Consider the following 143733-nt stretch of genomic DNA (forward strand, 5'->3'; position numbering starts at 1 on the left):
GTGCGGAGAGGGGTGGGGGAGGTGCGACGAGGGGGTGGGGAGAGCTTATCGGTGGGCGGCGATGGTCAAGGAAGGGGCGGCGAAGGTCGTGGAAATCATGGAAGGTCGTGGATGGGCGGCAAAGGTCGGGGAAGGGGTGGCGAAGGTCGAGGAAGAGGCGGCGCATGTCGGTGGATCCGTGGAGGTGCGACTGGGTGCATGGTGGAGGTAAGGTGTAAGGGTGGTGGCTAGTGTGGGTGTGGTGGTGGAGGGGTGGCTAAGGAAAGGGAATGGAAAAGTCTAGGGGGTGAGGAATGGAGTTGGAAGGATTTGGGCTAATAGATGGAGTAAAGGGAATGAAAAAAAAGTGCTTAACAAATAACAACAAAGGGAATCGGGGCAGTTGATTTCCACTCCCTTTGTTGAATACCCTCAACCAAACGGGCCCTTATTATATTTTGATTGTGCTTGAATTTTAATTAAATTTCCCCCAAATTCTGTTCATTTTCTTCATAATTTTGTAATAGCTCTTTGCTTTGCTTGATCATTCTGATTATATTTTGGGTTTTTTTTCTTTACTTGAATTTCTCCAACAAAGTTCGGTTTGGTTTGGATTCAATTTCCAAAACCCAGATAATACAAATTAGATTGGACTGAATCCAAATTCGGTTTGAATTCAATTTCATTAATCCAAAATCTAATTAATTCGGTTTGGTGTAAAATCCAAACCGCAAACCGAACTTTCACCCCTAATTCTTACCCTTCACTCCTTAAGATTTGATCTCAAAATCTCTAGGAGGGGAGGCCAAAAGACTTTGGAATACTCCTTTGTGTTTTTTTTAAAGTTCCTGGTTTGGTCGCCACATTTGCCACAGATTTTGATCGGTAAAAACAGGTCAAATTTCTATGCAACTTAAACAACTATGGTATATTTGAATGACCAAATCTCTCCTTCAACTCTTTCCACAATCGAACAGAAGAATTCTCAAACAAGAAACTCTTGGCTAGAGTTTTCTTCGTATAATTCAAAAGCTAGCTCATCAACATATAGTCATTTCTCAACCGATTCTAATAATATGATGAACTAACATCAGGTGTAAGAATACTGCTATCAATAAAACCTAGCTTATTCCTAGCAATCAACGTCTTTTGAATTGTTCTACTCCGGTTTATGAAGTTTGAACCAGTCAAAATACATAGATGAATTCCAAGTTATAAACCTAGATGATCATCATTCATGATGTAGTAAGGATTGTTAAAATTGACTCCAAAATTCTGCAAACCAACTCTAGATTCATTCAAAATCATTGTTGAAATCAGTTCATCGAAGAAGAACAAATACAATAATACAAATTAATTATAAGATAATCAAGTAAAGAACAAATACAATAATTTAATTTCATTTTAAAAAAAAGATTTGTTCAGCAAAAATAAGGTGGATATTAAAATCATTAAAATCTTAGGAAATCAATAATTCTCTATGCATATTAAATAAGTGCAAAATTTTTCATGAAAAAAGAAGCCAAATCTGGAAAATTATGAATAGAATTGGAAGGAATAATTCTTTCTAAAGAATTTACAAATAATAGAAAATAATAGAGAATCGAAGAACAAATACAACAATAGAACAACAAAATAAATTAATTTATAAGAAATAATTTGATTTCACTAAATCTAATTTTAACTAACAAAATCAGTATCATCGAAGAACAAATACAATAATAGAAAATCAGTAAAAAAATAAATTTTATTTGTATAATAAATTTAATTCAACAAATAGAATTTTAATACTTTAAAATTTTATTTTGTTTAGCAAAATTAAGGTGGAAAAAACAAGTTTCCTTTAAAATATTTAGAAGTCAATATTTCTCTAAGCATATTAAATAGTGCAATAATTTTCATTAATATAGGAGCCAAATCTGGAAAATTATGAATAAAATTGGAAGGAAATAATCCTTTTTTTTTAATAGAATTTATAAATAACAAACCAAACTCATAGTCATATGTAAAAGGACAATATATATTAGAAAAGGAAAGGAATCATGTAATTATTAGGAAATCAACAATAATATCATAATCTACTTAGTATATAAAGAGGTCAAAAGTATGGAGGGTTTTCTCACCACGCTTATTCTTTATACTTTAATTATATATAATTCAATTTTTCATCTTCATATAACTCTAAATACTAGCAAAAGAAGGTATAACATATGGCTGGAAAGACATTCTTTGTGGCTCTCATGCTAGTGCTACTAGTTATTCTATCTTGCGGTAAGTGCTATACATTATAAAGTTTTATAAATCTCCCTATTATGAATTATAATTATATATACTTTCTAGTTTTATACGTAGTTAGAATTTAGTCTAACAAAATTTTTTAGACATTGATTAAATTCTATATGCTTTAATATATATGTGTGTTAAAATTTAAATAATATTAGTGTTAAAACTTTAAATTACTTTATCCTTAATTTAATATTACTCTGTAATATTTTACTAATACTTCATTTTTATTACGAAGTAATATTTTTATAGTTTATAATTCTTTTTACAGGAATCTACATAAAAATAAAAAAGCTAAATATTTAAGACATTCCCAAAAAAATAAAATGTGAATCAAAACCAATCCGAAAATTTAGTTATTATATCAACCGATGATATTGTAATTAATCATCAAAGTTACTGGTATTTATTTTTTATTTTATTGCTACCGTATTTGATAAGTGCAGGTTCTAGTGCTATGAGTTCAAGGTTTGATAAAGTGTTCCTTCAACACATTGGGACAAATGACGACGACGATGAATGTTCACTTTTTCCGAAATGTACTTTAAAAGCGTGTCAAAAAAAGTGCAATAATGATATTGCTCAGTGCACTCCTCCGCCTTTAATCGAAAAATGTTGTTGTAATCCGGATAATCCGGCATAGTTTATTTGCGGCTAAACTGTTAAAGAAATAAACACATCGTATTAGTAAGTGCAAAAAACTCGATCTACAGCTTTTAATAATGGAAATTTTTACAATCTTTAAATATACCATTGCAAGTGCAAGTGAAATTGCAATGCACTCTACAAATTTAATGATGGATATTTTTACTTTTTACACTAGATTAGTGCCCATGCGATACACTATAGTAATAATCTTTTTTCATATAATTAATTTGTGATAAATATAAAAATGAGGCAAGTCATGTGCAATAAACAAATGCAATGTATATGAGAAGGATGAAATAATAAGGCAAAAATTATTAAAACTACAATTGAAAAAAAAAATGTTATTGTTGATTAGTTGTGTTTAAAATTATATAAAAATAGTATAGATTATACATTACACTAAATTAATGATGCATGTTATCCCCAATAAAACAATAGATTTCGTTTGACTTTTTATTAATGAATTATAAGTAGGTTAGGTTCTGTGCCATGTACGGTGATCTACAATTATATATAGTTATAGATAATTGATTGATAATTATTATAATAAACTAGCATAGTGCCCGTGCGATGCACGGTTTATAAATCAAATAATAAAACTCGTAGGGAAAATAAAAATAAAAACAAAGGTAATTCAATTACTAATAAAGGACTTGGTTACTAATGGTCAATAAAAAAAAAATTAAAGGAACGTGATTTGAATAGTATTTTATGTTATTTGAATTTCTTTTAATTTTTTATAATGTTATTTTATTAATTGAAAAATAATTGAATAATACTCCAAATAACTATATAAGAGAAGTGGACTAATTCATTTATATATCCCGTTGAGAAAAAAACTACTTAAATTTTCTTATCATACCATCTGCATCAGTAGCTACAATCATTTTACTATATACATGTTTTATTGACCCGTTGCACTCACCAAATCTATAGACACAATAATAACCTTATATCTTTCCTAAGTTAAGCATTGTGCCAAAAACTATATATTATATAATAGTCATATAACCAACAGATAATTAAATACACTATACAACACAAATACTTCGTATATAGGTATGGTCGTATGGATACTGATAATTTTATACAAATAAAATATACGGAGTATATATTAAGATTTGTCCCTACCTTAATTATAAAAAGGTTAACAAAACTCTTATAATAGTGCATGGACATTTATATCTCTAAAAATGTTCTTTTACATATATTTTCCCCCATTTAATTTTTAAAAGCCTTAAAGTTGTCTCTTGAATTCGCTAAATTGATTTAAAATGTTATGTTTATTTCATATTTAAAGCCATTTACTATTTTCATTTCCTTTTGTTTTAATTTTTCTATTTAGAATTTATTAGACTATTATATTTCAATATCGAAGTCAATATCTTTTTACTGACAATCACTAAATCAAAGTAGCTCAACTAAAGTTTTCAACATTGCATAGCTACACAACATCCAACACATTTAATGACTACATGCAAATAATTTTAATAAAATTACGGATTCGATATAAGTTATTAAACAAATTAACTATATATACATTTTGATGGGTTTATATCTTTCATATTAACAAAAATTTACAAATATTATTATTTCTTGAAAAAATTATAGACTTTCGAGTTTTGTATAAGATATATAAAGGATAAGTTAATTCCCGTCATATATGCATTGAGTTGCTTGATCAATTTTTTTTTTGGGTGTTCTATCTGGTTCACCCTTTAAGCTAATTCGGATTCGAGGATCAGTTGTGGGCTGTTAGGTTCCATTCCCCTCTCAATTGTTGTTGCCGGGGATCGAACACGGGTCCTTCCTGCCAATTAAGTGTAGTTTCAATCACCAATACCAACAACCAATTGGTGTAGTGGTGATTGAGACTACACTTGATATGGAGGACCCGTGTTATAAAATATTATATTATATATATATATTTTTTTATATTATAAAAAATATTATATTATATACACATACTATTTTACACGAAATGTATTAATTTTCATACTATACATAATTACATAGAATGTAAAGTACATGAAAATAGTATCATACCTACATTCCAATAATATAATTAGAACTTTAACAATGTGACTTATTATATAATGTTTAGGTTTAATAAAAATGACATGTATATATTTTTTTTATTATAAATTGTTGATTTGAAAGTCTAAATTATAGTTAAAAGTATTATTATGTATAAAACAACATAGATCATTGCACGTGATTGTTGTATATCTAGTATAGTACATGAGCAATGCACGAATTCATAAGTAATAGCATTGTTAATTTTTTTTTTTTTTTTTTTTTTTTTTTTTTTTTTTTTTTTGAGGGAAGTAATAGCATTGTTAATACGAATATTACAATTTTAAACACGAGTTTTAGTTATAATACATTTTATATATGTCCTTTCCCGTCAAATGTCTAATTCAATTTACATTTATTCTTCTTGTTTAGATTGATTTTTGGTTCAATTTTGTTTACGTAAAAAAAACAAAAGGTCATTGTAAAAGACATTGTATAGAAAATGAAAGGCCGATTAAAATTAAATTTATGTTCAAGTTATATTTTTTTTATAAGACGACATTTCGGCTCAGCATTCAGTATTTGTCGAGGAGTACAACAAACAATAAAATTAATTTATACACTATTTTGTATCTTTATCAAAAACTTTTGTATTCATTCGATAACTTGTACTGAATTTATAGGATAACTTTTATAATTGGTGCACAATATTTTACTTTACATCTGTTTTTTTTTTTTTTTTTAAAAAAAAATTTATGTATTGATTTCACAATTGACGTCAAACTGAATTCTATCGATTTTATTTAATTTTCATTAAAAAAAAAACAATATTAGCCTTTCAAAATACAAAATATTTGTTTCCTTAATTATGCACTTTAATCATATTGCTTCAAATTAGTTACAGTATTATTCTTTAACTTGACTATAAATAAAGATTGGAAAGACGTTATGGACTATTTGTAGTATTGGAAAGTATATATTTTATTATTAAAAATTTAATCATGTTAGGAAATCATATAAATCTTATGCATGTATAGAAACGTGCTTTTATTGTTTAAAGTTGAACAAAAATAACTATGCTTGAATATGTAAACAAAAATTATTTAGATATATTTTATACATAAGATAAGCCAATGAGAGAGTGACATTTGTCATCCTCACATTGAGGTGCTTGTCTTTTAGTATAATATATAGATAGATTAGTCGAGAAATAATAAAAGTATGTGATATTTTTTTTGTAGATTCTAATACACAACTTGAACAAAAGTAGCCAAAAAAATATGAGTAGTATTGTAAACATGCATGTCACAAAATTATTTTAAGAATGTAATTTTTGATTTCTAGCTGTCCAAATTTTTTAAGAAAGATTTGTGAAATCCTTGCATTTTAAATGTCTTTTTGAGGAAAAATTTAAAATGTATAATTACAACGTATTAATATGGAATATGTATATAAGTTAATTTATTAAATAATTTGTTTCCTCAATCAAAAGATTTTTTTTTTTTTGAAAAAAAAATAACTAATGACACACTAGGAGATGACGCGTGTCATTTTTGGTGTGTCTTTTAGTATATAAATGTTGATGATTATTGATTATTGATATTGATTGTTATTGATGATTGATTGATTGACTAAGCTCAAAAAAAAAAAAAAACTATGCAATGTACTTCCAAAAAATAAGCTAAGTAAAATAATTAAAAAAAAAAAACTTAAAGCTGACATCATATATTATATTGGCGGGAAAATATTTTAATGATAGCTTGACATATGTCCAAAATGATCGATGTAAGCATGACCTGTTTTAGTAATATTATATAGATTTTTTGAAAGAAAAAAACAAAGAGAAAACTAACTCAATTATATTAGTTCATAATAAGATTTCAAATCAACGCCATGAATAAAAAAATTTATTTCTCCGTTGAGCCCCATTATTGTACAACTATATATGTATATAATGATAATTTAAATGTTAATATTGTATTTTTGACTCCTTATTTTATACACTCTACCATATATCAACCTTCTAAATTATATCTTATTCCCCTTTAATCAAAAGGTCTCAAAATCTTGTGTAACTATTTTAAGTAAATAGAACACGAATTAAAAAGGAATACAATTATTATAAAGATAACATATTAGATTCGGAATAATATGGAGTATAATAGTTGTATTATATAAAGCGGACGACGATATCCAAGGTAAGGGAGAGGTGAGGGGGAAAAAATTATAAAAAATACAAGTATTTGCTAAAAAAGGTGTCTGTCATGTTTAATTTTAGTATGGGCATTATGTTATTGATACGTAATCTATCTATCTATCTATAAATAAACTAAAGGAACAACCGCTGACATCATATTGTCCACGTGGCAGCTTTATAAGAAAAATTTTCCCGCTTAAATAAAAATCTGATGTCATTATATTTTCTTTGGTTTCAAATTTCAAATTTAACTTCTCCTCCTCTCAATTTATCTATACTCTTTAATTTATTTATTTTTCTTCTATCACCAACTATTGGTATCTAATACATCTTTCCCTTATGCTTCATCGAACAAAATACTTTGATGTATATATTTTTTCTATTTTCCTGTATATATTACAAGTTTAAAATCATTATTTAGTTGTTTAATTAAATTCGTATATTAAAAATCTAACTTTTATGTTTGTGCTTAAATTTTCATAATAGGTTTGTTCTTCTTCAAAATTAATTTTTAAAATTAGCATTTACAACTAATGGTTATATCTCAATAATTTTTCTGATACGTAATAATACATAAAATATATATACTCTATATTTCCGTGCATCGCACAGGACTGATCTAGTACTTTAATTAAAAGTAACACCATATTAAACAACTTTTTTTTTTTTTTTGCTAAATTAGCAATGTTGGTTCTCTTCGCCTTTACAAAAATATTAAGTAAAAATAAATATTTTCGTTAATTTTTTTTTTTTTTTATCACTCCCTTAATTTTTTTAAGGAAATTTTGGAATTTAGTACCTCAAAAATGGGGGTTGATGAATTTTGGTACCCATTTAAAACTTTAGTTTATTTTGGTACCCATCAAACTTTAAAAATATAGCTTTGGTACTCCCGTACATTTTCCGTTAAGTTTTCCATTAGCAGGGCCCATTATCTATCAATAATTTATTTCTTTTTTTTTTTTAAAAAAAAAACATTAAAAAAAAAACCAAAACCCAGCCACTGCAAGTCTGCAACCCCTTATTCCTCCCCGTCAACCACCTTTCCCCCTTCCCTTGTCGGCTGTCAGTGCCCAAACGTTCTCCCGGCGTCGGCAACCTCACCCCCTCCTTTCCCCTCGTCGATCTCCCTCCTCTTTCCACTCTTGGCTGCCTCCGACACCCCTTCCCCCTTTCCCCCAAATCATATTTTTAGGGATTTAGCTAGGGTTCAATTTCTTTTCTCTTTCCTCAAATCATACAGGTTCGGTGGTTTTGTAGGTTGTGTGTTGGTGTCGGTGGTTTTGCAGGTTGTAGTGGCCTGTAGTTTGCGTGGTTTTGTGTTGGTTTCGACTGACAGCTTTGGTGTTCGCAGTGGTGGTTTTGTAGGTTGTGTGTTGCGGGGCTGCTGCGAATTGTGTGTTGTTTTTCGCCGGTGGTCAGGTGGAGATGGAGGGTAGTTTCGGTGGTTTTGCAGGTTGTGATTAGTGGTATTTGTGGTGGCTTTGTGTATTGGAGTGGGTTGCAGTTTGTGGCGAGGCCGGTGGAGTAAGCCGGTATATAGGATTATAGCATAAATAGTGGTCATAATACAAATACGGAGTATCATTTAATGTTTGTACATTAAAAATGGATTGTCAAAGTTTAAAGTATAAACGTTTCGTAGTTAGAGCTAAATTATTGCTATAATTATTTCCGCAAATAATTAGATACAAGCATACAACCACATACCACAGTCTATAGCTAGCCAATATCTCTACAACTACATCTTGTCAAATAGATCGAGCTAAATGTCACGTGCTAACAATTTTCTAGGTGACCCAACCGAAAGACCCATCTGAGGCAAACCTCCTTATACATGTGTGTCTTACAAATGCACGTGTTTGTGGTAATATAGTGTCATTGTGCGTTAATTCCTTTGAGTCTCGGAGATTCAGACGTCACACGGGCGTTCTGCGCTCTTCCCGTGATATTAAGCTTAAGCCACATCCCAAATTAGACCACCCCTAATCTTTAGAAAACCCAGATTATAACACAATTTGTTTTTGAAGGTAGCTTTCCATGTTCACCCCCCCTTGTAGTTTCTACACCCAACCATCCTACTAAAAAGTGAAAACATCAACACATAAATCTCAGAAAATCTTCAATACTATTTAGTCCTTTCAATTTCTCTATTTCTGAATTTTCTGTTGTATTGTGTTCTTCAATTTAATTGACACTTTTTCCTGCAAATTCACTGCAAATCAAAGCTCAATCAATGGATCATTCATGGCGTCCTCACCCACCAATCCAAGGTAACATCTGCCCAACTTGTTCAATCTCTCACTTCCCCTTTTGCCCTCCTCTTCCTCACCCCTCTACATATTCTGCTCCTAATTTGGATCCCAATTTTCGCCCAATTAATATGAATCGACCTGTTTATAATAATACTAATGATAGTGACCCATTTTATGATCCGGGGTATAGTAATCGAAACCCTAGTTTTCCTCATGTGGGTAATTTTGGGAATGTTAATGGAGGTCCATATTCAATGCAAAACCCTGGTTTTGGGGATGGTAGTTATGTGGGGAATGATTATTATAGCAATGTGAATGATAGGGGTAGTAAGAGATTAAGGGTTGATGGGAATTATCCTGGGTTATATGGGGTTCAAGGCGATGTGAATTATCCGGCATCGAAAATTCCGGTTGATGGTGGTGAGAGAAGGTTAAAGATGGTTCATGATCATGGTGGACCGAATCCGGGTTTTGGTTTTGGTGGGGATATGAGGGGGAGTGCTATAGAAAGTTCGGGTTTTGATAGGAATGTTGATGTTCGGGTTCCTGGGAATTCGAGTGAGTTTGGAGTGAGACCATTGAGCAATGTGGAGATGAGTAACAACCCTGCTGGAGTGGGGCATGGTGTGCATTATCAAAAGGATGGAGTAGAGTATGGATCACGGTATAGCGTGAAAAGGAGTGTGTCGGATGTGGAGCATGGTTATCATCATTCGAACTATGGAATGTCGCTTGGTTCAAATGAGGGGTTTTATGGTAGTAATGTGGAGCCTATGCATTCTCACAATGCTCCTATACATTATGATCAAAGGAGCAATTTGCCTACAGCAAACCACTATTCCGGTGGCCATCCACCACTTCCCCCTGCAGTGCCGCAGCCTGGTCAATTGAGATATGATTATGGTCCTCCACGCCCTTTAAGTGATTTAAGGCCACCAATTGAAACTAGGCTAACCCCTCCTGATGGTTATCAGGTTCCAGCTGGTAATCATATTGCTCCTGCACGACCTCATTACGGAGCCCCACATATGGATTACCAGGGTGGTTATGGTAACTCTATTTCAGAAAACACGGGTCATTTTCATGCTTCACAAGGATTTGACATGCAGCCTCCACTTCCAGCTTCTCCACCTCCACCTCTGCCTATGGAGCCACCAGGTCCCTGGCCAGCAGACCACAAGCCTTTTACTTCACCACCCAGAGTGTCTTCTTCATTGTTTCCTGTTCCTGTTGGCTCTTCAGCTCCAGTGCACTCTTCACATGCCCCGATTCCTGAATCTCACACACGGGCAAATTCACATCCACTAAACTCTCAACTTGGACATATGTCTCGTGGTGCCTTTCAACGGGTGAGTGAATCCAGACCTTCCTTTAATTATTGTTTGTCTGTAGATGTCATGGTATAGTTATAGTAGGTTTTGTTTCTGAGACTGTTTTACTCAATAGACTGCTGGAAGGTAGGGGAAGATATGTACCCAATTTTCATATATGCCGATTAGGTTGCTGAATGATGTAGCTTCTCAAGTCATGGTTATCTTGGAATACATCATTTACAGCCCGTTAGACTTCCCCTCCCTCCCTAAGGAGATTTTCTTTGAACTCTAGAAAAATACAAAGTACTTGCATCATCTGTTTTGTTGCTGCTAGTTCAAATGAGAAACAAGGGTGTATCCTATTTGATAATAGATGACATGTGTGTCTATTTGACTCCATTATGGTTTTGTGGAGTTTGCTACTTTTTTTCCCTTCTTTTTATTGTTTTTAATTTAAAAATTCTATTGCTTCCCTATTCCAACAAGCTGTTACATTGGCATTCTTTCTTTCTCCAGGATCCTCAAGGAACTTTGACATCATTTGGACAGTATCTTGGAGATGGCCAAACAATTCCATCAAAGAACAACTTTCCTGATAAACCAAAACCTATAGATGCTGCCCACTTATTCAAACCACCTCATCGGAAATCTCGTCCTGATCATTTTGTGATTATACTCCGAGGCTTACCAGGTACGTTCATTGCTGGACCCTTTTGCTGAATCCAATGTTCTCTTCTTCGTGAAGTTTTAATTTGTTCTATGGAGTATTTTCTATCTGTTTGGTACCAGATTGTTTAGAACTAGAAATGTTTTAAGCAGCAATATTTTTTAAATATGTCAAGGTACACTTTCCCTTATTTATGGGAGAAGATGATATAATTTTGATAGGTAGAACGGACTTTGCAGAATCCAGGTGTTCGTTTTAAGTTAAACAGTCCAAAATTGATCGATTGATTAAATAAAAAAGGCTAGAGACTATACTTGAAACACAAGTAAGGGACTAAAGGAAAAAAGATAATCACTTTGAATTCCTAACGAGATTAAGACGAAACTGTATGAACTTAATCTAGGCTTATCCTGCATACTGTAACAAAAATATGTCACATGAGGCTAATTATCTAGGAAATCACCTGACAAAATTGTAAAATATTTTTCCTACTTCTAAAACAATTTGAAATACATCTAATCCCCATAGCCATAATCGCAATTTCGTTAAACCCAAACCACATCAGCTTGTTATAATGATTTAATGAGTAATAAGAGGGGGGGGGGGGGGTTGGGATCCTAATGTGCATGTGCATGAAATTAGCACAGCACATAAATAACTAAATATTGTCTGAAAAGACAAAAGGATGTGATTCCTCACCGTTGCAATATTTTACACAGGAAGTGGAAAGAGTTACTTGGCTAAGATGTTACGTGACTTGGAGGTTGAACATGGGGGCAGTGCTCCCAGAATTCATTCAATGGATGATTATTTCATGACGGAAGTTGAGAAGGTGCGTTTCTGGCTTTTTATCCTCTCGTATTCCACATAGAATGTTCAATTTGATTTGTTATATGTGGTAAGATGTACTAGTTTGATCCTCAAGCACAGTGTATTGATTTATAGGCCTATAAATCATATTGAAGGGATAACACCTGACAAGCATAGTTTAAATTTTAAATTAGAGGATGTTGTTAAAATGGGATGTGATGAGTGTGTGAAAGCTTAGGTAGTGCACTTTCTAGTAGAGAGAATCCTTTTTCAGTAGCTATTTTTGCTTTAGTACATCCATTATGAGAAGATGGACATTCTTTATGGGGTGAAGTGTTATTAGTTTGGAATCCTAATCCAGTTGAGATGTTTATTTACACTGTTTTGAAATTATAATCTGAAAAACACATCTTTTGCTACATAGGTTGAGGAGAATGAGGCTTCAAAATCTTCCGGAAGGTTCAAGAAACCTACCATGAAGATGGTTTTAGAGTACTGTTATGAACCTGAAATGGAGGAGGTATTGCACTAATTGAAAATTATATGTCTTTCTCTGTTGCTCAAATGTTCTTGGAAGTCTTGACTTCTGAATTTGTTTTTTGTTACAACAGGCTTACAGATCAAGCATGCTAAAAGCATTTAAGAAGACTCTTGAGGAGGGTGCTTTCACCTTTGTAATTGGTATGCTTAATGATTAGACTAGTGAATAACCACTGATCTATTTTCTTTTGCATCTTCTACTTTTATATTCTTTTTATAGTATGACTTAATCGTATTTTATGAAACTAGTAATGTATGGTTTGACTTCCGTGTTATAAAATTATGGTTTCTATATGCTCTTTAGAAAAATCATAGGCATAGACATACAAGTACGTGAAAATAATATTCCTGATTTATATAGGAATTCACGAATTTCCATTGTGGAGTTTAGTTGTGGGTCTTAGTGGTCATGTAGTGCTGTTGCACTGCTTTCATCTTCACTGACATCAGATGCAGTTTTCATTGGCAATTGACCCATTTGTCGCTGATTTGTTGTGCCTCGTCTTAGTGGATGACCGCAATCTGCGGGTAGCTGATTTTGCTCAGTTTTGGGCAACTGCAAAGGTATATTCTGTTTCTTTTAAATCAGTTATGCGAGATTTTGTTGTCTGTTTCATGTTCTTTTGGGGGTCTGGAAAAGGAATCTTCTCAAGTGTAGATGGGAAAATACCCATGTGGGCCAGTTTGCTACAATTTTTATTGGCCTTGCTTCACTTGTCTTTTAGATGTTAATTTGTGACTCTTTGCTGTAATAATATTGCAACATCAACAAAGGTTAGAAGATGTTGATGCTGCTTTGTGCTCATTGTTATATTGATATTGATGCTGATGGCTTAAGCTTGTTATTTGGTGTGACTTTGCAGCCACTAACTGTCCTTTTACTGCTTTCTTTTTCAACTGCATTTCTCCGTCCTATCTGAGTTGATACTTGATACGTTATGCTTTAACTAATGATTGTCTTTTTATTTTTGCTCAGAGGTCGGGTTATGAAGTTTATGTGCTGGAAGCACCATACAAGGATCCTGCGGTGAGTTCCCTTTAGGAAGTTAATGTATATTGTTGGTCATAATTTACGCTTCTCGTGCTGCCTTTATAGCATGGCTTACAACTGGGGATTCCTCCGTCTTTCTCTCTCCTTGTTCTTTAGCTAAGGTACTGTTTAATGGAAAGAATAAAAACATGGGGGTGGATGGGGTGAGGGAGGAGGGATCATAGAAAGTCTCTGTTTGTATGGCATTTAAAAATATTTCCTTTTTTTATTCCCCTCATCCCCTGCAGTCTTTGATGATTGGAATGCTATAGGGTATTGCATATTTTTTAGGGGTAGTAGACGAGACATCATATCTTGAAATATCTGTAAAAAAAATTTCAGGGTTGCACTGCTAGGAATATTCACGGCTTTAATCAGGTTGATGTGGAAAAGATGGCTGCAAAATGGGAAGAAGCTCCATCAATGTACTTACAAGTGGATGCTAAGGTTTAATCTATGGTCCTTTCTGTAGCCTTTTTCGAATTATGGTTAGCAAGATTGTTCTAACTTGATATGGGTGTAATACATTTATGACAGTCTTTATTCCATGGAGATGATTTGAAGGAGAGCAATATAGAAGAGGTAATATAAATTACTTTTTTTTTGAAAAAAAAAATAAAATACTGCAAGTCTTTTAATTTGTACTTCGTATTATCTTTAAGGGTCATAATCTGATGGCTGTTTCGGTAGGCATAGGCAGTAATATATGATGTGAAATTCGTAATGAACTTGTGTATATTTGCAAAGAAGTCCCTGGTAATGCAACTCTAATTCCGTGTATGTTATGTTTAATTTATTTTCATTATCACATGGACATTCTTGAAAAGAAACACTTAGTGGTGGAGAAGCATAATCATGGACAATGTCTTCGGAAGTTTCTTGCAAATTTTCATACTTCATTAAATGGTTAAAACTGCAATATGGGGGGATTCACTGTTTTAAATGTGAGAAGAGAGATAATAACAAAAATAATGTGATGAAGAGAGAGATAGAGAGAATCATTATCCAAATAAAGCTATTTTACAATTATTTTACTCCCCAACAAGAAAAGTGTTGCAATTTCAATGAACGGATGGAGTATAGACTCAATACAATTACCGCCTTTTATCATTGTCTAGTACCTGCCAAACTGGCTGTGTAAGTCTTCTTGTTGTGAGTTACTATTGATGACAGTTTCTGCACTCCAGGTTGACATGGACACGGAAGATGGGGATGTTGATGAAAGAGTATCCGAGAAAATTGTTACATCTTCATCTGGAGACATTGGGTCTAATGGTATGATTCAAAAATTTTTATCAAAATTTATTACTTTCACATGTTTAAACCTTTTTTGTTTTTTATAACTTGAAAGCCTTGCAAATTAACAATGCAGTTGGGAGTGGATTTTTTTTACCTATTCCACTGCTTGATATTAGTTCAAGTCTATTTAGCAGATGATTATTTCTTTCATTTGGTGGGATCATATTTCTAAGCAGTTTATTTTGTGAAAAAACAAAGTGTGATCTGAAAAGGTTCCTGGTTGGACACTTTTGATTTTGAGATGTACCAAACGCTGCCTGCTGTAGATTTGCCTCGAAAAATGTATTATACTTGCATTTGTGACCCTTATGTAATACTTCCTCCGTTTCTTTAGTTGACACATTCCTTTTTAAGTTTTTAGTAAAGTTCTTTTAGTTGACACTTCTCTTTTTGGTAAGTTTCTTAATGTTTAATCCCATTTTAATCTCACTAACACCTTTAAATTGATTTGTAATATGATGGGTAAGGGGTATTTATTGGCTTTTAACATCTTTTGACACACTTTCTGACTTTCTTAAATTTTATGAAGTGTGTCAACTAATAAGAAACGGAGGAAGTACCTTTTACTGTTTTCCAGATCTTTTGAATGCTTTTTGGTTCATTACCTCTCATGATTGTATGTTTTTAGCCGTTTATACATTTTTTGCTTCTTCACTGGGTCACTTATTAAAAGTTGAAGATTTTTAGAGGGTAATGGACTATATTGTCATGACTTGCTTTTAGAAATTCTTGCAACTTTTCAAGCTGTTATTATAATCATTTTGGAAGTGACATCAATTGTATAACATAAAATCGTGAATAGAGAGGAAGGGTATGTGGTTAAGTTTTGGTCTTCAAAATACAGTTTCCCAAAAGGATGAGAGGAACTGGGATTCCCAGGTTGATCATCCTACAGAAGAAGTCAAAGATTTAGGACGTAGTAAATGGTCAGACAATTTGGATGATGACGATGATGAGATAAAACAAGTTTTGAAGGGCAAGGCCACTGTTTTGTCTGGATTGGGCAGAACATATGGGAGAGAAGGTAAATCTGTTCACTGGGGAGATCAGGTATGCAAATTTCTTTCCGTCTTTACATGTATCTACATGCCTTTGCACCTAAAAAAAAATAAAAGAAATAAAAAATTGTATCTTCATGCTTGATCTGTTTTGTCCTAATTGGTCTATACTCTGTAGTCATGCATAGTGGTTTTCACTTTTCAACTTTTGTATATTGTGGTTGTGACGTGTATAGTTGTCTTCTGCACTGTCTTTCATTTTTCGAGAGTGAAATCAAAATTTGACCATGTTAAGTGTTATCTCTAGAGCGGAGTTAATTAAAGGTCTACGGTCTACCATTGTTATTTTGGTGTCCTTTTGGTTAAACTTTGATGGCTCATTTGTGATAAGTTGAACCTTCAGGGAGTAGCTATAAGTATATAACCATATCGTGCTTGTTTGTTCTACAATATCTTTATTTTTTCTGTAACTTTTGACAAAACTGTGTTTCCATAGTTATGCTTATTTGTGATTCACCTGATTTTGTTAGGTAGTTTGAATGTTAAAATTCTATTTTATGTTTTCCCCTTTGACTCAATTGGCAGAGCAATGGGGAAAAGAAGTTACAACCTCCTCTCCTCTCCTGATGTGATGTTGTTTCTTGAACTCGATGGTTCTTTATGGCATGTCCTTCCAAGGATTTACCCTGAGAATTGTGATTGCGGGGTATATTGAGTTATGCCGATAGATTTAATTGAGGGGAGTTGCTAATATCTGTTCCTCATTCCCATGCCAGATTTAATTGAGGGGAGTTGCTAATATTTGTTCCTCATTCCCATGCCTGACTCGTCTAATGATCACTTAGAAAGCTGCAAACCTGCTTTGTCAATAACATGCTAGCAATTGTCTAATGTTGAGCTACTTCCAAGTTTTCCATGCTTGGAGTTTTGCTTATTGCTTATGGATTTCCTTCTGTACTTAGTGTTGCTTATTGCTTGTGGATTTCTTTCCATTTTTTGGGTTGCTTGTTGCTGACTTGCTGCATGCTAATATATGTCGACTCTGGTTCCTTGTTAACTGGATATAATGCTGTTTTATAGGGTGGCAATACTGGTTTCTCCATTGGTGCTGTCAAGAAAGCAAATTTGGTGTCATTAGTCATTGGCCCTGGTGCAGGTTACAACTTGGTGGGTTTCCAACTTCAACTTCATCAAATACTTTAAAGGACTTCAATTTAGTTGTGTTGTATTTAATTGTACAAATAGTTTTTTGCTAGAACTATTATTAACTTTTTGCCTTATATTCTACAGAAGTCGAATCCACTACCTAAGGAAGAAGCAACAGCCGGAAAATCTAGAGAGACGAAGAAGCATACCATGTTTCAAGAGAGGCAGCGTGCAGAGCAAGAGTCTTTCAGAGCTGTTTTTGACAGGAGGCGGCATCGTATTGGCGGTCTTGATGCAGAGGAGGACTGATGTGTCGTATACAGTTTTGTAGTTAGTTTCCATTTTTCCCGATGTCCCTTTGGATGGGATATGCTTATTCCCTTGTATAACATTGTATTGCCAATTTTCCAAGGCTTGCTTGTAATCATGTGTATAATAAAAGATCATTTGAGCAAGACATAAAATGAGGTTTTTGGAATGGTAAAACCAACAAGAACCGATACTGTATGGTACTGTATCATTAACTTGTCCTAAATTTTTCTTATTTTGTTCTTTTCAAAATACAAAAAAAGGTCATTAATCTAAATTTGATAAGTTAAATATTTAAGTTTTACATATTACCTTTAGTTTGTTATCCTATTGAATCCCCAAATGAGGTGTAAAACTTTATTACTAATGAGATAGTATGACATCCAGTTACTTAGATACTCCCTTTGTCCTTGTATTTTTGCCCCATAGCAAATACGGAGTAGTTGGGTAAAATTTTAAAAATTTTGACTGTAAATTCTCGTTAAATTATAGAAGATGATATAATCAAGTAGGGTCTTATTAGATTAATCTCCTTGTAGATTTTATTAATATCAAGTTTCTATATTTTTTTACGTATATAAAATGAAATTATATACGTTTTAAGACACATTTTGGAGACCGTGAAAAATCAAATGGGGTAAGAAAATAGGGACAGAGGGAGGTATGCAGTAAGCCTATTCTTAATGATCAAACTTCATTTGTTAGAAGTCTTCGAACTACTACTTGATTCAAGTTATGCTATGAATATCAAAGGTTATTCAAGTTATGCTCTATATTTTGAAGGAACTACATGATTCTTACGAATGTATGCAACTATATTATGCAGTTTGTCCTTTCAAAACCACAATTTCTCCTAGGAACATAATCATGATATACATATTAGTTTAAAAACATTGCCTTGCTCCTAGATTCCTTGCATTTTTCTCTTTGTTCTTGCCTCCATTTGTAAGCAAGAACCATAAGGGGTACACTAGCTAAACCATACAACTTTTGTTTACGCGTCTTCCATTACTCACAAATTAGAGTAGCTAACCCCAGTAGTTATTTTAATGGATCATAGCTATTGAAGAAGCGCGATTTTAGCATGCTTTGCCTTCCTTACAATTCAGAGCACCAGCAAAGCGTGTTAGACGCTTGACATAAGTTCCGGGTTTTGCTTTGATCACGTCTTGCCTAGTGTAGGCGAATTTCTTTGATTTATCTCCTGATTGATTGAAGAAAGCTCCATTCAACATTATATCTTCATCCGACGTCCATAGCCAATTCTTCCACTCACTATATGGTGCATATTCCCTCTTAGTCACCTATATTCACCAACATTTTATCATTAATAAAAACTTTGGTTTATATCCATTTTAAGGTATAATAGTACATTAGCAAGTGTTTGATAATGTTCAAATTTCAGGCTATGTAAACATTGACCCTAATGTAGATGTTAATTTTTCTTATTTTATTTCTTTAGATAAGTTAGGGTATAGTCTTGAGAGAAGACTTACCTAACTTTTGTATTTTTCTTATCAAAAAAAAAAAAAAAAAAAAAAAAGTGTTTGATAATGTTACCTCTTTAGCAAAGAGATTAGGAGGCGCGATGAATCGATTGCCTTGGCTAATGATAGTAGGGTGTTGGCTTCCTCCAATGGCATACATTTCCCAGTGAGTGTAGTCACTGTTAACAACATGGAAGAACCCATATCTACATCTTGGCATTCTTTGTATCAAACGCTTCCCAAAATGGTTGAATGCTAATGTTACTTGCATTAATTCATCCAGTGTATTACCATCTCTTGCTCCAAACAACATCACCTATACATAAATCATTAAATTTAGTAATGTTATGATAATCCACAATTTCTAATCACAAGACTAGTTGTTGTTACATCCTCAAGTCTCAAACCTGAGACCTCGGTTAAGCTAGAACTGGTATCTTACCAACTGATCTAAACACTTACTGGTCATATCCTAGATTTTAGTATTATACTGTAGTTTGTAATATTTTGTAGGTGAAATAAAGGACATGAAATCGAATCTTGTCTACATTATTGCCCTATGTGATTCCCTGTATAACGAACCAAACATATAGCACATGGCTAGGGAGCGTATACTTACATCATTGTGGTCAGTGAAGTGGCAATTGGAGATGGTGATAGCAGTAGAAGCCTCAATAGCATCAATCAAACCATCCATACAATTAGACATAGAAACATGATCAATCCAAATATTAGTAGATCCAAATATAGATATACCATCACCATCACTAGCAGTTCTAAACCCGAAATGGTTCATAGAATCTCTAATAAGCCCACCATTTCCCTTCTTAATATCATGTATATGTACACTATGTATGATCACATTATCCACATATTGTAACATTATCCCAGCCCCTCCAGCTATGTGTACGTGCCCTCCACGGCCATCTATAGTCTTGTTGCTCGAAACGAGGAGCTCTTCACTTAACCTAATCACCATGCCATGCTTGAAAGTGATCCAAAGTGGTCCATCTTGGATGACTGCATGGCGGAGGGTTCCTGGCTTAGGGTTTAGTAGGTCACCATCCGAGTCATCGGTCACAACATAAATTCTTCCCTTTTTACCCCCGGTGGTCTTGTGACCGAACCCTCTAGCACAATCAGCTAGCTTTTGACGGTTCTTGGACCAGTGCTTGTCACATCTCCAACACCGGTCTATAGGGTTCGCGGCTAGGCAATGACCATCATACTTCCCTAAGCCCCTCCTTGTATTGTTGTTGCTCGTCTCATGGTAGTTTCTGTGTCATCAAACATATAATCAAAATTACTTAAATTAGTATTATGTTAGTATCATTAATACATCAATGATTGGAAGCCTTTGAAAAAAAAAGCGCGAGATAAAAAATTTTTATTGCAGAGGCGGATCTAAGATACTAAGCTTGTAGGGGCACTTAGTGAATAATTATGTAGATATAGTCTTTTATATATAATTAATATAATTAAATTTGGAAAATTTGTCGGAAACAACCTTTTAAAGTGTCCACTTTACTAAAAACAACCTTTTAAATTTTTTTTTGCAACTTCAGACCACATTATAAAATTTTTTTATCAAAGACAACCAAATGCTACTTTCCGGCGTTGACTCTATTTTTCCCGATGTTGACCATTAGTGTGCAACGCACATGACCTCGTATATTGCTTAATACACCAATTTTCCCTCCAATTCACTTGTACAAAAAGAGGGATGAAAGAGAAGCAGGGGTTTTAATAGGAGTTAATTGGAAGGGAAAAGGGGTGTATTAAGCAATATAGGAGGTCACGTGACTCGCACACTCGTGGTCAACATCGGGAAAAATAGAGTCAACGCCGAAAAGTAACATTTGGTTGTCTTTGATAAAAAAATTTTATAATGTGGTCTGAAATTGCAAAAAAAAAATTAAAAGGTTGTTTTAAATAAATTAGACACTTTAAAAGGTTGTTTCTGACAAATTTTCCATTAAATTTTAAAACAAAATATAGAAAACTAAAATATTTTTGGTGGGGCCGGTATCACCTAGGCACCCACCTAGATCCGCCATTGCTTTATTGCATCTATAAGGATGAGTTAGATTGGGTTGACTTCTATGTTGGTGATCCAACATCGACTTATGAATCCAAATTTAAAAGACTTCTTACTATCAAGTTGAAATTTATTAGGTCTATATATATGCCCCTACAATCAAATGTGTAGAGCATATTGTAAGAAATGAAAGGTGAATGGTAATAACATACTCATGAACTTGTTTATTAAGCGTGTGACAAGCTTCTTGTGGATTGGGATCGTAAGCCTTAGCTGCATTCATTTTTGCTTGCTGTTCTCGATTTTTCCAATGATCGTCGAAATCACCAATGTTACCCTGTACATGTAGGGGAAGGATAATTGAAACAAATATGAACAAGAACATGCACATTATTGTAACTTTTGTCATTCTCTTTTCTATGTTTTTTTGCCTTCTTTTATCTCCTAACAAAATCTTTATCTTTTTTTTTTTTAAATAATATATATATATATTTTTTTGGAGAGTGTTTTTAATCTATTCTGAATTTCCCAAGAATGAAATTCCATTTTTGTTAGTTGCAAAATAGTGGTTTAAAGGAAAGAAATTCTAAAACAAGGAAGGAAATGAAATGGGAAGCAGAGAGTGAAGAAAGGTAAATGTGACAAAAATCGGTGAATTAAAAAAACAGAAAAAAATAATAAAGGGTGGTAAAAATATGTACACTTTTTGCTCCAATTTTAGCAAATTCTAGACATTTGGCGTTACTAACTTACGTAATACATATGGTCTCGTGTTTAAAGAAGATTAGTAAACCACAATTGATTAGTGCATATCACACATTGATTTAGGAATCTTCTAACAATTGTTTCTTGAATAAATTTAAAAAAAACCTTGTATTATTGTATTAAATTAAATAATCATTTTAAATAAAGAAGTTAATCTTTTTGATCGATTCTTCTAAAAAAAATGAGTAAATTGATAGAATTTTCTTTTATATCACTATTTTCAAAATCAATAATATTTTTTGTCTTTGTACATAGTCTAATAATATATAAAAAAAACTTTTTTTTTAACTGGAATTGTATGTATGTAGTTGTCAAATTATTTGTCAAGACAAACTGGTCGTCAAATTATTTATACTCGATAGTTGTAGCACATGTAAGGTAAACCGTTATATTTTTGAGAAATTGAGATATCCGTGTTTGGCGTAATTGAATTACTTAACTTTATTTGTTGATTAATTGTTCATCTGAAATTTTTGCAACATTAGAGTTTTTATTAATTGCTCATTTGTAATTATTGCAACACAATTAGGTCATTAGGATAAACTCTTACCACCAAGCCAAATTGGAGGGAGCCAAGAAAAAAGGTTATCACATTATTCACATAATTATATAAATAAGATGTCAAATGAGTTTCATAAGACTAATATATTGTTTTTCAAAAGTGAGGTGAAATGCATGCATTTTGTTGATAGTTATCCGAAGAAAGAAATAGTTACAAGAAGTTTGAAAGCAAATTAAAGAATTCCTTTTCCTTTGCAATAGACTTCAGTATGCAAACCCAAATCTTGCATTGGTATAAAGCAATGCATAAAATAAAACCACAAGTAAAGACTTCTCTTAATTAAAAACTTGCATGTTTAAAAGTGCACCCAAACACTTTTCTCCCTAGTCTAAGATTAGTACGACGAGTATATAACATTGACATCAATTGCAATTATCATACCATTCAAAAATATAAAACAGACATAAAATCACGGTTGTTTCTAAAGATCGGATTCTTTCAAAACTTGAAAATATGGCAGATTTCACACGGCAAAGTTGGACACGACCTAGGTCAGCCGTTCCTCGTCCTATAGATGAAGAAATCAATCCATCTTCAGAGTGGACTAATGACTATCCTGGATTTCATTGCCTTCTCGTTAATCTTCCTGGTTAGACAATTTAAATTCACCACGCACTTTAATTAATATATTAATTTGTACATACATTTGCTCTATTAGGTCAAATCCTTGTTATATACACATAAATTAACCTGTGTTATGCTAGTAGTCTAGTACATATAGTTATCTTGCATGAGATGCATGGTCAAATTTTACAATTTTGGAACACATATTTTGTTTGAAGGTTTTAATGAAGACGATATCAAGCTGAATGTCGACGAATCTGGGATCGTAGTAGTTAGCGGAAGGAGAAAGGTAGATGATGAGAAACAAGAGCATTTTACAAAGAGCTTCAATGTGCCAGAAGATGGAGTCGTTAACAACATTGAAAAGATATTTGACGGAGCTACACTAAGAGTTCATATCCCAAAGGTGCCGAAAACTCTTGTTACAGAAAAGCGTCACTTCGAAGGTAAAGAATCTGACAATATAATTTTGTATTAAGTGGTGACACCCAAGGGAAGAAAGAAAGGGGATGAATTAATCCCATTTCTAACATTGGCAGCCAGAAATTTTGACTCGGGGGGACAAGAACAATATATTATTATTATTTTTTTTTTTTGACAAGAACAATATATTATTGATCATATTTATATGATGTAAATTAGGAAAAAAAGTTAAGTCAAAGGTAACATATATACGGAATAGTGTAAAATATTAAGCGTAGCATTTAAATTAGGGCCTATTCACATTTACTTAATTTCAGTTCAGTTCAGTTCAGTTCAGCTCCAATCAGTTCAGTTCAGTTCAGTTCAGTTCCAATCAGTTCAGTTCAATTCAGTTCAGTTCAGCTCTTAATTTCCCTCTCACATAAAATATTCATTTCAGCTCAATTCAGTTCAGTTCAGTTCAGTTCAGTTCCAATCAGTTCAGTTCAGTTCAGTTCAGCTCCAATCAGTTCAGTTCAGCTCAATTCAGTAAATATGAACAGGCCCTAAATAGATTGGGATAAAAATCAGGAAAAAAAGAAGCCAAAGTGACCGAAAATGGCGTTTGTGATATTCTTGTTTCAATCTCAAAAAAAAAAAAAAAAAAAGATAATCTTGTTTGGAATTCTAGTACAATGTAACTAATATGCGTTTTTTTTTTCCTCTCTCTCTTGGAGCCTTAACCAGTATTTACAAGCAGTGATTGGCGTGGAAATGAAAACCGCAATCAAGGGAAAGAAATGAGTCCAGGACAAGAGGAAAAAAGTTGGAAGGCATCTGTACTATTGAAGATTGTTGCGAACAAAGGGATTCTTTTAGCATTCATTATATCATTTACACTTGTGGTTCTACTGTCTCAAAATATACACCCATCATCAGCTTAATAATTCTGTTTCATGTTCTACTTCATCATAGATTGTATTGATTGTTCACCTGTACAATAATGATCAAGATGTGATCATTAAAACTAAGAATAATATCTTCGGGCTGAAAAACGTTGCATATTGTAATTGTGTAATATATGAATAATGTAATACATACAAGATACAACATTAGAGCCTTAAGATGAATCCAACATATTTATAAATTGAAGTTGTACAATTGACATGAATCATATCCTTGAAGTCCCATTATTGAAGCTTAAGCACTTTATAGGGCTAAGAATCTACATATTCCTCATATTGGCCATATGGTTTTAAGATGGAACGCTTTTGAACATGTACATTGAACGCACCTCAAGCCTTTATTTATCATGGTATCACTATAAAGCCAAGAGTTTGGGACTTAAAGCCTGTTCATATTTACTTAATCTCAGTTTAGCTCCAATCAGTTCAGTTCAGTTCAATTCAGTTCAGCTCCAATCAGTTCAATTCAGCTCCTAATTTTCTTCTCTCATAAAATATTCATTTCAGCTCAGTTCAGTTCAGCTCCAATCAGTTCAGTTCAGCTCCTAATTTCATTCTCTCATAAAATATTCACTTCAGCTCCAATCAGTTCAGTTCAGTTCAGCTCAGTTCAGTAAATGTGAACAGGCCCTTAGGCTAAGGAGCTACTTCATGTTAGGGGCACCACTTCTCCTATTGGCATATGATTTTACGATGAAATCCCCTTGGACTAGTAAAGTGGGCTTTTTCTCTTGAAGAAGGGCGCGACTTAGGCCAGTAGGTAATACATATGAATATTTTATAACTTGTATGGGTTGAAGAAGAATTTCTTAATCTTCCAAATGCGAAAAAGTTTTTTTTTTTTTTTTTTTTTTTTTTTTTTTTTTTTTTTTTAAAAAAAAAAAAAAAATTACAAGAAAGAAAAACGAATTCATTAATAAAATATTGTCCAACAATACTTACAAACAATTCCTATAATTATGAAATTTCAATACAATTACATATCACCTTAGAACTAATTACATTGCTTATTTGAACAATCACCTTAATAAATAAAACTTCATATGAAGCTGTACAATTTGTGACTTGGCACTAAAGTGGCTTGAAATCCACTGATTCATAGTAATTTATTGGGTGAATATATGTGCTCTAAATACTTTTGGAGATTATGATGAAACCCTAGATATTCAATATCCCTTAAGGAATCAATTATTATATACTAAAAGATACACTAGGAATTCCACGTTTTATCTCCTGGTGTGTACTTATTAGTTTTTTTTTTTTTTTTTTTTTTGAGTAAAAATCTATTAAAGAAACAAATTTTATACAAAAATAATTCCCTAATCTTTACATAACATAATCTAATATATATATTTAAAGGGGAGTTTTTCCCGAGATTTTAGAGAGCCATGTAAGATCTAATTTTCTCAGCGCGCCATGTAGGATTATAAATCTTAGTAGTAGCCAATCAAATAAGAGATTATTAATTTCTTTTAGAATTAAATAATTCAAATATAATTATGATCAATTTTCTACATCATTATTTTATATCTAACATATCTTTTGTAATCCTTTATATTGATAAAAGTTTGTCAACAATATTTTTTAGAATTTTTTTTGTTTATAAAATACTAATTATAATGATTTTTTAATACAATGGTTATTGAAAATTACAGTGCATGGCACGGGAACTAACCTAATAAACAAAGAAAAAACACATACCAAATGATGGAATAACTACACAATCTCAAGAATGACATCTTTTATTGAAAGCAATTAAAAAGTTTTTTGGCTTATTATCAGTAATAAAATACACCAATGGAAGCCTTTCCCAGATTCATAATTGATACCATGAAGAAAAGAGATGAAAGATAATAGGAGATAAGAGTAAAGGAATAAAAATCTTTCAAAAAAATAGAAAGAATCTAGCAATGGAGGCTAAAATAACCTTTTTAAGAAAAACCCTAGAGGGAGTTAGAAAAACCTTGAAAATTCTTAGGAATAGAGGTATGATATCGATGAATATATGTGCAATATATTTTCCTTGATATAATTAGGTGAATAATATATTTAGGATTATTTATATTAATATACTAGGTTAAGTCCTGTGCCATGCACGGTAATTTTTAATACTTAATACTTATCATTAGTTTAACGCTATTTAATTATAAAAAAATTATACCTAATTGCAAAATAGGATGAAAGTTCTCTAATTAAAAAAAAAAAAATTATCACACCAAAGAAAACGGAGAGCATAATATATGCACGACTAATAAAAATAATAACTATGAATGACATTACAAAATTATAGATAGAAAACCATATTTATTGCATAATATTGTATAAAAAATTAATATTTTTGTTTGAATGTGTACAAATGGAATATACTTATCAAATAGGAAGTTAAACATTATTGTATAGTTTGTATTATAAACTTCTCTAAGAAGCTTTGGCCAAAAAAATTAAAAAAATAAAAAATAAAAAACTTTTGGAGGGAAAATTTTTAACCAAGAGATGACATGTGTAATTCCTTGCTTCGCCTTTAGTATAAAGTTATAGATTATTTAGAGAATATATCTTTAAGATATATGGTTAGATCAGTGTATCTTTAATTTTAGGGAAATGGTTTCCTATGTTATGATCTTAGGTTTTGTATAATAAATACTCAACTTAGTGATAAATGATAATAAAGTCATTCTATTATTTAGTTCACCCAAATTTGTCTAAACCCCTAGAGGGAACTTACAAAGAGTGGAAAAGAATACTATTTTATTCTTTGAGTAGTATCGTTGCATTTACTGCATAATATTCTATTCTTTACTTTGTTAAAGAACATTACTTTAACAATAATGTCAAGCTGAAGCTGGAAAGCTGTATAAAAAGAATACCAATCTAGCAAGGCAAAAAATTACACATAATATATTGTCTTAACAAAAAAAAAAAAAAAAATTTACACATAACAACAGTTTAAAACTTACTAAATATTTTCATTCTGATTTTATTTTTATTTCGCACTCTCGGGGTACCTTGCGAGGCGCAGTGTACGTGTTCAATCCAATTGTTGCAACATCTTCTTAATTTGCTGTAAGTCCCCACAATTGTTTTTCATATAGTTTTTTTTTTGAAAGAATTTTCATATAGCTTAGATATGCACATTATGCAGTATTTTTATAACCCCATGATTATATACTTTAACTTCACCCACTATTCCAATGCCACATTTCATCATTTCATGTCTATAATATTTTGTTAAAAAAGACTTAATCATACTCATAAACTTGAAATCAAACAAAGCAAATTAATGGTTTTGATTACTAGATATTGGATAATGTATTTTAATGTTCAATAATGATTGGAAAAATATATTTAAATAGTATGAGTACTAAAGTTAATGTAACTAATTTAATCTATATTTATATGTTATCAAATAATTTTTTATCAAAAAAGCTTTTTTATAACACATATATTATGACCCGGGAGATTGCCCGAGCCAAAAACTAGTTATAGTGAAAGAGAATAATTCTAATATCCCTTACGTTGGTCAAGTTTTCTTCATAACCCGGTATTAAAGTAACTTAACTAGTGAGTAGTTCATGTGTTGTCTCGTGTTTTTACTTTTGTATGTGTAATTATCTACTTTCGACATTATTTTATAGTTTACATTAAATATAAGTACTAGGGTGGCTAACGAGCGCTATGCGAGCACATAGCTAGCCTTGTTTGGGAATCTCTTTCAATTTGGTTTATATCACAACTTTAGTTTTAAAGGGTTCTAAACCCTATTTATAAGAGGTATCTCAAATTATTTAAAAGGTAGAGAAAAAAAGGCTACATAATGGGGGTATCTATGTAAATAAATAATTTAAGGGGTTTAGTTAGTATAACACTATTTATAATCATTTAATTAGACTTTTAATAATATAGGGATGAGTTTTCAAAATTTTTGTAGTCAGTGGCGGATCTTGAAGAATATTCGTTAGGGGGCCGATCAAAATAAAATGTGTTACATAAGTAATAAAAATAAAAGAGATCTATATCGCCAAATTTATATTTCAATAGTACATCCTAAATTGCTAAGGTTTAGAAAAAATTAAGGAAACAAGTAATAATAATAACTGGCTTAGAAAATCTAGATGGTAGGAGATAAAGTAGGTGGAAAGGTCAAAACCTAAACTATCTAATACGAAGTAGTAAAAAATAAGAAATTTTTTTTTTTTAATAACAAGAGACGAAATTATATTACAAAGGGGTGATTATGGAACATCCCTGAGAACCAGAAAACAAAAGGGTGTACAGGGTGGCCTGCACAAACCAGAGGAAGTGTTTGGGATAATGCAAAGCAAGAAACCAGGCAGCATAAGGGAGAAAATTACCATGCCTTGGAAACTTAGCTAAGCAACAAAAGACAGAAATAAACATAAGTTGATGAACTAGAAACTGAAAGCGAGAAAAAATAAGATAAGTAGCAGCAGCAGCACGAGTAAGAGTAGCAGTAGACAGAGTGAGGTCTGCAGCAGCTGTAGCAGGCCTGTGAGAGGAAGCAGCTGCGTGATCAGGATTCACCCACCATGGCAAGGGAGTGAGCCAATTCTTCCATGTAGGTTGAGGAGAGGGTAGCAGGAGAGTAGAAGTGGTAACCCGTTTCATCATCAGATCTCAATCTTCCAATTTCAGCTAAACCATGAGCAAGCTTGTTAGCTTGTCGTTTGACATGAAGAATCGTAACACTCCAATCCTTGTTTAGAAGAGTAACAACATCATTAATAAGGTTGCAAAGCTCATGGTCAATGTAGTAGATTGGATTTTCAAGCATATACTTCACGGCCTGAGCATCAGTTTCCAGTTCGAGGTAGCGGATTCCTCTAGCATAGCAGGTGATCAATCCCTCCTTGATTGCCATAAGTTCAGCAGAAGCAGGACCCAGAGCTTTGATCCTCATTGCAAAACCAATTTGCCACTTGCCTGAGTGACATCGAATGACACCACCAGCACCTGCTACTCCCAAGCTAATCCAAGAAGCGTCGGTGTTCAGCTTGTAGTATCCCCTTTGAGGAGGGGACCAAAATTTAGGTGAGCTTGAAGAGGCAGCAGCAGAATTGATATGTATGGCCTGAGATATAGACAAGGTAATGCAATAATCGTAGTGAAATTTATTAAAGCAAGAGTAGATGGAATCAGTTATGCCTTCAAAAATCATTTTGTTCCTTCTAGACCAAAGATGCCAAAGAGCAAGGCAAAAAATGATTTTCCAAGAGTGGTCTAAATTCAAATTAAAAGTAATCCAATGTTCAAAATCAGAATTATAAAATTCAGAGTAGTTAAAATCAGATTTAGCCAACTTTTCAAAAATAATAGACCAGAGGGATGAAGAGTAAGGACACTCTCTGAAAAGGTGAATAAAGTCTTCATTGGAAGAGTTACACCTAGAGCAAATAGGGTCAAAGAGGGGGATTTTGGTAGCTAGAATGAAACCTATTGGAAGAATTTGTCTAACTATATTCCATAAGAGCATCCTATATTTAAAAGGGATCTTAGTTTTCCACAAAGAGGACCAAGGGAAATTAGCTAGGAAGGAAGAGGGGAAGCTAGGAGGGGGAAGAGAGGAGAAGTAAGCTGATTTGATAGTGAAGGTACCGGAGGGGTGAAGAGACCATCTAAGCTTATCCTTAGGTGAGTGAAAAGAGGGGAGAGGGGTAGAAAGAATAGAGGTGATAATATTATGAGGAAGAAGGTGAGAAATGGGTTGGAGATACCACTTGTTGTTTCTAATGATATTCGAGACTCTCCAATGACCCTTGTTATTGGGGATACGGATGGAGTCATCTTTGTAGAAAGGTTCTTCACCAATCCAATGGTGGAACCAAATAGAGGTGTCTTCCCCATTCCCAATGGTAATAGCTAAACCTTTTTTGAGGATGTCTCTACCACGAAGAATGACTTTCCAAATGGTAGAATTGTTAGAATTAGGGAGACAATCCATGAAGTTGGAGTATTTAAGGTATCTTTTAGATAAAATTTGGACCCATAATTTGTTTGGTTGAGTAAGAATTTTCCACCCTAGTTTTGCCATGAAGGTAAGGTTCCAAATTTTGAGATTTCTAATGCCTAAACCACCCCCATTAATAGGGTCACAAACGATAGACCAAGAAGTTCTAGGAATGTATCTATTTTTATCAACCCTGTTCCAAAGGAATTTTTTAATTCTTTTTTGGAGCTCATTGGTGATAGCATTAGGAAGCACATTAGTTTGCATAGCATACATAGGAAAGGAGTTAAGGACAGATTTAATGAGGGTAGAACGGCCAGCCATATTGAGCAGTTTGCTTTGCCACCCTTTAATCCTAGAGGAGGTTTTATCTAAAAGGTCATAATAGTCTCCAATTTTGAGCTTGTTAGGGCTTATCATAATCCCCAAATACTTTCCAAAGGAGGTGGTGTTCCTGATATTACAATATTCATAAATAGATTTCCTTATGTTAAAATCCATTTTTTTGGGAAATATGATGGTGGATTTATGTATGTTAATGGATAGACCAGAAATTTTATTAAAATTATCCAAAACCTTCATCATCACATTAATATTGTCAAGGTTAGCTTTGCCAAAGAGGAAAACATCATCCGCGTAAAAAAGATGAGAGATTTCTAAATCTTTAGCAATTTTCATGGCTTTCCACGTTTTATTATTGACTACCTCTTGTATCATACAAGAGAGACGATCAAGGCAAAGAACAAAGATGTAGGGGGAGAGGGGACAACCTTGTCTAATACCCCTAGAAGGCTTAAAGGAGGGGGTAACTTGACCATTCCATAGGACCGACATAGTAGGGGAACATATGCAGCTAAGAATAAGGTCAACAAGATTATTAGGGAGATTGATAGCCCTAAGGGTGTCCTCAATGAAACTCCATTCAATGCTATCAAAAGCCTTGGATAAATCAATTTTAAGGGCCATAATATTAGCTTTTTTAGAAGACTTATTAAAGAGATGAGCAACTTCTTTGATAATAATAATAATGTTTTCATCAATAGACCTATTAGGGATGAAACTAGATTGGTAAGGGCTAATCAGATTATTCATTAAAGGTTTTAACCGAGTGGCAATACATTTGGTAATTAATTTGTAAATGGTATTACAGAGCCCTATAGGCCGAAAATCAGCCATGGTAGTAGGGCTATCCTTTTTAGGAATAAGGCAAAGATAAGACTCATTTATATCATTACTAATACAACCATTTCGAAAACAGGATTGGACAAAATCACAGATGCTAGCACCAATATCATCCCAATTTTTTTGGAAGAAAATAGATTGAATCCCATCTGGTCCTGGAGAGTTAATAGAATTCATAGCAAGAAGGTTGGTTTTGATTTCATCAGGAAGGGGAATAGCACCTAGACTAATGGAGATTTCGGAATCTATGACCTTAGGGTAAGAGTATCTATTAAGAAGCTGAAGGTCAGGTTGGATAATGACAGAGGAGAAAATTTTTATAAAGTGATCCCTGGCCATATTTTTTAAAATCGTTTGATCAAGAACCCAAGGTTCACTCTCATCATCAGTAGTTTTAAACAAAGGATCCTGCCACGAGATTTTTTAATTTTAGCAGAGATATGAAAAAATTTTGAATTACAATCGGCATACTTTCTCCAGTCCATCCCAGATTTTTGAGCCCAAGAAATACGCGCAGTTTGGTAAATTAAGTTTAACTGATTTATTAAATCTTTTTCCAAATTAAACAGGAAGTTCGAAAAGCGTTTTGAAAGGCTACGTTGAATACCATCTATTCGTTTAATAAGATTATTTTTTATTCTAGTAGAATTACCAAAAACATTAATATTCCAATTCTTAACATTTCGAAGGAAGTCATCTCTTCCTTTAATGAAATCAAAATTATTAGAAGACCAATTATTAGTAAAAAAAGATTTGAAGGAAGTGTGTTCAAGCCAAGCTGCTTTACAACGAAAAGGATAATTACCAGGGATATTATTATTAAACAAAGTAACAAGGAGAGGATTATGATCAGAAAAGGTTCTAGGTAAGTGAAGTACCTGAGTGTTAGGGAAGGTATTGAGCCAACTCGGGTTTGCCATTGCTCGATCCAACCTCTCGCGAATATTAGCAGCCCCTTCCCTAGCATTATGCCAAGTGAAGGGGTTTCCATGGAAACCAAGATCAACAAAGGAAGCCGCATCAGCAAGTAAATTGAGATCACGACATTGCGACAATTTAAAGTTCCTTCCCCCCATCTTTTCAGTAGGCGAGGTGACTTCATTAAGGTCTCCAAGAAGCATCCAAAGGGTGTCATCGGGTGGAAGGTTGTTTCTGAGATTGTTCCAGAGGCGGTGTCTTTCCGTAGCATTAGACGGAGCATGAACACCAGTGAGCAGCACCTCATTGTTATGAGGTTTGAACTTGAAAAGGGCATGGAAAAAATTGATAGTGTTAGAGTTGTAAAGCACTAATTCAACTTTGTCATTGAACATGAGCCAAATCCCACCCCTTGTACCATTAGGTTCAATAAATCGTAAACCATTGAACCCTAAAAGTTTACTAACTTCTAAAGCACGTACTCCATTACTTTTAGCCTCTAGAATGATAAAGATAGAAGGCTTATGAGCAGCAATAATATCCCAAGCATGTGGGATAAAGTCATTTCTTGTCGCACCTCGAACATTCCATAAAACAACTTTCATATTTAAATTTGGAAAGGAGGGGAGTTGAATAAAATCAGATTTGAGTTCCTTCGGGGGGATAGGTGGAAGGGCAATCTTCCAATCCTCCCATTGCTGTGCTTGTGTCGATGGATAAATTTCCATCATCGATAGAGGGAATAGAGTTGCTTGAACTTCCCTTGTTGTCATTGCTGATTCCCAGAAGTTGACCTCTAGTCTGAGGCCCACCACATCCTTTTGAGTCTGAGATAATATCATAAGGTTTTCCGGTAGTTCGACGTCTTTCTCGATGGGATCGAATAATAGGGGAAGAATGGGAAGAGTTCTCAGATGAGGTGGTGGAGTAATTGGGTTGCGGCCTAGGAGATGAGCTCGCTCCTTGCACCAACGAGGTTTGGGTGAGAGTGGTGGCGAAACAGGGGATGGAGCAGACTGGTTGAGGTGGAGAAGGGTCTGATGCATCAAGGAGATTTTCGTCGTTGTTATCGGTGATTCCAGTGGGGCCCATAAGAGTGGTTTCGGCGGACGGTAGCTGCTCTGAGATGGGGAAGCACGAATTATTTCCTGAATTTCGGTTATTGTTTTCGGGGTGGTGAAGATGGTGGTTGACGGAGGGAGGGAGGACGACGGTGGTAGGATTTGTGACAGGAGGGAGGGGTGAGGTCGCGGCGGTCGGAATTCTGAAGGTGGAGGGGGAATCAGAGTTCCCAGAAGAGGTGGAGCAAGGGATAGCTCCGTTGAGGGAAGATTGAGGTTGGGAATTGGCGAGGGAGGCGATGCCGGAGGAGAATTCCGGCGGTTTACCAAGGATGGAGGGGAGAATCGGCGGTTGCGCCGCGGTGGCCGCGCCAGAATTCGCTTCGAACGGTGAGGAAGTGAGGTGTTTCGAGGGTTTCTTTCCATGGCTAATTTGCAGAGAATTTTTTTCAATGTGTGAGATTATTGAAGAGGTGTGGATATCAGTGTTAGAATTTAATTCACTTGGAGTGTTTAAAGGGGGAAGTTCGACGGTTTGTGGGTGGGTTTCTATGGCGTTGATTGGTGTTTCCACCTCCATTGCCAAGTGTCCGAAGTTGTCAGAAGGAGTAGCAGAAATTAATCCGGGTTGCACGCAAGCCTCTTCAGTTCCCTTGAGTATAGAAATTTCTTTACAGAGAATTTCGGCTGAAATATTTTCTTCTGAAAGAGGATTTTCATCTTCTTCTCCTTCATTGGCTAGAATGGAAAAGTGATTTTCTTGGGAAGGAGGAGAAATAGGGGCTTTTTGGGATAAAATATTCTTGGTAATTAATTTATTCTTATTGTTAGAAGGTTTTGGCATTTGGTGAGTTGTATTTTTGTTAGTTGTTTTCTTATGGGTTAATTTTTTATTGGAAACAATTAGCCAAGGACCATATGAGTTGGAAGGTTGGGTAGGTGGGTTAACAGAGATAGGGGTAACATGGGGTGGGCTAGCTTTAGTAGTTTGGGTAGCAGCTGGTAGCCCACTATCCACATCTTTGATAGTGGATTCAAAGTTGGTAATCAAGGTGGGCTCGAGGGAAGTGGAAATGGGTTGTTTTCCTTTATCCATCAATGGACACTTTTCTTTTAGGTGGCCTATTATTCCACACTTAAAACACAAGGAATGAATATTTTCATATTCAATTTGTTGCCAACCATTACTAACCCAAACCGCTGTAATAAGGGGTTTAGTTAGATCTATATCAATACAGACTCTAGCGTACCTAGCTCTGGTTAGATGGTCAGTGGCATAGTCCACCCTGATAGGATTACCGGCGATCTTGGCAATTTCAAAGAGAGCATCCTTATCGTAATATTCCACCGGGAGTTCCGGGAAACGAATCCACACAGTCATTCTGTTGAAAGGATTCATAGAAGGTCGGAAGTTGGGTTTCCACTTGGTGATCATTAGGTAATGATCAAGAATAAACCAAGGACCACCCAAGAGGGCTCTCTCATAATCATCAAGGATTGAGAAACGAAAGAGATAAACATCCTTCCCAAGATCAATGATTTCAAGTGTGCCTTTTGGATGCCACATAGCACGAACTCTTTGGGTTATGAAGGAGGGCCTAACAGAAATTCCTAAGCATTTACCCATTAGAGTAAGTTTCCATGGGTTACGTAATTTTTGTAGGGTTTCTTTAGCAAAGGAAATGGTACAAGAAGAGTTAGGGATGGTAACATCCTCTTCTTCCCATTGAATGGATGAAACAGCTATGTCACGAGCCTCAGGAAACCATTGGGATGATCCTTTAACAGCCTCTCTAAAGGACATAGAAGGATTTAGGAGGGTCACAGGTGAGGTTTGGATTGAGGGTTGATTAGGAACGGTATCACCATTTCCAGGAGGGGGGGGATGATTTGCAATATTTTCAGGGACCGGGATATCATCCATGGTCGTATCCATAATAGGATGATCATCCATAATTCCTTAGAAAGGAAGAGAGGGAAGGTTGCGAGAATGGCAAAGTGGAGAGAGCTTCAATACCTGCAAAAAAGGAAAAGATAAACAAAAACAAAGAGAAAACAATTTGAGGAGAAATAGTTAAGCCTCAAGACCAAGGAGACTCTTAGAGCCCCCTCGCCAAAAGCGAGAAGGAAAATCTCCAATGATCACCCTTGGAAGAGAGAAAAAACTAGAGAGAGAAAGTTAGACATTTTAAAAAAAAAATAAGAAATTTGCTATCTAAAAAAGGGTCTGTATAGTTGTACAGTATATTAGAAACCATAGTACATATAGTTGGGCCTACTTCTACATATTTTCTATTTACTAGGCTATTTCATTAAATTACAATAATCACCCTAATAGTTTTTGGGCTTGGGCCAGGGGTCAATCCCCTAATGGCCCCCCTGAATGGTCCACTATTGTTTATAGTATAGTATTAATTTGTGTGCAAGATTAGAGCATAATTATTTGGAATTTTTGACTTTTACTACCAAAAAATTTGGACAAATTGTTTTTTACCACCTACTCTTTTAAAAGTTGTATTTTACCACCAAATAAACCCAAAAAATTGTTTTTTACCACCTACCGTTTAGAGCCAAATTATTTATTATTCCCTCTTTTTCTTTTTGTTTGCCCCAATTTTCATTTTAAGTCGTTTTATAAAGAATGCTCCGTACTACTAATATACATAGGGACCATCACTTTACTCTAACAAAAATGCCTTAGGTTCCACAACTTTTCACTCTCATCAATTTCAATCAAAACTTAATAAAGTGAAATACTATTATAGGGTAAACAATTGGGGACGAAGGGAGTAGTCTAGATGGTTCAAAAATAATCTCTATTTTTTTTTATTTTTACTAAAGAGGTTAAGAGTTTGAACTTTCTCATCCATACTTCTTTAAAAATTTAGTTGAGACTTCTATTCACCTGATTTTCACTGATCTGAACTTATCTTGACTTATCTGAACTTATCTGAACTGATCTGAACTTATTAGACCTTATTAAAACTTATTTTAGATGTAATTTGTACTTGGTTAACCCTTATTAAAACTTATTAGACCTGATCTGAATTTAACTGAACTTATCTGAACTTATTACACCTGAAATAAGTGAAAATACGGTGAACAGAACAGAGCCTAAGTGATCTGGCATAATGAGAAGTTGAGTGTGTGATTTGGAGTTGAGTAGGTGATGTGACATAATGAGGAGTTGAGTGTCTGATGCGACGTAATGAGGAGTTGAGTGTGTGATGTGACATAATGAGAAGTTGAGTGTAAAAATTGGTACTGTACATGAATTTCTCTACTCGATTTATTTTTAATGCCAGAAAACAAAATCGTTGTTTTTTTCGGCCGTTAAAAAACAAATTTATAAATGCTATAAAAGGGTTTAGTCATTTATTATGACCCAAAAAAAAAAAAAAAGCATTAATGGTTGTGGAAATTTTTTTTTTTTTTTTTTTTTTTGACAAGAATGGTTGTGGAAATTAAATAGGCATTCATTACGTTTTACCAAAAATATTGAACATTAAGGTTGTTAGTGGGAAAGCTTTAAAAAAAAAAAAAGGAAAAAAAAAGGTTGTTAGTGGGAAATGGGAATTGAACCGTGGAGCAACACGCATGAGTTCCATAAACCACAAGGCTAAAGTTAGCATGCATATACTACGTACTCCGTATAATTTATACTTGTACATTTTTATATTTGCCGATCGAATTTGGGCCCTGTGCGGCCGCATAGGCTGCATGATGTAAGGGCCGGGCCTGACTCAGCCTGACTTTTGGAGCAATATTCTTTGAACAACTGCACTTGTTATTTGTTACACATATCTACATTAAAATGTGAACAGACCGTAGGTCTCTCCTCTCATGCTCCCTACCCAAACCAACTACTATTTTGTTTTTTATTATTTATTTCCCTTCTCATTCATTATTTTTTCAATAAATTATTAACTCCACTATATATATTTCTTTAACAATTTTTTAATTCTCCAATTATACCACTTAACTCTTATTTTATTTAAATCAATTAAATTGCCTAAGACTATGTGTTAGTCAAAGTGTAACACTTAATAAAACACGGAAAAAGTAGATAGAGTAAATTTAAAAACAAATAAACAAATACTTACATTCTACGATTAATACAGATGGGAAACATCACTCTACAAAATGTAAAGACCAGGTTGGAAACTTCAATGATTTACAAGATGAGATCATCCTTGATTGTTTGCTTTAAGAACTGTTGCATTTATAAAGTTCATGAGTTTATCTTGAAGGGGCATGAATCTTTTTATCAGCCTTCAATGATATCAATTGGTCCCGTATACTATCAAGATACAAAACTGGAAACCATGCAAGAGTTAAAATGGATTTTCTTGGATTGCTTCCTTCAACATCCAAATAATGCTTGTCAAAGCTTGAATACTTACATCGATTATGTAAGAACAAGGGAAAGGGAAATCCGCAGCTCTTATCAACATCAAAGTGGACTCTCAAGTGACGAGTTTGTTAAAATGATAGTGCTCGATGCTGCATTCATGATCTACCTTTTCATGAGCATCAATAGGCCCTCATTTATTAATATACCTATTCTTGGGAAAAATTTAGCAACGCAAATTAATTATTCGATAATGGACTTATTTCTGTTGGAGAACCAAATTCCTTATTTTGTTCTCAAGGGAATCTATGATATAGCATTTGGTAACGCCTACCAACCTAATACCTTCATTAATGCTATTCTTACACTTATAAGCAAGATTGGTGTTGGTATCCCCGGAAGCACCTCTATCAAGAGTATTATCGTTGGTAACAAAATTACAGATGAAACAAGCATTGAACATTTATTGGATCTCCAAAGGATGTCCTGTTGCCTTACTTTGAGCACACCACTGCGCAACCAACCAAATACAAGTAATCGAACATCAGCTGATCCATCATCATTATTTTGTCAGCGTCAGCGTCATATCAAGATAGAAAGTGATGATGATTCAATCGGTCGTCTTTGGTACACTGCCAAGCAACTAATAGACGCAGGAGTCACATTTGTGGAAGGTGAAAGTGACAATCCACTTGATGTAACATTCACTAAGGGGAAACTAACGATTTCGAAATTAAATATTCTAGATTCCACAGAAACCAACCTGCGGAACTTGGTTTATTTTGAACAGTGCCATTACGACGTTGATACTTACATCATTGATTATGTTATCTTCCTTGACGAATTGATAGACACCGTGGAAGACGTGCAAGTGTTAGTTAAAAGCAACATATTGACTAATCGTCTAGGAAGTGATGATGATGTTGTAAAGCTTTTCAACAATATTGGCAAAAACGTCCTTTTTAATTCATCAAGGTACCGTAATTACTCCAATGTTTGCAGAGATGTGAATCGCTACGCTTCATCCCGTCGAAATCGATACATGGCTATTTTGAGGAGCAAATACTTCAATCATCCATGGGCAATTTTGTCAGTCATTGCTGCATTCTTACTTTTTGTGCTTACTCTATTACAGACTACTGCAGCTTACATCTACAAGTAGTCCAACTTGATAGCTAGCTCTATCTTGCTGAAACTGCAATGAAATTGGAGACTTGATTCATATTCATGGTCTTGAATGTTTCATTTTCCTTTTTTTTTTTTGAAGATGCAACCTATGTGTAAATATGATATTAGATCATAATTGTAACTTAATGTTGTAATTTGTTGTTGGTAATAAACAATCCTTATTGTTATATGTCTTCTACTCTAAGATAGACATGATCAATGGGCGGGCCAGTCCGGTTTTGGGCCGGGCCAAGGCATAGATATTCTGCCCATTTCTCGGGTCAGGCCGGGTCAAGCCTAGCTTCGGGCCAAAATTTTTATGCCCAAACCTGCCTAAAAAGGCCGGGTTGTGCAAGCTTTTTGGGTCAATTTAAGGCCAGACAAAAAAATGAACTAAAATAACATAAAAATGCATGCCCAAGCCTGACCAAAAATTTTAAAATTTTGGGCCAGAAAATGCTGCCCATAACCCGCCCAAAATCGGGCCAGGCTAGTTTTGCTTAGCTCTACTATGAGATTAGTGACTTACCTAGTCTTCTTCCGTTTCTATATACTTGCAACAATTTGACTTTATACTATTATTCATGTACTTCACTTTGACTAACTTTGATGATTTATAGCTAAGAAAAAATATAGTCATGTGGGATCTTATTAGATTCGTCTCGGATTATATTATTTTAATATCTAACATGTATAATTTTTTCCTATTACTAATTAAAGATATAAACGATTAAAATAATACATTGGCAAACGTGAAAACAGATATGTTAAGTCTAAAGAAACGGAGGAAGAACATAATTTTTTGACAAGCATGACATATGATATTGTCATGTGTTTTTATTATAATACATACTCTCTCCGTTTTTAAATACTTGCTCAACTTTCTTTTTCCGGCCGTTTTTAAGTACTTACTTCATTTCCTTATTTAGAAAACTTTTACAATATTTAATACATTATTCTCAACTAGTGGATCCAACACAAATTATATTTTTATTAATTTCATATTCTCTTTCCCCTATTTCTTTCAACTACTTTTGCTTTTTACATTATTTTATTTCTCCACCTATCCCACTACCTTCATATTTTATTATTTTCTTCAATTTCTTTTAATACTCTGCACATGTAGAAATTGAGCAATTATTTAAAAACGGAGAGAGTAACATGTTGGGGGATTTTTTTTTTTTTTTTTTTTTTTGTAAGGCTGGCCTTGAATAGAGAAAGGCACGAAAAAAAAAATTGATGTGCTTTTAGATGAAACATACCATGCACGGTGTTAAATACGGATCAGAGCCGCACCCGCAATCCAAAAGAGATAATCTATCTCACAAGTCCAAATAAAATTCCATTCCAAAACCATATGACAATAAGAGGGATAACCCCATAACCTTATAAAGTGTTTAATTCTCTCTCTTTTTTTTTATTTTTTTTTTTTTTTATTTTTTTTTTTTTTATCTATGTGAGACTCTTACATATGTTATTTGGTGGCATGAGATCGGGATATAATTCAACAAAATGTGATATGTTTGATTACTCATATAGTTGAGACTTTTCAATGCACTATACATTGTCATAGCTAAGTAATTGAAATCTCAAATAGATTGCATGAGTCATGTTGAATTGTTCTATGTATCAAGTTGCATTCAAATTAAGGGCCTGTTCATATTTACTTAATTTCAGTTCAGTTCAGTTCAGCTCAGCTCCAATCAGTTCAGTTCAGTTCAGTTCCAATCAGTTCAGTTCAGTTCAGCTCTTAATTTCCCTCTCTCATAAAATATTCATTTCAGCTCTGTTCAGTTCAGTTCCAATCAGTTCAGTTTAGTTCAGTTCAGCTCTAATCAGTTCAGTTCAGTTCAGCTTAGTTCAGTAAATATGAACGGGCCCTAAAAGTCTACTTTATTTCAAAGAAAAAAAATAAATAAAATAAATAAAATAAATAAATAAATTTCTAATCACAAACAAGTTGTTACGTCCCAAAGTCTCGTACTTGAGACCTTAGCTCAATTAGGGTAGAACTGCTATCTTATTACTAACTGATTAAGCTAAGCACTAATTGGTCTATTCTAGATTGTAGGCTTGTAGCACTATATATAGTATGCATACAATGCAACACATATGATAAAAATACCAACAAGAGTTGGCTCAAGTGGTAAGCAACTTCATGTCGCTTAAGGGAGGTCTCGGGTTCGAGCCTCACCGTATGCAGAAACTCTTGTTGGGAGACTCACCCACCATAAGCCAGGTGTGCTACCCGAGTTGGATCCGGATGTCGGAGCTAAGCTCCGGTGAACCGGGTGGGCTACCTTAAAAAAAAACACATATGATAAAAATAGAATTATTCATGTTTTATTTGACAGAACAGAACTACAGATAATGAATTACTGATTTTTCTTTATTCGTAACTTTATTTTTTGATTAATATAATGCATGGCTCATCTGAATTTTTTTTAAAAAAACTAGTGTTATTTTTTTTTAACTCATTTGAAATTATTGTAACATGTCATAGACAAATCCAAGGGGGGCCTACCCAGGCCTTGACCCCCTAATGCCTAGATTTTAATATTATATTAATAAAAAATCTTGTACAAATAAACAAGTTCAGTAGGTTTAGCTTTAGTTAGTTAGTTACTTGTTCATTAGATTTGGAAGGTCAAGGGTTCAATTTCCCTTGTTTGCTTTTTTTTATTTTTATTTTAAGTGTGGGTTTATTAAACTCATATCCCTTCATGACTTTATTATTTGAAATGCTTTATAATTTTGGCCCGAGTTATAAAAAATTTCTAGATCCGCCCTTACGACATGGTAGGAGAAACTCGTACCACCCAAGCCAAATTTATGGGAACCAAGAAGAAAGGTTATCACATAATTGTATAATTAAGATATCAAATGAGTTTCATAAGACTATTCCATTGTATTTTCAAAAATCAGGTGAAATGCATGCATTTTGTTGATAGTTAGCTGAAGAAAGAAGTTGTTACAACAAGTTTGAAAGCAAAGAATCCCTTTTCCTTTGCAATAAACTTCAGTATACAAACCCAAAGCTTGGTATAAAGCAATGTATAAAACCACAAGTAAAGACTTCTCTTAATTAAAAACTTGCATGTTTAAAAGTGCACCCAAACACTTTTCTCCCTAGCCTAAGATTTCCATATTTAGTATAGTACGACGAGTATATAACATTGACACATCCATCGCAATCATACAATTCAAAAATATAAAACAGACATAAAATCGTTGTTGCATCTAGGGATTCCTTCAACACTTCAAAATATGGCAGATTTTACACGGAGAAGATGGACTACACCTAGGATAGTCGTTCCTCGCCGTGGTCCGGTAGATGAAGAAATCCACCCATCTTCAGGGTGGACTAATGACTTTCCTGGATTTCATTGCCTTCTCGTTAATCTTCCTGGTTAGACTAATTCATGCACTTTAATACATTCATTTAATTTGTACATTATACTTTCTCTTTTATGTCAAATAATTTTTGTTTTGTACACATACACATAAAATTAACTTGTTATGGCTAGTACATATAGTTATCTTGCATGAGCAAATTTTACAATTTTGGAACACAAATTTTGTTTGAAGGTTTTAATGAAGACGATATCAAGCTGAATGTCGACGAATCTGGGATCGTAGTAGTTAGCGGAAGGAGAAAGGTAGATGATGAGAAACAAGAGCATTTTGAAAAGAGCTTCAATGTGCCAGAAGATGGAGACGTTAACAACATAATAAAGATATTTGATGGAGCTACACTAAGAGTACGTATCCCAAAGGTGCCGAAAAAGGAAACGAGGAAATTAAGTAGTGCAGATGTAGCTTCAACCAACAACATCAACACAAATGAAAACAAAGATACCAGCAAACCTGATATAGCTACAGCCGTGAGTCCTGCTTCTAGCAACAACGAAATCAAGGGAATGAATTATGAACCGGTAGAATCTACGAAAGAAGATGATAGCCCTGCTTCAAGTAACGGTCCTAAGGGGGTGAAATTACAAGAAGCTCATAATAGCCTTGCACCAGGCAGTGACACCAATGCGCAGGAAACAACAGCTACTACAGGCGGCATCATAAATAATTATGTATCAAGTGACACCAAGAAGAATGAAAACACAGAGAAACCGAAAGAGAAAAAGCCAGAACCCAAGATCCCTAAACCAGACGAAAACACAGGGAAGCCGGAAGAGAAAATACTACAACCCGAAAATCAAAAGGCATCTGTACTGGGGAAGATTGCTGAGAACAAAGGGATTCTTTTAGCATCCATTATATCATTTACACTTGGGGTGTTACTGTCTCACAAAATGCACCCCTCACCAAATTAAAAATTCTGTTTCTTGTTCTGCTGCATCATAAATTATTAAATTGTATTGATTGTTCGCAAGAACAATGATCAAGATGTGTTTTTAAGGCCTTATTTTCGGATTCATACTGTAATTGTCTAACATATGAAGTTATACTTATACATATATACCACATTAGAGCTTTAAGATATATCCGAAGTATAAATGAAGTGGTGCTAATGAGTGTAATGACAAAACATATTATTTCTCCGTTTACTCTTTAGAAAGAAAACGTTGCAACTAAATAAAAGCAATAATGGAAGTTTTATATGTCATTCATCTTAATTCTTGTATGACAGTACAAGAGTCCCTTTGTATCGAATTTTAGCTAGCTGTTCAGACAATGAAACGAAAAGATATACGGAGTACATGCTTCAGAATCAATAACTAATTGATAATTGATATCAATGTATGAAGAAAACAGAATTTTTATTTTATTTTACCTATATTTGGAGTATCTGATTCTCAATAAACAGTTCTGTAATCTTCAAAAATCCACTACAGAAAAAAGGTGTCCTTATTTTTGGAGCATCATAAAATGAAGAAGCATCTTTGGGAGTTGAGATGAAAAGCACATATTGTAATCCTAAATATTTGAAACATGATGTATATCATCTTCTTAGTAATCGTTTCTCAACTTAATTTATGCATATTTTAGACTACAAAACAACTCAAATAAAGAGGCCATTTTTGTTAATTACTGCAGGGAGAAGTTGACAGAATACACAGAGAGCGCGTTACAAGTTTAAGAACACTGGTTATTAACAGAACTCATGATCATTGATCAATACTGTCATCTTAATAGGTTGGAGCTCTAATTCCATTAGATAACTACATATTGTTTTGGGACATACATACAGGACTTAGAAGCGCATCTAATGCAATTAGTCATCAATTGGTTCATGCTCAAGAGGATTAAGGGAAATTCAACGCGGAACAGTAAAGGGAGATGAGACTATGAGAGCATCTTTATTAGCTTGTTGCAAAAAAATCGAATTGTCATGACGTGATACAATTCAAAGGCCAATAACATAATCCAGAAAAAGTTAAGGTATTTGACAATGATAAGTTTCTTTCAGAAGAATATTAGAACATATCTGTGACAAAAATAAAAGGAGATGCCTTTTGCACTTAGAAAAAACCCCTTTATTCAAAATCTTTAAGGGTTGCTTTTCATAAAAACATAAAATAAAAAAGAAGAGATCAAGCTTACTCATAGCCTTAAGATTTTGAGGTGGAATCATATGCTTTGCACATTTGCACATACAGGGCATCTGAACCTTTTCCTATACCATATCACTTCCTAGTTGTGTAATCTTCAATCTTTCCCAAATTCTTTCCTACTGCATCACGAGAACAAATAAATTAAACTAAGAATCTTGCTAATCGCGTTACTCTACCAGCTTTGAGTCTTTACTAGCACTAAGATTGCGTACATCTAGACCTCCCCTGAAATCTTACTAAATCCAAATTGCATTATTTGTACTGTTACCCTATTAATTAAGTATATTTAACTTCGCGATATGCCTTTAATCTTCTTGACCTTCATTTTAGGATTACATAAATAAAATTCAGACAGAAACCCAACAGACAGTACTATAAAAGACAGATTTAGCAAATCATGAAACCATAATCAAAGGGAAAGAAGCTGATAACAAAACCAAAAAGGAGGGAACCTGAATTATTATAAACAAATAAAATTAAACAATTATACATAAATAAATAAATAAATAAATACAGTAAACATAAGTAAATTTAAAGGCCCAAATACCAATAGACAAACAAAACCTTCAAGAAAAGAATAGAATCTGAAGGTAAATTAATAACCCAAAAAAACATTCCCTCAAATCTGAACACGCTTATACACTAATTTGAAACCCAAAGTCCAGAAAAACAGGAACACATAAATAATTAAACAAAAACAAAACACCACTACTAGAATTATTACCACCATCACTTATTCCTAAAAAGAAAAAATTGTGTGCTCTTTTTCTCCCCGCTATCAACGGCAATCTTGTCTAACCTTACAAAAAAGAGGATATCATAAGTTCATTACAATGAAGTTATGAGCTCACCACCACCACCACCTCCTCAGACTACGAATGACCCTCATCAGGGAGCAAATGTCGTCGAGCAAAGACTCGTACGAAGATTAATCGTCGAGGTGATCGATGCTCGAGACTTGCTCCCTAAGGATGGTCAAGGGAGTTCAAGCCCGTATGTGGTGGTCGATTTCGATGGGCAAAGAAAGAGGACTACTACCAAGTACCGGGACCTTAACCCGACTTGGAATGAGCCCTTGGACTTCATTGTTTCGGACCCGAATACGATGGATTTCGAGGAGCTTAATGTTGAGGTGTATCATGATAAGCGAATGTCGCCTTCGGGTGCAGCTAGGAAGAATCATTTCCTAGGGAGGGTGAAGTTGTATGGGTCGCAATTTTCTAGGAGAGGTGATGAAGGGTTAGTGTATTTTCCTTTGGAAAAGAAGAGTGTGTTTAGTTGGATTAAAGGGGAGCTTGGGTTGAGAATTTATTACTTTGATGAACTTGTTGAGGTACCTCCTCCGCAACAAGGCGAATGCGGAGGAGGTGGGGGTGGACCTCCGCCTCCTGAGATGGCGGAGGTCCAACCCGAACAAAGAAGGGAGGAAGAGCAAGGCAGAGTGGTAGAGGTTGTTCAACCAATGCCAACCGAAGTCGCAACAGAAGCAGCTGGAAATGGTCCTTACCCTCAAGGTCATGGTCCTCCACCTCAAGGTATGGTTGTTGAGGAAGGTCATGGTCCTCCCCCTCAAGGTCCGCCTCAAGGTGGTGCGACAACCGAAACGATTGTCCACCACCATCATGACGGATACCCGCCACCACAGCAAGAACAATACCACCCTCACCACCACCATCCCCCGCCGGAAATGCAGGGTCCTCCGCCTGAGATTATAAGACGAATGGCTGCGGCTCATAAACGAGCCGCACCCGGTGAGTTTGCTCCTAGAGTAATATCTGGTAAATTTGTTCCTGAAACAGAGAAGATATCAGCATTCGACTTAGTTGAGCCAATGCAATACCTCTTTGTTCGAATTGTAAAGGCTCGTGGGTTAACACCTAATGAGAATCCATACATCAAGATACGCACAAACTCGACTCAACCGCTTCGTACAAAACCTGCTGCCTATCGCCCGGGTGAACCACCCGAGAACCCGGAATGGCAGGAGGTTTTTGCAATCTCCTCTCCCTCACCCTCCGTTGCCGGGACCCTCGAAATCTCGATATGGGACTCGGCAACGGAGAGATTCCTAGGAGGGGTCTGTTTCGACCTCTCAGACGTGCCAGTGCGGGACCCGCCCGATAGTCCGCTGGCCCCGCAATGGTATCGTCTAGAGGGAGGGGAGGGCGTTTCAGGGGACGTACAGCTTGCGGTTTGGTTAGGAACCCAAGCTGATGACGCGTTCCCTGAAGCGTGGACATCTGATGCACCTCCGCAGCAGCCGAGTGTTTCCTACACTCGTGCCAAGGTGTACCAGTCCCCAAAACTATGGTATCTTCGGGTGACGGTGATCGAGGCTCAAGACCTCCACATTCCGCCGAACCTCCCTCCATTGACGGCACCGGAGATTCGGGTTAAAGCCCAATTGGGGTTTCAATCGTTGCGAACGAGACGAGGGTCTATGAGTGCACACGGTGGAGCTGCGGTACATTTTAATGAGGACTTGATTTTAATTGCAGGGGAACCTTTGGAGGAGCAGTTGATTCTGTTAGTTGAAGATAGGACTAGTAAGGATCCTATGCTTTTAGGCCACGCTATTATTCCTGTGGGGTCAATCGAGCAGCGAATCGATGAGCGACACGTGGCTGCAAAATGGGTTAATTTGGAGGGTGGTAGTGGGGGTGGTGGTGGTGGTGGTGGAGGTGGTGATGGGCCATATTGTGGGAGGGTTCTTTTGAGGTTATGTTTAGAAGGTGGGTATCACGTGCTTGATGAGGCTGCTCACGTGTGTAGTGATTACCGGCCGACGGCGAAGCAGTTGTGGAAGCCTGCTATTGGGGTATTAGAGCTTGGTGTTCTTGGGGCACGTGGGTTGCTACCGATGAAAACTAAGGGTCCGGGTAAGGGGTCTACTGATGCTTATTGTGTGGCTAAGTATGGTAAGAAATGGGTTCGGACCAGGACGGTTACGGATAGTTTTGACCCGAGGTGGAACGAGCAGTACACGTGGCAGGTTTATGACCCGTGTACCGTGTTGACAATCGGAGTATTTGATAATTGGCGGATGTTTACGGACCCGGGGGATGAGAAGCCGGATTATCGGATTGGTAAGGTTCGGATACGGGTGTCTACATTGGAGAGTAACAAGGTGTATACTAATTCTTATCCTCTTTTGGTATTGCTCCGAACCGGGCTTAAGAAAATGGGTGAAATTGAGTTGGCGGTCCGATTCGTTTGCCCGTCTTTGTTGCCGGATACGTGTGGTATTTATGGGCAGCCACTACTTCCACGGATGCATTACCTACGACCACTTGGGGTGGCTCAACAAGAGGCTCTTCGCGGGGCTGCCACTAAGATGGTAGCAGCTTGGCTAGCCCGTTCCGAGCCACCACTTGGGCCTGAAGTAGTCAGGTACATGTTAGATGCAGATTCACATACTTGGAGCATGAGGAAAAGCAAAGCTAATTGGTTTCGGATTGTAGCCGTGCTCGCTTGGGCAATCGGGTTAGCAAAGTGGTTAAACCATATAAGAAGATGGAGGAACCCATTAACCACAATTTTGGTTCACATTCTTTATTTGGTCCTAGTTTGGTATCCTGACTTAATAGTCCCAACCGGATTCCTCTATATTTTCCTAATTGGAATATGGTATTACCGGTTCCGACCCAAAATACCCGCGGGTATGGATACCCGATTATCACAAGCGGAAACCGTAGACCCGGATGACCTCGACGAAGAATTCGACACGGTCCCAAGTTCAACACCACCAGACTTGATCCGTGTTCGATATGATCGGTTACGAATCTTGGCAGCCCGGGTTCAAACCGTGCTGGGGGATTTAGCGACCCAAGGCGAGCGAGTCCAAGCATTAGTAAGTTGGCGTGACCCAAGGGCTACAAAACTATTTATAGGGGTATGTTTTATGATAACAATAACATTATATGCAGTACCCCCAAAAATGGTTGCCGTAGCACTTGGGTTTTATTTTTTGAGGCATCCCATGTTTAGAGAACCAATGCCTCCAACTAGTCTAAACTTCTTTAGAAGGCTACCAAGTTTGTCTGATCGATTAATCTAGACATTTATTAACATTTTTTTCTCACTTTTTTCCAAATCTTTTGCTTAGAAAAATATTTATAACTATAGAAAAATGCAATTTATTTAGATTTATAGGGAAAAAAAAAAAAGGAGACTTTTTGAGGGGAAAAAAAGAGTATTTTGTGGGTTTGAAAAGGGTTTGGGTCTCCAAATAATGTAGGGTACTAAATGTACATTGGGAGAGGAGAAAGTGGGTTGAAAAAACGGGTCAAAAAAAGGACTTTTGTTTGTTTGGGGATTGAAATTGATTGCCTGACAAAAGGATTGAAATTAGGAGAAGAAGAACAAAAAAAGTGGGGGCAAATTTTTGGATGCCAGGGAGATTGGTGTTGTATTGTCTCTATAATATTAATATAGAGATTTAATTGTACTTTTTACTTTCTAGTTTCCACTAACATTTGAATGTGTTACTAGTAGGAGTAAGAGATTTGTATGAGTATGATTTATGATTTATGAAGGCGTTCGGGTTTATAATGGTTGTGAACGTTTTCTTGTAAATATGTTGTGTAATGACTAATGATTAATCGATACGAGTAGTAAATTGGTTACAATCTGCAGCTTAATTTAGTATTAGTATAGAAATTTGTACAATGTTTTAGAAATACATTCTGATAAATTTTGAATTTCCATTTCAAAGATGCAAGCAATCAACCTTTTTTTACTTTACATATCAAGGCTGGTAGCATAAAGATATGATGCATTGATGCCCCATTACACCCACTTCCATTACGTGAGACCGTGCATTTAAAGGCCAATATTAATTATAAAGAGCACTTTTCACTATTATACAAGTAGTATTTAAGTCTATTTTACTCTGCCTTCTTCTATTAGCTCAAGGATCCATCTTTTCAAGCTTATATCTAAGCATTGGAACAAATGTATGTACTTTTAATGTGTTAATGGCATAGTCGTGCATAACATGGCATGTTGCTGTCACGTGCTAGCGCGTGGAGGACAACCTCCTCCTCGCGCTCCCAGTCCAAGAACATGAGTAATTAAGTATCATGTTTAGTACTCTTGGTCGCGTTTGATGATTTGGCTTTTATGCCTCTAGTTAATTTTAATCCTCACATTGTATATAGCCCTTTTATACATACAAAGTGTTGTTGGAGTAAGGTTTGCAGATACAATTTTAACTCGATTCTCAACATCCAAAAACAAGATCTTTCTGCCTTGTCCTTATTAAGTGATGTTGTCAAGCTTTGTTTAACATAAAGCATAAGATATAATATGGGATTTCAAACATTGTCAATTCACTTTCTCAAATCCTATTCAATAATTTTGTAGATACAATGAGTCAATAAGCACCATAATGTGTTTGTCGATTTGTCTTTAACTCGCTTTAATATGCTTATAGAATTAGTTTATTTAATGGATGTCTTACCGAATATATATTATAGTTTGGTAAAGTTTTATAGGAGAAAATCATCATATACACGTACGTACGTGATAGAATTAGCTTAATGGCATCAATTTAAACTTGCTAAAAAAGCAAAGTTTGTAGAGCCATAGCAAAAGGGAGATTCCGAAGGAGAAAAGGGGTTGTGACTTGTGAGGGGAGGTGTGATATTGAGCTCAAGAATAGAAGCACCAAATTAAAGCCACTTTTCTCTTGTTCCTTTTCACCTCCTTGACTCTTGCCAATCACCATTGTGTTTCTTGACATACCATGCTACGTTAAAGCATTATTCTTTTATCCGAGGTAATCTAATTTAAAGGTGCTAGCTTTTTATAAAATAGTTTTTAATAATTGGAAATATTAATTAATATTTGCATTAAAATGATAAAATTTCTCCCAATTAAAACTCACTATTAAAAAAATTAATTTCAGTTTAATGGAGAAGAATCATACTTAATTTACCAATCAACTATATAACAAATGGACTATACTCTTATACCAACTCGTATACCAAATATAATAAGAGATTTTGATTTTTTTCCATCTAAATTATGGTATGGAATAAAAATGATAATGTATATGAAATTAACGTACTCTTATTAACACAAATTAATAAATTAGATCACCAGAAAAAAAAAAAAAAAAAAAATAGAAGACAATACCATGTCTTTTTATTTGATTTTCTTATTACCAATGATTTTTTATTAGATGTTTAGGTTATACCGTTATACACTTGAAGAAGTATCTTACAAAAACCTCACATAAATGTGTGTTTTCTTTTATACAAGTGTAAAATTACATTAAGTTCAATGAAAACAAGTGACTTGATACAGATTGGAATAAATTATAAATAAAAAAAAATAAAAATAAAAAAAAGCATACCAAATCAAAATATCAAACTACAAATATAAAAATTTATAACCAATAGATATTAACCAAATTACACTGGAATTGGAAACCAAATCGTTCTAGTACATTTTAAATAAGCCCATAAGAATAAAGGGTATTGGACTTAGCACTATTTTTATGACGGGCTGGTAGGTCTGTGAGACTATGACACAATAGTTACTTTAAATTGGTAATAATATATTCAGGCCTCACATTGTCTTTTAATTTTTTTTTATTTAATTATTAAAATTTTTTTAAATTTTTTTTTAAAATTTTTTTGTCCTTAAATTGCTAGTCTTCATTCCTTAAAAAAAAATGTTATTCTTTTTAACGATACGAGTAGAGAGGGCACTTTTACGCACAACCCTTTCTAATCAGACCTTATCAAATTCAATCTAATCATTCAATCTAACACCTTTACTCACAACCCTTTATGTTCCATCCAATTATCTAAATTTACACCTTAACACACAACTCTTCCCAGTTCCCACACGTCATTTCAGGGTTGTGCGTATCCACTATGTATTAATAACATTAACTAGATTCACTAACTTACATTAATTACTCATTTTATAGATTCCACATAGTAATATTAAATCTACGTGTCCAAGATAATACAACCTCCATTAATTTTCAATTGCAACAAAGAAATACTTTATACAATTACTTCACAAAAATTACCCTTTTGTTGCAACTAAAATTTAACAGAGATAGTATATCAATTATAAGTCATGTTTAGCTTACAATGGGCTCATAGGGCCTGTTCTCTTACGTTGAAATTTAGTTTAGTTCAGTTCAGTTGAATTCAGTTCAGTTGAATTCAGTTCAGCTCCTAATTTCCTTCTCTTATGAAATATTCATTTCAGTTCATTTCAGCTCAGTTCAGCTTAGTTCAGCTGAGTTCAGCTAAGTTCAGTTCAGCTCAGCTCAGTTGAGATCAGTCAATGTGAACAGACCCTTACTATGTCAAACAAGTAAGGCCCATTAAAAAACCCCCAAAAAGAAAAGACAAAAACGTTGACGGAGTACAATACAATACTACAACCGACTAGTAGTCGAGCAAATTGAAAGAAAGCAAAGTATCACAAACAATTGAACAAAATCTCTGAAATTGAGTAACTTCCCAAAATTAGACATGTCTTGTACAAACTTATTAGATTTACCTGTGGGATGTCTTTCGCACATATTGTCGTTGACTTCACCACGAGATGTCTTCCGATCATCTGCCGTTTCGACTGATTTTTTATTGGCGTCGAAATCGGATGCCATTTGGAAGAATTTTCTGCCCTCCGATTGTGATTACTTCTTATCTCAATCGTCAATTCCAATTGATCAACAACAATTTGCTTTTAAAAAAGATCTTTTTTTCTATCTTTGTCAATCTCCAATACTCTTCAACAATAAAACTCAGGTAATTTTAATTTATTTTTTATTAATTTAATTTGTAGATCGTAGCATTCATAAGACTAGGGTAAGTTTTCTATTTATACTTTTATGGGTAATAGGCAAATTATTAATTTTTAATTGTAATTTTAAAATATTTTATATTTTTATATCTCATAAATTTTAAAGTTGCAACTTTAAGGTTTTCACCCAAAAGTAACTAAGAATGATTTATTGACGGTTATGATGATTGTTATCAAGGGGCTAGCTGATTTATTGCTTAATATTTATAGGATTATGTTAATTTTTTAATACTCCCTCTGTTTCTTTTTATTGTTAGACCTTGATCTTAACGGTCTCCGATAAACATCTTTTTTCACGTATATATTCAACATGATTTGAGTAAAATTCTAAGAAATTGATACTTTGAAAATTATTAAGGACAAAGCCAACATCACATATAATATGATTTTGATCTCCGTAATAATGAATTTTATAGTCAAGGTTTTAAAACGTTTAGCACCAAAGTCAAGATGTAACAATAGAAAAAAATACGAGTACGTAGTAGAAAAAGTGTTAATTAGACTATTGTATGAATCACTAATTAACCCGTGGCAGATGTTATACAGTGTATTTATAACGTGCTCATTAAAATCAATGCTCCATAGTTCGTCCTACAAACCACTCCCTCTGTCACCATGCTCATATTGAATAAAAGTTTATGGGAACATATTTTTTTGGGGCAAAAGTATTTCATGTATAATTAAGTTTCTAACACAAAACTATCACATATTAGTTTTTCATTTGCCCTGTTTCAAAATTATTCTAGCTAGCTAATCATTTAATTAAAAACTTTTGGGACTACAACTAATACTTAATCATCATGTTTTTCTAATTCTTAGCTTTAAACTTCTAACAAATTATTATAGGAAGTACTTATATAGAATTAAGTAATAGTCGTTTCCTTGATCCATTTTCAATCCTCATATTTCTTGCACTACTTTTCCTTGATAAATTATATATATAGACTTTGTAACAACATTGTTGCATGATTTAGAGTTTTGCCTTGGACAAAAGTAGTGGAAAAAAATGCTACATGCTTGGTGCTAGAATGCTGATGATCGCGTGGGGCGACACCCCTGAATACTGGAGTTGGAGATTATTGGGGATATCCTAGTATATCTAGGATATTATTGTTATGATATTATTGTGCATATTTTAGGAAAATATATCTTCTGAAAAGATATGATAGAATATAGGGTATTATTATCCTAGTATTATATATACATGTATTGAAGCCATGGTGATTAAGAAAATACACAGTAAATATTATTGATGAATTTGTGCTTGGTTTAACATGGTATCAAGAGCCTAGTTAAGGTCTAATTTTTTCTTCTGTACGTTTAATTTTCATAATTAACGCACGATTGTTTTTTGAGAGTTTGTGAGAATATCTTCTCGTTCATTTTTTTTTTTTTTCTTCCCACTTTAATTGAGTCGTGAGTGATGTCGGGTGACTCCGGTGCTGGCGGCTCTGGTGGTGATGGTGGTGGAAAAATTAAGATGGACATGGCTTATCACCTAGGTTCAGGTGATGGACCCGGGAACATTATTACTCCGGTTCAACTCCGGGGTGAGAATTATGATGAGTGGGCGAGGGCTATTCGAACCTCATTGAAGGCTAAGCGCAAATATGGTTTTGTTGATGGAAGTATCAAGAAACCTCAAGACAGTGATAAACTGGAAGATTGGGAGGCTATTCACTCGATGTTGGTCTCGTGGATCACAAATACGTTGGAACCTTCGGTAAGGGCAACGATTGGGGAGTATGATGATGCTCATCTATTGTGGAACAACTTGAAAAGTCGTTTTTGTGTGGTGAGTGGCACTCGAATTTGCCAATTGAAGATGTCCCTGGGTGAATGCAAGCAGGGCAAGACTGATTCGGTGGCTACTTATTTCGGCAGAATTGCAAAGCTTTGGGATGAGTTACACACGTATATTACCGTACCTTCTTGCTCATGTGGTGCGTGTAAGTGTAATATTGTGGCTCAAGTTGAAAAATTGAGGCAGGAAGATTTCCTTCATCAGTTTTTAATTGGGTTAGATGATCCTTATGGCTCGATTAGGGGTCAATTGTTGGCTCAGGATCCTTTACCGTCGGTTGATAAGGCGTATCAACAAGTTATTCAAGCCGAGCGCTTACGAGGAGGTGAGGTCCGTGAGAGTCCAGTGGCTTTCAAACTTCAACATGACACTACTACTAAACCGCAACGCTCAACGAGTGGCTCCGATAAATTATGCAATCATTGCAGTCGAGCAGGACACGATGAGACGGACTGCTATCAACTCAATGGCTACCCACCTTGGTGGGGTGATCGTCCTCGTGGAGGTAGGGGTCGGGGTCGTGGTGACTCGGTTTCTGGCAGAGGTGGAGGCAGAGCAGGGGGTCGAGGAGCTGCTGCTGGCCAGCAGGTGCGTGCCAACAAGACTGTTGGGCAGTCGTCCTCCAACTCCACACAAGGCGGAAATGCTACGGCTCACGATGGGGCTGCTATTGCGGGTGTTTCCTCTACCCAAATTCAGCAACTTATTGACCATTTGAACAGTATGAAACCAAAATTGCAGGGTAAGGATGAATTAGGTTGGATCGTTGATACCGGCGCATCCAACCATGTGACTTGTGACTTGACTTTGATGACGAATGTGGTTAATGTGCACCATTGTCCGGTTGGGCTTCCGGATGGGAAGAGTGCTAATGCATCTAAGATTGGCACGGTTATTTTACAAGGGGGATTGAAAATTAATAATGTTTTATTTGTGCCCCAATTGAATTGCAATCTGATTTCTGCAACTCAATTATGTGATGAATTGAATTGCACTTTGCAATTTACTAACAAAATTTGTGTTATACAGGACCTCATGACGAGGAAGGTGATTGGAGCGGGTGAGCGCGTGGATGGACTTTATTATTTCCGTGGTGTTCCCGAGGCGAAGGCTTTGAAGATAGATGGTGTTCAGTCGACAGAGTTGTGGCATCAACGAATGGGACATCCGTCGGAAAAAGTATTGCAACATCTTCCGGTTGTGAGTAGTTCTACTAGAAGTTCTAAAAATAAATCCTGTGATGTATGCCCTAGAGCAAAACAACATAGGAGTAGTTTTCCCATTAGCAATAATAAAGCTAGTCGTGTTTTTGAACTTATTCATATTGATTTATGGGGTCCTTACAAGACTCAATCGACTTGTGGCTCTCATTATTTTTTAACTATAGTTGATGATTTTTCAAGAGGTGTGTGGACGTATCTAATACGGAATAAAACTGAGGTTGAATACATGTTTCTCAATTTTGTTGCTTTGGTAAAGCGTCAATTTGATTGTGAAATTAAAGTGGTCCGTAGTGATAATGGAACAGAGTTTAATTCCTTGAAAAATTATTTTTTGTCTAATGGGATCATATTTGAAACTTCTTGTGTGGGTACACCTCAACAAAATGGGCGTGTTGAGCGGAAACATCAACATATTCTTAATGTAGCTCGTGCCTTGCGGTTTCAAGCTAATTTACCTCGAAAATTTTGGGGGGAATGTGTGCAAGCGGCATGTTATTTGATAAATAGAACTCCCTCTAGATTGCTTGATTACAAAACCCCGTTTGAGATCTTGCTTGGTAAACAACCTTTATATGATTCTATTAAAGTATTTGGGTGTTTGTGTTATGCTCACAATCAACAAAGCAAGGGTGACAAGTTCGCTAGTAGGAGTAGAAGATGTGTATTCTTGGGATACCCGTTTGGGAAGAAAGGTTGGAAGGTGTATGATTTGGAAACTAAGGAGAGTTTTGTCTCACGTGATGTGCAATTTGTTGAGGGTGAATTTCCGTGGTCTAACCTTGCTCTACACAATACTCCTAGCTATACCCATGTGCGAGCTTCGGAGTTTGTGGGAATTGATGGTGCAGGGGGGAGCGATGAGAGGAGTGTGTGTGAGGAGGTTGATGAGCAGCCCCGGGCAGAGGAGGCCACAGGTGGCTTGCGGCAGCAGCAGCAGCACCGCAGCCAGCCTGTGGCAGGGCCTGCCGAGGCTGCACAGGCTGCTGGAATTCCAGCGGCAGCTGGGTGCGAGGACAGCAGCACTGCCCAGGCTGCTGGAATTCCAGCGGCAGCTGGGGGTGATCCTCATGGCAGTGAGCAGGCAGCAGCTCCGGAGGGTACGAGTGTGAGTGACCTTGAGACTCTCGACCATGCTGAAAATACAGAAAATATGGGTAAAGGCAAGCGTCAAAAATTCAAGTCGAGCAAATACCGTGATTTTGTGACACACACCATTCGGAATAAAAGTCCATCTCCACCTCATCGCTCACCTGCGACACCTTCCTCAGGTACTGTTTATCCCATAACACATTTTGTTGATTCTCACCGGTTTTCTGTAAAACATAGAACATACATTGCAGCAATTACAGGTGGCAATGAGCCGAAAAATTTTAAAGAAGCTATGAAGCATGAAGGTTGGAGGAAGGCGATGGCCGATGAGATTCGAGCACTTGAAGAGCAAGGCACCTGGGTTTTGGAAGATTTACCTTGGGTAAAAAGGCACTTGGGAGTAAATGGGTCTACAAAGAGAAGTACGACGAGCATGGGAATCTTGTAAGATTGAAGGCTAGACTTGTGATATTTGGCAATCATCAAGTTGAAGGTTTAGATTACAACGAGACATTTGCTCCCGTGGCAAAAATGGTGACTGTTAGAACATTTCTTGCGGTTGCAGCAGTGAAGAATTGGGAAGTTCATCAAATGGACGTTCATAATGCCTTTTTACACGGTGACTTGGAGGAAGAGGTGTACATGCGAATTCCACCTGGTTTTGACAAAAATAATTCCGGGAAAGTATTCAGAATGAAGAAGTCGTTGTATGGCTTGAAGCAAGCTCCTCGGTGTTGGTTTGCAAAACTGACAACAGCTTTGAAGAAATATGGCTTTAAACAGTCATATTATGATTATTCCCTTTTTACTCTGACAATGGGGGAAATGCAACTTAACGTACTTATTTATGTTGACGATTTGATTGTTGCAGGGAATGATAAATCTGCTTTGTTATCATTCAAAACATATTTAGGGAATTGCTTCAAGATGAAAGACTTGGGTGTTTTGAAATATTTTTTGGGGATAGAGATAGCCCGTAGCAAGCAGGGTATTTTCATGTGCCAGAGAAAATATGCCTTAGACATTATTACAGAGACAGGGTTGCTTGACGCAAAACCAGCAGATTTTCCCATGGAGCAGAACCACAGGTTAGCTCTGGCAAATGGGGATTTTTTGGGTGATGTAGAGAAGTATAGACGTCTTATAGGACGTTTAATCTATTTAGCTGTCACTAGGCCAGACTTGGCCTACTCTGTGCATATTTTGTCTCAGTTTATGCAGCGTCCGAGGGTAGAGCACTGGGATGCTGCCCTGCGAGTTGTGAGATACTTGAAGAAGAGTCCGGGTCAGGGGATCCTGCTGAGGTCTGATAGTGCCCTACAGTTAGAAGGATGGTGTGATTCGGATTGGGCGAGTTGTCCGTTGTCTCGGCGTTCGTTGACTGGTTGGTTCGTGTTTCTTGGTCTCTCTCCTGTGTCATGGAAGACCAAGAAACAACCTACGGTTGCTATGAGCTCTGCCGAAGCAGAGTATAGGTCTATGTCTGCTTGCTCTCGTGAATTGAAGTGGTTGAGGAGACTTTTAAGAGATTTAGGTGTACGACATGATAGTGGCATGCACCTATATTGTGATAGTCAGTCGGCATTGTATATTGCGAAAAATCCGGTGTTTCATGAGCGAACGAAACATATTGAAGCTGACTGTCATTTTGTCAGAGATGCAATTAAAGAAGGTCTTATAAAGCCGTCGTATGTGCCTACGACGCTTCAGTTGGCTGACATTTTCACGAAGGCTTTAGGAAAAGTCAAGTTTGATTTCTTACTCCGCAAGTTGGGCATCTATGATCCGTATGCTCCAACTTGAGGGGGGGTATTGGGGATATCCTAGTATATCTAGGATATTATTGTTATGATATTATTGTGCATATTTTAGGAAAATATATCTTCTGAAAAGATATGATAGAATATAGGGTATTATTATCCTAGTATTATATATACATGTATTGAAGCCATGGTGATTAAGAAAATACACAGTAAATATTATTGATGAATTTGTGCTTGGTTTAACAGAGATTCATCCCTGAATCGAGGTTTCTCTTTCGCTCTTCTTATAATACAAACGTAAAATCATGCTCAACTTTCATTCTATGACATGAAATCATTTAATTCACAAGTGTTTATGATAATATAACACAATTTAATGGGGTTGATCAGTTACATATATTGTCAATTTGTAGGTTCCCAGAGACTGCTCAGCTGAATTCTGTATGTTGGTTTGATATTAAAGGGCGAATACCGATCAAATTCCTCTCCGAAGATACAACTTATGGCGCGTATTTTGTGTTCCAGAAGGTTGTGCATTCATTCGCCGGGTTTTATGGACCAGTTAAGGCATCTATACTAGAATTTGATCAAGAAGAGCAATCCAAAAGTAATGAAGATCATAATGTAGTTGCTAATGACTACTATCTTGGGGAACCGGAGTTTGATGAACCTACATGTTGGATGGGTGACGATGAGTTACCAGTGGAAAGAGGTGACGGATGGATGGAGATAGAGATGGGGAGGTATCATGTTGGCTCCGGTGTTGAGGCTTTCGACGAAAGGGTGGTGTTGGAGATGGCATTGATGGAGGTTGATGACCTTAGTTGGAAGAGTGGTATTCTTGTTCAAGGCATTGAACTTCGTCCTTTGGATTGATTGCTTTTCGTTGTGATGCATTAGTTTCATCAACACTAAATGTGTAATTACTATGTTTTTTACTTAATGGATGTGATGATTTATGATCATCTTGGGTTTGTAGAGCTTGAAATAAGTATTGTTTTTAGTTTTTTGAATGGCAGAATGGCAATTCTTGCGATAATACATTACAAGTAATTTCAAATGATCTTTTATTATGGATATAGTCTGAAATTCATTAATCACTACTCCGTAAAAGTTAAACTATGATCATTAATTACTCCAAATATAGATACCGTATTAATTAAGACAAGTTTGTTCCCGCGTTAATGCACGTGCCTAAAACTAATTAAATACGAGAGAAATGATTACATAATTCATAACTGTGTTATCAGTGTTGTCCCTACATAAAGTACCTCAAAAAGTTTCTAACCTTCCTGCCACTTCTTCTATAGAGTTTCATTTACTTCATAATCAATTGCATGATAAGCAAATTGTTTATTTTCCCCAAATTATGTGTGATTACAGTGATTGTGAGAATGGAAATTTTCTTTTCCTTTTTAGTGAATTTGTGGTTAATTTTTTTTCCCAAATAATGTTGATTTACAGTGATTGTGATAATTAATTTGCATGCTTCTATTTGGAAATATTGGGATTCTTGTATTAATTGTATAAGATGTATTTGACCTTAGGGTCGGTTCACATTTACTGAGCTGAACTGAACTGAATAGAGCTGAAATGAATATTTTATGATAGATGGAAATTAGGAACTGAACTGAATTGAACTGATTGGAGCAAACTAAACTGATTACAGCTAAACTGAACTGAAATTAAGCTAAAGTGAACAGACCTTTTAGTCAATTATTGTATTGGGCTATATATATATATATGTCTTCAAGCCCATATGTGTAGTACAGTATATGCTTAGGTTGGATATCAAAACGTTACATTTATACAAAAAAAAGGCAGAGCTGTCACCTTACATGGTTTTTCTTTTTCACACCTATCCTTTAAACGTTTCAAAACACAAAAGAAGTTAAACGTGACTAGAGGGTTGTATAACAAGCAAGCAAAGTCACATTATTTCTCTCTAATCCCATTTCTCTGTAAGTTTGTAACCCCAAAAAACAAAACATGCATCGTATGAACTTAACAAATTTTCCAGTGGAATGTCTTTCACACATACTTACATTAACAACACCGAAAGATGTTATCCGATCATCAGTGGCTTCAAGGCAGTTTTTATCTGCTTCGGAATCAAACTATGTTTGGGAGAAGTTTATTCCATCTGATTGTGATGAATTAATCTCTCAATCATCAACCCCAATTGATGAACAAATATTGAATAACAAGAAGGATCTCTTTTTATATCTCTGCCAGAATCCTATACTCTTGAATAACAATACTCAGGTTGGTAATCCTCTCTTTTTTTTTATACACAACACATTTAGTTGTAGATACAAGTATTTAAATTAATTGCACTCATTTATAAGTGAGAAAAATCGATCAAGCAAGCCGTGTAAAAAAGGCTATGATATGTGTCACATTAATAAAAAATATATTATGAGATAGATCCAGGCGAGTATCATTTAATAGGGCTCAGTTTTACTACTCGTACAATAAATGTCGTAACACGGTCTTACCTTGTTATGCACAACTTGAAGAATAATTGGTGAAAATGATTTGACTTATACTGAGTACTAGTGAGATACATGCACAATATAAATTCCATTCTCCCTGAATTCCCAACAAAATTTGCTTCAATCATTACCACAGAATGTGTGGGGATTTAATCTGTCGTCGGATTTAATAATAAAGATATTCAAGAATTAATAATAAAAAATAAAACCGCTAATTCATTCATTGTAAAAAATACGGAGTACGAAATAAAAAACAAAAACAAAAACAAAAACAACAACAACAACCTTTTTGTATGTAACAATTCCAAAAGCTTTAAGGAATTCTTACAAAGTTCAAACTCGGTCAAATCCCTCAAGGCAAATTGGCCGATCATCAAAAGTAATTTTTAAGAAAATTGGATTGGATTAAATTGGTCCTTTTTTTTTTTTTTTTTTTTTTTAATGAGAATTCAGAATCGGATCAAATGGAATGATTAAAGGAGTTCGGATCTATATATATATATATATATATAAAAAAAAAAAAAAAAGAAAAAAAACAAATTCTTTCTACAAATCAAAATTATTCTTAAGTTAATTAAATTTAGTGACATTTTATGCACGGAAAGCACAACAAGCTAGCTAACCCAATTAAACATCTTAAATCCTCCATACTTTAAGGTCTTATGAAGCAATATAGGCCATCCAATTTTTAATAGCTTGTATATTTTTTAATTCCATTATTATAAAATTAGAGCATTGACATGAAACAAATGGATGTTTATTAATAGGTAAAGTTTTGGGTGAGACGGACTCACGTGAGTCCACTATCATGTTTTTGGTGTTGCGGGCCTCGTGATCGGGTTTAGTTAGCCCGCGCCTTTTTATTGGACTTTTGTTATTGAGCCCGGTCTCACGTGAGTTCGGTCTCACACAAAACCTTTTGTTATTAATAATCAGGGTTCACGTGGGATCCATATTATCAAAATTTAATTTGGATTGAATTTATCTTTTTCAAATTGAATTCTAATATGGATCGAATTTGACCCAAATTCAAACCAAACATTGATCGAATAGTCACCCTAGCTAATTTATTTAAGTGTATTCTTGGTGATAGATTTAAAATAAATAAGTACTTCGTATAATTTTGTAATTTAAGAAATTTTGGGTAAGAAAATAAAAGGGGGAAGAGAGGAGAAAACACTAAATTAACTATTCTCTCTACTTCAAAAGACTAAATAGGGTTTGTTCTTTTCAACTTAATTTTAGTTTAGTTTAGCTCCAAATAGAAGTTCATTTCTTAATTTCTTTCTCTCGTGAACAATTTATTTTAGCTCTATTCAGTTCAGCTCCAATCAGTTCAGTTCAGCTCAGTTCAGTAAATCAGAACAGACATGAAATTAGTCAAATTCCTTTTAAGATTTTCTTTTTGTATATAAGTTGCAATAAGAGACCGATTGTTTGAAATAACCGGATGTTATATGATATCCATAGAATTAATAAATGAAGTAATAAATTTTAGTAAAGATACTATATCTTTTTGTCGTTCTCAAAAAGTCAAAAACAGACTTTTTAGATATAGTGACTAAATTTAAATTTTAGGGTTAAGTTGCAATAAGAGACCGGTCATTTCAAAAAACCGCCAATTGTTTTTGATATCCATATACATAGAAGTGATAAAAGGACTAATTAAAGAAGGAAATTTCTTTAACGTTTCCAAAAATACACCTATTTATGATAATCATTGTCTTATCTATACAGTTTATATTAAAATAATAAGAGTCAATATATCTAGAACAATACTATACTAATTAAGAATTTGTCAAAATATTAAATTATTAACGGTACTTATTCTAACGTATGCCCATGGCACACATTAAGTCATTAATAATAAATAAAATAAAATAAAATAAAATAAAATAAAAACAAATTTACTAAATGATACGAAGTACTATAATATTAGGGCAAGAGAATAATTTTTTTGAGGGTTAGTTGCAATAAGATACCAGTTATTTCAAATTTTTGTTGTTAAGAAGTTGTTATCTACTAGCTAGTTATTGTTGGTTTGTTACAGCCATGATTTGTGTTTTTTTTTCCTATTACTTGGTAATATATTTATGTTATGTTAAATTATGCTGTATTATTTAGAGCTTTGCCTTGGATTATTGTACTGGGAAGAAAATCTTCATGCTTGGTGCCAGGAAGTTGGACATTGCTTGGGGAGACACCCGTTTTTACTGGAGCTGGAAATACATGCCTGATTCAAGGTTTTTCTTTCTTTCTGCATATTAAATCTATAATCAGTTTCTATGTACGTACAATTAGAGCTATAAAAAACTGACCCGACCCGAGAACCCGACCTGAACCGACAATGATCAGTACCCGGATAATGGAGTGAAACTAGTGACCTGTAATCCGACCCGAACTTGAATTGATGTTAACCGAAAACCAATTTGATCCAATATTTTTTTACCTGAACCCAAACCTGCACCCGACCTGAGAGTAACCGTCAACCGATTTAATCCGACCCAACAACAACCTGAACTCGAACTAGTACCCAACCCAATTAGAACCCATACCCGAGTCATGGAAGGTTCAATAAAATTTATATGCCATTTATTCTACTTATACAAATCTGTAAACCCACAATCCGATTCAACTTGTATACCTTTTGTTCTCTATTACTCATATATATATATAGGTTTAATAAAATCTTGATAATGCGTATCAAATTACGGAAGGCGTAATTATAGGTTCAACTTGAGCACGTCAATATTCATTGGAATTGAACTTGAACCAAAACCTAACTCAGCACTAACTCGAACCCAAATGTACCATCTAATAACCCACTCAAACCTTCACCCACAAAAAAAAAAAAAAAAAAAAAAAAAAAAAAAAAAAAAACACTCAAACCAGACTCGCAGACAACCCGAACCTGAAATTGAATCCGATCTGAATTTAGATCGAATTGAACCCGAGCACCCTACCTTAACCGACAATGATCTGAACCCAGCTTGTACTCGAACAATGGGGTGGATTATAGCCTTCAATTTTGCCACTTTACGACACCGGACCCCAAAACCTAAAAATTTCATTAAAAAGCGTAGAGTATAGCCTTCAATTTTGCAATTTTTTGACTTCTTTTCCTCCTAAAATAAAAATTGCCGAGATGTTTACCATGGTCCCTAATACCCTCCAGAACTCCAATTGGGTCGGTGGAACCATCCAATATGCCCTTAAACAGTCATTTTACCCGTTTGCAACTTGCACCGATTTTGTAAACTCAAGCCTACCACGGACGTTTATGACAACATATAATGATCACATATGGTTTCAAACGGCATTCTATAACCTCAAGATGTACCCCTTGGGGTCCCAAGGCTTTTCGCCACCGGGCCCCTAAACCTCAAAATTTCCTCAAAAAACGTGGATTATAACCTTCAATTTTGTAATTTATTAACCTTTTCTTTGACCAGAAATAAAAACTGCCGAGATCGTTACCACGTTCCCTAATACCCCCCGGGAGTCCAATTGATTCGCTGGAACCATCCAATATGCCCTTAAACAGTCATTTTACCCGTTCACAACTAGTAGTGATTTCGTAAACTCAAGCCTACAACGTACGTTTATGACAACATATAATGATCATATATGATTTCAAACGGCATTATATGACCCCGAGTTGTATCCCTTAGGGTCTCAATGCTTTTCGCCACCGGGCCCCGAAACCTCAAAATTTCCTCAAAAGCGAAGATTATAACCTTCAATTTTGTAATTTTTAGGACCTTTTTCGCACGGAAATAAAAATTGTCGAGATGTTTACCATGGTCCCTAATACCCTTCGGGAGTCCAATAAATGGTCATTTTACCCGTTCATAACTTGCTGTGATTTCATAAACTCAAGACTACCACGGGTGTTTATGACAACATATAATGATTATATATGGTTTCAAACGGCATTATATGGCCTTGGAAAATATCCCTTAGGGTCTCAAGGCTTTCGCCAGTGAGCCCGAAACCTCAAAATTTCCTCATAATACGTGGATTATAGCCTTCAATTTTGTAATTTTTTGACCTTTTCTCCGACCGAATATAAAAAGTGTCGAAACGTTAACCATGGTGGAACCATCCGGGAGTCCAATTGGGTCGGTGGAACCATCCAATATGCCGTTAAACGGTCATTTTACTAGTTCACAACTTGTAGTGATTTCATAAACTCAAGCCTACCACGAACGTTTATGACAACATATAATGATCATATATGGTTTCAAACGGCATTATATGACACCGAGATATATCCTATAGGATCTCAACACTTTTCGCCACCGGGCCCCGAAACCTCAAAATTTCCTCAAAATGCGTGTATTATAGTCTTCAATTTTGTAATTTTTCAACCTTTTTTTTCCCGGAATTAAAAATTGTCGAGATGTTTACCATGGTCCTTTATATCCTCTAGGAATCTAATTGGGTCGGTGGAACTATCTGATATGTCCTGAAACGGTCATTTTACCCGTTATCAACTTGCCACGATTTCGTAAACTAAAGCCTTTCACGGACATTTATGACAATATATAATGATTATATATGATTTCAAACGGTATTGTATGGCCCCGATATGTATCCCTTAGGGTCTCATGGTTTTTCGCCACCGGGCCCCAAAATCTCAAAATTTCCTCAAAAAGCGTGGATTATAGCCTTCAAATTTGTAATTTTTTGACCATTTTTTGCCCAAAAATAAAAATTGCCGAGATGTTTACCATGGTCCCTGATATCCTCCGGGTTTCTAATTAGGTCGGTGGAACCTTTACCCGTTCACAACATGTAGTGATTTCGTAAACTAAAGCCTTCCACAGACGTTTATGATAACATATATATAATGATCATATATGGTTTCAAACAGCATTATATGACACCTAGATATATCCTATAGGGTCTCAACACTTTTTGCCAGCGGGCCCCAAAACTTCAAAATTTCCTCAAAATGTGTGTATTATAGCCTTCAATTTGTAATTTTTTAACCTATATTCGCTCAGGAATAAAAATTACCGAGATGTTGACCACGGTCCCTAATACCCTCCGAGAGTCCAATTGGGTCGGTGGAACTATCCGATATGTCCTGAAATGTTTATTTTACTCGTTAGCAACTTGCAACGATTTCGTAAACTCAAGCCTACCACGGACGTTTATGACAACACATAATGATTTTATATGGTTCAATTATATGACCCCGATCAAATGTATCCCTTTTTCGCCACCGGGCCCCAAAACCTCAATATTTACTCAAAAAGCGTGATTACAGCCTTCAATTTTGTAATTTTTTGACCTTTTTTCGCCCGAAAATGAAAATTGTCGAGAAGTTTACCATGGTCCCTAATAACCTCCAGGTATCCAATTAGGTCGATGGAACCATCCAATATGCCCTTATACGGTCATTTTACCTGTTCACAACTTGTAGTGATTTCGTAAACTCAAGCCTATCACGTACGTTTATGACAACATATAATGATCATATATCGTTTCAAACGGCATTATATGACTCCAAGATATATCCCCTAGGGTCTCAACACTTTTTGCCACTAGGCCCTGAATCCTCAAAATTTCTTGAAAAAGTGTGGATTATTAGAGCTGTCAAAAAACTAATTCGACCCGAGAACTTGACCTTAATCGACAATGATATAAACCCAGCCTATACTCGAACAATGCGGTGAAACTAGTGACATGTAACCGGACCTGAACCTAACCTGATCTTAACTGAAAACCGATTTGATCCAATACTTTATTACCTGACAGTAACCGTCAACCGTTTTAATCCTACCTTAAAACAATCTGAACCCGAACTTGTACCTGATTCAATTAAAACATGAACCAGAGTCATGGAAGGTTTAATAAAATTTTATATACCTTTTATTCAGCTTATAAACTGGTATAATTCTGTAAACCCTCAATCCGATTTAATAAAATCTTTTATTCAGCTTTTATACCTTTTGTTCTCTATTACTCGTATATAGGTTTAATAAAATCTTGATGATGTTTGATCAAATTATGAAAAGCATAATTATATAGTTCAACTTGGCCACACCGATATTTATTAGAATTGAACTTGAACCAAAACCCGACTCAACACTAACCCAAACCCAAACCCGAATGTACCATCTTGTTAAACCATCCAAACCCGACTCAACACAACCCGAACCTGAAATTGAACTCAATCTGTTTTTAACTCGAATTGAACTCAATTTATATCCGAAAAGGTGATATAACAAGTTGAAAACATAACTAAATTTCCTTCAAAAAAAACAACTTGAAAGCATATATATGAGCTATACATAGTATACATATCAGTATATTAAAAGATTTGTAACATCCTTTATTAAAATTATAGGTTCCCGGAGGTTGCATCATTGATCACCGTATGTTGGCTAGACATAAGCGGGAAATTCCACACCAAATAGCTCTCGCCAAACACAACTTACGGCGTCTACTTTGTGTACAAGGAGCATCCTGCTATCGGCCGTTGCTACGGCTTTGAAAATACACCCGTCGAGGCGTCTGTTATCGAGGTTGATGAAGAAGAGCCATCCAATGATGATAGTGAACACCTCATCAAGAAATTCTACCTCAAGGTAGCGTCGAATTCGAGAGCTGAGAAGAGGTCCGATGATCAGTTGCCGAGTGAGCGAAATGATGGATGGCTAGAGGTAGAGATGAGCAAGTATCGTGTTAATGGTTCGAATGAAAGGGCAGTGTTGGAGATGAGGATTAAGCAGACTAAAGATCTTATTTGGAAGAGTGGAATTATTGTTTATGGCTTTGAGCTTCGTCCTTTGGACTGATTATTAGCTTAATTGCTTGGAAGAGTTGGTTTGTATTTGGTAAATTATTATCATCACCATTTTATGTTTTTCTTTTTTTTTTTTTGTTTGTTTGTTTGATGATGTGATGATATAAAAATTGGGTTGAGAATTGAGACATTATGGAACAAGTATTGGATTTGGTTTTTATAAATTATGGTCATTTACTCTATCTATTCATGGTTTTTAAATGAAAAAAAACCTAAGTTTATGCACAAGCTAGGTTGTGTAAGCCCACTATTTACATACGAGTATTAACCTTATAAAGCTTGATACTCCAACATGTATTGAAAATGTCATGTCAAGTCCAGTTCATGCTAATTTTACAGCCCAATCAATATATCATGTTGCTACATTAAAAATAAATGGCCTGGGCCAAACTTTAGAAGCTTTGACCATAAGTTCCCAATATTTAGCAAGAGATAATAAGTATAGGGTCTTGTTAGATTTGTCTTATTGGAGTATCAAATTTTATAATTTTTAAGCTTATAGATCTGAAGTCAGGTACGCTTTTTTTTTTTTTTTTTAAAAAAAAAATAGTCTTAAAGATTGTGAAAAGTTAAATGGGACAAAAAAAATATAGGGATAGAGGGAGTATATGGCTGTTGGCCTTGTTTGGCAAATGGTTGTTGGCGATTGACCTTGTTTGCTGGCAAATGGCGATTGGCTGTTGGCTTGTTTGACCAATTGGAATGCTTGACTATTTATAAAGCTTTTTTAAATTGACTGCTTAAGCTGGCTATTTATAAAAGTGTTTGGTAAATTAATTGTTGTTGTTGGCTGTTTATTAGATAATTTGTGGGCCAATAAGCCAACAAGAAAAGCTACTCAAAAACAGTTTTTTCAAATTAGCTTAAAAGCCAACTTTTTCGCTGACTAAAAAGCAAATTGCCAAACACATTTTTTAACTGTTTGACCATATAAAAAAGCCAAAAGCTAACCAAAAAGCTACCAAAATGCCATTTACCAAACATGGCCACAAATTATCAATTATGGAGAACTTTATAAGGCACTTTTGATTTTCAAGGTTGAGCTTTGGTCATTAGATTATGTTAGAGGACCAACTCAACCAAAAGGTTAAGCTGATGGTTGAGGCCCAAGAATATGTTTTATACTCTATCATTCCCCCTCACATTAAAGGCCCTTTGGGCTTGAAATGTAGATGCAACACAAGCCCACCCATACCTACCCGTGACATTTGTGTCACGCTGGCAATTGGTCTTAGGTGCATCCTCATGCACCTATCTGGTGCATCCTCATGCACCTAAGATAGGTGCAACAAGTGAACATTAGTACAAAAATCTGAACATGAAAAAAAAATGAACATGTAATAATAAAAATTGAACACGTAAAAAAATGAACATTTAATACTTATAATGCATATATTTCATAATCATATTATTTTTTATTTTTTCAAATTTTATGTTCATAATTAAATGCATAATATTCATAATAATATTTTATATGTTCATATATAATTTCAAATATTCATAATGTAAATATGTGTTGTTCATGAAATAGTAATTAAATCTGATTATGCATATGTTGTCTTTATTAAATGTTTATGTTCATATATTTTTACGCATATGTTCATACTTTAAATGCTTATATTCACTTTAAGAAAACCAATGCTTACGTTCATATTTTGAAATGTAATATTCACTCTCTGAAATGCATAACTTCATATATTTTATACTTATGTTCACTTTCTGAAAAGATAATGTTCACATGTAAGCGAACCTATGCATATGTTCATTATTTGGATACCTTATATTCATAAATGTTTTAAAACGTTCATAATATAAATATTTGTTGTTCATATGATAAATATTCTTAAGTATATATTACGAAGTAATGTTTATAAAATATGTTCATATTTTGAATGCAAATGTTCACTCTCTAAAATGCATATTTTCATATTGTGAATGCTTATGTTTACATTCTTAAATGCATATGTTCATACATTTTTTATGCATGTGTTCACTTACAGGGACCCAATGCATACGTTCATATTTTGAATGCGTATGTTCATTTTCTAAAATACATATACTCACATTTGTAATGTATATGTTCATATTTTTAATACTTATAATGCGTATGTTTTAATTTTTATGTACTAAATGTTCATTTTTAGTATACTAAATGATCATTTTTAGTTACTAAACGTTCATTTTGTACTAAATGTTCACTTTTAAAGTACATCGTGTTCATTTTTTTCCAAAAATTATACACAAATATTAGCAACTTAATTAAAAAAAAATCAAAATCGTAATAAAAAAACAAATTTAAGATGCAGCAATTCGATAATTCATCACAAATTCATCAACCATAATTTTTGCAATATCGATTACAAATTAAACCTAATACTTACAAAATCAAATGAAATTCATCACAGATTCAACAGTTGAATTAATATTCAAATAATCAAATTCATCCCAAATTAAACCATTTTCTCGAAAAAAAACCCAAATTTATCAATCTAATTGATATCCATCATAGCAAATTCATAGAAACTAACTTGCATTGATCTCTTTGGGAATAACAATCAAATTCATCTATTCAATTCACAAAATCAATGGAAGATAAAAATAGAAAAAACAGAGGAGAGAGAAAGTTTAATCAATGGAAAATAAAAATAGAAAAAAACAGGGAAAAGAAAAAGTTAATGAAAGTGATCGAAAGTATAGAATTCAGAGAAAAATGTGATGAAAAATTTGATGAATATTGTTATATAAATAAAAAGTGAAGAGAAAATTTAAAAAAAGGGGAAAAAAAATCAAAAAGAAAAGAAGAATTATAGGAAGAATAATAACTAGAAAAAAAAAAGAATGGGGTGTTACACCTATTCTAGGTGCACAAACATGCACCTAAGAATATGCCTCACGCTGGCTCTTGATACCATGTTAGAGGACCAACTCAACCAAAAGCTTAAGCTGATGGTTGAGGCCCAGGAATATGTTTTATACTCTATCAGATTAAGATATATTGATATACATATATACTCTATTCGCTTCATAATAATCCAACACTTTGACTAACATACAAGCACAACTTTAACTATTAATATTTGTATTCAAATATTACTAAGAAGTATAAAAGTTTGATTTAATGAGAATATATATAAAAACTAATGGAAATATATATTTCATAGCAATATATGATTTTTACCCTTCACCGATGGGTTATCGCAGCCGCCGCATATGAAAATTTGTTTTCACCTAAATTATACGCCGTATTTTAGTTGTCAAAATTGTTCACCTTCGTCAAAATAAATAATAATAATAATAATAATAATAATAATAATAATAATAAAATAAACTACTATTAGGCCTTAGGGACCACATACAAGATACACTATTTTATGTGTACCTTTCTTAATTGATGAATTACGTATTTATGTTAGTTGATTAGTCATGTCGACAAATTTGGTCATGTGTTAATTATGGATGGGTCCAAACTCTAAAAACACCCCAAAAATAAATAAAAAAAATGTCGACCCGAGACGAGTGCAGCGAGGCGCTGAGCCGCAGACTAAAAGGCATAAGAACAATTAAAATAAGACTAGGCTTGGTTTATTTATTCCCTCCTTTTCATTTCTTGTTACTCCCCTAAAAAAGTAAAAACCCAAAAAAAACATGTCTTTGTCAAGTACTCGTACAAACTTCATAGACTTACCTGAAGAATGTCTTTCTCAAATCCTTTCTTTGACGACGCCCGCCGATGTCATCCGATCATCGGCGGTGTCTAAGCAGTTTTTATCCGCCTCCGAATCCGATTTCGCTTGGGAGAAGTTTATACCTTTAAATTGTGATAACTTCATCGACCACTCGTCCACACAGCTTGTACGTGATCAACAACAACAACAACAAATTGTTTCGAAAAAAGAACTATATTTTCGACTTTGCCGATCTCCTATAATCTTGAAGAATGATTGCTCTAAGGTAATTACTAACTTTTTAGCTAATTCAATTAGTTTTTAGATTTTCAATTTCTGTATCTATTATTAGTTATTAGATTTCCGTTTTTTGGTTGGTATTTGTATGAGGGTAGCAATTTAATATTAAATTAAACACTTATGAAATTTCTTATAAATTAAGTTTAATTGTATGGAGATGATATTGATAAAGATAATTTTGACTATTACATATGGATAAAGAGGATCATGTATTTCCAAATAATTCAACTTGTAAGAGTTGTAACTTTTAGGCTGAAACCAATCAACTACTTGCAAATTTGTAATCATAGTCGGCCAGGTGGGGTCTCCATCCAACAAAACTTAATTGATACTCCGTACTTCATTTCCAACACGTTTATTAGGAAAATAAAATACTCCGTAACGTATATACGCAATAGCCTGCTTAAAATCAAAGGTACACCTCTATTAGGACCTATGTATAGTGTATAGCTAATGGACTTATTTTATGAGCCCTAATCACTTGTATAGATACACTACTCTATACTCTAATGAAACTACGGAAAATTATTTTGTGACATGGTACCGGAGCCAAAAACACTCCAATCCTAAAATTCTAAAAAAAATTTAGTCATGAGCTGATTTTTAGTCACGTAGCACAATTTTGTTACTCAATTGTCTGGTAATATACTGATATACTCTGTACATGTTAATTTTTGGCTGCATAACATAGATCTTTCCCTTGGATTTATAGAGTGGAAAGAAATCCTTAATGCTTGGTGCAAGGGCTCTGAATATAGCTTTGGGAGGCATCCATCAAAACTGGAAATATGTACCGGAGTCGAGGTTTCTCTTCTTCTCTTTCTAGCTTCTACAAATGCAAATCCACAATAGTTCTCAACACATTGTATATGTATGTGCATTTGTAATCTAAGCGTATCTTCTATTCTCCTTGTTTAAACTTTCCTAACTTAACTGAACTTATCTGAATTCATTTTAAATGTAAATTGTACTATACTTAAATAGCCCTTATCGTGAAAATTAAAGGGAACAAAGCATAGTCTAAGACTAATAAGTATACAACTACTATGTTAATATGTTAATGTATGATCAATCTTTAGATGAAGTGCCTCTTAATGGAAGTGCATCATCTTTTTGTAGGTCCTTAGAGATTGTTGAGCTCTATACAGACTATGATGAATGTCGTCTACAAATAAAAGGAAGAATACACACCAAATTCCTATCGCCAGATACAACATACGCCGTGTATTTTGTGTTCAAGACAGATGCAGATGACAATCATGCTTATAGATTCGAACATATACCAGTTATGGTGTCTGTATTTGCAAAATCTGAAGAAGAGTTGTCAAATAATTACAACCATAATGGAGTTATCTTTAAGAAATTCTATCTGAAGGGAGATTCAGGACGAAGTTTGCGTAGAGATCCTGATGAGCTTCCAGAGGAAAGAGGTGATGGATGGATGGAGATCGAGATGGGCATATTCCATGTTGATTCTAGTGTTAAGGCTTCGGATGAACAGATGGTCTTGGAGATGACACTGAATGAGGTTCAAGGCATTGGTTGGAAGAGTGGTCTTATTGTTCGAGGCATTGAACTCTGGCCTTTGATTCATACATGAGTAGAATTTTACAATTAAGGGGGCGTTTGGTTCGTAAAATGATATGGGGTACAGTTAGAATCGGGAATTAAATCATAATGTTATGGGTTTAGAACTTGATTCTTGCTATATTTTTGGGTTGATTAAGAATGAAGTATCTTATTTTTTTTCTTTTATTTGATCCTAAAAGTATTGGTATGAATAAAACCCACTTCCCTTTAAGCTTTGATTGAGGTAGAATTCTTAAAATCATAAATCAATCACAAAATATTGGGAGTTTAAACCATTCTAAACTTATATCGTATACCTAGAATCTGTGAACTAGACACCCCCTAAAAAAAGAATGTTGTTAACACTAGTAACATTATTGTAATAAAATGAAAGGATCCAAGCCGTGTTAAAATAGTACAATTAAAAGAATTTCCGATAAGGCGATAATATCGTATCCTTAAGCCCTTTATTATTTTGCCTACAAAAAGATTGACCAAATTGCATTCCACAATGTACTTCAAAGTTCAAACCAATGGACATTCACATTTTCAGGGAAAAAACTTCTTTTAAGGCCATTGATTAATATGGACTTCATGAAAAGCTAAAAATAGGTGTTAGCCTATAAAAAGAAAACAATTTATACATAATAAACAAGAGGCTTTTAATTTTCAAATCTAATTCCAAAGATAAGTAAATCAACCAGGAAAATCTACAAGAATTATATAATATACTTTCTGTTTTCATAATCATGGGAGGAACAGAGGAGGAGATTAAGCAGAAGCACGAAGACGGGGAGGGAAAAGAATGTGAGAAAGTCGAAGAAAAAGTCGAAGAGAAAGTTAAGGAAAAGAAGAAGAAAGACAAGGAAAGCAAGGAAAAAGGTGATAATAATCAAGAACACAGCAAAGAAAAGGGTGGTGGAAAAGAGAAGAAGAAAAAGAACCCTGAAGATAAGAAGGATCCATCGAAACTTAAGCTCAAGCTCGAAAAAATCGACACTAAGATGCGCGATCTGGCAGCTAAGAGAGAGGAGATCCTGAAATCCATTGAAGAAGCTGAAAAGAATGCAGTTGCTAACCCAAACAAGGAAGATGATCCTGATCTCAAACAAGACTAAATTATAAATGAGTTTACCCCTAAAGCTGACAATTTTTGAACTCTGTAGTATATTCTCCCCTTTAGCTATCAGATAGTACTTGTATAATGTATCTATACTGCACAGAAATTTTCAGTGACATTTTATGATAATATTTGATAAAATTTCCGCTCCTCGAGCGAAACCCCAGCCCAGGCTAGCAAGCCATTGTCCCTCTATATTTTTCCACCTTTGAGATTTGTAGAAACTGTGTTAAGAGAACTAATTCTGCCAAAATTGGATTTAAAAAAAAAAAAAAAAAAAATCATAAGAAATAGCAGCGGCTAACCATGCTAACTACAATCCTTATTTAGCCTTCAAAATCATAATAATATGGCAATCATAGAAGCAGGCAAAATTTACTATTGGAGATAAATGACGTTACTACCAAATTGTATATTTATAAATTGTTTCATTACGTACGAAAAAACAAGGAAAAAACACTTGAGCAAGTAGCCAGGTCATATCAACAATTTTAGCTATCATTCCCATATAGTACTATGATAAACTAAGAACATTGAAGCAATATGAACAAAGTATGCACAATATTCAGATCAGAATACCTTCCTGACAAGTTAGCACTTTACCCTTTTTTACTTTTCTGGCCATCATCGATGCATATCTTGAGCCTGGAGAAGCCCATCACGAATTTGAGAAGCCACATCACGAACTGCACTAGGTCCATGAGGAACGAAGACTGTTGAAGATTTAGATGATGCTCCAATGTCCTTCATGGTGTCGAAATATTGGGTGACTAAAACCATATCCATGACATCCTTAGCACTGGTCCCAGGAACATTCTCAGAAAAGCCAAGCACACTATCTCTTAGACCATCTACAATGGCCTGACGCTGACGAGCAATACCCATTCCCGAGAGGTACTTGGATTCAGCTTCACCCTCAGCTCTCTTAATCTGTAAGATTTTTTCGGCCTCTGCTTTCTCATTGGCAGCCAACCTCAGTCTTGCAGCTAAAAATTTTAGGGAAGTGGTTGTAAGAAGAATGAGATTATTTTGCTTAAGCAACTGAACAAAGAACATTATTGATCAACACTCTCCCACAACAAAAATTGGGATGGGAGAAAAACTATGCTAACATTTGTCAAAAATGATGAACTCATAAAAATAACAGAAAATTGTCAAAACATCCTATAGATGTGAAGCATTAACAGTCATGACTACTTCCTTTGCCTAGCAATCTGACATATCAGTAAACATATATTGCCTACCAGATTTCAACCAATGGTTTTATTCTGCTAGATGCCTAAATGATGATACACTACCCAATACAGAAGCTGTTCTACAGTACTACAATGGATAGCTCAAACAGAAAGAGGATAATTACCAGCATTGATCTCATTCATTGCGTGTTTGACATGCTTATCTGGTTCAATATCGACAATGAGTGTTTGTACGATCTCATAACCATAAGCAGACATTGCCTGTTTGGATAAATGACATATTAAAGTTTGATATAGAAGGGAGGAAAAGCAAAATTAGGCATCAATTACTTAAGCCAAAAAAAACCTTCTGTAGTTCGTCCTCCACAGCTCTTGCTATTTCATCCTTTTGCTCAAAGACATCATCCAAATTGAGTTTTGGGACACTGGCTCGAATAACTAGGAAATAGAAAAGGGATGGGCAGATTGTAGTTAGGTTGAGATTCGGCAACTAGAACAAAAAGATTTACTGTAATATAAAACAGTTGAATTTAATATACCGTCAAAGACATAGGCCTGAATCTGAGATCTTGTATTGGTTAGCTTGTAGAAAGCATCACTTGCCTTATCAGCCAGGGCACGATACTGTATAGATGCAACTACATTGACAAACACATTGTCCTGCACAAAAATATAACCACAATTATACATGATCTCATCAATCAATGCTACAGAAATGTACAGACATTGAACAGATTACTTAAATGACCTTCAAACATCTCATCAACTGATCAACAGACATGAGCTAAAAGTGAATGCTGCAAAATAAACCAGGGCACCTAAGAGTTATAACTTCTATTCGTTGGTATTGGAACCTAAGCATTCAACTTATCAAAACATATTTCTTTAGCAGCTTGATTGAATAAAAGAATATTGCACGCAAGCCCATTGACTCAATCTGTGCCAAATTAAGAAGATACAGTTGTGTTCATACCAACCTTAGTTTTTGTCTCGCATTTCACATCTAATTGTTGCAACCTCAGTGAAAGATATCCAGCAATGCTACTCCCGAGAATCCAAGGAACAAAGTGGCATCCTGGCTCAAGTACCTCAGAAAATCTGCCAAAATTCTCCTTAATAGCAACTTTTGATTGCCCAACTTGTGCACAGCAAAATAGGTTACCCATTTTCAGTCTATCCTGCACAATTGGTTTCGTTTAACTGCTGGTTATGCTTTCAAGAACTAACATACACAAGGATCCAGTATAATTTACATCTGTTTATCTTTATTTCTTTATTTACTTAAAACTTATGCCAAGTGTATCTATCATCTTATCATACTGAGATATCACAAGAATGTAGCACAAATACTACAGCAAGGAAGAAAACGATTTAAGACAACTTTAATTGAAAATTGCATATAACATAAGAAAACAGGTTGTATAGCTAACACTACAAAGTGTAGTACAGAATCATAATTCCAATAACTTTATGGGGACAACTCGACTTGATAATTTCCAAAATCTATCTCTCTCTCCGGTAATTCAAGACTGTTTCTCCCCCATTCTGCTTCTTTATGCTTAATTAAAATTTAGTCCATTGATCCCACACTTTTATACCCCGAACTCGATCACATAAACTGGGATTTTCTCATATTCTTTGCTCCTAAGTCCTATCAAACATGCATTGCTTAACATAATCATCATTGTACTTAGAATTTTTTTTCCCTTTCTTTTGTCAGCAAACACGGGGTAATGGGGGTATGCGATTCTAACACAGTCATTGTTAAACACTAATTTTTATGCAGAAGGGTATTCAAATTCATTCACAAATTTTCAAAACACAGATCAATAGGGGCAATTCAGATGAAAAAAACAGTCATAATCATATTTCATAATTCTTGAAGAGTAAAAACTACACCCTAATTGTTGATCAAGAAATAATTTCGTCACTCCATCTTAAAAGACTTAATCATATCGCAAATTCATAATTCTTGAAGAGTAAGAAAAACACCCTAATCCAAATAAATTGAAATCTACACTGTAAAAATGAAATTGGGTAGGATCATAATCAAAATCCAAATTAAAAGAGGAATTTTGACAAACAGTTGGCATGCATCAATACATTTTACACATAATTGGATCAAATTGCAAAAATAAACTCAATTTAGCGTATGAATTCCAAAATTATGAAGAACAGCAGTGAATTAGTACCTGCGCTGAGAAATCGAATTGCGATTGAATTCTGGTTGATTAGGAAAAGAAGTGGGGTGGGAGAGTTTATATAGGGGGAGAGGTTTAGGGTTTAACGTACAATTGAAATTACACAAGTTTTTGCCTATTGATGACTCACTCGTAATATTATTCCGTATGTCGGTTTGAGTAACACACATAAAATGAATTATTTTCGATTTTTTTTTTTTTTTTTTTTTTTTTTTTTTTTTTTTTTTTTTTGTCAATTTTAACCTTAAATTAGATTGTGCTGTATTAAGTCAAAATGACTCTTTCCTAAAAAAAAAAATTCCAATTTTTTTTTTTTAAAATAGATCAAATTGTGAGTATTTTAAATTCTCCTAGTATTAGTAAACCAATACCAGGTAGGATTTTAATTTTCTTTTTTATATGGAGTCATCTATCAATTTGTAAGAGTGGAAATTCTATGAATTATTATTATTATTATTATTATTATTCTGTGTGTCTCAAATTATGTCCAAATAAAACCTTTGTCAAATAAATTTCATTTATCTTGGTGTTAAGGAAGTATTGAGCAATAGCCAATAGGCTATAATTCTAGATGATTCAAATCATTTATAGTAGTGATACTAATAAGCATAAATAGTCCATCCATGCCATCGTGATAATTAAAATCTAGAGACTTACAAAAATTAAAATAGCTTATAATTTGAGGAGTATTGGATGATTAATAAATTTGAAGTTTCTCCAACTATAACTAAATCATACAGGCTAAATCAAATCATCCTCTATTTTTAAACTTTTGATGAGCACCTTAATTATTTAGCACTCGTATTGAGTATGGAATGTATGGTCAATCTAAAAGTTACAACTTACAAGCTAAAATGACATCAATTTACTCTTAAGTTTGTTGTTGGACTAAAACCATATAATATGATGTGAGTTTCAGAGCATTATACACATACATGTCTTTTAGAAAAAAAAAAAAAAAAAAAAAAAATGCATTTTCAGAAGTGTGCAAAGTTGCAAACCTACCATATATGAACCTAGCTTCAAATTTCCTCTATATATGAATCATATGTTGTCCAAAATTCATACATATATATGCAATCCATAGTAGTCAAGAGTCCTAATTCTTGCTTTCAAATGCACAAAACTTCTTAAACAAACAAGTTATTGTTTTTTTTGTAACCAAATTGTCACACTTCTCCCTCTAATCTATAGCTCCAATCATGCACAAACAACATATTCATATACATACAAACTCAATAACAACTCAATCAGTTTCTTGTAACCCATCCAAAACCACAGACCCAATAAACAACCCTGCAGCACCAGCAAAAAGAGTACCAGCAACCACGGCTTGAGTCGCCACAAGGGCACTTGAGTCATCAGGGATAAGAACAACAGCTGCAATCGCGGCTACTAGCAAGGGCAATGACGCTGATGCTAAGGCTGCAGGAGACAGACTAGCAAAATTTTCCAATAAACTCAATAACCCCAAATCCTCTGCCTTTGATAGCAATCCGGCTTTCTCAATGGAAGAAAGTGTAAATCCAAGATCCTCTGCCTTTGATAGTAATCCAGCTTTCTCAACATTGCTAAGAACTTTTCGATTCTCCAGCTTCTTGAATACATCTACTTGTATCTCTTCACTACCTTCGAAAAATAGTCCTGCTCCAAACCATTGTTTTTTCCATTTTGGATCATACTTGTTCACCTGTTTTAAGTACATAAATTTTTAAAAATTTGTACTTCTAGCTAAGAAATAGAATTCAAGTGTAACACATTTTCAATATAAATTAAATTACTCTAATGGTAATGTAACGAGACTCAATCTCAATTTATACGAGTACAAACTTGCTTAAGATGACAATAGAATCTAACTAAAATCTTGTACTTCTAGGTAAGCTATGTTTGATAAACTTTCTTAAGGTGACAAAAACCAAAAAGAGAAAATACAAGTTAATTAACTCCCACCCAATATAATTATTAAATTAAATAAATAAATGAAAAAGACGAACTTCAAGTTTACAATGCATTCTTTAATACTTAAATAACTAAATTTTTGTTCAGTGATGTAAACAAGATTCAATTCCTATTCTTATGTATGAGCTCGATAAACTTTATCAAACATATAGAGATGCAAGTGAAAACCCATTAATACAAAGACAAGAAAACCTAAGAAAGTCAAATAGAATTACCCTTTAATTATATATACTTGTATCATTAGTTCATTATATAATTAGGTAAAACTAGATTATACGAAGTATAACATAATCAATTTAATCAATAAAATCCTGTAATTCAATTTTAAAAACATGAAATTATAATTACAACAAAAAAAAAAAAAAAAAGTAATGATTACCTTCTTTTGTGATGCCATAGCAAGGATTGTGAGATTTCTAGGAGAGGTAGAGGAGAGAGAAAATGGAGGTTGAGCATATTTTACAGACTTTCCAAAATAAGAAGTTGAAGCAGCAGCAATGTTTGCTATTGCTGCCATGTTTGCTTCAAAGATTGTTGTTGATCCAATGTTTGCCTCAATTTCTATTTTAATAATTTTTCAATTTCAATGATCTTGTTCTTGTGTATTCCTCACACCCACATACTGTAATCTTTCTCTAGATGACACCAACCAATCATGTTGCAGAAGGTCTATCTATATTCTCAGTGTTTTATTACACGTGGCATGATATAGTTGGTTCTTGATTATTTACTATTTTAGACTTTCTTCCAGATTAAATATCCATTAAGATTGCTCTTAATTAAGTAAATAGGGAAATTGTGTGACATGTATGTAAATGTAATGGAATTCTGTTAATTATAGATGGATCTTGCTAACGAGCGTCCCGGGGCGTTAGATAAGGAATAATTATATTGGTTGAAATAGTATTAAGTTAGGAATGCATGGCAAAATCACGCGTCGTTCGGTGTGATTAATGTTAGTTTTACTCTAATATTTCCACTTTTAACTCTCTTGTCTAACATCCCGGGGGCGCTTATTAGCTTTTGCCATTATGGATTAGAGTTAAATAAACAAATTAAAGTAGTATAGCGAGGAAATCAATTTAATGTTATTTGCTAGAAACCAAGCATTCATTAAATAAGATGGAATAAAGTAAGGAAGCCATTAAGGTGCATAAAATGTTAGTCGACATCCCATTACAAATAAAAATTAGGAGTATTGCATTTGTTATTTAACGCCTTTGAGTGTTCATTGACTTTTGTCTAACTTTACTATTGTAGCAATCTGATGATTAATTGGCTAATTTTGAATTTTTTTGACAAAAGTCAAGCACATTACTGTATTATATTGTTGCACTACAACTCTACAAGTGAGAGATTAAGTTTGTGTTCTCGGTCAATTCTTTGTATATAGACACAATATTTTAATTTTGTATGAGAGAACAAATATTTTTAACTTTGAAAAAAAAAAAATCATTAAGCCTATACGGGGTATCTTTTACATTGTACATATATTCAAATCTTTACAACGTGACTATGTGAGTGTTGATCATTAGTTTGACTGTATAGATCTAACAAGAGTAATTTTCTTTGAAATTAAAAAGCGTGAAGCTAAGCCTGTAATTTTACATTTTATCCACATTAAAAACTTTGATTATGAGCTAATCCCATAATCTAACTAAAACAAACTTAGCTACCCACAACAATGCATTTACGGAACATCACTAACATAATTTACATCTTCCAATTCACCTAAAATCCTACTACTTTATTTATTTAATTTCTTTTTTGGCAGAAGGATAAACAAGATAATAATACCCAATAGTAGTACTCGTACCACTTATTCTCTAGCAGTTGCTAGATTTTGGTAATTTGGTAGGCTTAACATTAATACAATGACACTTTTCTTCGGAGTACTTATAATTTTTCGGAGTACAATGACCCTTATCTTCAGAGTACTTGAACCAATTATGGAGTAAGAGTTAAATTAAAACACGCGTATATACTATATTTGGAGTACTTGTATTATATGTTTTCATATTTACACGGAAAAACATCTACGATGACTACTCCTAATTGTTCCTAAGATTGAAAAATAAACAATGATCAAATTAAAGACCGGCAATCTTAATCATACCATAATCTATACCGATTTTAGATTGGAAAATAAATAATTAACAGTCTTGAAATCATGATCATATCATAGACAATACTACTCCAATTATAAACTAAAAACTAAAGTAGCTATCAAACGCCACCAAATTAAAGTGTTAAATTTATAAATTTCTTAATATTGAAAAGTAAAATGTATCGGAGTACATGTATCTACACGAAAGAACCTCTACTCCATAAGTCCATATGTTTCTAAGATAGAAAAATAAACAATACAGTAACAATTAAAGACTGGAAATCTTAATCATACGATAAGTAATACTCCGATTTTAGGTTGGAAATTAAACAATAAACAGTCTTAATCATATCATATCACAATTGTAAATTAAAATAGCAATGATCGAGTATGTATGACGACATTCTTTCTTTGAAAATTAAAGAATACTCGTACACAACAAAAACTTCATACTATGACCTTCTAAATTAATAAGATCAGAATGAACCTCACAACCCCTAAGTTTGAAGTAAACCTCCTCCTAATTAATCATTACTATACAATGATTTCATTAATTACATACATATTAATTACAACTAATTAAAATCCTTGAATTACGTTGCTACCTTGTCAGGTAGTCACAAATATTTAAGATTTCTTTTTTTGTCATCTTAATACCCCTTGGAAATGGAAACCTACAATAGTCCGCGGTTAGAAACGGAACCACTTCATCCGGAGGATGCTCAAACTTCTGCTCAACTTCACTTCCTTGAGCGCCAAGTTCAGCCATTTTATCGGCACAAAAGTTACCTTCCCTTTTCTTGTGTTGAAAGCAACAATAACGTAGTTTATTTGCCAATTCCCTAAACTCGTATATCATTTCCACGGCTTCTTTATCTAACCATGAATACTTGTACATGTTTTTATTGTTTACTGCGTTAATCATATCAATGGCCTTTTTTGAGTCTGATTCAATGACTACTTGTTTGAAACCTTTTTCTTTTGATATTGAGAGACCAACCAATATAGCTTTTATCTCTCCTTTAACAACTTTTCCGGCTTTTGGACCGACATGTTTATCAAATGGATCGTCGAGGTAATACCCACAACATCCGGTAATCCAAACACCTTGTTCATCTCTTGCAATTACTCCATAACTGACCTTCCCATCACTCCTAATGCTTGCATCAGTATTAACTTTAATGAAGCCAGGAATTGGAGGAAGCCAACTAATAAACTCTCGAGGTGGAATTAACGGAATGCAAGGTTGCGGGGGAAGCTGAGGACAATATGATGGTGGGTGGAATTGAGGACAATACCGAGGCAGAAGAAATAAGGTTGACATTTTTTTTTTGAAGTGTAAAATGTGATTCCTCAACCGGCAATAAGCTTAGATACTATCCATTATATTTCCTTTTTTTAAATTATTATAGGAAAGTTTTTATTCATTTTACTTTTTAGGAAAGTCTTAGATTATTATTTTTTTTATAGAATAGGAAAGTTTTAGATTTTTTTTAATAATAAAATATATTAGTATTAACGAGACAACAAAAATAAATAGATTATTCAATCATCCTAATATATACTACGAGTAATAAGAATTTTAAATTCACATATTAGGAAAGTTTTACATTCCTTTTATTTATTTTATTAAGTGTAACAATTTACAAAGTGAAATTACATTACATTTTTTATCTCTCTTAAATGCTCCATTAACATTGAGTATTATTTACTTGACCCACCTTGATCAATTTTGTGATTTATACCTAAGAAGAATTATGGTCTTATATTATTTGTTGAAATCATCCCAATAGATAAATTATTAATTTTTAATTGTTATAATTAATACTTATTGATTATAACAATTAAAAATTAATAATTTATCTATTGGGATGATTTCAAAATAATTAATACTTATTGATAACTCCGCCAGTGGGTTTCCCGCTGCCAGTCCCAAGCCTGGATAAAGGAGGAGGGTTACGGTAGGCCAGTGACAGCCAGTATAAAACTTCGTCACATCCCATGACATGAGCCAAACAGATATTTTCGTGGGGGCGTTCCCTACTCAGCGACGCGCTGCACTTCCTAGACCCGGGTGTAGTGATAAGTATGCAAGGGTTGCTAGGTCGTCGCCCAGAAGCGACGCGCCACATTGCCCGAGTGTGGTGTCAAATGAGCAAGGGCGTGCCATTGGGGCGTTCCCTACTGAGCGACGCGCTGCACTTCCCAGACCCGGGTGCAGTGATAAGTATGTAAGGGTTGCTAGGTCGTCGCCCAGAAGCGACGCGCCATATTGCCCAATTGTGGTGTCAAATAATCAAGGGCTTGGAGTTGGGATCAGGAGGGAGCGTGGGAGAAAAGAATTTAGTTTGCGGATTGGTTCTTGGAATGTGGGGTCTCTTACGGGAAAATCAGCAGAATTGGTAGAAGTAATGAAAAGACGACGCGTGAACATCATGTGCCTCCAAGAGACAAGATGGACAGGAGAAGGAGCTCGAGGCTTGGTTTTGGGGTATAAGGTATGGTATGTTGGGCAAGAAACGAGCCACAGAACAAGGAATGGTGGAGCTAGGAACGGAGTTGGTGTGGTTCTCGATGAGAGGTTGGCAAAAGAGGTGATCGAGGTCTATCGGAAGAACGATAGGTTGATAAGGCTGAAGTTGCTATGTGGCAAGGAGATTGTGAATGTTATCAGTGCTTATGCTCCCCAAGTGGGTTTAGATGCAGAAGAGAAACGACAATTTTGGGAGGACCTAGACGAGGTGGTGCAGGGTGTCCACCACTCAGAGAAGTTATATATTGGAGGGGATCTAAATGGGCACGTTGGGGCGAGCCGAGATGGCTATGAGAGTGTCCATGGAGGCTTTGGGTATGGGCAGAGGGACGCCGGTGGTGAAGCTATTATGGATTTTGCCCAATCATATGATTTAATTTTGGCTAATACTTGGTTTAAGAAGAGGGATTCACACTTGATAACTTTTCGGAATGGAGCAAATGCAACTCAAATAGACTTCCTGCTCACAAGGAGCATAGATAGACAAAGTTGCATAAACTGTAAGGTTATCCCAGGGGAGAGTGTGGTCACCCAACACCGGCTATTGGTAATGACTATTCGTCTGAAAGAGAAGGCGAAGAAAAAAGTTAGACAAGAAGAACCAAGGATAAGATGGTGGACCCTAAGGGATGCAAAAGCTAAGGTTTTTACAGAAAAGGTAATTGAAGAAGCGGATTGGGATGGAGAGGTGGATCCGGACATGACTTGGTTACGAATGAAGAACTGTTTCCTAAGAGTGGCCAAAGAGGTCTTAGGGGAAGTAAGGGGAAGAACTTCGGTACAGAGAGATACTTCGTGGTGGAATGAAGAGGTGAAAGCAGTAATTAAGCAAAAAAGGGAATGCTATCAAGCCTTAGGAAAATGTAGGAGTGATGAAACCTTTGCAGCGTATAAGGAGGCTAAGAGTAAGGCAAAGGCAGCTGTTCGCCAAGCAAAAGAAAAGGCATATCAGGAGGTTTATGAAAAGCTTGATTCCAAGGAGGGAGAAAGGATCATTTATAAGATGGCAAAGAGAAGACAAGAGGCAAGGAAGGATATTGGCATGGTGAAGTGTGTCAAAGATAAGAACCAAATGGTCCTAGTGCAAGAGGAGGGCATCAAGGACAGGTGGAAGGGGTACTTCGATGAATTATTTAATGGAAGTAATGGAGTTGTGATAGGAGATACCTCTATGAGTGATGAAGAAATCAACATGGAGTATGTGCGAAGGATTAGGAGAGTAGAGGTGGAGATTGCACTGAGGAAGATGAAACCTAAGAAGGCGGTTGGCCCTGATGGGGTACCGATAGAGGTGTGGAGGTGTTTGGGTAAGATTGGTATTGATTGGTTAACAAACCTTTTCAACAAGATATGGACGGCTACAAGGATCCCACAAGATTGGAGGAAGAGCACCTTGGTCCCGGTTTATAAAAACAAAGGAGACGCTCAAGATTGTTCTAACTATCGAGGAATTAAGCTTATGAGCCATACTATGAAGTTGTGGGAAAGGGTGATTGAACAAAGGTTGAGGGCATGCACAAGCATTTCAGATAACCAATTTGGTTTTATGCCTGGGAGATCTACTATGGAGGCAATCCATTTGATAAGACAAATGATGGAGTTTTATAGGGTAAAGAAGAAAGATCTTCATATGGTCTTTATTGATTTAGAGAAGGCATATGACAAGGTGCCAAGAGAGATACTTTGGTGGGCAATGTTGAAGAAAGGTATCCCACGAAGGTATGTAGACCTAGTTAAGGATATGTATCGGGATGTGTCAACAAATGTGAGGACATGCGGAGGGTTGACAAAAGATTTCCCTATTACAATCGGATTGCATCAAGGGTCTGCATTAAGCCCTTTTCTTTTTGCAACGGTTCTAGATGAATTAACTAGACCAATTCAAGATGAGGTTCCATGGTGTATGCTGTTCGCAGATGATATCGTTTTGGTGGATGAGACTAAGGATGGGGTTAATGTCAAGTTGGAGCAATGGAGGCAAAGGTTGGAATCTAGAGGGTTTAAGCTAAGTCGGAGTAAGACTGAATATTTGGTATGTCGTTTTGGCACTCAGAGGGGGACAAGCAATGAAGTGGTGAGTTTGGATGGAAAGGATTTGACCATGAGTGAATGTTTTAAGTACCTAGGGTCGATCATCCAGAAGAATGGTGACATTGATCAAGACGTGACCCACAGGATTAAGTCAGGGTGGCTTAAATGGAGAGCGGCCACGGGAGTGTTATGCGACCGCAGCATTCCCTTAAAGTTGAAGGGAAAATTCTACAGGACTGCCATAAGACCAGTGTTGCTCTATGGTACAGAATGTTGGGCTTCTAAGAAAGAGCATATTAAAAAGATGGAGGTTACGGAAATGCGCATGTTAAGGTGGATGTGTGGAAACACTTTAAGAGATAGAATCAGAAATGAGGTTATTCGCAAGAAAGTAGGTGTGGCGGGCATTGTAGATAAATTAAGGGAAAATCGTCTGCGTTGGTTTGGACATGTAAGACGGAGACCCGAGGGTGCACCGGTGCGAAGAGTGGAAGAGTGGGACCATGGAGGGATTAAACGAGGAAGAGGGAGACCAAAGATGACTTGGTTGGAAGGAGTGAGGAAGGATATGAAGTGCATGGATTTACGTGAGGATGAAGTTTTGGATCGTAAGGGATGGAGGAGAAAGATTTATGTTGATGACTACACGGAATAATCAAATTTGGTTCATGTTAGCCGACCCCACTTTTGGGATTAAGGCTTTGATTGATTGATTGATTGATAATTAATACTTATTGATAATTGAAAATATAGTTGATCAAAGATTTGTATTGACAAGCGAGAAAAAATGGAATATTTATTAAAATACGGAGAGAGTGCATCTTACTAATATACTCCAATCTATAACTAATTTCTTTCTTTCATAATTGGATGTTTATTGTGTATCAAGTATGTAGTATAAAAGTATGGGATCCATGCAAAGTAAGAATATGAGAGGCAAAAGAAATACAAGTATAAAACAAACTCGAAATTACTGGATAAATAATGTAACTTACTTTAGATGAAGGAATTTAGCAATTCAATCTGTCCACAATACAGCTATTAGTATTTTGTAATGTTCAATTGTTCATTGAGTAACCTAAGGTCGTATCTTAGGTAGCATTTTATTGTAACTTTCGCAGTCTTAAAATAAGATTATATATTTGTGCTGCATTCTATTGATATTGCAGATGATATAAGATGTACACTAGTTACTTAGCAGGAAAAATAAAGCAGTAAATAAATTGTTGTAATGCTGTATATATACAGGATCCAATATGCATATGAAGTTTGGTTGGCAGTTACTAAATCTACACCATTTAGCTATAATCAGCTACTTTATTTGTGAATCTTGCTTTATACTGCAGGCTGCAGCATTGCTTGAGGAAGTTGAAGTAGGCTACCTGCATTCAGTCAATGCAGAAGAAGTTGGACAGCCTGATTCCATTATGATTCCTGACGAATCATTGTTTTCAATCCACTCGAGAGTGTGAAGGATGCCGTTAACCTCTGCTTCAAGTGGAGAAATGTAGTACATCTTAAGGGTGTTTCCTTGTATCCAGGGATGTTTTTGAAACTGTTAAAGTTCGAAAGATTTAGTTTGATCTGTGACCTCAGTGGCTTGGATTGTTGTGGCTTCTAAGTCAGTCCATAGTTCTTGGGCTCTTGGACACTCGAAAGATATGGTCCAGGGTTTCATTGGCAATTGGGCATGGGGGCATAATGCACAATCTCTGGTGAGTGGACAAAACTGATCCTTAAGATTTTGCATGATTGGCTTATATTTGCATTATTATTTCATAATTTAATCAAGCTGATAAAGAAATATGATGTATGATTGATTAGGCGAGTGCCTAAGTATCATTGTCTATGAGTAGATGCTTTGTACCCTGAAAGCCTGCCCTATTGATTGTTGCAGCAGTCACAGTTTGTTCACGTCTGTCCATTTGCACTCCTATCAATTTCAAACATTTATATGTGATGTTTTATGTTCATTCAATGTCAGTACTTGGTGGTAGCATTGACTACTAAGATGATGTACAAATGTGGTCCGTTTTTGCTGGACAATGTATATGTCTATATGGTTGCATCTACAGTACCATGCCCTAGCTGATAAGGCAAACGATGCTTTCTACTAACTGACTGTACCTCAGTTTCAGGCCTATGTCTTCAATGGTATATATAATTAACAATTTAAGCTTTACACTCATAGGATATTTCTGTTTTAAGTTGCTAAATTTCAATTTCATTAAGATTTGACCTTCCTTTCTAAGTCATTGTCCTGAACTCAATTTGGATGATTTTTATGAAATTGCAAGAGCAGTGGTTGATTGTATGTATTGGATATTTAACTTTGTTAGTTTTACACTTTTATGAGATATGAGCATGTAATGTTTCACATATGATAGCATTGTTTTTCTTCCGTTTCAATTACAGCTATGCAAGGGAGAACTGATGTCCTGGTTTCAGTCTCTGAAATGTTAAAAAGGAAAATTCTCTCATTCGTGTTCTAACCACTTCCCTAAAATTTCAGCAACTAGACTGACAGTGGCAGCCAATGAGACAGGCAGAGGTAGATAAAATCTTGCAGATTTAAGAGAACTGAGGGTGGAGCTGAATTAAAGTACCTCTCAGGAATAGGTATTGGCGTATTGCTCATCAGTGCACGCCATACCATTGTAGATAGTCACAAGAGACAATGCACTTGGCTTCTCGGAACATGTTCCTGCCTTCCTGTGACCAGTGCTAAGGATGTTATGGACTTATGGTATGGTTCTGTAGTCACCCAATAATTCGATGCCATGGACACTAGAGGGTCAACTAAATCTGATCTTCTACAGACAGTCCGTGATGTGGCTGCTCAAATCCGTGATAGGTTTCTCCATGCACAATTGCACAAAGTATGCAACAATGATGATATTGCCTAATATCAAGAAGGGTTTGTTTCTAATCAAAATAATGTGCACATTGCTATGAAGTAATGATTTCCAGTATTATCTGTACATGTTGGTTTCCATTATTTATAGTGCTTAAAAAAAACTACACTTCATGTCTATAGTATCGTAGACTGTCACTAAAAACTCCTTGCAGCACATTGATACATACATAGTACAAGTACTGTCTAACAGCTAAAGGAGAGTTCATACTAAAGATTTAAATAGATGTCAACCTTAAGTTTGTTGCTGAATTGCACATCTTATTGTCGAATTTATCAAGCTCAAATTTATGCTTTTATGTAATTTTGTTATCTTCGGGGTTCTTGATAAATCGTATGGCAAAATTAGACCAAAACTGAGATAGAGTCATACAGATTTGCATCCTTTGTTTCCGGGGGGAAAAAAAATATGGAGATGTGGGGTATCGATCCCCGTACCTCTCGCATGCTAAGCGAGCGCTCTACCATCTGAGCTACATCCCCTTGCTGAAGTTTCTTTATTTTGTTTTTAGTAACAAAATTTCGGAAGAGAGAAATTTAATATTCATCATTCATAAATCATAATCATGACGAAAAAATTTATAAGTTTGATAATACTTTGATAGATTTACATGTGGTACCAATGTACCATGTTAAATACGGATTTGGACCGCACCCGCAAATCAAGAGAGAGAGTTCACTTCACAAGTCCAATTAGGTTCCATCTTAAAACCATTTGGCAATAGGGGGATAGCCCCTTAGCCTTATTAGTGTTTAACTCTCTTCTTCAACCAATGTAACACACTTAAATGTGGTGATACGTGGCAGGTTTATTTTTCAACATTATTTACCTCGATTTTACCTAAAATTTTAGAAATTCATCCTTGATTTGTATATTTTGTTTATCAGAGAAATAAACTGGGGCTTGCTCGTGTCCCTTACCCTCACATGAATAACAGAATAAGGAATAGGAGTGCAAAATACCAACTGTGGCGGTTGGTAGTAATAATAGCAAATTTATCAGTTTTCGAAATCAATTTTTAGTGCTGTTATGATCTTCCATCGTAGAATCGGAAGTGTAGCTGTTTCTTCGCTTGCATGATGCAGACTTAATACTGTCCCATATGCATAAACTCACTTCTGAAATTAATTGAGAATTTATTAATTTTATATGGCCGGATTTATACTGATGTTGACCAATGTCCGTAATTAATAATAAGCTTCGATATGACAATTTATTATATTGAACGGAGAAAGTATTTTTCATGGACCGACTGTCCATATAAATCGATTGAACACATTCGAAATAATTAAATATAAATTTCCTACATTTTTTTTTTTTTTGAAGTGGCAATAAACTTAAATATATTAATAAATGTATGATACTTCATAACATTCTAAAATTTGATGAAGTATGTCTTAATAATATTCAGTTGGACCATGCATGCCTAAAAATCTCAAGGACTTCCTACATTAAATTCCTAATTACAACATAAAACATTCCTAGATGAATTAAATCACATTAAATTTACATGCTACAAATCGATCATATATATTAACCTTGATTATTCATGGATCGATACTTGTATCTTCTAGCCCAAAACAAGTAGTTCAAGAAGTTCACACCACTTAACACACACATCATCCAATAAAACCTTTCTAAGTGATAATGATTCAGGTTGCTTCCCTTAAGCCATGGTGTGTGACCTCCAATTCCCGTGATTCGATTAACAACAGCAACTAACACCGAGCTTAGATAGTACCCGATTGCTAATGATGCCCAAGAGAAAGATGTAGCCAATGATTTCATACTTCTAGGAGCCTCAGTAAAGAAAAACTCCAACAAACCTGCTAGGCTAAAAAGATCAGCTGAGCCTAGAAACAAGTATTGTAGCGCGATCCATAGAAATGTTATAGGTAGTGGCTCAGTCGAGTCTAGTAAACCTCGTTGAGCTGCAACTTTCTTCCTTTTGGTCTCGACTAGTGCTGCAACTGCCATTGCAACAATTGACATAATTAGGCCTATTCCAATTCTTTGGAGATGGGTGATGCCCATTTCGGTTTTTGTTAGTTTTCTTGCTAGTGGGAGTATGATGTGGTTGTATAGAGGCGCGAGTATTAGTATGAAGACAACCGGGAATACAGGGAGAGAGGCTGGTGGGACTACTAAGGAGCCGAGTTTAGTGTTCATTGTCGCGGCTTGTTGGATTGAGAAGGTTGAGAGTTGAGCTAGGCAGCAGTTTAGCATTATGGTTGAAGCGAAAATAGGGATTGTTTTCATGACAATTTTTACATCTTCTACTTGTTTTTTTGAGCAGTCTAGTGTCTGATGGACTGGATTGTTTGTCACTGCCTGATTTAGGAACTTCAGTTCGGATATTTCTGTTGTTGTTGCGGTTGTTGCTGTTGTTGGTGGTGTTGTTGAAGTTTGTATCTCGTCGTTAGCTGTAATTTGAGGGCTTGTTTCCATGTTCATGACAGCATTGCTTGGTTTCCTTGGGAAGAGCTTGTTGCAAATTGCTGCTGTCAAAACCTGATCACAATGTGAAAACGATTATATGAGTTTAATTACACGTGAATAAAGCTAAACGGCTAAATGTTAGTTACTTTCTTATAAGGGATTTTTTTTTTTCTCTTCCACGACCCCACTTCAATCTGTACTACACACTTTTTTAAGAGTAGTTTCAATTTAGCATATACTTTATTCGCACTTGGTAATGTAACATTGTAAGACACCTAACATGTTTTCACTACAATAACCCGTTACATAAAAGGTAGGGTCCAGAGAGGTTCAGATATACGCATTGTTACTCTTGTTGAAAAAAACAGGAAGTTATACAAGTTACCTTGAAGATGATTGTCAAAGGGCTTCCTGCAGGAACTTTGATCCTGTAAGTAGTAGATCCAAGTAGAAAGATCGGTATAGCGAGCAATATAGTTAAAGTCGAAATTCCGAATCCCCATTGCCAGCCAATGTTATCTTCAATCCACACCACAAATGTTACAGCAACTAAAGCACCACAAGAAAGACAGAAAACATAGTAGTTAAAAAATGTTGATCTTTTCTTCCTTCCTTCTTTGGTGTTCTCATCAAATTGCTCGGCCCCGTGTGGTGGAAGCGAACCTTTAATCCCTCCTACACCAAGTGCTATCAAATATAGGCCTATAAATAGTACTGCTGCTTTCCCACCTGTGACTCCACGGCATGATTCGTTGCTCGATTTGGTCGGAGGACACGGTGGTGGTTGCAAGGAGACTATATGAGCTTGGATAGTGAGTATCAAGAGACCCTACACAAGTACACAAGTAGTAATAGTTGAACTTCATGTCTTAATTCTTACTTTAAGCTAAGACATCAATATATACATACTTTTGTTCATGTTTGTGATAGATGTAATAATAGATTAATGGACCGTTTTTATTGTTTAAGTATTGTTGATCTATGAGATAGTAACATACAATTATAATCTCAATTCAAACATTTAATTGAGTCTTTAGAATGATGTAAGTTACTTTCATGTCTTAGTCATCCCATGTGTAGTAACATTCATTTGATGCTATTTTCTTGTTGAAATAGTACAATATATGGTTGAACTAATTATGTATACATGCATTTTTAAAAGAAAAAAAAAAAATCTTCTAAGATTATTTTCATTCCTACTTACCATAAACTCGATAACAGCACTGATGAAGAACACTTGATATGTGGTGAAGTAAGCATCGGACAAGAAGCCACCGAGAAGTGCTAGTAAGAACGCTGTGCCCATGAAGTTTGTTACAATGATGGATGATCTAGATGGAGAGAAATGCATATACTTTGACAGGTAAATCACTAGATTACTCGCGTTTGCTAAATATGCAAGGTTCTCGAGTACCTCCACAACTGATGGTTCGTTGCAACAAACAATGCATTAGTTAAGTTCATTTGCAAAATAGATGTCACTTTATTACATTCGGATGTATAATAGACAGTTTGATACTTAAGTAAGAAAAAACACGAACCTAAGACAAAAAATGCTGCAAGAATTCCACCATGACGACCTTTAATGGCTGGTTTGTTCCTCCAATCTACATAACCTTCCCATGTGCTTAGCTCGCCGTGTGCTTCTTCCTACATAATATGCGTATGCATCCATAAATTAGTTAGACATATTAACAAAACAAGCAAGCCTAAACGATTTTTCGAATGTAATTAAAGACGTGTTTAAGATCATAAACGGATAAACCCACCATATATTGTGCCACAAGTTTGTTATACGTTAGAGCTGTTTGATTATGAAGGTTTTCGACAGTAAGCTTCGTTCACTATATTGTGAACGAGTGTTGGGGTGAAGATGAGAATTTATATAAGTCATAAATGATAAATTCCTAATAGTGAAGTATAATAGAGAAAGATCTAGAGTCCAAGAAAAAGACCTGACATTCCTTCGTTTGGACCTTTTCGCCTACCAATCTTTGTGTTACAAAAGTATATTGTACAAAATATTGAAAATATATTGTACAAGAAAAATTATCTAAGTCCTTAACTAAAACTATATGTTTTTAAATCTTTGTTTTCGAATTTTAGTGTTTAAATTAGGTGGTTTATTTTTATAAGGGAATTTTGACTTTTACCACCTTCAAATAACCACTTAATTGAATTTACCACCTCCAAAAAAAAAAAAGATTTACTTTACTACCACCAAAATTTCCAAAAATTCGATTTTACCACCAACTAACGGATTCCGTCCATGAATCCGTTAGTAGGGCCCACATTTTTTTACGTTTCTTCTTCATCTTCCCCGATCTTCCTTTTCAACCAACCAGCAACGAAATCAACTACCTCGGTTGGTCGGAATTTCGAGTGGGTTTCGCGTCTGGGTGGTGGTGGTTTCGGGTCGCGATGGTTTCGCGTCTGGCCGGCGTTGTTTCTGGTCAGGGGTTAGGTTGGCTGGGGCGAATTGCGGTGGTTACGCGTCTGGGTGGTGTTGGTTTCGGGTCGCGGTGGTTTCACATCTGGGTGACGGCGGTTTCTGGTCTGGGTTTGGATGGTGGTGGGGTTCGTCGTAGTTGTTAGGTGGTGGCTAGGGTTTTGAGGTCGGAATTTTGTGGAAAGGGGGTAGAAATCGGTGCGGCTGTGGTGTGCGGTACGGTGCGGCTTTGGTCGGAATCGGGGAGGGAAAGGGATGGGGTGGTCGGAATCGGGGAGGGAGAGGGAAGGGGTGGTCGGAATCGGGGAGGGAGAGGGAAGCGGTGGTCCGAATCGGGGAGGGAGAGGGAAGCGGTGGTCCGAATCGGGGAGGGAGAGGGAAGGGGTGGTCGGAAACGGGGAGGGAGAGGGAGGGGGTGGTCGGAATCGGAGATGGTGGCCGGAATTGGGTAGGGGAGGTGGGGCTGCCGGAATTGGGTAGGGGAGGTGGGGCTGCCGGATTTAATTTTTTTTATTTTTAATTTTTTTTTGTTTTTTTTAAAACTTACCTAATAATATAGCGACACGTGTGCAAAGTAGGCCCCACTAACGGATTTATGGACGGAATCCGTTAGTTGGAGGTGATTGGTGGTAAAACTGATGTTTTATTTTTTTATGAGGTGGTAAAGTAAATCTTTTTTTTTTATGGAGGTGGTAAATTCGACAAAGTCGTTATTGGAAGGTGGTAAAAATCAAAATTTCCTTTTTATAATGGCTTTAGCTAACCAAGTCATAATAGTGAATTGTTACTAAATAGCACATATATATACCTTTGGACTAGAGATGACAATCAAATTGTCGGCATGTCACATAGAGATGATGAGTCATTTAGATTAAGGGTCTGTTCACTTCAGCTTAATTTCAGTTCAGTTCATTTCAGCTCCTAATAATGTTCTCTCATAATATATTCATTTCATCTCTCTTCAGTTCAGCTCCAATCATCAGTCCAGTTCAGTTCAGCTCAATTCAGTAAATGTGAACATGCCCTAATTTTAATACATTTCTAACCAGTTTGAGTTAGGTCACAAATCATATCAAGAAAGGGGATTGAAAAAAAAAAAAATTAAAAACACGTTGGACCATAGGTTGATAAAATTAATCTACACATAATAAAAACAATTATGTTGCATATAACTCATAAAATACTGGAGTAAATTGATTCACTTGCCTATCAAGCTAATTTAGTTTAGCTCTATCTATCTAATTCAGTTTAGCTCGATCCCAATTCAAATTATATTGATCTAGTTTCACATATGTTTTGCATCGATCTAAGTGGAATAGTTCATTAATGATAATTCAATGCATGCCACTTGCTTTTTAGCCTAATCTTTCCCCATTTGTACATGGTGCAAGTCTCTATCTAGGAAGTAAGTTCTTATCTTACGCTATACCGGAATAAGAGAATACTAGAAACTAGTAAATCAAAAGAGAATGAGTTGCTCCTGTCTAATTAATTTAGCTTAATGGAGAATCACGATGTCCCACTATTAAGATCACGTTGAATCCAAACAAAGCCCTTTTTTAGTCTAATCCCATATTAGGTTGTTTAATTGCTCGATTAGGAAATGTATAGGCGGGATTTTATTATTACTAATTTTGGCTATCTTACTTGATTGGGACTACACTTGATAAAGAGGACCCGTGTTCGATCCCCCACAACAACAATTGGGAGGGGATTGAAAGCTAACCACCCATAATTAATCCCCAAATCCGGATTAGCCCAGAAAGAGTGAACCGGGTGGAACACCAAAAAAAATAATTATTATTTACAGAATTATGAAAATGTGATCGATTAATAAGGTGGGGAAGCAGTACGTGGTGTTAGTTGATTGCCGTAGATCAATGGGTTCGTTGCTAATCTTCAAAACTATTAAGCTATGTTTATCTTGAATTATTCCTCGAGTTTCTGTGATGCTAGCTTAGATATCTTAGCCAATATAGTATAGATTATGGTACCTAATATCTAGGATTGAATCTCAATTACATCCTAGGTCTTGGTACCTTAATTTATTTTGAGTTTGGTTGGGAGTATATTGAGGTCAAAAGAGAGATTCGACTAGTCCAATTCTATAATATAATGGGGGATTTTGATTAATATAGAGAAATGAAATTAACGAACAGTTGGGTATAAATTAAAGATTAGATGTTTTGACTAGTTGGTTATAATATTATTACAAGTATTTGTAATATTAACTCATTATAAAGTAAGTACTGCAGTTATTTTGTTACTGGAATGTAATGAATGAAAAATATGTATGTATTAGATCAAAGTAGGGTAATATATTGAATTTTAATAATGCAATGACACATAACTTTAGGACAAAGTTTTCATTAGGCTAAAACTTCAAAACAAGCTAACCTTAAAAGCTCACTTTCCAACTTTTTAGAAAATAGAGGCTAAGCACAATTAAGTAATTAACTCATTACTCAGCTCTTTATCAAACAATCAAAATAGTGAATTTATGAAATCGATCCTCTAAATTGGTCAAATTTCACGACTTTTACCAATACTCCAAAAATAATCCCAAAATATAAACACGCGTAAATCAGTGTAAATAGTATAGTGTGTTTGTGTCATAATTTTCGAAATTTAAACAATTTTTTAGAGTATTTTTAATGCTTATATATAGCCCTTAGGGCTATGTATAACATTTTCCTATTATTTTAATATCCTAAGTGATCATTTTAAACACACAATACAGCAATATAAGCACTAAACGGCTAGAAAACTAAGATTGGTTAAAAATAAAATAATACAATTCTTCAATACATTAGCTATTAACGCTTATTATCATCTACTCCATAGAAAAATTATTTCTAATTGCTTAAAAGCTTAAGTTTGTTTGTATTTCTCTATGATCTCCATCACATTCATGTAAATTTGTCAGTAATAAAAGGACCACATTCTAGGGAATTTGTACATTTTCCTCAAAACAATTTGTTAACACTTACCTGAAAATGATGGAATAATTTGTTTGGATGATTCGATCAGAAAAAATTGTCGGAGTATGTCCATTTGATATGGTTTATACGGCTGGGATAGGAAATCGCACCGCCGTGGCAACTCTAGTAGCTTTCACACATTTAATTACTAGCCAAGCTCCCATTCACAAATTTCAACTACTAAAAAATTTAATTTGTTCATTATTCTACATTGCCATTATGCAATGAGTACGCGGATAGGTGTCCCATGCACATTGGTCTCGTGTATAAGAGAAGGGATGACTAACGTATAATCGTATATATATATGTATATTAGTAGGTTACTCTTTCTATCGCCAACTGCATCAGTCCATAACACATTAAATTGGGATTTGGGAGTTTAAATTAAGAAATTATGACAAAATCATCACTTGCTAATTCGCCTAATTAATATAATTTATACATGTTTTATTTTATTTATCATTGTCACTTTTGGCTTCTTATTAGATGTAGCTCTTATAGCAACATATATCATTTGTTTTTAGCAGAGATAATAGAATTTGAAGTAATTAACTCGAATTAATTTGTAATTTGTGGTTAATTTTATTATTAGGATGAAAATAAAGATATTGAATGATCAACAAACACAAATATGAAGATATTGGTCTGATGTGATTATTTCTGAAAAAAGTTGATATCAACTAAAACAAGCTGCACTGGTCACATTGGCAGATCTATTAAGGGCCTGGTTGGCACCGGCCTCACCAAAAAAAAAAAATTAAATTTTTTTTATTTAGGTAAAGGTGTAAATTTATAGGTTAAATACAAATTTTATGCAATAAATAATATTTAATTAGCTTTGTCACAATCATAATGCATTGAATTTGTGCTAAAAATTTTAGGTTCAAGCCCTCATACAAGCATTTTATTTTATTTTTTATTTTTATTTAGTGCCTCTCCATATTTTACATCCGCCACTAATTGGACATAGCCTAGTGTACTATTTCTAGAAGAGAGTCACTATAGTCTAAATCAATCCATCGTCAATCTACCTCGATGCTTCATTTCCTCGTATAAAACTGAGCCACGTTCTTCTAATGGGTTAAATTTTATTTGCTTTCCGTTTTATTGAAAGGTTCATCACCATGATCACTTAGCTTTGTTCCTTTAATCTTCAACCTCAAATTTGGTTGGATAACATATATTCTCATCTTATTCATTTTGCATCTCTCTTTTTGTTAAAATTCTTCCAGGTGTTTCTTCCTACTAAGAATAATATTTGTGGTCTTTTTAAATTCTATGTTGTTGATTATGTTTTGAGTGGCCAATTGTTAACCACCTAAAACATAGATGACAAATTGTACAATGCAATACAAATTGTACAATAATGATAATGATGATAACTTAGTTGGTTAGAGCTTCTAGGTCTCCCGATGCTAGATGTCCTACGATCGATTCTCATCATCTGCTCTCTATATAGATACCAAAATAATAATAATAATTATAATAATGTATAAATGTATGTTCATTTTAGTAGCTAGCTAGGAGTTAATTGGTAGGCAGACAAAAATGTGTTGTTACAAAAATGAGGTTGCTTGTTTTAATTGTGATTACCTGATTCATCTGGTACTCAGGTAAAAATAATATGGAGTATTTAGGGCTTCAAACGAACGGGAAAAATTGATCTAGAAAATACTTACAAAAAAATTTGGAACGAACCTTTGATGATATACATGAAGCTTGTCTTTTGTACAAATTGTAAATTGGTGGGGAATATGATGCTGAAAGAATTGAAAGAGAAGTTTACAGCTTTTAGAAACTATTGGCACCTTAGCAATTATCATCATACCATGTGATGAATAATTCCTTATTCTGGATCTATGTTACATCAGATCAGATCAGATGTATCTAGGCTAACAATTGGAATTCTTATCATCACAATCTACATTGATATAGGCCGAATAAAATATGCAACTAACGTCGCAAACTTTTAGCAATGGAATTATGCTGGTTTTACAAGAAGTTAGGATACTATTGATATCTTTGCTATGTTATTTTATATAATTTTTTTAATTAGAAAAACTAAAGGAGTTCGAATGTATCTTAACACTGGCTTCACAATTTCTTGGTCTAGTATATACAGACCAAGAATTTTATATAGGGGGAAATGTAAAGAGATTAGGCCTGTACAAAACTATCCGAGAATCCGAAAATCCGATAATCCGATCCGCAACCGATCCGAATTTTTGGATATCCGATCCGAGTTTTCATTTCGGATCGGATCCGAAAAAGCGGATATCGGATGCGGATTTGGATATTAATTTTCAGAATTTCGGATATCCGATATCCGAAATATAAAGCCTAAAATAATATAATTTTTAAATTGTTCATATAAAACTAACCCTGTATTATTAACTTATTGTAATATTCTTAATATATTTGATGATAATATTAATTGCAGGACTACTATTTTTGTTAAAATATTTTGTACAACTTAGAGATAAAAAAACGGTAAAATTAGTGAAATTTAGAAAGTAATCATAACAATTTTACTTAATATTGGATAATGGATATCCGAAGCATCCGATTCGAAAATTTTGGATATCCGAATTTTTCAAATCGGATTTGGATATCAATTTTTGATATCCGAGTCTTCGGATATCCGATCCGAAATCACATTTCGGATCGGATATCCGATCCGTGAACAGGCCTAAAAGAGATCCTTGCCCCAAACATCGAACTTTAGACCTATGGGATTTGAGATATGAACAAATCTAACGTGAGCTAAGTCTTAATTGCATGGATGCATGATCTTACTTATCTAGTTACTACTTAATAATGTACCTCACTAATTGAGTTTAATATGAGTAACCTATTAAGAGTTTAATTTAAGATGTAAGGTTAGTTTTCAAATTATACTATTGATAAAATTTTAATTTTGATATAATCTTTATCTTCTATTCATGAATAAGGGTTTGGGCCGCACCCGTCACGGGAGAGTGCAAGTCCACCACTTTACAAGACCAAGGAGGTTCCACCTCAAAACCATATGGCAATGAGGGGAGTAGTCCCTTAGCCTTATATTGTGGTGGTAACTCTTGAATTTTTTCAATGTGGGATTTTATTGCCACTACACTCCCCCTTTAGTGTTTAGTGTTTTTAGTGTGGGACAAGAGAATGCTCACATGTGGGTTGTTCATGGGCTCAACAGTTTAATATGAGTAACCTATTAAGAGTTTAATTTAAGATGTAAGGTTAGTTTTCAAATTATGCTATTGATAAAATTTTAATTTTGAAATAATCTTCTACTCATGGAATTTTTTTAAAAAAAAACAAAAAAAAAAAAAATACAAAGTAATATTTAAGAAATGAGACCCTAAGGTTTTGTTTCTTCAATCCTTAATTTATAAAAACAATCCGTCAACATCATTTTAGAGAAAAAAATAAATAAATCAACATATAATTTATAATATTTCAAAAAATTAATAATTCAATTATATATTTTTAGTGCAAATAGCATAAGGACAAATGAAGAGATATGTAAAAAAAAAAAAAAAAAAAAAAAAAAAAAAAAAAAAAAAAAAAAAAAAAAAAAAAAATTAATTAGTGCTCTATAAATTGTAGGGTACGTACATGCATAATTATAAGCAAGTTACGTAGACCAAATTTAGTGTTGTCACTTTACTCACCAATGCAAGTTGATGCACCGACCTTAGTACGCAAATCTTGCAAGTTGCAACCACTGCATTATGTTCCCTACAACAATTTTCAGTCCATTTTTTTATTTTATTTTTTTTTTGGTCAATCTTTTATCAAGTTTTGTCCATGAAAGTATATAACCGATGGCTTAGGATATTTTCATTCCATAGTTGATAGTCCCATTCAATATCTTTGTTCTTTGAACCATATATTGTGGTTTAAACACTCGAAGTATCTATCTTGCTTGTACTTGATGTTTAACTGATTAACGAGTTTTAACCAACTTCAAGAAGGTGGGAGTCAAGGTGAGGGAGTGGTCGTGGGGTGGGAGGTTGTCGTTTAAATTACCAATCTTATATGGATCTTGGTACTCCAATTATGAAAATTATATTCAATTGAATAATTCTACAGCTCACTAAACTAGTAGTAGATATACTTCTTCAATCCTTATACGCTTTTGTTACTTGTACCACCTTTGTTAATTGTTTAATTAACTTTTTCCCTTTCTACCTCATATTTCCTTGCTCCATATCTTCAACTTTTTATCAAAATGGAAATTATATTCAACCAAAATCATAATATGGGTATTAGGGCAAAGCTAAAATACATGCATAACAATCTTGCCACACAATTAAATTAGAGTGTGAAGGATCAACAACTTCAAAGGAGAAAGTTGCAATTTGTATCCCAACATCAAATCTACAATAAGAATCGCACAAATCCCAAATTTGTGGACTGCCCCACACTTTGTGTCATTTACAGTGGTGTACTGGTGTGCATATCAATTGCTCTAGAACATTCATGATTTATGTACTCCTTAAGTATTAAGTTTAGAGACAATTTCTTAAAATTGATGAATTTGATGATAGATAGCAAATTGAACAATTGCATTTTTGTCAGGCTCCAATGTAACATTTGGGTAAGGCATCAACTGAGGATGTTTTTACCTTATTTCAACTGAGTATGAACTTAACATCCTATTCAATTGGCAACAAGCCAACAAACAATAATTCGTGTCAATGTTTATGGGTAACGCTTCTTCACTTTATTTCTTAAATTTCATGGTAATAATGCGTCTTCACCTTATATTTTTCAAATTCTGATTAGAAGAGAAGAAGGTTTCTTAAAAGTTTGTAATGCATCTCCTAAAAAGATTATGAAGATCCATGCTAACAACTGATCAATAAATATTTTGACAAAAATATTTCATTAGCAATTATGGGAATGTTGGATAAATTACTTGCTTTAATAGTTAATAATTGTATACATGTTAGCCGTCAAGCGTCAACTATAAGCTATTTAGCTATTAGCTAAAGAACACTGTCAAAGCAGTTATTTTGTCAAGATATTTGATACAAACTAGTAGTTGAAATAGTAAAATAAATTTTAATGATGGTAGTTTAAAGGGATTTTGATTTTAGTACCTTTATTTTGACAAAGGATAATTCATAAGAGAAAAGCTAACAATTATCACTACTTTGTAAAACACTATAATTCGGATCAAGTAGTATTCTAACTAAACACCATTTTACTTCAAAAGTAGTTGTCAAACACACGCTATATTAGTCTGTAGAATAATACTCTATAGAATTGTATTTACTAACATGGAGCCTCACAACATGGAGTTTTTTTGGTATCACTGGCCCTCTTAAGTTTGGATAGTCATATACTCATATTGGGTGTACAACTGTACAAGTTACTGCAAATTGGACCTTGTCAAGTCGAGTCATATTAATTTTTTTGTATGTCGGATCAGTTTACATGCGGATTAGAATTGAATAGAAGTCTCATCAAATCACTTTAAAATTTGAATACTCTCTCCAACTTTTAATATTTGTATCACTTTAATTTGGTCAGCACAATTATTGAGATATAACTTTGATCATTAATATCTTTACTTGTCTACAGAGTATTAGTAAACATTAAATATGAAAAGAGACATTGTAACTAATCCAAAGACATAGTACTACGTAATAACAAGTATTTGTTTTATAATAGTAAAAAAAAAAAAAATTAAGTCAATGATAGTATGTGAATAGTGAAGGAATTATGTCTTCGATAAGTGCAATTACTAGATATATCAAGGATCACTATTATGGAGATAATAAGTTCATTCTATTGGGGCGTCATCCTCTGTTGCTAGACTATGAGAGATGATCTTTGGGCTAGTCAAATAGTCCAAAGCCCTTTAGAATGGATCCTATATTGGTCACACACAAGGGTATTGGGTTAAGCAAGTAAAAGGCCCATTAATGGGCCTCATGAGCAATTAACTAATCATGAATTGGATTGGGCTAGCATAGTTAGATTGGAATTAGGTTTTGGGCTTTTGACATGGGCTCTTATTTAGAGATGAGATCTATAAATAAGATCCATGCCTAGGGTTTGCAATTAGTAGTCATAATTCACACACTGTGAATTTTGACATCAATGCAACCAATCCCAAAACCCTAATCCTCTCTCTAACTCACGGCCCTCATCCTCCCCTCACGTCCGTATGGCCGGCCACCCCTTGGTGGCGCGTGTGGTGTTCGTGGTGGTTCATGGTGGTTCGTTGCTCGCTCTTCTCCGTAGAAGGTCAATTGATGGTTTCAATTGCAACTAACTAGCATTAGTGGAGGTCTTAACTTGTGCCCGTGGACCAAGTAGAGGAATCACGCTTGGGGTTCTTTATCTCCCTTGTTCTTGCTCGATCGCACGTGGAATCACGCTTCAAAGGTAAAATTATTTGTTCTTTATGTGTTATGCATTAGATCCTTGGATTAGGTACTGTATGAATATGATTCATGTTTATTTTTGCTGCGTAGTACCTATAAACTCCTACAGTGGTATCAGTTAGCCTATTGCATTTACGCATATTGCCAATAATTCTTTGATAATCCACAATTTTAATTCAATTAGGAGGGAGAATAATTAATTATGGTTCAATCTTTATATTAAATGGAGATTTAATTTTTGGGATATGATTAAATATGATTTAATTGCTCAATTGTTCTAGCAAAATCCGAATTAAGCCCTAGTTTTTTTTTTCGAAAATTTTGATTGAAATAAAGCCCTAAAATTTTGATTTTTGTGCTTAATTTTGATGAATTTTGAAAATTTTATGCTTCATAAATTTAATTGAATTGATTTTATACATAAAATATGATTTTTGTATAATCAATATTTTAATTTAAAAGTTAAATTAAATTTTAATTAATTTTGTGAAGAACCCTAAAATTGAAATTGAATTGTTAATTTAATTTCAAAATTGAATTAGGCATAAATGTTGTGTTTTAATTCAATAGACCCTAAATTAATTTAATTCAACAAATGTTGTTTAATTAGATTAAATTTCTCAAAAAAAAAAAAAAGAGGAAAGATCTGATTTTGGGAGGGGGCAGCCGTGGCTGGGTGGATGCACCACCGTTAGGTGGCCACGGCGACTGCCCAGGTGGTCGAAAGGGTGCAGCAAGGAGGGCAGCGAGTCGCGGACAGGTGGCAGCAGGAAGTGCAAACGTTGCACTGCCGCAAGCTGCTGCAGCCAAGAGACGCAGATGGCTGGGCTCCGGCCTAGCTGCGACGCGCGACGGCAGACTCCAGACAACCGCGGCGAACTCCGGCTGGAACAGTTCCAGCTACGTTTGGTTGGAGCGACGCCGTGGCTGGATCTGTTCTTGGCTGCGGTTGTGCGTCGGTTGGGGCTTCCTGACTGACGCACAATGTGCGTGGTTCAGCTGTTTCGTTGGCTGGGGATTACTCCCTGGCTGACGTGGCAGCAGTTTTAATTTCAAAAAAAAAAATGTTTTTATTAAAATTATTTTATTTTAAAGATAATTTCAAAATAAAATCTGATTTTATTTTGGGATAAAATCAAATTTCAAAAGTTGGTTTTTGATAATTATCCTTAATTAAAGTTGTTAATTTTGGATAGGATTTGTTAGAATATTCCGAGCATATTCCAAAAGGATAAAGATTGATTTAAATAATGTGATTATCCCATAATTAATTTTGGATATAATTGATTTAAAATTTTGTGATTGGCTTGTAATTAGGATAGAATTTTCTAACTTCGTTAGGATAATCTTTGAGGATAAATATGATTTATCTTTTAAGATTAAAATAAGATTTGATTCTATCTCATGACTAATTTAGAATATATGATATTTTATTGATGATCATGAATAATATATGATATTATCTAATTACATTAATTAAAATATGAGATATTTAGATGTCATGTTTCCTTAATTATGATCATTCGATGTTATAGTTTAGGAAAGCATGATGAGTGATTTATTATGTGGCAATTTTATAATATATGATGTTGTTTATTGCTATATAATGACTAGTATGGCCCAGTAGATTGCTAAATACGATCTGCGCATCGTGATGTATTTTTGTAATCTTAGTACGGTCTACGTACCGATAAAGTATTTTGTAATTTTATTTTATTTTATTTAAGTAGTAGATAGAATAGAGTAGAATTACAGGTTGCAGTTAATCCAAGAAGCCCATGAAGTAAAGGCCCAAAGGAGCAAGGTGGATGTGATCCATGATGATTCAAGTGGGAGCATTTACTTTATTAGTTTTCTTAGGATTAGGGGCCATGCTATGTCTTATTTATGCATTCAGTATTTTATGCATGTTAGATTTTATTGATGTTTTGTGATGATGCGCTAGAGTTCACTATTTAATCACAACATAATAAATCTAGGTCCCATTAATATTGAGGCAGCTTTTCCAATTAAAAACCCGATGAAACCTTTGACATTTATGATGGGTCATGCCAAAGCTGGGCATCATATTTTTCATTGGGGAGTGGGGGTAGGACAAATTCTACACTTTTAATTGGTTATACTCAACAAGGTTACCTAAAGATAAAGTTTAGAACCTTGAAGCTAAGGGTAATAATTAAACATGTGATGGTTAATTATTCAACCAAGAATTACAAAGAGTTGTAATCAGTAAAGAGTTTCTCACCTTGAAAATGTAATGGTTGATGGCAGGGCCAAAGTCCGGTCAATTATTGCACGAATAAAGGATCTTGGAATCATTTAATTCAATTGGGATCAATTAACATTGAATAAATGCTTTAAAGTTACCAATTTAATTCGCTTATGGTACTTTAAATTTTAATAAATATAATTGAATTTTGCGTTTACTTATTAGTAACATGTCGTTCTAATTTTATTATTATATATAATCTCTTCGATTGAAAATAAAGTTGAGAAACGTTCTCAAATGGTTTAAAAGATAATCCATAAACCTATATTCCAATTTTGCTAAGATTGCTCTAAAAGGCAAGTTTTAGAAATCCAAGTCACATGTCTAAGGTTGGTTTATTCAAAATGTTTGAGTAAAATACTAACACTTCTTCATTTTTGAAAAATGTTTCAAGGGATAAAATGAGATGAGAGGTACAATCCCTCAAAAGACAAGTATAGAAGTCCAATAAAATCTCTTATCTTCAATATGATTGAATATAAGAAAGTGATTGGAAATCTCTATGATCAAAAGTTGATCAAATGACAATATTCTTCATCTGCTTTATATAGAGTTTAATACTTGATTAAGCTCAAATATAAATAATGATAGAATAGACTTAGCAAAATCATGAAAAATGCTTACAGTAGTTGAGCAAGGTATCATTTTGAACCTAAGAGAAATGTTCTAAGTGGCTCAAAGGGAAAGGTTTAGGAATATATGAGGATTGCATTAAGAAGTAATAGGCCAAGAAATGCAAACAAGTTGCTACTTCTCAAACCTAGAACTACTTACATGCTAAAAGCTGTTATGAACAACAAATGTTTCAAATTAAATGGACCAATTCCAATTGATTAGAAGCTACCTCATATAGTTGGAAGGTAAAAGAATGGAAATGTTCCAATTTAAGAATTATATTATAGAAATTGATTTAGCATATTGCTACTTCTTGGACATATGATGTCTTGTTTAGATCACTCATTGCACAATGTGATTGAACTAAAGGAAGAAGTTATGGATAAAGGAGAAATAAGAAGCAAATGTTGCTACTTCATAAGTAGAATCTACAAGTTTGGAAGCAAAAGTTGCAACTTTCCAAGTAGAACCAGTATTTCACCACTAATAATTGGCTAGAATTAAATAAATGTTATTCATTCTTGCCATTATCAAAACACCATTCAATGTTAGTAATGACTAAGCATCGAAGATTCAAAAACGTGGAATAAATGTTATTCTATGCTTCTTTGAGTCATAATGTGTTTTGAATTGCTAAATAGGTTTAAGTTCTATATGATAGAAATAGTTAAACCATTTCTATGTATATAAGTTGTCTCTAAAATGTCAATTAATTCGAATGAAAATGAACATTGCATGCGAAAGATCCAAAGGGATGGACTTTCAATATCATTAGATTGTGAATCTATTGATATATGTAAATATCATTCTAATTTGAAATTTTGACTAAGTCACCATTTAGAGAAAAGATGATGTGAACTCGAGGTCGAATACATATCGATGTAAGAAAGCCAAAGGTTCAAAGGCTAGAGACGGACAACGAAACTTCATTTGTGATACGATCACTACTTGTGCTTAGTTGAAGCATAAAAGTGAAGATTTTGAAAAGTTCAAAATGTTCAGTATGAAGTTCAGTATCAACTTGACAAGAAAATGATTACATTACAATATAATTGTAATTGTGAAAATTTAAGTCAAGACATGTACTTGGCAACACATTCGAAATATTGCGATATGATCGTAATAATGAGAATTTAAGCCAAGACCTTGATAAACATCCAAGAGTTGTGAAAATGTTTGACAACAAACTCCGAAAGAAAACCTTGTGAAGTGTTTATGAAGGAAGCTATCAATCTATATGAGATATATTTTGATAATGGATGTAAATTACCTATCTTCCAACCATTGTTTAAGGGATATACTTTTAAGATAAGCTACAAAACTAAACAAAATTACATAGGTCAAATCAGAATGTAGCAAAGGCTTCATATGTGATATGGATAAGAAAAGTTCTTATAAAGTCATTCTACAAAGCAAGGAATAAAACATGTATTAAACCGTTTGATGCACGTTCGATTCCTATATAGAGCACGGGGTACTACTACACAACCATACTTAGCACAAAATGTTTGTTGCTCAAGTAGGTGCCCTTATGGAAATTATTCCAAAAGGTCAAGTGGGAGTAGTATAAATCTCAAAAGAGTTCGAGAAAAGCAACAAACAAACGTGGTTCAAACCATGATTGGTTCACCCTATGCAAAATGTGCCTCCTCAAAAGGCAAGTGGGAGTATAAGAATCTTGAAAAGTTCGAGAGCCTTGAAAGAGTTCGAGAAAAGTGATTTCGAAAATCTTGAAGAAATTCGAGAAGTAATCGAATAAAAGCAACAATATGAGCATGATTCACCTCATGTTACAAATGACAACGCGTGGTCTCATTAAGTGTAATGGGATTAATAACCATGTGTCGAAGGTAGTACATTCCAAGTGCACATCCTCTATTGTCGTTTCTCATTGAAAACTAAACAAAGTTGTTGTATGAGTTTCAATTGTTGCATAACACCCACAATGATAACTAGCATATGTAAACTTAGCCAAAGAAATATGATTTCATATTGGCTAAGAGTTCTAAAAAAAAAAAAAAAAAAAAAAAAAAAAAAAAAAAAAAAAAAAAAAAAATTAATTAGTGCTCTATAAATTGTAGGGTACGTACATGCATAATTATAAGCAAGTTACGTAGACCAAATTTAGTGTTGTCACTTTACTCACCAATGCAAGTTGATGCACCGACCTTAGTACGCAAATCTTGCAAGTTGCAACCACTGCATTATGTTCCCTACAACAATTTTCAGTCCATTTTTTTATTTTATTTTTTTTTTGGTCAATCTTTTATCAAGTTTTGTCCATGAAAGTATATAACCGATGGCTTAGGATATTTTCATTCCATAGTTGATAGTCCCATTCAATATCTTTGTTCTTTGAACCATATATTGTGGTTTAAACACTCGAAGTATCTATCTTGCTTGTACTTGATGTTTAACTGATTAACGAGTTTTAACCAACTTCAAGAAGGTGGGAGTCAAGGTGAGGGAGTGGTCGTGGGGTGGGAGGTTGTCGTTTAAATTACCAATCTTATATGGATCTTGGTACTCCAATTATGAAAATTATATTCAATTGAATAATTCTACAGCTCACTAAACTAGTAGTAGATATACTTCTTCAATCCTTATACGCTTTTGTTACTTGTACCACCTTTGTTAATTGTTTAATTAACTTTTTCCCTTTCTACCTCATATTTCCTTGCTCCATATCTTCAACTTTTTATCAAAATGGAAATTATATTCAACCAAAATCATAATATGGGTATTAGGGCAAAGCTAAAATACATGCATAACAATCTTGCCACACAATTAAATTAGAGTGTGAAGGATCAACAACTTCAAAGGAGAAAGTTGCAATTTGTATCCCAACATCAAATCTACAATAAGAATCGCACAAATCCCAAATTTGTGGACTGCCCCACACTTTGTGTCATTTACAGTGGTGTACTGGTGTGCATATCAATTGCTCTAGAACATTCATGATTTATGTACTCCTTAAGTATTAAGTTTAGAGACAATTTCTTAAAATTGATGAATTTGATGATAGATAGCAAATTGAACAATTGCATTTTTGTCAGGCTCCAATGTAACATTTGGGTAAGGCATCAACTGAGGATGTTTTTACCTTATTTCAACTGAGTATGAACTTAACATCCTATTCAATTGGCAACAAGCCAACAAACAATAATTCGTGTCAATGTTTATGGGTAACGCTTCTTCACTTTATTTCTTAAATTTCATGGTAATAATGCGTCTTCACCTTATATTTTTCAAATTCTGATTAGAAGAGAAGAAGGTTTCTTAAAAGTTTGTAATGCATCTCCTAAAAAGATTATGAAGATCCATGCTAACAACTGATCAATAAATATTTTGACAAAAATATTTCATTAGCAATTATGGGAATGTTGGATAAATTACTTGCTTTAATAGTTAATAATTGTATACATGTTAGCCGTCAAGCGTCAACTATAAGCTATTTAGCTATTAGCTAAAGAACACTGTCAAAGCAGTTATTTTGTCAAGATATTTGATACAAACTAGTAGTTGAAATAGTAAAATAAATTTTAATGATGGTAGTTTAAAGGGATTTTGATTTTAGTACCTTTATTTTGACAAAGGATAATTCATAAGAGAAAAGCTAACAATTATCACTACTTTGTAAAACACTATAATTCGGATCAAGTAGTATTCTAACTAAACACCATTTTACTTCAAAAGTAGTTGTCAAACACACGCTATATTAGTCTGTAGAATAATACTCTATAGAATTGTATTTACTAACATGGAGCCTCACAACATGGAGTTTTTTTGGTATCACTGGCCCTCTTAAGTTTGGATAGTCATATACTCATATTGGGTGTACAACTGTACAAGTTACTGCAAATTGGACCTTGTCAAGTCGAGTCATATTAATTTTTTTGTATGTCGGATCAGTTTACATGCGGATTAGAATTGAATAGAAGTCTCATCAAATCACTTTAAAATTTGAATACTCTCTCCAACTTTTAATATTTGTATCACTTTAATTTGGTCAGCACAATTATTGAGATATAACTTTGATCATTAATATCTTTACTTGTCTACAGAGTATTAGTAAACATTAAATATGAAAAGAGACATTGTAACTAATCCAAAGACATAGTACTACGTAATAACAAGTATTTGTTTTATAATAGTAAAAAAAAAAAAAATTAAGTCAATGATAGTATGTGAATAGTGAAGGAATTATGTCTTCGATAAGTGCAATTACTAGATATATCAAGGATCACTATTATGGAGATAATAAGTTCATTCTATTGGGGCGTCATCCTCTGTTGCTAGACTATGAGAGATGATCTTTGGGCTAGTCAAATAGTCCAAAGCCCTTTAGAATGGATCCTATATTGGTCACACACAAGGGTATTGGGTTAAGCAAGTAAAAGGCCCATTAATGGGCCTCATGAGCAATTAACTAATCATGAATTGGATTGGGCTAGCATAGTTAGATTGGAATTAGGTTTTGGGCTTTTGACATGGGCTCTTATTTAGAGATGAGATCTATAAATAAGATCCATGCCTAGGGTTTGCAATTAGTAGTCATAATTCACACACTGTGAATTTTGACATCAATGCAACCAATCCCAAAACCCTAATCCTCTCTCTAACTCACGGCCCTCATCCTCCCCTCACGTCCGTATGGCCGGCCACCCCTTGGTGGCGCGTGTGGTGTTCGTGGTGGTTCATGGTGGTTCGTTGCTCGCTCTTCTCCGTAGAAGGTCAATTGATGGTTTCAATTGCAACTAACTAGCATTAGTGGAGGTCTTAACTTGTGCCCGTGGACCAAGTAGAGGAATCACGCTTGGGGTTCTTTATCTCCCTTGTTCTTGCTCGATCGCACGTGGAATCACGCTTCAAAGGTAAAATTATTTGTTCTTTATGTGTTATGCATTAGATCCTTGGATTAGGTACTGTATGAATATGATTCATGTTTATTTTTGCTGCGTAGTACCTATAAACTCCTACAGTGGTATCAGTTAGCCTATTGCATTTACGCATATTGCCAATAATTCTTTGATAATCCACAATTTTAATTCAATTAGGAGGGAGAATAATTAATTATGGTTCAATCTTTATATTAAATGGAGATTTAATTTTTGGGATATGATTAAATATGATTTAATTGCTCAATTGTTCTAGCAAAATCCGAATTAAGCCCTAGTTTTTTTTTTCGAAAATTTTGATTGAAATAAAGCCCTAAAATTTTGATTTTTGTGCTTAATTTTGATGAATTTTGAAAATTTTATGCTTCATAAATTTAATTGAATTGATTTTATACATAAAATATGATTTTTGTATAATCAATATTTTAATTTAAAAGTTAAATTAAATTTTAATTAATTTTGTGAAGAACCCTAAAATTGAAATTGAATTGTTAATTTAATTTCAAAATTGAATTAGGCATAAATGTTGTGTTTTAATTCAATAGACCCTAAATTAATTTAATTCAACAAATGTTGTTTAATTAGATTAAATTTCTCAAAAAAAAAAAAAAGAGGAAAGATCTGATTTTGGGAGGGGGCAGCCGTGGCTGGGTGGATGCACCACCGTTAGGTGGCCACGGCGACTGCCCAGGTGGTCGAAAGGGTGCAGCAAGGAGGGCAGCGAGTCGCGGACAGGTGGCAGCAGGAAGTGCAAACGTTGCACTGCCGCAAGCTGCTGCAGCCAAGAGACGCAGATGGCTGGGCTCCGGCCTAGCTGCGACGCGCGACGGCAGACTCCAGACAACCGCGGCGAACTCCGGCTGGAACAGTTCCAGCTACGTTTGGTTGGAGCGACGCCGTGGCTGGATCTGTTCTTGGCTGCGGTTGTGCGTCGGTTGGGGCTTCCTGACTGACGCACAATGTGCGTGGTTCAGCTGTTTCGTTGGCTGGGGATTACTCCCTGGCTGACGTGGCAGCAGTTTTAATTTCAAAAAAAAAAATGTTTTTATTAAAATTATTTTATTTTAAAGATAATTTCAAAATAAAATCTGATTTTATTTTGGGATAAAATCAAATTTCAAAAGTTGGTTTTTGATAATTATCCTTAATTAAAGTTGTTAATTTTGGATAGGATTTGTTAGAATATTCCGAGCATATTCCAAAAGGATAAAGATTGATTTAAATAATGTGATTATCCCATAATTAATTTTGGATATAATTGATTTAAAATTTTGTGATTGGCTTGTAATTAGGATAGAATTTTCTAACTTCGTTAGGATAATCTTTGAGGATAAATATGATTTATCTTTTAAGATTAAAATAAGATTTGATTCTATCTCATGACTAATTTAGAATATATGATATTTTATTGATGATCATGAATAATATATGATATTATCTAATTACATTAATTAAAATATGAGATATTTAGATGTCATGTTTCCTTAATTATGATCATTCGATGTTATAGTTTAGGAAAGCATGATGAGTGATTTATTATGTGGCAATTTTATAATATATGATGTTGTTTATTGCTATATAATGACTAGTATGGCCCAGTAGATTGCTAAATACGATCTGCGCATCGTGATGTATTTTTGTAATCTTAGTACGGTCTACGTACCGATAAAGTATTTTGTAATTTTATTTTATTTTATTTAAGTAGTAGATAGAATAGAGTAGAATTACAGGTTGCAGTTAATCCAAGAAGCCCATGAAGTAAAGGCCCAAAGGAGCAAGGTGGATGTGATCCATGATGATTCAAGTGGGAGCATTTACTTTATTAGTTTTCTTAGGATTAGGGGCCATGCTATGTCTTATTTATGCATTCAGTATTTTATGCATGTTAGATTTTATTGATGTTTTGTGATGATGCGCTAGAGTTCACTATTTAATCACAACATAATAAATCTAGGTCCCATTAATATTGAGGCAGCTTTTCCAATTAAAAACCCGATGAAACCTTTGACATTTATGATGGGTCATGCCAAAGCTGGGCATCATATTTTTCATTGGGGAGTGGGGGTAGGACAAATTCTACACTTTTAATTGGTTATACTCAACAAGGTTACCTAAAGATAAAGTTTAGAACCTTGAAGCTAAGGGTAATAATTAAACATGTGATGGTTAATTATTCAACCAAGAATTACAAAGAGTTGTAATCAGTAAAGAGTTTCTCACCTTGAAAATGTAATGGTTGATGGCAGGGCCAAAGTCCGGTCAATTATTGCACGAATAAAGGATCTTGGAATCATTTAATTCAATTGGGATCAATTAACATTGAATAAATGCTTTAAAGTTACCAATTTAATTCGCTTATGGTACTTTAAATTTTAATAAATATAATTGAATTTTGCGTTTACTTATTAGTAACATGTCGTTCTAATTTTATTATTATATATAATCTCTTCGATTGAAAATAAAGTTGAGAAACGTTCTCAAATGGTTTAAAAGATAATCCATAAACCTATATTCCAATTTTGCTAAGATTGCTCTAAAAGGCAAGTTTTAGAAATCCAAGTCACATGTCTAAGGTTGGTTTATTCAAAATGTTTGAGTAAAATACTAACACTTCTTCATTTTTGAAAAATGTTTCAAGGGATAAAATGAGATGAGAGGTACAATCCCTCAAAAGACAAGTATAGAAGTCCAATAAAATCTCTTATCTTCAATATGATTGAATATAAGAAAGTGATTGGAAATCTCTATGATCAAAAGTTGATCAAATGACAATATTCTTCATCTGCTTTATATAGAGTTTAATACTTGATTAAGCTCAAATATAAATAATGATAGAATAGACTTAGCAAAATCATGAAAAATGCTTACAGTAGTTGAGCAAGGTATCATTTTGAACCTAAGAGAAATGTTCTAAGTGGCTCAAAGGGAAAGGTTTAGGAATATATGAGGATTGCATTAAGAAGTAATAGGCCAAGAAATGCAAACAAGTTGCTACTTCTCAAACCTAGAACTACTTACATGCTAAAAGCTGTTATGAACAACAAATGTTTCAAATTAAATGGACCAATTCCAATTGATTAGAAGCTACCTCATATAGTTGGAAGGTAAAAGAATGGAAATGTTCCAATTTAAGAATTATATTATAGAAATTGATTTAGCATATTGCTACTTCTTGGACATATGATGTCTTGTTTAGATCACTCATTGCACAATGTGATTGAACTAAAGGAAGAAGTTATGGATAAAGGAGAAATAAGAAGCAAATGTTGCTACTTCATAAGTAGAATCTACAAGTTTGGAAGCAAAAGTTGCAACTTTCCAAGTAGAACCAGTATTTCACCACTAATAATTGGCTAGAATTAAATAAATGTTATTCATTCTTGCCATTATCAAAACACCATTCAATGTTAGTAATGACTAAGCATCGAAGATTCAAAAACGTGGAATAAATGTTATTCTATGCTTCTTTGAGTCATAATGTGTTTTGAATTGCTAAATAGGTTTAAGTTCTATATGATAGAAATAGTTAAACCATTTCTATGTATATAAGTTGTCTCTAAAATGTCAATTAATTCGAATGAAAATGAACATTGCATGCGAAAGATCCAAAGGGATGGACTTTCAATATCATTAGATTGTGAATCTATTGATATATGTAAATATCATTCTAATTTGAAATTTTGACTAAGTCACCATTTAGAGAAAAGATGATGTGAACTCGAGGTCGAATACATATCGATGTAAGAAAGCCAAAGGTTCAAAGGCTAGAGACGGACAACGAAACTTCATTTGTGATACGATCACTACTTGTGCTTAGTTGAAGCATAAAAGTGAAGATTTTGAAAAGTTCAAAATGTTCAGTATGAAGTTCAGTATCAACTTGACAAGAAAATGATTACATTACAATATAATTGTAATTGTGAAAATTTAAGTCAAGACATGTACTTGGCAACACATTCGAAATATTGCGATATGATCGTAATAATGAGAATTTAAGCCAAGACCTTGATAAACATCCAAGAGTTGTGAAAATGTTTGACAACAAACTCCGAAAGAAAACCTTGTGAAGTGTTTATGAAGGAAGCTATCAATCTATATGAGATATATTTTGATAATGGATGTAAATTACCTATCTTCCAACCATTGTTTAAGGGATATACTTTTAAGATAAGCTACAAAACTAAACAAAATTACATAGGTCAAATCAGAATGTAGCAAAGGCTTCATATGTGATATGGATAAGAAAAGTTCTTATAAAGTCATTCTACAAAGCAAGGAATAAAACATGTATTAAACCGTTTGATGCACGTTCGATTCCTATATAGAGCACGGGGTACTACTACACAACCATACTTAGCACAAAATGTTTGTTGCTCAAGTAGGTGCCCTTATGGAAATTATTCCAAAAGGTCAAGTGGGAGTAGTATAAATCTCAAAAGAGTTCGAGAAAAGCAACAAACAAACGTGGTTCAAACCATGATTGGTTCACCCTATGCAAAATGTGCCTCCTCAAAAGGCAAGTGGGAGTATAAGAATCTTGAAAAGTTCGAGAGCCTTGAAAGAGTTCGAGAAAAGTGATTTCGAAAATCTTGAAGAAATTCGAGAAGTAATCGAATAAAAGCAACAATATGAGCATGATTCACCTCATGTTACAAATGACAACGCGTGGTCTCATTAAGTGTAATGGGATTAATAACCATGTGTCGAAGGTAGTACATTCCAAGTGCACATCCTCTATTGTCGTTTCTCATTGAAAACTAAACAAAGTTGTTGTATGAGTTTCAATTGTTGCATAACACCCACAATGATAACTAGCATATGTAAACTTAGCCAAAGAAATATGATTTCATATTGGCTAAGAGTTCTAAAACATTTATTTTGGAACATTATGATTATGCAAGTAATAAAAAAGATTTGACAAGTTATGACTCCAAGTGGTTTAAAACCATGAAATCTAAAATAGATTCTAAGTCTGTAAGCAAGCGTATGACACTTGAATAATTTGCCTAAGTTGGGTGAAACCCAATATAAGCAAAACATACAAGAAAGAAAAATGTTTTCTAACTAAAGCAAAGACTTAGCTTGTTAAAGGATTCAACTAATTCATAGTATGACTGTGATTACGATGAAACCTTTACATGTTGCAAAGATCTATTAAAGATATTTTAGTGATTTCTACCTTATGAGATTTGGTAGATGGATATCAAAACGCTTTCTTGAAATTGTTCATGAAAGAAGATTTGTATATGATACAATCAAAAGTTTGGAGATCCAATAATCCTAGGGATGCATAAAAGATCAATAATGGATTGAAGTTAGCATCAGGGAGTTAGTGTTCCTAATTCTGTGAGTTAATCAAATCGTTTGATGTTCTCGTAAAATGAAGAAAAGGTCTTATGTATACAAGACGTTTAGTGGGAGCTATGAAGTCTTCTTGGTCTAGTATAAAGAGCAATTATTCATTGCTTGAAGAGTCAAGTGGTGGGTAATGCATTTTGTATGAAAATCTTGAAGAAGAAGATGAGTACATTTGGGATTCAAGATCTATATAGATAGGTCTCGAAGGATGTTTGAGTTTTGGTTAAGAAGCTTATATTGATAAGATTCTTATAGGGTTCAACATTATATTGAAAGGAGTTTCAATCCCATGTAACATGGCACATTGCTTAATGATTCAATACTTTAAGAAAGGTTGATGAAATTAAGATTTTGAGTGATGATCCTTATGCAATTTGCAAAGGATGCATCATGCATGTCATGGACTATACTCGTCTATTTGATTCACGTGTTTTAAAGAACAACTGATGATAGATTTCAATCGAAATCCAATGTAACGTTGGAATACAAATTAGAAATTCCTAAGTTCATTCCTTGCGAAAGGACGAAGGAAAATTCTTAGTGTATGGAGATGTAAATGATTATGAGATTTAGAAAATGCAAAATTCATGTTTATGAGAATGTCTCATGAACTCTACTTACTAAACCCCTTCCATGACCAAGTTATGAGAATCATACTAAGGTTTTTGGATTGAAGCAAGTTATGTAATTTTAGTTGTGTATGTTTTGAGAAAGCATATTACGAAAGTAAATACATTAGCTTGCAGAATTATGTTTATCAATTGAAACAAAGTTTCAATCTTATTTAATCGTGGTTACAAGATTAAATAAAATGTCTAAAATAATTATGAACTGATGGGCTCACTAGGTTAATGACCTTTTGAATGAAACCCCACAGGTGAACTAAATTCATATATTATTTAAGTTCCTAGTTCGGAATCATTAAACTGGACATAAATGATTTCCAATAATGGACTAGCATGTTAAGATTGATTGGATAGCGCAGTTTCATGGGCTATAGGAGCGTAGTGATGCTCGGTCAATCACATGGATATGCATGAATGATGCATGATCGAACTATTGACCTACTTTGAAGTTCAAGTATAGAGCTTCCGGATATATTAGTGGATTCCTTTGACATGAGTGGAACATTGATCTCATTCAATGGATGTTATAACTGTGGTACATTCAAACGTCTTCTCGTAACTGGAGATTATAAAGGGTGTTTCCCGGTTATTTCAGAAGTTGAGTGGGAGCTTTGGTTGCCATAAGATTGGATTGAGTCTACCTATTTAATTAGGAATGTGTCTTGGCCCCTTGAAGAGGGAGAATTCAGAAAATGCATGGCCGTGCTCAAATGGATTACATAGTAATCATTTGTTTTGCAATTCTAACTCAGATTTCAAGAAAAGATTTGTAGATTAATATGATCACGACATAAGATGCAATCATATTATCAAATCGACACACATTGACTTAAGGAATTTGAATATTGCGCACTTATCTCAGACAAGTGGGAGATTGAAGGAATTATGTCTTCGATAAGTGTAATTACTAGATATATCAAGGATCACTATTATGGAGATAATAAGTTCATTCTATTGGGGCGTCATCCTCTGTTGCTAGACTATGAGAGATGATCTTTGGGCTAGTCAAATAGTCCAAAGCTCTTTAGAATGGATCCTATATTGGTCACACACAAGGGTATTGGGTTAAGCAAGTAAGAGGCCCATTAATGGGCCTCATGAGCAATTAACTAATCATGAATTGGATTGGGCTAGCATAGTTAGATTGGAATTAGGTTTTGGGCTTTTGACATGGGCTCTTATTTAGAGATGAGATCTATAAATAAGATCCATGCCTAGGGTTTGCAATTAGTAGTCATAATTCACACACTGTGAATTTTGACATCAATGCAACCAATCCCAAAACCCTAATCCTCTCTCTAACTCACGGCCCTCATCCTCCCCTCACGTCCGTACGGCCGGCCACCCCTTGGTGGCGCGTGTGGTGTTCGTGGTGGTTCATGGTGGTTCGTTGCTCGCTCTTCTCCGTAGAAGGTCAATTGATGGTTTCAATTGCAACTAACTAGCATTAGTGGAGGTCTTAACTTGTGCCCGTGGACCAAGTAGAGGAATCACGCTTGGGGTTCTTTATCTCCCTTGTTCTTGCTCGATCGCACGTGGAATCACGCTTCAAAGGTACAATTATTTGTTCTTTATGTGTTATGCATTAGATCCTTGGATTAGGTACTGTATGAATATGATTCATGTTTATTTCCGCTGCGTAGTACCTATAAACTCCTACAAATAGTGCATAAATTATAGTAATGCAAATATTCAAAAGAAAATTTAAAAATGGATAGAGTATTCTTTTAGTTACTCACATCTTAAATTGAATCGAGACAATTTTTTTTTTATTCATATGAGCCACAAGGGCGGGTACAACAGGGAGTGGGGGAAATTCCAGCATATGATGGGGGGCAAGGATCGATCCCGTAACCTCGAGGTTACGAGATGGGAGTGCTACCATCAAGCCAACTCCACATCCTTAATCGAGACAGTTTTTAATAGCTCTAAAGTGGCCTCAATATCAATGCACAGAGCCCAAAACAAAACCAAATTTGTGTGTGTTTGGAACACCACCCACCAATTAAATAAGTTGCAGTACTATTATTATCCATGTTAAGAGGGTGCCTCGTTAGGCTTCATATACAAGCCCAAATATAACAAAGTGGGAATGCCCAACCCATGACATAAAGAGAGAAGACGTTCTCCAATAGTGATGTAGTTGAATTTGATCCCTATATCTTAATGGAGTTAATGGGGTAGAAACTCCACTAATGATCAATTATTGTTCAAACCATTACATGATTTCTATTTTGGAAGTTACCCTTTCACAAACTTATGTTGGACACATGGATCTCAAAAAAGGTAGATAGCCAGACAGGTTCAAAAAAAATTTGTGAGTAGCTACGATATAAGTTTCATTTGACTTTTGTGGTCAACGACTTTAATCACTTACCTTAAATATAAGTTATAAATTTGTATTTTACTAATTACAAAATTTAAGATATACTTGTTATAATAAATTTCATAGACGTTGTAACTTGGTTGCAAAAGTTTTTGAGAAAGGGTTAACGTATATTAGACTCGCCTCTCTCAAAAATATATCCTAACTTATTAACAAACGTGTAGAGTATCTTTCTTAATTCTTATCCATAAATCACAATATTGATAATTACGACAATAATAACATTAGTTCAATAGTTTATGTTGTGATTAATGAGAGGTAGAATTGGATTTTGACTTTATGGGTAGTATATTTTAGATTCCAAGTTGGGCTTATCAGGTAAAAGGACAATAGCCCAACACTGTGGGCTGGATCTAGCTGGCTTAATGTAGAAGTAAACCAACAAAGTACAGTGACCCAAGAATAAGGTTGGACCCATTAATGGACTTATCATGAGCCCACCACTTGAACTAATGATAGTGACTGATTTGGACAGATTCCTTTGTTTAGTCTAACTCAGCCTGTTGCCTCGTTGTCAATCTCAATTCTAGACTTTGCCTCAAATGACATATTTGCCCTTGATAAAAAGAGTAGGATTTTTCATTTTACTTTTTCATGAGTGGATAACTCCACTAGAAATCTTAGCGTAATCCCATAACACCCTATTTGCCTATTTGGTAAATGGTAATTGTAATAAATTTATATAAACATACGTTAAATCTCGTGTTATGCACGGTTATAATTAAATTTTACAACAAAAATTATAAAGAATGGTGTTAATTCAACAATAATTTAACCAAAAAAAAAAAAAATTGTAACAAAATAATAGTTTCCAATCACAAACATTGATGGTCAAAGTTGTGTGTAGACAAATGTACAAATCCAACTATAACTTATAAAAAAAGGAGGAGTATAATATAATTAAATGATTTTGTTCAGTTGTTCTTATAAACATTATTTATAATTTAAGATTTATACAAAGTATGCTACCAAAATAAATTTTTCTATTTTTAATAAAATAATTTTTAAGATGGAGGAAAAAAAAATTTGATAATATTATACTCGTAATAATCTTGGATAATGATATATTTCAATACCTTAATTTTAATCTATGTTAGTATATTTGTAACTAAAAGATTCCTAGAATATAAAATATAAGTTAAAAAATAATAAAAAAAAAATTAATTGAGTATAATTGGATTAAAGGTGGTGTCAAAATGGTAATAAGTATTATTGTAGCCTTGTAGGTTATAAAATGAAAGTCATTCACATTTGGCAAAAACAAAAAAAAAAAAGAAAGAAAGAAAAAAAGGCGGGATAATTTTTAATAACATCGTGACAAGTGTCACTTTATGTTCGCTTTTAGTATAAGTTAATTGATTGATTGATTGGAAAGAAATCTCATGTGCATTCCCATGACTACTAAAAAATACCTCCTAAAGTGTCTATTTCTCTTCTAAATTCCCATTATTACCTAATACCACCTCTCAAGTGGTAATGGATGGTAATGCAAATATATGAAAAAAAAAACTCATTTTTTGTAGATGAGATTGGGTACCAATGGAGCTTATAAGTTATTTTCTAAACTAAATTACATTCAAAATTCATTCGCATTACTGCAATTTATTATCTATTATCCAAACGGGCCGAAAATGTAATGTGACTAATGGCCTAATTGGGTAACTGGCTCCATGCTTTTACTATACTTTTTTACTTATCAACTGGTTTTACTATGTTTGGCCTGGACGAAGCCATGAGTTACTACATTATATCTATGATAAAAATCTTTATTAATATTAATTTTTATTGAATGACATGTAATGTTGTAATATCTTAGTGATAGAAAATGAATTATTCTCCAAACAAACCAATTTGTGAGGTTACACCGAGTAAGTTGTCGTATAAGAGTAGAACAAGGTGGTAAAGTGGAAGATGGAGATAAACAATGTCAGGGTCTCATCGATAAAATTATTGTAAGAGATGAATTGGAGTTTGAGATAGGAGAGAAAAGAAAGACCATATGGGAGTGGGTTAAAGAGGATAAGGAGTTGAGACTTTAGAAAGTGAAAGTTAAGAAGTTAGGATCGGAAGATAGGTTGAGGCTGAGGAAAAAGAAAACGAGTGACATCATTTTTAGGCTATTTTTTGGCTATAAAATGGGGACGTATATTAATTAACAAGTTAGTATAGTACTATAGTGTATTACTCTTTAGGTTGCAATTTGTAATTTACTTACTATCTTTTATATAGTATATACTATATATAGTGTAATACTCTTTAGGTTGCAATTTGTAAAAAAATAGCTTATATAAAAATTGATGAATGACAATAACTTCAAAATAGGATTTTATGTGACAAAATTCGAACCAGTTAATCTTTCTTATATGCCCACTCCCCAATTTGTTCGTAGCTAATAAGTAACAACATGTTGACTTCAAAACCTAAGTTCAGAACTCACCCACGATGGAGACGATGAACAACATCCAATCCAATCCAACCTAACCCAACCTTAACTAAACATGATAGCGTCCCAACTCACACCCAAGTAAACCCTAACCTTACCTATTAAGGAATACCGAACACCCTTCAAAAAAGGGGGAATAAAAAGAATCTAATGAGTCATATGGACAGAAATTTTCACCCCTTATTCCACTCTTTCTCTCTCCTCCCAATGATGCAATCAAAGGGCAAAATAGTCTTTTCAACCAAACCACGTCCACTCCCCCTAGCCAAAAACAAATGGCCCCCACATCTTTTTTAATTTTTTTGACGTACTATTTTAATTTATAATCCCCCCTTCCCATCTTCCAATCAAATACCCAAAAATTTCAACATAATCAAAACACCTCCTTTTTCCTTTCTTCTTCTTCTTCAACTTCCTTTTGCTCTGTTCTTCATTTTTTCCCAGAAAAATCAAAACTTTTACAGAAATTCAACTGATCTTCTCTCTCCTCCATTTTGAAGCTCCTTGTACTGAGTGATGGGGGTGCGAATTCCGGGTTCTCACACTTCCCACATCACTGAACTCATCATCACCAGCTTTTTCCGTCATAAGCTCTGAAAATCGCATCATCTTCATCTTCTTCTTCTTCCCCCCATCAAATCGAAATTTCCAGATTCTTCTTAGAACCCTTTAATTAATCGATCATGGTTTCTTAGAATTCCCAAGTTTTTTAGCTAAATTCTTAGTTAGAAGGCAGAAGTTATGGCGGGCACCGGTGTTGGAAGGGTTTTTGGTGGTGGTTCTTCCGGCGGTGTTGGTGTTGGAGCATCTTTGCTGTTTAATCAGAGGCTACCTCGTTCTTCTCAGTCTCCTGAATCACTTTTCATTTCTGGGTCTAACTCTAATTTTCTGGGTATATCTTCTTTCTCCTTTGCCCTCTAACTGTTTGTTGAAATGCTTGTGTGAGAGTTTTTATTGATTTTGGTTATTTAATTTTCTGGATCTGATTTTTTGAGTTTTTTAATGAGATGGGTCTGTTTATTTTTATTTAATTTAGATTATGATATTGTTAATTATGATCTAATTGATTGTTGTATGATTATTTTGGATTAGGGGAACAAAAAACTGATCTATGATGCTTTATGGCAGAAAGATAACAATGATGCTCTGCTTTTTGTTCCTGCTTCTGAGCTGTTTACTGAATTATTACTCCGTATTAGTTTTATGATTAATTTTATATACTTTCTCTGAAATTTTCTTGTCTCAGATGTTTGATTTAGGTCACGTTATTTCTCATACTGTACTTGTTCTTCGAAAGTCAACATCTAGTTTATCTGATCAATTTTAGTCCTTAAAAAAAGTTAAATTTAGTAAGGAACTTGGTCCACTTTGGTTTGTGTGTGTACATAGTTACGAATAGACTGTATTTGATCTCATGTCTTTAGTGCGACCCCAACATGCTTGGAATTTGATCATTACCTTTGTTTGAGTGTTTTGTATCTGTGGTTTGTTGTTTGATAATTATTAGGAATAGGCTATTTGTGGAAAGGTAGTTGTGCTCCCACTTTGTCATACTACACCAAAAATGGGCCAATTAGTTTTGATTGACCAAATATGGATTTATTGTGACGTGATCTGAATTCATATTATTTGTGATGATGTTTATTATTAGGTTCGAGCTCCATGGTTAGTTTCGAAGATGTTTGTGGAGGAAAAAGGTCAGAGAGGCCATTCTTTTGCACATATGATCAAGAAGAGAATGGTGATGAGGATTACGACGATTACTTCCATCAGCCAGAGAAGAAACGAAGGCTGACAGTCGAGCAAGTCCAGTTCTTGGAAAAGAGCTTCGAGGTTGAGAACAAGCTTGAGCCTGAGAGGAAAGTTCAGCTAGCCAAGGACCTTGGCTTGCAGCCGCGGCAAGTTGCTATCTGGTTCCAGAACCGGAGAGCAAGGTGGAAGACTAAGCAACTAGAGAAAGATTTCGACAGTTTGCAGTCCAACTTTAACAACCTGAAGGCTGACTATGAGAATCTTCTTCAGGAAAAGGAGAAACTTCAAGCTGAGGTATCTAATCCTGTTAACCTTAGCTTGATATATTCTTAGCTAGATATTTTCTTGCAAGATTCGTTTGGTCAACTTTACAATAAGTTCGAGGTAAATAAGTTAAGTTAAGATAAGTCGCTACCAATTCAATCTACAACTAAAATAAGTTTTCCTTTCGCAATTCAATTTGACCTCGACAGTAGTTATATGATGATTAGCAGTTAACACTATGAATGATACTAACTCTTTTCTTTGCTGTCATTGATTTTCAGGTTGTTAACCTGACAGACAAGCTGCTTCTGAAGGAGAAAACGGAGGGAGATCAATCCGAACCACCCAAAACACACGCAGCATCCAAAACAGTCCAAGAAGAGCCCATTATTGAATCTGCTTCCGAGAGTGAGGATCACCTAGCTCCAGTCTTTGGCTGCAAACAGGAAGACCTGAGCTCTGGTAAGAGCGATATTATTGACTCTGATAGCCCACACTATGTGGATGTTAGCCATTCTCCCTTCGGCGAGCCTGGTGATTCCTATGCTTTTGAAGCAGACCACTCTGATATATCTCAAGATGATGAAGACTACTTGAGCAAGAGCCTTCTGCCTTCTTCCCATGTCTTCTTGAAGATCGGGGATGTCGATTATCCCGGCCCGCCTGCCACCAGCTCTTGCAACAACTATGGGCTTCCAGGAGATGATCAACCTTCTCCTCTCTTCTGGCCTTACTGGGATATCAACCTGAAAATGTAATAAATCTTATTATATAAATACTATACATATATATATGAAATATTCATACCACATATATATCATGATAAGTAGAGAGAGTGTGTGCAACTCAAGAATCCAATCATTTGCACCCCCTCTTCAATTGTGGTTTGAAAAATTGTGTCTTTTTTTTTCTTTTTTTTTTTGGAATTATTACCATCTTTTGATGATCCCCTTTTATGTAATCTTGCTTTTGTTGGAGGGGATTGACTCTCTCTTATCTTTTCATTTTCTTCATTTGAGCTCATTGAACTTTACCTTAAAGTTAAGTATGTGATTAAATAAGATTTGGTTATTTATATATTTTAATTAATCAAGATTGCTTGCTTACATGCAGAAAAGGTTAGATAATCAAATATAATATCTGATCCATAGCTTTTGATGTTAAATTAGTATTAATGATCTCGAGGTTGATGCTAAGATTAGCTGGATTATATATATACTTTATGGTTGTGTGTTATGATTAACTTTTATTAATATCTTTGCTAATAGGCCTCTTTAGTATCCTGTTCCCCATTATGAAGAATTTGGAATATTTATGAATTTACAGAGTCAATTTGTACCATGTTTAGTCGTGTGCTCCAAAACCAATTGACATGAAATTATTCGGTGATTATTTGTATTGTAACGTGCAATTGACAAAGTACATGAATTGTCAATCGTGTGAACGTTTTTCATTATACATTATTTTTAATTATTATTATACGAGGGAACAAGGATAGAGATAAATTGACATGAATTTTAACTTGAGAAATTTTTACTGTTCATGAATAAGAGAGATAGTTGTCACATACTCACATTATTGGGATGGTCTCGAATTTTTCGGTTAACTTAATCTTATTTAGCAATATTAATAGTCTAATAGCTACAAATCTTATTTCTAGTTTACCACCCATAAAGGGAGGACTTATTTTGCAAAATTTTTGAAAGGGGTTGAACTTGATAGATTCCCATACCTATCTCACATTGGTCACATACGAAGTAAAATAAAAACAATGCTAATTATTTCATTAAGTGGCAATTAGTGTGGAGTGATCGGTTAATATTGGCCCTTTTTCCGTATTAACCAAGCTAATTCTAGATTTAATTTCTTGAGAAAAGAAGTATTTTTAATGACATATTGTAATTTCTACTGTATTATAAAGGTTAATTAACTAATAAGTCAATCTTGGTTTAAAAATAAGATGACATGTACATCCATTTGTAGCCACAAATATGCTACATCTTACCTAGTCACCCTTACAACTTACACGTGTGTTTATAGTTTATAAATATGTATAAATTATGTTATAATTAGTAACTTTGCTAGGATGAGCAACTACCTTGATTTTCAAACAAATAAACAACGTATCAAATTATTATTTCTTGTTTACTTGGTCGACTTGAGGATTTTATACTTCAATTAAACCATTACTTGTATCTTTAACTTCTCTCTATTAACAAACTAATTTTCAACTAAAGAGTACATACTGTGCATTATATTATGCATTGGTTTGTTACGGTTGAAGTAAATGCTTATTATTTTGTTGATCAGGAGACGTTAAGGTCGTAATCTAATATTTCAATTGTGGAATTTTAACCAAAAACACCACCTTTTAGTTGAGTTGATTGTTTAACATGATCAATAATACAATGTCAAATATCAAAAGTCAACGTGACATCTCGGCGGCTAATTGTTTGCCTTACATGACATTTTAGTAAAAGGAACCAATCATGATATTTCAAGCATTAGTCTATATCCCTCATTTGACATAAAAAATCTACTTCTTTTATTTTTCAAAAGAAAAAAAAAACATAAGGGCACTTGCTTTACGCAAAGAAGTCCTAATACGAAAAATGTATGAAAGGTGGTAAATATAACTACATTCGAATTCGTATTTTAATTTATGGTCAAATAGTACTTCAACCCAAAAAAAAAGAAAAAAAAAAAGTTGGTACGTATTAATAACAAATAAGAAAAGTAAGGTGGAAGATGACGAAGAATAGACATGCTTAAATAGTTTAATTTAAAAGGTGAGCTATCCTTTGGAAAAAATCAGAAGGTAGTTGGGTTACGCAATAACAAGCTAAGCCATAGATGCGACGAACTATTGCGCATTTTTAAGTCACATTCAAAGTGTTTGCCCTATCAATTTATGTATGGATGCTACTGCTGATATCGACGTCCACCATTAATTTTTATTTCTTTTTCTTCTTTTATTTTTCTTTTCATGAAAAGGAAATCACAATAAATCAATGTATAAATTGGCAATTTTAATAAGATATTTGAGGTGATGTTATACTAAGAATATTTATATTTGTGAGGTTGTGATAGTTTTGTATTTTCAAAGGTAATTGCTTTATATATTGTATATATAACTTGTAAGTTTCATATACATATATGGTTTTTTTTAGTACGTAATGTGAATGACATACATACTCAAACCTACTTCGTTCTCTTGATTTTTATAGTCTAATGATCTTAGCTTATCAATTGTTTAGCAACATGATGATAGGATAAGATATATAAGTGGGATCCCATATGAAGGAGTTAATCACTATAAGCTTATACTTCGTAATCATAAGTTTGATGTGTATAAGGTCAAATTGTTTACTAGTGGAGATTAAACTCTCAATCTTAAGATTAAGATTTGTAATATTTTCCACTAAACCAAGCTTAGTTCGGTTGTACATACAATCAAAATATTCTTATAAAAATTGCAAAAAGATAATTAAAAAAATCTAAACTTTTTGTTGGTGGACTAATGGTCTTATCTATAAATTATTTAAATTGTGTATGAAGAATTAAATAAAAGATTCGTTTGTTTTTCTTCCTCTGCTCCTTACATACAACATCTTCGCCTACCACCAACACCGGCCTACTCAAATTTCAGTCTTGCCTAATTGTTTATGGCAATAGGTGCCTAATAATACGAAGTGTAATTAAATGATTTCTTCTAATCGTCTTAAAAAAAAAAAAAAAAAAAAAAAAACCTAGCTTGCTTTTCCTCAAACCCAAGCCTAAGGCTAGCTCAAAAATTTGTATTCATCTAGATTGAAATTGTAATTTGGTCGTCAATTGCATAGCCTAGGGGTAGAGAAAAAATATGACTCCAATTGCAACGTTACGTAAAAGTCAAATTATTCATGAAAAAGACAAACATGTTAACCCTTCAATATTTTGATTGCGTAAAAGTCAAATTGATCATGAAGAGACAAACATGTATATTAAGCTCATCATCGAACTTCAATTCAAAAGTATTCAGGTTAGAGCACTTATTTGTTCAATATGCTAACAAATGTACATTTAGGTACAAGGAAGAGCTAGTTAAAATAATAATGGAATTATTACTCCGTATTCCCAAACTATCCTAAGAGGCATGCATTTGTTTTGCTAGGCTACAACCTTGTAATTATCAATATGAGTACAAATCTTGTTTGGGACATTTAAACCAATTACTATTATTTAGCTTGACTCTTATCCTGTCTCATTTTACTTGCTCTACGAACAACCAAATCAATTTCTAAAAATTTAAGATAACAAAGTAGAAAATTGAAAGATTAATGTGAAATCAAGTAATACTTATTTTTTTTTTTTTCCCTTTAAGATAGGACCAAGCAAAACAATACCTAATACTCCATTAACTGTGTCATGATATTGTAAATATGAACGTGGTTATATAACAAAAACGCCGAGTATTTATACTCCAGTTACTATACATGTCTATATAGACATGAAAATGTATTAGCGCGAAGTGTTGCAATTATTAAAAACCGAGATAATTGCGTGGAGCATGAGCACATATGAATTTGAAATAATGGATAGTTTAAGTGAATTGTTAACATCCAGGCCTACAAAGAATGGTTGTGACAGCCCATCAATCACATGCCAAGTGTCCTAATCAATCTTAGCTAATTACACTTTATATGATTTGGTCCACTCTCGTCTCTTCGACACCAGCCGTCTGATGTTCGCCACGTGACCACAACGCCGTCGACCAAGCTATGCTCCTATTGGTTGTCTCTTCCTATTTTGATTCTCTCTTGGGTCCCACTTTTTTGTGGAACCTCTTATATTGCTACGAGTATCTGGCGTTTCTCAATGGACTACAATCAGCCGACCACTATTTATTTTTAAGAATTAGGCGTAAGACGGGTGTCAAAAACAGCAATCGGCCCTATTCGATGCGATCCGAAAACAAATTCAATTTAAATTTCAACTCATATAGACATAGTAATTAAACATGACTATACTTTGAACTAAACCTGACCTGACCCGACCCGACACGGCACAACACGACACTAGTACATTACCTTCACCGAAGCTGACCACACCTCACTAGGGCCTTTTCTCATTGACTGAACTCAGCTGAACTAAATTGAGCTGAAATATTTTATAAGAGAAGGAAATTAGGAAGTGAACTGAATTTCAACATAAGAGAACAGGCCCTAAGACTTGGTGAGGTTGTGTATTGTTAATGTTTGTACTTTTTCCAATTTTAAATAAATATCCTAATTAATTGAAATTTGTGCTAATTAAAATTTAAGTTTGACCACTAATATCTTTAATTATCACTCCTTTTGTTTCTAATTCCTGGGAGTATTTGTTTTTCCCATTGGACTTTTACAAAATTATAAGATCAATTCATACTAGAGGAATATTTTTGATCTTCTACTTACCAAAAAAAAAAAAAAAAAAAAAAAAAAAGCTTGTATGTATAATGTATCTAATGCTTCAATCATACATTTAACATACTTGATTCAATGGTAATAAAGGTAATAATTGTATATTTCAATTACGCTATGGCATTAATATCACAGTCGACCAGTATTATATTGATAAGTTTATAAAAAGTGTAACATACTCCGCAACTCATAACACTACTATTAGTCTATTACCTTGTCAAATTTATTTTGTCTGACGAACATATGGATTATATGTGAACTAAAATCTGTCCTAACAAAATTTATAGAGAAATCATTTTTTTTTATTTGAGGAAATTTATTGAGAAATCATCATTGTACCTGAAGATGTTTTAATTATTATACTTAGTTTCTAAATAAATAAGTCAACATAAACTTAATTAAATGAGACTTAAACTCAATGGTCCATACTCCATATCCAATATCCATCCTAAGAAACTTTCCAGAGAAACAATCATTGTGCCAGATGATGTTGTACTTGATTTGATTCTCAAAATACATCAAAAAAAACTCCAAATAGATGAGTTTCTAGAGAGAGAAATAGATGAGTTTCTAGAGAGAGAAAAGGTATAAAATTAAAACTAAATGATTTTTTCATGTTAATAATTAAGCTTATGATTAACAAATTAAAGATATACAAACTACTACATACAAGCTTATCAACAATTATCTTACATCAGATGTCATTAGTGCCAACTTTAATTAGTTGATTCAAGTACATAACTAAAAAATCATGCATGCTTAATTATCCCATTAATTCTACAAATCTGAACTAAAACTTACTTATTTATTAAGTTATTTACTTTTTGACACAACGACACATATATAGTTGTTACTATGAAGTATTCTAAATAAAATTGATTTTTCATATCAGCATCAAAAAATAAATAAAATTTAATGTACTAATATAATAACTAAGATCAATTTCATAACATCATTGCCTTTTGTGTAATTTTTTATACATAAATCGTTGTCCTTCTTAGAAATGCAAATTCTGGTAATGATGTAAGACCACGAAAAATACATTATAATATCTTTTAACAGTTGAGTTGTGATTTAAAAAAAAAAAAAAAAAAAAAAAAAAAAAAAAAAAAAAAAAACCTACAAGTATTAATTTTAAGATTCAAAAACTAAATTTTCAAAAGAGATTTCTCCTGCTACCTACGATTCTATGAACAAGACATCATGTACATATAGCCATTATATATAAAAATAAACATAAACAAGCAATTTTTTAATTTTATTTAATGTTAAAAGTATGTATTGTAAAGTTGTGTGATTTAGATGTGTAAAAATGTTAGTATTCAATTCTTTTTAGAAAAAAATAAATTAATTAATTAAAATCACTTTCATTTTCACTAATATAGGAGCAAGAAGTCAAGAAGTGTTGCTTTCGTTGGACCCATTACACATGTGTAATAACTTATTAAATAGTTTTAAGGTCCTAGTTCAATTGCATCAATTTGTATAATATACTCAAGGATGACTTTTTATATGAACTTTATATTTTGTGGTCGAATAAAATCGTCAAGAATTGATTGGGTGAGTGGTCCCTCCATTAAAATTAATAATATAAAAGACGACTCATAAATTTTCCTCAATATTTTTAATTTGATTTGGTAAAGGTGGATAAATTGGAGTAATGAATTTGATAGCCTAGTCTTAGGATTCAATTTTCAAATACTTGTATGTTGGTATATTTTGGGCAGTGATTGAAATAATTTCAATGCGATAATATGAATTTTGAAATGGAAAACATCTACTAATAGAGTAAAGAAACAAATTATAATTATCCAAAACATAGAGTACTAATGCAATTGTACTCAGGGATGACTTTTTATGTGAACTTTGGATAATTTCTATGCTCACTTTGGCAAGGATACTTCATACTCTTTAAATTAATACTTAATTGAAGTTTTAAGGATACTTACCAAACACATAATTAAGGGGAAAAAAGGGTTTTTTAAAGTCCCATTTTAAAAGGCAATTGCACCTTATATGACACAAAATAATTTTGCATACAATAATGCACCATACTAAAAATAAAATTAAATAATTAGCAATTTCACTACTACTGTACTAAGCACTACTTTACGAAACACACATATTTATTTATATATAATTTCACAATAAATAACATGTTGACAGTTAACAACAACTCCCATAGTTAGCGGACAACTCTATAGCTATATTTTTCCGAACAAGGGCTAATACGAATGTAATTCTTAATTTAACTCATTTTAATCTCCTTTGAATACCCATCTTTATAAGATCGAATAATAAGGCTTAGAAAATCCTCATTTGAAAAATCATACAAATTGATAGAGAACACGTAAATAACTCCATACCTTTTTTGTTTTTTTTTTTTAATTAAAATTCTACCTTTTTATTTTATTTAATTTTTTTTTATTACGAGAATAAAATTTTACTTTACATAAATACAGAGAATAATAATTCTCAAAGAGGCAATTTTCAAAGCTTTTAAGTTGATGAAATAATGTGAAGATATCTTAGATTCTTAGTTGAATGAAAGTGCAAGTGGACCTTAAGTAAAGATAGTTTTGGGCTTATAAATAATTTAGATTTGATCGGACCATTAGCCCTATTAAAAGGTTTCTTAGACTAGAGGCCCAAATTAATTAAGTCTCATTACGTAACAGTTTAAAATTAATCCAAATTAAAATAACAAAGTGGCTGTAGTTTAGTGGTAAGAATTCCACGTTGTGGCCGTGGAGACCTGGGCTCGAATCCCAGCAGCCACAAAATTTGTCCAATCCTTAGGTTGGAGTTCTGCTTTTTTTTTGCACACTCTACAGATTTTGTTCCGATGGAGTATTGCTTTTTTTTTTTTTGTGCACACCCTACATAATATGATAGCGTAGATCTTTTAAATTTGTATTTGTTTCTCATATGTATTGATGCCGATTTTGTTTGCTTACAATTACAATTAACATGGTATCCTACGCGGCTACGCTAAGTATCACTTAAAGTATAAGCCTACATTATACCTTGCAGTGTGCAGAAAATGTGTATGTAACAATGACAAAAAAAATAACCAACATCCCTTATTGATATATTTTCAATATATCTCCGTAGTTATCAGATCATGTCATACTAGTATTAGGTCAATCAGGAACTCAAAAAAAGTGCAAATTAATTTCTTCAAATTCTTAAAAGTTTTTATTTTTTATTCCATTTTTTTTTGACATAAATTTTTGAAGCTCTAGATTTCTTCATTTATAAGTTTTGGGTGGTGGAAACAGCAAGAATGTGTTCTATGTTCGTGCATTGAATAGTATAGTAATTGATATGAGCATATCAACCTCATACATTAATAGAAGCATATGTTTTAGGTCGGGTGCAGAATATAGGTTTCTAGATAAAAACAATCATAAGATTCGACATTTTTATAACGCTATACATTGCACATGTTATTGTACATTAGCATGTGTGTGGTACACATTAATAGAAGCACATGCTCTAAGATGCACAATATAGGTTTCCAGATAATAAAACAGTCATTAGATCCGACATTTATATAATGCTATTGCTATACATTGTACATTTGATTTTACGTGATGATATTAGTGGCATATAAATGATTTCCAAGACATTCACTAGGAAAATCACATAAATGAACATTACATGCATTTATAAAACGCCTATATGTTCTTATGGCATAATGGCATATGCTGGGGTCAAAAATCGCAAGATTAATCCCATTTTCAATAGCATCAATTGATGCATTTTCCTCTAGACATACCCCAAAAAATGGAAGAAGCAAATGTACTCTTCCAATGAAATATACAATATATATTACAGAGCCTATTAATGATAAAGAACTTACTAATACAAAATTAATGATAAATCTTTATTTATACAAAGAATTATATTTATGAATTGATTTACATCGAGTGCTCGAATCCAATTTCCTGTACATTTTGCACGGAATCTCCATATTTGCAACCCTACCAGTGAACTGGTGTCCGTCGTCCAAAATTTCAGAAGTGCCTCAAAAATCATGAAATACACTCCCAATTTTGCTTTTGGAGGGCATTTACTTAAATTGTCAAAAATTTGCCCTTTACAATTCAAAACTTGAAATTCTCCTTCAAGTAGTAAACAAGTTCTTGCTGCATATCACCAAAAAGAAAGAAAATTGCCCTAGTTAATATGTGCACCACATGTAATATGACTTATATGAGTACCTACTTATGACTCGTCATTGTCAATGAAAATTGACGGTAGCACACCTAATGAGTTCAAAAGTGTGTTCAGTTCAACTTATTTTAACTTTAAATCAAATAAACTCAAAACAACTTAAATTAGATAAGTTTGTACAAGTCTAGGAAAAATATGAGCAGATTATCACGTCAGATAATTTAAATTCAATTGAATCGAACACTCTCTAAACAAAATTGCTTTCCAAATTTGATTTTTTGATTAACCTAGCTTGTGGATATGCACTATTTTCTACTTGTATGTGATGAAGTTTGGATCTGTGGAGAAACTTACAAGGAAACAGAGGAGGATGCATCCAGCAGCACCAGGAAAAAACGCGTACCAATAATTGAGTCCATGAAGTTTAGCTCCATCGATAAATAGCAATGGCAAACTTGCAGCTACACATACATATATAACACAAGCACTCCCGTTAGATTGAATTATGGACTATACAATAATATCATACTCGAATGTATTACGAAAGAATTTATATAGATTACCAGGGGGGTGCGTAGATTTGGTGTAAATCATGAAAGCCAGGGAAGCAGCAAGGGAAGCACCCCTGGCAAGCCAACCTGGTCCCAACAGTGTGAATGCTAACACACCTATTGCTGCACACCCTATTTGAGCCATGAACATGTTGTATTTCTGCATATACACAGTTCCAAATTAAGTTAAGGTAAAGTAGTTCTTAATCACTTAGCTTCTGTATGTATATAACTATAAGAAATTGTGTCAAAAAAAAAAAAAAAAAAAGAAAAAAAAATAATTAATAGAACTTGAATATGCTTAGTTACCCCAGATCACATACGAAGTATAAGTCAATCGACCTATTAGGGACGACTTGTAATATTTTTGGCGATTGATTAGCCAATTAGGTAAACTGATGTATGATAGCTCTATTGTGTAAACGACCTACAAAAGATATACTCTGTGGTTCCATACTTTCAACAATTTATTGTTACTTAAATAGTACGGATAATTAAATTGTGTGCTGCCTGCAAAAGTTTTTTAGCCATACTACCAAAGCAAACAAAATTTAAGAAAAGCATAGCTAAGCTACTTATGCATGTGAAAAAGTAATGGTAACAAATACGAGTACTATAAATGAAATAACGCATACACACGGTGGCTAAAAAAACCTATATACGGTCATTACTCATTATGGTGGATTAAATACCTTTTAAATACCTCATATTACATCTATTATCTACGAGTATCTATTTGTACGAGTATACAATTCAATTCTTATGTACCTTTAAGTGGTTTGGAATTATTTATTAGTAATTTGATAAACTTTCTATACTCTTTAGATCATATATTCTCTCTTTTATATTGAAACCGTTCTTAGAAGGCTAAGGACATGTTCACATTTACTTAATTTCAGTTCAGTTCAGCTCCAATCAGTTCAGTAAATGTGAACAGGCCCTAAAGCTTGCTTCGATATCTACTGCGGAGTAAGTACATGACAATCTCAATTATTGTAGCACAACTTAAATTTTGATACCAAACAAATTATGTGTTCGTTGCTATACAATTATACATCACACAAATGGACGAATTTGATGATATGATAAACTACGAGTAAACTACTACCTACCTACCAAGCTAGTAAGCTAGCCAAAGATTTATTCTAAAAAATTGCAAGAAAGATCTTTAGCCACACACAATTTTCAAAAAGGATAAAATAGCGTGTGAGTGTGACCAAGCTAAGCCAATTATATTATAGTAGTAATAATGTGCAATACTATAGTGCTCCGTATTATTATACAAGTAGATATAAAGGGCCCCAAAATATAAGTTGAACCAATGAGATTTGAAATACAAAGATAGAGTAGAACGTACATACCCGAGCAGCTGGAGATTTAGGTGTGATGAATAAAACAGCACAAACAGCTCCCAATGGAGCTATTGTCATCGACAGCCCTTTTGGTGCTAGTATCTGGTCCATTTTTCCCAACATTGCCATTCCCGCAAATGCCCCTATTTTTATCACTAATTTGTTAGCTTTGTTGACATAATTATAGGCATGTAATAATTATATAAAAGGATAAATAAGTGAGGACATGTAACGACGGAAATATGCTTTGAATTTTAGAGTTAAACACTCTTTTGACTTAGGTCATGATTAATTCACTATATTTTCACTTTTTTCAATAGATATAAGTTCAAATAAGATGTAAGAAACAATATGTTTTAGATAAAGCCCTATTTTATTCACTTTATTTCCAATTTTCCACTTAGGGCCTGTTTTGATTGACTCAATTGAGCTGAGCTGAACTGAACTGAATATTTTATGAGAGAAGGAAATTAAGAACTGCACTGAACTGAAAATAATCTGAAGATAACATGCCCTTACTATAGGAAAAAAGAGTTTTGCATGAAAATCAAAGGTACCGAAGACACCTTAAGATTACAAGTTATATAAGTTAAGTTGAATTCAAATATGCTTAAAAGAGTGAAAATCATGTAAATTTAATGCATTGGGATTGAAAATTGACAAGTAAAATTTCTTGTTTGAAGCGGTAAATTGAAAAGTCTTTTAGCCAACTCAAACACATAAAATGAAATTGTTTCACTCTCCATAAATAGAAGAAAATGACCTAAAAATTTAATTAGCTAGGCATAACTTATTCCTAGAAAATCAAATGAAACTCTTTTGATTTGCTTTCAACAGTTTCAAGTATGTATGATTAACCAAACGACCAATACATAGGGCTACTAATTGGTCAATATATATATATTCTCTTTAGATGTTTTATTTATGCAATTTCAACAAAAGTGCGTGACATGAAAGTTTAGCTAGTTTAGAATTCTCTAGACTGGACCACAATGTTGTCGACTTAACGACTGTTTTTCCAAGTGAAACTGAAGAATTTTCAAATCCATAAAATTATGTTTTATATCTAATTATCATGGTTTTCTCTATATTTCATGATAAATAATCGATAAATTTATTGATAAGGACACTAATGATAAAATCAGATAACAAAGATAAGCACTAGAGTATGAAAAGATAATCACTGGTAACTGTGTACAATAAAAGTACAAAACTCATAGCAAAAAAAAAAAAAATAATTAATTAAAATTACATTGATTGATTGTAAAAAAAAAATATATTTACATAAGTTGAAATACAAGATTAAAAAAAAAAAAGAAAATGTTTTCCAAATCTCTAATATTGCACATCATTATAATCAACCTAGATCCAGCATAAAATGTACAAGTAACTTGTAACGAATAAACATGAATGCATATTTTATTATTTTTATATGTAAGATGAAGATGCCCTATTAAATCGAAATTCAGGAATTCACGTGTCAATCCAACTCCAACTATAGGGCAAGAGAGTTGGGGAAATATGAATGGTATCCGTTAAATCGGATTTGGTTCTAATCTTGAAACGATACACTTTTAGGAATTCCCCTCGTGAGACAGGTTATCGGATTAACAAAAGAATTACAAAAGGAAATGAATGAAGGGAACATACCAAGAGAAGGCCAAAGAACATCACTAAGAGAAGGAGAAGGGGTGGCTTTATCAGGTGACCAAGTGTCCCAAAGAGGTGCAGCCACGTTAGATGAAGAAGAAGCAACCACCTTTAAACTCTGCTTTCTCTTAGAAAAGAATGTCGTAAATAATGGTCGGTCCAAAATATATGATCCATTATTCTTATTATATGAACAATTCTTGATTAAATTCAATGGTGGTAGACTTGGAGAAGCAGGTACTATCAAAGGAGAAAAGAGAAGGTTTTTAGAGGAGAGAGAAAATTGGGTTATCATTTTGTATAAAGTTTTTAATTAAATGTTTAAGAAACGATCTCTGTTCTAGTTTGTCGTGCGAAAAATGGAAGAAAAATGTGAAATGGACCGACAGTTAAGAATTAAAATAGAAAAAGGGGTTAGAATAAATTGAATTTTGGGGAGCTTTTGGTGAAATGGAAGGGTCAATATCAATTATCATGTGGCCATACGGTGGTATGTTTAGCTATTGCATGCATTTTTATTTTCAACTATGTTTATCTATCTACTCTATGCTTATCTTACTTGTATAATTTTGTATGTGGGGGACTGGAGGTAGGGGGGTGGGGTGATTTACATGCTGTCCTAGTCTACGTGTGCTTCCACGTTGGACGGCCCCCAAACGCTGGAATTGATCGCGTTTGGTTGGAAAGTCCTTTTAACCTTAAGGCGTGAAGTTCGATCGCACGTAGCTTTGAATTACAATTTTGAAAGTCATACTTTTGGTTAGTAACTTGATTCAACCCGATTTATAATCAACTCAAGCCATATCTATTACGATACACTTTGATTAGAAGTAACAATTACTCTATAGGTCATTTGAATTAGGTTTAGTTTGACCACATTAAATCATGATATAGTCCTCTTAACCACTTTTTGTATTTATTAAAGTCATGCATGCCCAAATCTTAATGACTCGACTTACAGCTTCTGACCCAAATTTTTCATCGAACTAATAGTTTAATATAGGGAATTATACTAATTTTAATAATAAGCTCTTCGACTATAAATTTAGACCGACTTAACCTAAATTACTTCCTAGCTTAGCCAAATATGACCCAATTTATACGATCCCAATCCGTATCCAACTAAATCGTAAATTACCAATTACCCTCTAGAGCTCAGGGCTCGAGTATCACTTTTAATTAGTCCTTAATTACGCTAAAAAAAGTTTTGGTCATACAGTATTTAATAGCTAAAGTTCCTACTCCGTATCTTAAATTCTTTAACCTTCATCCTCCAATAGTTATCAATCTCATGATTATCACTCTTAAATAAAATAGAATAAAAATATGCTTATTAGTTGTATGCTACGTCGAATTAACACAATGCAAGGTCTATAAAAGTGCACTAATACTATACTAAAAAATCACTAATCACGCACCCAAAACATAAAAGACAAAGTTAATTAAACCCTGAGTAGCCGTCAAACTAATAATTAAAACAATATAATTAGTAACCCAATTAATACTAGTAGCTTAGAAAAGATGCTAAATGATCAATTGACACTTGCTCATTTTATTAACCAAAATAAAGTTGTGGTAATGCATGTTGGGCAGACCAAAGTATATAATATTAATCCATGAGCATAAAAATAATAGTGTATGCTAGAATTAAGCTGGTAACAGAGGAATAATAAAGATTTTATCAAAGGTTTCTAATTTCAAGTTTGTTAAACCAAGCACAAATTCATCAATAATATTTACTGTGTATTTTCTTAATCACCATGGCTTCAATACATGTATATATAATACTAGGATAATAATACCCTATATTCTATCATATCTTTTCAGAAGATATATTTTCCTAAAATATGCACAATAATATCATAACAATAATATCCTAGATATACTAGGATATCCCCAATACCCCCCCTCAAGTTGGAGCATACGGATCATAGATGCCCAACTTGCGGAGTAAGAAATCAAACTTGACTTTTCCTAAAGCCTTCGTGAAAATGTCAGCCAACTGAAGCGTCGTAGGCACATACGACGGCTTTATAAGACCTTCTTTAATTGCATCTCTGACAAAATGACAGTCAGCTTCAATATGTTTCGTTCGCTCATGAAACACCGGATTTTTCGCAATATACAATGCCGACTGACTATCACAATATAGGTGCATGCCACTATCATGTCGTACACCTAAATCTCTTAAAAGTCTCCTCAACCACTTCAATTCACGAGAACAAGCAGACATAGACCTATACTCTGCTTCGGCAGAGCTCATAGCAACCGTAGGTTGTTTCTTGGTCTTCCATGACACAGGAGAGAGACCAAGAAACACGAACCAACCAGTCAACGAACGCCGAGACAACGGACAACTCGCCCAATCCGAATCACACCATCCTTCTAACTGTAGGGCACTATCAGACCTCAGCAGGATCCCCTGACCCGGACTCTTCTTCAAGTATCTCACAACTCGCAGGGCAGCATCCCAGTGCTCTACCCTCGGACGCTGCATAAACTGAGACAAAATATGCACAGAGTAGGCCAAGTCTGGCCTAGTGACAGCTAAATAGATTAAACGTCCTATAAGACGTCTATACTTCTCTACATCACCCAAAAAATCCCCATTTGCCAGAGCTAACCTGTGGTTCTGCTCCATGGGAAAATCTGCTGGTTTTGCGTCAAGCAACCCTGTCTCGGTAATAATGTCTAAGGCATATTTTCTCTGGCACATGAAAATACCCTGCTTGCTACGGGCTATCTCTATCCCCAAAAAATATTTCAAAACACCCAAGTCTTTCATCTTGAAGCAATTCCCTAAATATGTTTTGAATGATAACAAAGCAGATTTATCATTCCCTGCAACAATCAAATCGTCAACATAAATAAGTACGTTAAGTTGCATTTCCCCCTTTGTCAGAGTAAAAAGGGAATAATCATAATATGACTGTTTAAAGCCATATTTCTTCAAAGCTGTTGTCAGTTTTGCAAACCAACACCGAGGAGCTTGCTTCAAGCCATACAACGACTTCTTCATTCTGAATACTTTCCCGGAATTATTTTTGTCAAAACCAGGTGGAATTCGCATGTACACCTCTTCCTCCAAGTCACCGTGTAAAAAGGCATTATGAACATCCATTTGATGAACTTCCCAATTCTTCACTGCTGCAACCGCAAGAAATGTTCTAACAGTCACCATTTTTGCCACGGGAGCAAATGTCTCGTTGTAATCTAAACCTTCAACTTGATGATTGCCAAATATCACAAGTCTAGCCTTCAATCTTACAAGATTCCCATGCTCGTCGTACTTCTCTTTGTAGACCCATTTACTCCCAAGTGCCTTTTTACCACGAGGTAAATCTTCCAAAACCCAGGTGCCTTGCTCTTCAAGTGCTCGAATCTCATCGGCCATCGCCTTCCTCCAACCTTCATGCTTCATAGCTTCTTTAAAATTTTTCGGCTCATTGCCACCTGTAATTGCTGCAATGTATGTTCTATGTTTTACAGAAAACCGGTGAGAATCAACAAAATGTGTTATGGGATAAATAGTACCTGAGGAAGGTGTCGCAGGTGAGCGATGAGGTGGAGATGGACTTTTATTCCGAATGGTGTGTGTCACAAAATCACGGTATTTGCTCGACTTGAATTTTTGACGCTTGCCTTTACCCATATTTTCTGTATTTTCAGCATGCTCGAGAGTCTCAAGGTCACTCACACTCGTACCCTCCGGAGCTGCTGCCTGCTCACTGCCATGAGGATCACCCCCAGCTGCCGCTGGAATTCCAGCAGCCTGGGCAGTGCTGCTGTCCTCGCACCCAGCTGCCGCTGGAATTCCAGCAGCCTGTGCAGCCTCGGCAGGCCCTGCCACAGGCTGGCTGCGGTGCTGCTGCTGCTGCCGCAAGCCACCTGTGGCCTCCTCTGCCCGGGGCTGCTCATCAACCTCAGCCTCGGCAGGCCCTGCCACAGGCTGGCTGCGGTGCTGCTGCTGCTGCCGCAAGCCACCTGTGGCCTCCTCTGCCCGGGGCTGCTCATCAACCTCCTCACACACACTCCTCTCATCGCTCCCCCCTGCACCATCAATTCCCACAAACTCCGAAGCTCGCACATGGGTATAGCTAGGAGTATTGTGTAGAGCAAGGTTAGACCACGGAAATTCACCCTCAACAAATTGCACATCACGTGAGACAAAACTCTCCTTAGTTTCCAAATCATACACCTTCCAACCTTTCTTCCCAAACGGGTATCCCAAGAATACACATCTTCTACTCCTACTAGCGAACTTGTCACCCTTGCTTTGTTGATTGTGAGCATAACACAAACACCCAAATACTTTAATAGAATCATATAAAGGTTGTTTACCAAGCAAGATCTCAAACGGGGTTTTGTAATCAAGCAATCTAGAGGGAGTTCTATTTATCAAATAACATGCCGCTTGCACACATTCCCCCCAAAATTTTCGAGGTAAATTAGCTTGAAACCGCAAGGCACGAGCTACATTAAGAATATGTTGATGTTTCCGCTCAACACGCCCATTTTGTTGAGGTGTACCCACACAAGAAGTTTCAAATATGATCCCATTAGACAAAAAATAATTTTTCAAGGAATTAAACTCTGTTCCATTATCACTACGGACCACTTTAATTTCACAATCAAATTGACGCTTTACCAAAGCAACAAAATTGAGAAACATGTATTCAACCTCAGTTTTATTCCGTATTAGATACGTCCACACACCTCTTGAAAAATCATCAACTATAGTTAAAAAATAATGAGAGCCACAAGTCGATTGAGTCTTGTAAGGACCCCATAAATCAATATGAATAAGTTCAAAAACACGACTAGCTTTATTATTGCTAATGGGAAAACTACTCCTATGTTGTTTTGCTCTAGGGCATACATCACAGGATTTATTTTTAGAACTTCTAGTAGAACTACTCACAACCGGAAGATGTTGCAATACTTTTTCCGACGGATGTCCCATTCGTTGATGCCACAACTCTGTCGACTGAACACCATCTATCTTCAAAGCCTTCGCCTCGGGAACACCACGGAAATAATAAAGTCCATCCACGCGCTCACCCGCTCCAATCACCTTCCTCGTCATGAGGTCCTGTATAACACAAATTTTGTTAGTAAATTGCAAAGTGCAATTCAATTCATCACATAATTGAGTTGCAGAAATCAGATTGCAATTCAATTGGGGCACAAATAAAACATTATTAATTTTCAATCCCCCTTGTAAAATAACCGTGCCAATCTTAGATGCATTAGCACTCTTCCCATCCGGAAGCCCAACCGGACAATGGTGCACATTAACCACATTCGTCATCAAAGTCAAGTCACAAGTCACATGGTTGGATGCGCCGGTATCAACGATCCAACCTAATTCATCCTTACCCTGCAATTTTGGTTTCATACTGTTCAAATGGTCAATAAGTTGCTGAATTTGGGTAGAGGAAACACCCGCAATAGCAGCCCCATCGTGAGCCGTAGCATTTCCGCCTTGTGTGGAGTTGGAGGACGACTGCCCAACAGTCTTGTTGGCACGCACCTGCTGGCCAGCAGCAGCTCCTCGACCCCCTGCTCTGCCTCCACCTCTGCCAGAAACCGAGTCACCACGACCCCGACCCCTACCTCCACGAGGACGATCACCCCACCAAGGTGGGTAGCCATTGAGTTGATAGCAGTCCGTCTCATCGTGTCCTGCTCGACTGCAATGATTGCATAATTTATCGGAGCCACTCGTTGAGCGTTGCGGTTTAGTAGTAGTGTCATGTTGAAGTTTGAAAGCCACTGGACTCTCACGGACCTCACCTCCTCGTAAGCGCTCGGCTTGAATAACTTGTTGATACGCCTTATCAACCGACGGTAAAGGATCCTGAGCCAACAATTGACCCCTAATCGAGCCATAAGGATCATCTAACCCAATTAAAAACTGATGAAGGAAATCTTCCTGCCTCAATTTTTCAACTTGAGCCACAATATTACACTTACACGCACCACATGAGCAAGAAGGTACGGTAATATACGTGTGTAACTCATCCCAAAGCTTTGCAATTCTGCCGAAATAAGTAGCCACCGAATCAGTCTTGCCCTGCTTGCAGTCACCCAGGGACATCTTCAATTGGCAAATTCGAGTGCCACTCACCACACAAAAACGACTTTTCAAGTTGTTCCACAATAGATGAGCATCATCATACTCCCCAATCGTTGCCCTTACCGAAGGGTCCAACGTATTTGTGATCCACGAGACCAACATCGAGTGAATAGCCTCCCAATCTTCCAGTTTATCACTGTCTTGAGGTTTCTTGATACTTCCATCAACAAAACCATATTTGCGCTTAGCCTTCAATGAGGTTCGAATAGCCCTCGCCCACTCATCATAATTCTCACCCCGGAGTTGAACCGGAGTAATAATGTTCCCGGGTCCATCACTTGAACCTAGGTGATAAGCCATGTCCATCTTAATTTTTCCACCACCATCACCACCAGAGCCGCCAGCACCGGAGTCACCCGACATCACTCACGACTCAATTAAAGTGGGAAGAAAAAAAAAAAAATAAAATATTGAACGAGAAGATATTCTCACAAACTCTCAA

At 34.4% G+C, this 143733-nt stretch overlaps 13 protein-coding genes, 2 non-coding genes and 2 pseudogenes across 19 annotated transcripts; 10 read left to right on the forward strand and 7 right to left on the reverse strand.

Annotated features, from left to right (window-relative positions):
• The first annotated feature begins 9027 nt into the window (after positions 1 to 9027).
• LOC145598155 (uncharacterized) lies at positions 9028 to 17767 on the forward strand. 2 transcript variants are annotated; one of them, XM_081654468.1, is made up of 13 exons: positions 9028 to 10727; positions 11208 to 11382; positions 12078 to 12190; positions 12593 to 12688; positions 12780 to 12849; positions 13217 to 13272; positions 13685 to 13735; positions 14081 to 14185; positions 14276 to 14320; positions 14926 to 15013; positions 15882 to 16087; positions 17116 to 17202; positions 17326 to 17767. In XM_081654468.1, the coding sequence occupies exons 1-13, from the start codon at positions 9360 to 9362 to the stop codon at positions 17488 to 17490; spliced, it is 2625 nt and encodes an 874-aa protein (XP_081510594.1). In that variant the 5' UTR covers positions 9028 to 9359; the 3' UTR covers positions 17491 to 17767. The 2 variants fall into 2 exon arrangements, with proteins under 2 accessions (XP_081510594.1, XP_081510595.1); XM_081654469.1 differs by having other exon boundaries at positions 15882 to 16061; positions 17326 to 17480.
• Positions 17768 to 18569: 802 nt separating this feature from the next.
• Positions 18570 to 21406, reverse strand: LOC145597121 (pectate lyase-like). Its single transcript, XM_081653287.1, has 4 exons — positions 21228 to 21406; positions 19597 to 20254; positions 19051 to 19293; positions 18570 to 18794 (listed from the first exon to the last, which is right to left on the reverse strand). Exons 1-4 carry the CDS (start codon positions 21404 to 21406, stop codon positions 18570 to 18572), a joined length of 1305 nt encoding a protein of 434 aa, XP_081509413.1.
• Positions 21407 to 22746: 1340 nt separating this feature from the next.
• LOC145599522 (16.9 kDa class I heat shock protein 3-like) lies at positions 22747 to 24350 on the forward strand. Its single transcript, XM_081655887.1, has 3 exons — positions 22747 to 22931; positions 23125 to 23352; positions 24056 to 24350. The coding sequence occupies exons 1-3, from the start codon at positions 22796 to 22798 to the stop codon at positions 24250 to 24252; spliced, it is 561 nt and encodes a 186-aa protein (XP_081512013.1). The 5' UTR covers positions 22747 to 22795; the 3' UTR covers positions 24253 to 24350.
• Positions 24351 to 27191: 2841 nt separating this feature from the next.
• LOC145598904 (UPF0481 protein At3g47200-like) lies at positions 27192 to 38970 on the forward strand. The gene is made up of 2 exons (XM_081655306.1): positions 27192 to 27336; positions 37521 to 38970. Exon 2 carries the CDS (start codon positions 37521 to 37523, stop codon positions 38910 to 38912), a length of 1392 nt encoding a protein of 463 aa, XP_081511432.1. The 5' UTR covers positions 27192 to 27336; the 3' UTR covers positions 38913 to 38970.
• LOC145597122 (uncharacterized) lies at positions 28805 to 32733 on the reverse strand. Its single transcript, XM_081653288.1, has 2 exons — positions 32299 to 32733; positions 28805 to 31828 (listed from the first exon to the last, which is right to left on the reverse strand). Exons 1-2 carry the CDS (start codon positions 32731 to 32733, stop codon positions 28805 to 28807), a joined length of 3459 nt encoding a protein of 1152 aa, XP_081509414.1.
• Positions 38971 to 42165: 3195 nt separating the features above from the next.
• Positions 42166 to 43325, forward strand: LOC145596487 (uncharacterized). Its single transcript, XM_081652655.1, has 2 exons — positions 42166 to 42326; positions 42506 to 43325. Exons 1-2 carry the CDS (start codon positions 42185 to 42187, stop codon positions 43243 to 43245), a joined length of 882 nt encoding a protein of 293 aa, XP_081508781.1. The 5' UTR covers positions 42166 to 42184; the 3' UTR covers positions 43246 to 43325.
• Positions 43326 to 45203: 1878 nt separating this feature from the next.
• LOC145598667 (protein QUIRKY pseudogene) lies at positions 45204 to 48568 on the forward strand (annotated as a pseudogene).
• A 3375-nt stretch (positions 48569 to 51943) lies between these two features.
• LOC145599395 (putative F-box protein PP2-B12) lies at positions 51944 to 59229 on the forward strand (annotated as a pseudogene). The gene is made up of 3 exons (XR_014103742.1): positions 51944 to 52262; positions 53292 to 53410; positions 58610 to 59229. The product of XR_014103742.1 is annotated as a putative F-box protein PP2-B12 (transcript).
• Positions 59230 to 60185: 956 nt separating this feature from the next.
• On the forward strand, positions 60186 to 67500 carry LOC145597123 (putative F-box protein PP2-B12). Its single transcript, XM_081653290.1, has 4 exons — positions 60186 to 60461; positions 62816 to 62934; positions 67050 to 67077; positions 67120 to 67500. The coding sequence occupies exons 1-4, from the start codon at positions 60186 to 60188 to the stop codon at positions 67498 to 67500; spliced, it is 804 nt and encodes a 267-aa protein (XP_081509416.1).
• Positions 67501 to 71041: 3541 nt separating this feature from the next.
• Positions 71042 to 73228, forward strand: LOC145599185 (putative F-box protein PP2-B12). Its single transcript, XM_081655592.1, has 3 exons — positions 71042 to 71459; positions 72186 to 72277; positions 72593 to 73228. The coding sequence occupies exons 1-3, from the start codon at positions 71154 to 71156 to the stop codon at positions 73071 to 73073; spliced, it is 879 nt and encodes a 292-aa protein (XP_081511718.1). The 5' UTR covers positions 71042 to 71153; the 3' UTR covers positions 73074 to 73228.
• A 1326-nt stretch (positions 73229 to 74554) lies between these two features.
• On the reverse strand, positions 74555 to 77674 carry LOC145597937 (hypersensitive-induced response protein 1). 2 transcript variants are annotated; one of them, XM_081654219.1, is made up of 6 exons: positions 77551 to 77674; positions 76336 to 76536; positions 75898 to 76018; positions 75705 to 75796; positions 75523 to 75619; positions 74555 to 75148 (listed from the first exon to the last, which is right to left on the reverse strand). In XM_081654219.1, the coding sequence occupies exons 2-6, from the start codon at positions 76522 to 76524 to the stop codon at positions 74787 to 74789; spliced, it is 861 nt and encodes a 286-aa protein (XP_081510345.1). In that variant the 5' UTR covers positions 76525 to 76536; positions 77551 to 77674; the 3' UTR covers positions 74555 to 74786. The 2 variants fall into 2 exon arrangements, with proteins under 2 accessions (XP_081510345.1, XP_081510346.1); XM_081654220.1 differs by having other exon boundaries at positions 76336 to 76531; positions 77551 to 77612.
• Positions 77675 to 78566: 892 nt separating this feature from the next.
• Positions 78567 to 80100, reverse strand: LOC145598514 (uncharacterized). The gene is made up of 2 exons (XM_081654880.1): positions 79898 to 80100; positions 78567 to 79249 (listed from the first exon to the last, which is right to left on the reverse strand). The coding sequence occupies exons 1-2, from the start codon at positions 80033 to 80035 to the stop codon at positions 78806 to 78808; spliced, it is 582 nt and encodes a 193-aa protein (XP_081511006.1). The 5' UTR covers positions 80036 to 80100; the 3' UTR covers positions 78567 to 78805.
• Positions 80101 to 89513: 9413 nt separating this feature from the next.
• TRNAA-AGC (transfer RNA alanine (anticodon AGC)) lies at positions 89514 to 89586 on the reverse strand. Its single transcript has one exon. It is a non-coding gene; the product is annotated as a tRNA-Ala (tRNA).
• A 981-nt stretch (positions 89587 to 90567) lies between these two features.
• Positions 90568 to 93426, reverse strand: LOC145597466 (protein NRT1/ PTR FAMILY 4.6-like). Of its 2 annotated transcripts, none has more exons than XM_081653645.1 (5): positions 93313 to 93426; positions 93085 to 93193; positions 92748 to 92839; positions 91929 to 92372; positions 90568 to 91615 (listed from the first exon to the last, which is right to left on the reverse strand). In XM_081653645.1, exons 1-5 carry the CDS (start codon positions 93313 to 93315, stop codon positions 90638 to 90640), a joined length of 1626 nt encoding a protein of 541 aa, XP_081509771.1. In that variant the 5' UTR covers positions 93316 to 93426; the 3' UTR covers positions 90568 to 90637. The 2 variants fall into 2 exon arrangements, with proteins under 2 accessions (XP_081509771.1, XP_081509770.1); XM_081653644.1 differs by having other exon boundaries at positions 92748 to 92965.
• Positions 93427 to 122302: 28876 nt separating this feature from the next.
• Positions 122303 to 125072, forward strand: LOC145597494 (uncharacterized). Its single transcript, XM_081653677.1, has 3 exons — positions 122303 to 122855; positions 123615 to 124009; positions 124261 to 125072. The coding sequence occupies exons 1-3, from the start codon at positions 122705 to 122707 to the stop codon at positions 124735 to 124737; spliced, it is 1023 nt and encodes a 340-aa protein (XP_081509803.1). The 5' UTR covers positions 122303 to 122704; the 3' UTR covers positions 124738 to 125072.
• A 7056-nt stretch (positions 125073 to 132128) lies between these two features.
• On the forward strand, positions 132129 to 132200 carry TRNAH-GUG (transfer RNA histidin (anticodon GUG)). Its single transcript has one exon. It is a non-coding gene; the product is annotated as a tRNA-His (tRNA).
• A 951-nt stretch (positions 132201 to 133151) lies between these two features.
• On the reverse strand, positions 133152 to 137623 carry LOC145597651 (uncharacterized). Its single transcript, XM_081653866.1, has 5 exons — positions 137153 to 137623; positions 135512 to 135645; positions 134163 to 134310; positions 133954 to 134060; positions 133152 to 133571 (listed from the first exon to the last, which is right to left on the reverse strand). The coding sequence occupies exons 1-5, from the start codon at positions 137445 to 137447 to the stop codon at positions 133530 to 133532; spliced, it is 726 nt and encodes a 241-aa protein (XP_081509992.1). The 5' UTR covers positions 137448 to 137623; the 3' UTR covers positions 133152 to 133529.
• Between the last annotated feature and the right edge of the window lie 6110 nt (positions 137624 to 143733).

The sequence above is a fragment of the Chenopodium album genome, chromosome 20 (assembly GCF_948465745.1).
Source record: "Chenopodium album chromosome 20, dcCheAlbu1.1, whole genome shotgun sequence".
In the NCBI taxonomy this organism is placed as follows: Eukaryota; Viridiplantae; Streptophyta; class Magnoliopsida; order Caryophyllales; family Amaranthaceae; genus Chenopodium; species Chenopodium album.

Coding starts and splice junctions, on each gene's coding strand:
- LOC145597937 (XM_081654219.1), bottom strand. CDS start 76,524: ATGGGTAACCTATTTTGCTGTGCACAAGTTGGGCAATCAAAAGTTGCT. Junction 76,019..76,335: donor AATGCGAGACAAAAACTAAG/GTTGGTATGAAC, acceptor ATTTTTGTGCAG/GACAATGTGTTTGTCAATGT. Junction 75,797..75,897: donor TCAGGCCTATGTCTTTGACG/GTATATTAAATT, acceptor TCTATTTCCTAG/TTATTCGAGCCAGTGTCCCA.
- LOC145597466 (XM_081653644.1), bottom strand. Junction 92,966..93,084: donor TGCAGCATTTTTTGTCTTAG/GTTCGTGTTTTT, acceptor ACGAACCATCAG/TTGTGGAGGTACTCGAGAAC. Junction 92,373..92,747: donor GTGCTGTTATCGAGTTTATG/GTAAGTAGGAAT, acceptor GTACTTGTGTAG/GGTCTCTTGATACTCACTAT.
- LOC145598904 (XM_081655306.1), top strand. CDS start 37,521: ATGGGAAACATCACTCTACAAAATGTAAAGACCAGGTTGGAAACTTCA.
- LOC145598514 (XM_081654880.1), bottom strand. CDS start 80,035: ATGGCAGCAATAGCAAACATTGCTGCTGCTTCAACTTCTTATTTTGGA. Junction 79,250..79,897: donor CTATGGCATCACAAAAGAAG/GTAATCATTACT, acceptor TACTTAAAACAG/GTGAACAAGTATGATCCAAA.
- LOC145599522 (XM_081655887.1), top strand. CDS start 22,796: ATGGCAGATTTCACACGGCAAAGTTGGACACGACCTAGGTCAGCCGTT. Junction 22,932..23,124: donor CCTTCTCGTTAATCTTCCTG/GTTAGACAATTT, acceptor TTTTGTTTGAAG/GTTTTAATGAAGACGATATC. Junction 23,353..24,055: donor AGAAAAGCGTCACTTCGAAG/GTAAAGAATCTG, acceptor AGCCTTAACCAG/TATTTACAAGCAGTGATTGG.
- LOC145598155 (XM_081654468.1), top strand. CDS start 9,360: ATGGATCATTCATGGCGTCCTCACCCACCAATCCAAGGTAACATCTGC. Junction 15,014..15,881: donor TGGAGACATTGGGTCTAATG/GTATGATTCAAA, acceptor TTCAAAATACAG/TTTCCCAAAAGGATGAGAGG. Junction 16,088..17,115: donor CTGTTCACTGGGGAGATCAG/GTATGCAAATTT, acceptor GCTGTTTTATAG/GGTGGCAATACTGGTTTCTC.
- LOC145597121 (XM_081653287.1), bottom strand. CDS start 21,406: ATGTGCATGTTCTTGTTCATATTTGTTTCAATTATCCTTCCCCTACAT. Junction 20,255..21,227: donor CTTAATAAACAAGTTCATGA/GTATGTTATTAC, acceptor TTGATGACACAG/AAACTACCATGAGACGAGCA. Junction 19,294..19,596: donor ACTTCACTGACCACAATGAT/GTAAGTATACGC, acceptor ATTTATGTATAG/GTGATGTTGTTTGGAGCAAG.
- LOC145597494 (XM_081653677.1), top strand. CDS start 122,705: ATGGCGGGCACCGGTGTTGGAAGGGTTTTTGGTGGTGGTTCTTCCGGC. Junction 122,856..123,614: donor GTCTAACTCTAATTTTCTGG/GTATATCTTCTT, acceptor GTTTATTATTAG/GTTCGAGCTCCATGGTTAGT. Junction 124,010..124,260: donor AGGAGAAACTTCAAGCTGAG/GTATCTAATCCT, acceptor ATTGATTTTCAG/GTTGTTAACCTGACAGACAA.
- LOC145596487 (XM_081652655.1), top strand. CDS start 42,185: ATGGCAGATTTTACACGGAGAAGATGGACTACACCTAGGATAGTCGTT. Junction 42,327..42,505: donor CCTTCTCGTTAATCTTCCTG/GTTAGACTAATT, acceptor TTTTGTTTGAAG/GTTTTAATGAAGACGATATC.
- LOC145599185 (XM_081655592.1), top strand. CDS start 71,154: ATGTCTTTGTCAAGTACTCGTACAAACTTCATAGACTTACCTGAAGAA. Junction 71,460..72,185: donor TGAAGAATGATTGCTCTAAG/GTAATTACTAAC, acceptor TTGGATTTATAG/AGTGGAAAGAAATCCTTAAT. Junction 72,278..72,592: donor AAATATGTACCGGAGTCGAG/GTTTCTCTTCTT, acceptor ATCTTTTTGTAG/GTCCTTAGAGATTGTTGAGC.
- LOC145597122 (XM_081653288.1), bottom strand. CDS start 32,733: ATGTTCAATGACAAAGTTGAATTAGTGCTTTACAACTCTAACACTATC. Junction 31,829..32,298: donor ATACCTTCCCTAACACTCAG/GTACTTCACTTA, acceptor ATCTCGTGGCAG/GATCCTTTGTTTAAAACTAC.
- LOC145597651 (XM_081653866.1), bottom strand. CDS start 137,447: ATGATAACCCAATTTTCTCTCTCCTCTAAAAACCTTCTCTTTTCTCCT. Junction 134,061..134,162: donor CAAATCTACGCACCCCCCTG/GTAATCTATATA, acceptor ATGTATGTGTAG/CTGCAAGTTTGCCATTGCTA. Junction 133,572..133,953: donor GCATCCTCCTCTGTTTCCTT/GTAAGTTTCTCC, acceptor GGTGATATGCAG/CAAGAACTTGTTTACTACTT.
- LOC145597123 (XM_081653290.1), top strand. CDS start 60,186: ATGCATCGTATGAACTTAACAAATTTTCCAGTGGAATGTCTTTCACAC. Junction 62,935..67,049: donor AAATACATGCCTGATTCAAG/GTTTTTCTTTCT, acceptor TTAAAATTATAG/GTTCCCGGAGGTTGCATCAT. Junction 67,078..67,119: donor AGGTTGCATCATTGATCACC/GTATGTTGGCTA, acceptor CACACCAAATAG/CTCTCGCCAAACACAACTTA.